The sequence below is a fragment of the Taudactylus pleione genome, unplaced genomic scaffold (genome assembly GCF_031769625.1).
Source record: "Taudactylus pleione unplaced genomic scaffold, aTauple2 ptg000906l, whole genome shotgun sequence".
NCBI classification, from domain to species: Eukaryota; Metazoa; Chordata; class Amphibia; order Anura; family Myobatrachidae; genus Taudactylus; species Taudactylus pleione.
Genome location: NW_028285307.1, coordinates 2877706 through 3021884, shown reverse-complemented (window position 1 = coordinate 3021884; position 144179 = coordinate 2877706). Strand labels below are relative to the sequence as shown.

General features: G+C 48.1%; 2 protein-coding genes across 5 annotated transcripts in view; one reads left to right on the top strand and one right to left on the bottom strand.

Moving 5' to 3' along the window:
- Positions 1–3672, bottom strand: part of RBM42 (RNA binding motif protein 42) — a 13012-nt gene extending 9340 nt beyond the window's left edge. The window contains exon 1 of the mRNA XM_088459337.1: positions 3487–3672. Within this exon, the coding sequence (XP_088315463.1) occupies positions 3487–3542 (56 nt within the window). The 5' untranslated portion in view covers positions 3543–3672. The remainder of the gene's footprint in view (positions 1–3486) is intronic.
- A 45945-nt stretch (positions 3673–49617) lies between these two features.
- On the top strand, positions 49618–141176 carry KMT2B (lysine methyltransferase 2B). 4 transcript variants are annotated; one of them, XM_088459368.1, is made up of 37 exons: positions 49618–50108; positions 68516–68588; positions 72031–75437; positions 92331–92408; positions 92505–92670; positions 92862–93093; positions 95122–95177; positions 95414–95665; positions 95801–95892; positions 95977–96051; positions 96174–96287; positions 96373–96519; positions 96605–96700; positions 98382–98499; positions 98577–98690; positions 98775–98959; positions 99879–99974; positions 100072–100170; positions 102922–102998; positions 109348–109472; positions 109568–109656; positions 110013–110150; positions 110278–110436; positions 111657–111774; positions 112728–112806; positions 113460–113617; positions 114746–114928; positions 115064–116642; positions 122356–122451; positions 122546–122634; positions 122734–122874; positions 126118–126192; positions 126277–126454; positions 126563–126670; positions 136055–136138; positions 136214–136343; positions 139942–141176. In XM_088459368.1, the coding sequence occupies exons 1-37, from the start codon at positions 49875–49877 to the stop codon at positions 140215–140217; spliced, it is 9516 nt and encodes a 3171-aa protein (XP_088315494.1). In that variant the 5' UTR covers positions 49618–49874; the 3' UTR covers positions 140218–141176. The 4 variants fall into 4 exon arrangements, with proteins under 4 accessions (XP_088315494.1, XP_088315493.1, XP_088315492.1 ...); XM_088459367.1 differs by having other exon boundaries at positions 126274–126454; XM_088459366.1 differs by having other exon boundaries at positions 109348–109478.
- Positions 141177–144179: the final 3003 nt, after the last annotated feature.

Sequence of the window (144179 nt, the reverse complement as noted above, 5' to 3'; positions counted from 1 at the left end):
TATAATAACCAAGTCTACTGCTCCCCAAACCAAAAAAGTACAAATGGTATTAAATATAAATGCACAACGTGACTCCGTCCTGGCGATCGCTGGGGCATCAGACGTCAGCTCCGGTCAGGGGCAGCCCGTTCTGGCTGCTGCCGGCAGCGCTGTGTTTGTGGCACAATACAGAGTCTGTATGAGGAAATTCCGCTCCCAGCAAGAACTGGGAGGGTAACCGCAGACTACTACAGAGATCAGGGAACGCCCAGCTTTCCCCATACAGGTGGCGCCCACAATGCGCTACCAGCGGGGGCCCGATTCGTTACCGACCACTGCCGCAATTACGCACGCAGGTCTGTGGTGAAAATATGCTAATGACTGCAATCGCAAAGCCTAAAGCCAGCATAGAGACGCTCACTACCGCTTTCGCACATCCGTAATACTTAGCAAACCTGCGTATACATCGGCCCCCTCACACACAATTCCAGCAGCCATGACCTTACTCAGAAATCGCTAACCTCGTCGCACGCAATGAGTACACAAGCTGCATATGCCGTCGCAGTGGCTAATTTATGCACGCCCAAGTAACGCATTCAAACGGACAGGCAATCCCTGCATTTCGCCGACTACCCTCCCATCTACAACACTCCCAAAAGCTCACTTCCTGTCAATCACTTTGCAATGGGTCCGCGTAGTCTCCGCAATCGCAATTACGCATTTGCGCACACTGCAATGCATATGCTGTATGCAACAATCGTCCGACTGTGTGCGTAAAAGCAATAGCGTTCCGTTATGAATCGGCCCCAGAGGACAGAACCTGGAAGCTGCAGGTGAACCAGCTGGATCGCCAGGCCACCATATATTTTGCATAAGGAATTGTACCAAAAACTGAAATTTCAGCCAAACTTTGCTGCCCAGCAGGTTATTTCCCTGTGATGTGCCCTCAGGCTCTCGGGCGGCCTTCGCTGCAGACAGATGTTATCAGTTGAGAACACCCCAACTCTGGGAGCGGGCAGGACGCAGACATCACACTAGGTCAGTACTGCTGGGACACAGTCACTTAGATCATCACTCCCAATATACTTCCCTTATAGATGGACGTCCTATAAATGGTACACACAACGGAGCCTCTCGTCTCATGGGCTAAACCAGAGGTAGGCAATAAGCCGCCCACCACCAGCTATGGGACTACACATCCCAACATGTCCTGCCGCAGTTTTGCTATCAGGGCATGCTGGGATGTGTAGTTCAACAGCAGCTGAAGGGCTATTTATTGCTCACCCCTGGGCTAAACGAATACCTGCAAGATTGTAGCTCATCAATCCATCCGCATGGAAGTACCAGCACTGTGCCAGGCACTGTAGCTTGTGGGTGACCCTCCCGCAGAGGTCATATTTTATATTGTCTGGGGACACTATTTCTTACTATATACATTTTAGCGCCATTAAATAAACATATATAAATAATATTCAGCAGTTTGTCCATGTGGGGGAGGTCTGATAGCATGGATGATGGGCAGGGAAGGAGGGGGGGGGGGTCTCATGCCATGTGGGGCAGTCTGGGAGCATTATTACTAATGTATTGGACCAGGGATATATGCAGAGTCACCTTTGTCTGCCCTCTGCTCAGCCCCTCCCCCTCCTGCTGTATATACTGTACATACTTACCCATTCCAGGTGCAGAGTGGTCCCCGGTCTGGGTCTGTCCCATCACGGGAGCTGTTGGAGGGACGGCACGCACCCATACTCCCACTGCGCATTTATGTAGTAGATGGGATAGACCTTGGGACATTACTACAGATGTGTCCTCATAACCCTTTGACTTTTTACAACATGGCGAAATGCGCTGGGTACGACTTAGAAGGTCTGCTAGGAGTGCACAGTGTACTGTTCCCTAAATATTGCGGATAGTATAGTCCCAGATTAAGCGCATTAAAAAAGATGGCTGCTTGTATGGGAACCATTTGTACACAGATTTCCGAGCCCAGGGCTCAGTGTACGCCTGCTATGTAGTTTTGTTGTTTCTTGTCATGTTTGTGATTCAAAAACGCACAATTAAAAATATTTAATAAAAAAATAAAAGAAGCTTGGCGCACCACAGACTTCATGCACTTTAACTTAATTTGTGAGGTTTTTTTACACCACTAAAACAAGAAGAAGTGACAAAATGACATCACAAGCTACTTAGCACGACTGCAGCAAAGGTGCACGAGACTGCAGCAAAGGTGCACGAGACTGCAGCAAAGGTGCACGAGACTGCAGCAAAGGTGCACGAGACTGCAGCAAAGGTGCACGAGAGGTTATACCTGCAGAATGTTATTCCAGTCCATGCTGCACATTACTTCCAAGCCTATACATTTGTTATAAAACCTACAAACTCATGGCTTAATAAAGCAAAAATGTTGCATTTTGTTTTTCTAACCGTTGTAGATTTTACACAATTCTTCCATTCCAAAAGAAATGAGGGAAGACCCCAAAGTTTTTGAAGTGATGGGTCCCTAGGACACATTTTGTCTCAGCGCAAACACGATCTGTGAAACAATGTTCAGTCCAGACTTATCCTTAAAATTATATTTATGGACTCACTTTTTTAAATTCAAAACAAGTCCCCATGGCGCCTACACGCAACACAGAGGCAGCCTGCCTACGCGCCATAAGGAGGCCGCCGGCCTACACGCCATAAGGAGGCCGCCGGCCTACACGCCATAAGGAGGCCGCCGGCCAACACGCCATAAGGAGGCCGCCGGCCTACACGCCATAAGGAGGCCGCCGGCCTACACGCCATAAGGAGGCCGCCGGCCTACACGCCATAAGGAGGCCGCCGGCCTACACGCCATAAGGAGGCCGCCGGCCTACACGCCATAAGGAGGCCGCCGGCCTACACGCCATAAGGAGGCCGCCGGCCTACACGCCATAAGGAGGCCGCCGGCCTACACGCCATAAGGAGGCAGCCGGCCTACACGCCATAATAAGGCAGCCGGCAATAATAAAGGGGGATCTGGACCCCACTGGCAGACGCTGCCATGCGCGCCGGGAATCATCTAAATCCAGTATGGTGCACCAGGAGTCCCCCGGCTGCAGAGGACGCTCTGCCACGATGGCGGCACTTCCCAAGTAGCCGTCCAACACGGGAAGGGCCCAACCGCCTGCGCTCAGTGGGCACAGTAACGTGGTGCCCGTATAATTAACAAGTGAGCCCAGTAACCACTGATCTGAACCTGAGAAGCAATTATTCCCCCGGCACATGGACCGTAAACCCCAGGGAACCATTCAGAGCGCTAAACGCCATCAATAACCGGCGCAGACCAGAAGCCTGGCGTGCATAGGGAGAAACGCTTCCCCCACTGCCACAGCCACGCCCCCAGCTCACACACAGGCAGCCAGACCCAGGATGTCCCTCCCCTACCACGCTGGGACTTGTAGTTCCACCCCAAGATGGGCAGGCCCCCTTAGCATGGAGCCTGAGACCCCTGCCGTGACGTGTAAGGTGGGCGGCGCTACTCACAGGGCCATCTCCGCCTCCATCTCCTTCAGCTTGTCCTCCCCGCTCTTCCCCGCCATGTTTCCGCTCCACTCTCCGGTCCCAGCCGCTCTCTCGTCTCTACCAGCGTCTCCCGCACTCGCACTGCTCCTCTCTGCCCACTTCGGCGCTGTCTAAACACGTCACATCCGGCGGGGGCGCTGACGTCGTAGGGAGGGCGGCAGCTATAAACGCAAGTGCCGCCATCTTGTTTGTGGGCAGAGTCATCTTGCTCTGGTTCAGAGTGACGGTATAGAGGAGGAGGAGGGTGACGCCATCTTGTTTGTGGGCAGAGTCTTCTTGCTCTGTGTCAGAGTGATGGTACCCATTGTTTAATCAAAGCCTTCCAGCTGTCATTCAATCTCCCTGATACATACACCTTCCTCCCCATCTGTGTCACCCCTGTTTGTCTTCCCCTCCCCTTTTAGAGTGTAAGCTCTTACGAGCAGGGCCCTCTACCCTCATGTACTTCTCCCTACTTTACTTTCATCTACTTCTTACTCCCCACTAGGGCACCTAACACTTGGTGCTTATGTTCTGTTGCTTATCTGGGTATTATGGTCACTAATGTAGCAATATATATAATCCATGTCCTGGTCCTGTATTGTATTGTTCTGTAAGTCGCTTGTCTACAACTTGTTTATGTACTATGTAAGGCGCTGCGGAACATTTGTGGCGCCATATAAATAAATGATAATAATAATAATGGTATATAGGGTCAGGGTGACGTCATCCTGTAGGGGAGGCAAGTGAAAGCTGACTGCCTAAATACCGGCAGCCGGCTTCCCGACTGTCTTATCCCGGCAAGGGTGAAATGCCGGGTGTCTACATGTAGACGCCCGCATTTCCCCGACGCCGGGAGACCGGCGCCCGGCATCACGATCGTAGTGATGCCGGGCGCCGTGAGCGGACAGCCGCAGGGGGGGGAGGGTTAGGTTTAGGGCTCCCGGGGGGACTAAGGGTTAGGCACCCCCCCGGGAGGGTTAGGGTTAGGCTATGGGAAGGGAGGGTTAGGGTTAGGCACCCCCGGGGGGGACTTAGGGTTAGGCACCCCCCCTACGGGGGGTTAGGTTAGTGGATACTTACCTATCCACGATCGGGATTTCCAGCGCTGTCAGGCTTCCGGAGTGCGCTGCGTCGCACTCTGCTTCTGTCGGGCTGACGGGAATCGAACTGCCGGCCATACCAATTCCTCCTGTAGGAATCAAACAAAAGGAGAGAAAAGTGTTGTTTTATTTTGGGCACAAAAAAAAAAAATAGGAAAAAATTTATTAAACCTCACTTTTATTAGAGATGCAGTAAAACTATTTTGAACTCAAACTGGAATAAAATTCAGCAAAATATGAAACAAACATATAACATGAAATTGTGAAATAGATAAAAAAAATAAAGTGTAATTAAAAATAATAAAAGAAGTCCTGTGTTATTTTATTTAGGAGCTATTGCCCACATTGGACCAAAGGCAAATGTATAATATAATATAATCACCCAATGTAACCAGTATTCAGTTATTCTGGGGCCATTTGCCTATTCCCAGGAGACCGGCTCCTGTACAGCCATGCCGCAGCTTCTCGTGGCGTGGAAAAGAACTTTCGTTCACCATCTGCCGCCACGCGTATATAATATATATATATATATATATATATATACTGTTTATTGTTACACCGTTCATATTTTATTATTAACCTAGTCCATGTGTTCTACACATTCATTAATGGTGCACACATCTAAAATAAATACATTCAGCTCAGGCAGGATGGCCCTACTGCTGCATATAATGGGTTACTGTGATCACTGGTCCTGTATATGCTGGAATTATGACACACAATACACTATGTATGACACATATAATGGGTTACTGTGATCACTGGTCCTGTATATGCTGGAATTATGACACACAATACACTATGTATGACACATATAATGGGTTACTGTGATCACTGGTCCTGTATATGCTGGAATTATGACACACAATACACTATATATGACACATATAATGGGTTACTGTGATCACTGGTCCTGTATATGCTGGAATTATGACACACAATACACTATGTATGACACATATAATGGGTTACTGTGATCACTGGTCCTGTATATGCTGGAATTATGACACACAATACACTATGTATGACACATATAATGGGTTACTGTGATCACTGGTCCTGTATATGCTGGAATTATTACACACAATACACTATGTATGACACATATAATGGGTTACTGTGATCACTGGTCCTGTATATGCTGGAATTATGACACACAATACACTATGTATGACACATATAATGGGTTACTGTGATCACTGGTCCTGTATATGCTGGAATTATTACACACAATACACTATGTATGACACATATAATGGGTTACTGTGATCACTGGTCCTGTATATGCTGGAATTATGACACACAATACACTATGTATGACACATATAATGGGTTACTGTGATCTCTGGTCCTATATATGCTGGAATTATTACACACAATACACTATGTATGACACTTATAATGGGTTACTGTGATCTCTGGTCCTGTATATGCTGGATATATGACACACAATACACTATGTATGACACATATAATGGGTTACTGTGATCACTGGTCCTGTATATGCTGGAATTATGACACACAATACACTATGTATGACACATATAATGGGTTACTGTGATCTCTGGTCCTGTATATGCTGGGTATATGACACACAATACACTATGTATGACACATATAATGGGTTACTGTGATCACTGGTCCTGTATATGCTGGAATTATTACACACAATACACTATGTATGACACATATAATGGGTTACTGTGATCACTGGTCCTGTATATGCTGGAATTATCACACACAATACACTATGTATGACGCATATAATGGGTTACTGTGATCACTGGTCCTGTATATGCTGGATATATGACACACAATACACTATGTATGACACATATAATGGGTTACTGTGATAGCTGTTCCTGTATATGCTGGAATTATGACACACAATACACTATGTATGACGCATATAATGGGTTACTGTGATCACTGGTCCTGTATATGCTGGAATTATCACACACAATACACTATGTATGACACATATAATGGGTTACTGTGATCACTGGTCCTGTATATGCTGGAATTATGACACACAATACACTATGTATGACACATATAATGGGTGACTGTGATCACTGGTCCTGTATATGCTGGAATTATCACACACAATACACTATGTATGACACATATAATGGGTTACTGTGATCACTGCTCCTGTATATGCTGGAATTATGACACACAATACACTATGTATGACACATATAATGGGTTACTGTGATCACTGGTCCTGTATATGCTGGAATTATGACACACAATACACTATGTATGACACATATAATGGGTTACTGTGATCACTGCTCCTGTATATGCTGGAATTAGGACACACAATACACTATGTATGACACATATAATGGGTTACTGTGATCGCTGGTACTGTATATGCTGGAATTATGACACACAATACACTATGTATGACACATATAATGGGTTACTGTGATCACTGCTCCTGTATATGCTGGAATTATGACACACAATACACTATGTATGACACATATAATGGGTTACTGTGATCACTGCTCCTGTATATGCTGGAATTATGACACACAATACACTATGTATGACACATATAATGGGTTACTGTGATCACTGCTCCTGTATATGCTGGAATTATGACACACAATACACTATGTATGACACATATAATGGGTTACTGTGATCGCTGGTCCTGTATATGCTGGAATTATGACACACAATACACTATGTATGACACATATAATGGGTTACTGTGGTCGCTGGTCCTGTATATGCTGGAATTATGACACACAATACACTATGTATGACACATATAATGGTTACTGTGATCACTGGTCCTGTATATGCTGGAATTATGACACACAATACACTATGTATGACGCATATAATGGGTTACTGTGATCACTGGTCCTGTATAAGCTGGAATTATGACACACAATACACTATGTATGACACATATAATGGGTTACTGTGATCACTGGTCCTGTATATGCTGGAATTATGACACACAATACACTATGTATGACACATATAATGGGTTACTGTGATCACTGCTCCTGTATATGCTGGAATTATGACACACAATACACTATGTATGACACATATAATGGGTTACTGTGGTCGCTGGTCCTGTATATGCTGGAATTATGACACACAATACACTATGTATGACGCATATAATGGGTTACTGTGATCACTGCTCCTGTATATGCTGGAATTATGACACACAATACACTATGTATGACGCATATAATGGGTTACTGTGATCACTGGTCCTGTATAAGCTGGAATTATGACACACAATACACTATGTATGACACATATAATGGGTTACTGTGATCACTGGTCCTGTATATGCTGGGATTATGACACACAATACACTATGTATGACACATATAATGGGTTACTGTGATCGCTGGTCCTGTATATGCTGGAATTATGACACACAATACACTATGTATGACACATATAATGGGTTACTGTGATCACTGGTCCTGTATATGCTGGAATTATGACACACAATACACTATGTATGACACATATAATGGTTACTGTGATCACTGTTCCTGTATATGCTGGAATTATGACACACAATACACTATGTATGACACATATAATGGGTTACTGTGATCACTGTTCCTGTATATGCTGGAATTATGACACACAATACACTATGTATGACACATATAATGGGTTACTGTGATCACTGCTCCTGTATATGCTGGAATTATGACACACAATACACTATGTATGACACATATAATGGTTACTGTGATCGCTGGTCCTGTATATGCTGGAATTATGACACACAATACACTATGTATGACACATATAATGGGTTACTGTGATCACTGGTCCTGTATATGCTGGAATTATCACACACAATACACTATGTATGACACATATAATGGGTTACTGTGATCACTGCTCCTGTATATGCTGGAATTATGACACACAATACACTATGTATGAAACATATAATGGGTTACTGTGATCACTGGTCCTGTATATGCTGGAATTATGACACACAATACACTATGTATGACACATATAATGGGTTACTGTGATCACTGCTCCTGTATATGCTGGAATTAGGACACACAATACACTATGTATGACACATATAATGGGTTACTGTGATCGCTGGTCCTGTATATGATGGAATTATGACACACAATACACTATGTATGACACATATAATGGGTTACTGTGATCACTGGTCCTGTATATGCTGGAATTATGACACACAATACACTATGTATGACACATATAATGGGTGACTGTGATCACTGGTCCTGTATATGCTGGAATTATCACACACAATACACTATGTATGACACATATAATGGGTTACTGTGATCACTGCTCCTGTATATGCTGGAATTATGACACACAATACACTATGTATGACACATATAATGGGTTACTGTGATCACTGGTCCTGTATATGCTGGAATTATGACACACAATACACTATGTATGACACATATAATGGGTTACTGTGATCACTGCTCCTGTATATGCTGGAATTAGGACACACAATACACTATGTATGACACATATAATGGGTTACTGTGATCGCTGGTACTGTATATGCTGGAATTAGGACACACAATACACTATGTATGACACATATAATGGGTTACTGTGATCACTGCTCCTGTATATGCTGGAATTATGACACACAATACACTATGTATGACACATATAATGGGTTACTGTGATCACTGCTCCTGTATATGCTGGAATTATGACACACAATACACTATGTATGACACATATAATGGGTTACTGTGATCACTGCTCCTGTATATGCTGGAATTATGACACACAATACACTATGTATGACACATATAATGGGTTACTGTGATCGCTGCTCCTGTATATGCTGGAATTATGACACACAATACACTATGTATGACGCATATAATGGGTTACTGTGATCGCTGGTCCTGTATATGCTGGAATTATGACACACAATACACTATGTATGACACATATAATGGGTTACTGTGATCACTGGTCCTGTATATGCTGGAATTATGACACACAATACACTATGTATGACACATATAATGGTTACTGTGATCACTGTTCCTGTATATGCTGGAATTATGACACACAATACACTATGTATGACACATATAATGGGTTACTGTGATCACTGTTCCTGTATATGCTGGAATTATGACACACAATACACTATGTATGACACATATAATGGGTTACTGTGATCACTGCTCCTGTATATGCTGGAATTATGACACACAATACACTATGTATGACACATATAATGGCTTACTGTGATCACTGGTCCTGTATATGCTGGAATTATGACACACAATACACTATGTATGACACATATAATGGGTTACTGTGATCGCTGGTCCTGTATATGATGGAATTATGACACACAATACACTATGTATGACACATATAATGGGTTACTGTGATCACTGGTCCTGTATATGCTGGAATTATGACACACAATACACTATGTATGACACATATAATGGGTTACTGTGATCACTGGTCCTGTATATGCTGGAATTATGACACACAATACACTATGTATGACACATATAATGGGTTACTGTGATCACTGGTCCTGTATATGCTGGAATTATGACACACAATACACTATGTATGACACATATAATGGGTTACTGTGATCACTGGTCCTGTATATGCTGGAATTATGACACACAATACACTATGTATGACACATATAATGGGTTACTGTGATCACTGGTCCTGTATATGCTGGAATTATTACACACAATACACTATGTATGACACATATAATGGGTTACTGTGATCACTGGTCCTGTATATGCTGGAATTATGACACACAATACACTATGTATGACACATATAATGGGTTACTGTGATCTCTGGTCCTATATATGCTGGAATTATTACACACAATACACTATGTATGACACTTATAATGGGTTACTGTGATCTCTGGTCCTGTATATGCTGGATATATGACACACAATACACTATGTATGACACATATAATGGGTTACTGTGATCACTGGTCCTGTATATGCTGGAATTATGACACACAATACACTATGTATGACACATATAATGGGTTACTGTGATCTCTGGTCCTGTATATGCTGGGTATATGACACACAATACACTATGTATGACACATATAATGGGTTACTGTGATCACTGGTCCTGTATATGCTGGAATTATTACACACAATACACTATGTATGACACATATAATGGGTTACTGTGATCACTGGTCCTGTATATGCTGGAATTATCACACACAATACACTATGTATGACGCATATAATGGGTTACTGTGATCACTGGTCCTGTATATGCTGGATATATGACACACAATACACTATGTATGACACATATAATGGGTTACTGTGATAGCTGTTCCTGTATATGCTGGAATTATGACACACAATACACTATGTATGACGCATATAATGGGTTACTGTGATCACTGGTCCTGTATATGCTGGAATTATCACACACAATACACTATGTATGACACATATAATGGGTTACTGTGATCACTGGTCCTGTATTTGCTGGAATTATAACACACAATACACTATGTATGACACATATAATGGGTGACTGTGATCACTGGTCCTGTATATGCTGGAATTATCACACACAATACACTATGTATGACACATATAATGGGTTACTGTGATCACTGCTCCTGTATATGCTGGAATTATGACACACAATACACTATGTATGACACATAATGGGTTACTGTGATCACTGGTCCTGTATATGCTGGAATTATGACACACAATACACTATGTATGACACATATAATGGGTTACTGTGATCACTGCTCCTGTATATGCTGGAATTAGGACACACAATACACTATGTATGACACATATAATGGGTTACTGTGATCGCTGGTACTGTATATGCTGGAATTATGACACACAATACACTATGTATGACACATATAATGGGTTACTGTGATCACTGCTCCTGTATATGCTGGAATTATGACACACAATACACTATGTATGACACATATAATGGGTTACTGTGATCACTGCTCCTGTATATGCTGGAATTATGACACACAATACACTATGTATGACACATATAATGGGTTACTGTGATCACTGCTCCTGTATATGCTGGAATTATGACACACAATACACTATGTATGACACATATAATGGGTTACTGTGATCGCTGGTCCTGTATATGCTGGAATTATGACACACAATACACTATGTATGACACATATAATGGGTTACTGTGGTCGCTGGTCCTGTATATGCTGGAATTATGACACACAATACACTATGTATGACACATATAATGGTTACTGTGATCACTGGTCCTGTATATGCTGGAATTATGACACACAATACACTATGTATGACGCATATAATGGGTTACTGTGATCACTGGTCCTGTATAAGCTGGAATTATGACACACAATACACTATGTATGACACATATAATGGGTTACTGTGATCACTGGTCCTGTATATGCTGGAATTATGACACACAATACACTATGTATGACACATATAATGGGTTACTGTGATCACTGCTCCTGTATATGCTGGAATTATGACACACAATACACTATGTATGACACATATAATGGGTTACTGTGGTCGCTGGTCCTGTATATGCTGGAATTATGACACACAATACACTATGTATGACGCATATAATGGGTTACTGTGATCACTGCTCCTGTATATGCTGGAATTATGACACACAATACACTATGTATGACGCATATAATGGGTTACTGTGATCACTGGTCCTGTATAAGCTGGAATTATGACACACAATACACTATGTATGACACATATAATGGGTTACTGTGATCACTGGTCCTGTATATGCTGGGATTATGACACACAATACACTATGTATGACACATATAATGGGTTACTGTGATCGCTGGTCCTGTATATGCTGGAATTATGACACACAATACACTATGTATGACACATATAATGGGTTACTGTGATCACTGGTCCTGTATATGCTGGAATTATGACACACAATACACTATGTATGACACATATAATGGTTACTGTGATCACTGTTCCTGTATATGCTGGAATTATGACACACAATACACTATGTATGACACATATAATGGGTTACTGTGATCACTGTTTCTGTATATGCTGGAATTATGACACACAATACACTATGTATGACACATATAATGGGTTACTGTGATCACTGCTCCTGTATATGCTGGAATTATGACACACAATACACTATGTATGACACATATAATGGTTACTGTGATCGCTGGTCCTGTATATGCTGGAATTATGACACACAATACACTATGTATGACACATATAATGGGTTACTGTGATCACTGGTCCTGTATATGCTGGAATTATCACACACAATACACTATGTATGACACATATAATGGGTTACTGTGATCACTGCTCCTGTATATGCTGGAATTATGACACACAATACACTATGTATGACACATATAATGGGTTACTGTGATCACTGGTCCTGTATATGCTGGAATTATGACACACAATACACTATGTATGACACATATAATGGGTTACTGTGATCACTGCTCCTGTATATGCTGGAATTAGGACACACAATACACTATGTATGACACATATAATGGGTTACTGTGATCGCTGGTCCTGTATATGATGGAATTATGACACACAATACACTATGTATGACACATATAATGGGTTATTGTGATCACTGGTCCTGTATATGCTGGAATTATGACACACAATACACTATGTATGACACATATAATGGGTGACTGTGATCACTGGTCCTGTATATGCTGGAATTATCACACACAATACACTATGTATGACACATATAATGGGTTACTGTGATCACTGCTCCTGTATATGCTGGAATTATGACACACAATACACTATGTATGACACATATAATGGGTTACTGTGATCACTGGTCCTGTATATGCTGGAATTATGACACACAATACACTATGTATGACACATATAATGGGTTACTGTGATCACTGCTCCTGTATATGCTGGAATTAGGACACACAATACACTATGTATGACACATATAATGGGTTACTGTGATCGCTGGTACTGTATATGCTGGAATTATGACACACAATACACTATGTATGACACATATAATGGGTTACTGTGATCACTGCTCCTGTATATGATGGAATTATGACACACAATACACTATGTATGACACATATAATGGGTTACTGTGATCACTGCTCCTGTATATGCTGGAATTATGACACACAATACACTATGTATGACACATATAATGGGTTACTGTGATCACTGCTCCTGTATATGCTGGAATTATGACACACAATACACTATGTATGACACATATAATGGGTTACTGTGATCGCTGGTCCTGTATATGCTGGAATTATGACACACAATACACTATGTATGACACATATAATGGGTTACTGTGGTCGCTGGTCCTGTATATGCTGGAATTATGACACACAATACACTATGTATGACACATATAATGGTTACTGTGATCACTGGTCCTGTATATGCTGGAATTATGACACACAATACACTATGTATGACGCATATAATGGGTTACTGTGATCACTGGTCCTGTATAAGCTGGAATTATGACACACAATACACTATGTATGACACATATAATGGGTTACTGTGATCACTGGTCCTGTATATGCTGGAATTATGACACACAATACACTATGTATGACACATATAATGGGTTACTGTGATCACTGCTCCTGTATATGCTGGAATTATGACACACAATACACTATGTATGACACATATAATGGGTTACTGTGGTCGCTGGTCCTGTATATGCTGGAATTATGACACACAATACACTATGTATGACGCATATAATGGGTTACTGTGATCACTGCTCCTGTATATGCTGGAATTATGACACACAATACACTATGTATGACGCATATAATGGGTTACTGTGATCACTGGTCCTGTATAAGCTGGAATTATGACACACAATACACTATGTATGACACATATAATGGGTTACTGTGATCACTGGTCCTGTATATGCTGGGATTATGACACACAATACACTATGTATGACACATATAATGGGTTACTGTGATCGCTGGTCCTGTATATGCTGGAATTATGACACACAATACACTATGTATGACACATATAATGGGTTACTGTGATCACTGGTCCTGTATATGCTGGAATTATGACACACAATACACTATGTATGACACATATAATGGTTACTGTGATCACTGTTCCTGTATATGCTGGAATTATGACACACAATACACTATGTATGACACATATAATGGGTTACTGTGATCACTGTTCCTGTATATGCTGGAATTATGACACACAATACACTATGTATGACACATATAATGGGTTACTGTGATCACTGCTCCTGTATATGCTGGAATTATGACACACAATACACTATGTATGACACATATAATGGCTTACTGTGATCACTGGTCCTGTATATGCTGGAATTATGACACACAATACACTATGTATGACACATATAATGGGTTACTGTGATCGCTGGTCCTGTATATGATGGAATTATGACACACAATACACTATGTATGACGCATATAATGGGTTACTGTGATCACTGGTCCTGTATATGCTGGAATTATGACACACAATACACTATGTATGACACATATAATGGGTTACTGTGATCACTGCTCCTGTATATGCTGGAATTATGACACACAATACACTATGTATGACACATATAATGGGTTACTGTGATCACTGGTCCTGTATATGCTGGAATTATGACACACAATACACTATGTATGACACATATAATGGGTTACTGTGATCGCTGGTCCTGTATATGATGGAATTATGACACACAATACACTATGTATGACACATATAATGGGTTACTGTGATCACTGGTCCTGTATATGCTGGAATTATGACACACAATACACTATGTATGACACATATAATGGGTTACTGTGATCACTGCTCCTGTATATGCTGGAATTATGACACACAATACACTATGTATGACACATATAATGGGTTACTGTGATCGCTGGTCCTGTATATGCTGGAATTATGACACACAATACACTATGTATGACACATATAATGGGTTACTGTGGTCGCTGGTCCTGTATATGCTGGAATTATGACACACAATACACTATGTATGACGCATATAATGGGTTACTGTGATCACTGGTCCTGTATAAGCTGGAATTATGACACACAATACACTATGTATGACACATATAATGGGTTACTGTGATCACTGGTCCTGTATATGCTGGAATTATGACACACAATACACTATGTATGACACATATAATGGGTTACTGTGATCACTGCTCCTGTATATGCTGGAATTATGACACACAATACACTATGTATGACACATATAATGGGTTACTGTGGTCGCTGGTCCTGTATATGCTGGAATTATGACACACAATACACTATGTATGACGCATATAATGGGTTACTGTGATCACTGCTCCTGTATATGCTGGAATTATGACACACAATACACTATGTATGACGCATATAATGGGTTACTGTGATCACTGGTCCTGTATAAGCTGGAATTATGACACACAATACACTATGTATGACACATATAATGGGTTACTGTGATCACTGGTCCTGTATATGCTGGGATTATGACACACAATACACTATGTATGACACATATAATGGGTTACTGTGATCGCTGGTCCTGTATATGCTGGAATTATGACACACAATACACTATGTATGACACATATAATGGGTTACTGTGATCACTGGTCCTGTATATGCTGGAATTATGACACACAATACACTATGTATGACACATATAATGGTTACTGTGATCACTGTTCCTGTATATGCTGGAATTATGACACACAATACACTATGTATGACACATATAATGGGTTACTGTGATCACTGTTCCTGTATATGCTGGAATTATGACACACAATACACTATGTATGACACATATAATGGGTTACTGTGATCACTGCTCCTGTATATGCTGGAATTATGACACAATACACTATGTATGACACATATAATGGCTTACTGTGATCACTGGTCCTGTATATGCTGGAATTATGACACACAATACACTATGTATGACACATATAATGGGTTACTGTGATCGCTGGTCCTGTATATGATGGAATTATGACACACAATACACTATGTATGACGCATATAATGGGTTACTGTGATCACTGGTCCTGTATATGCTGGAATTATGACACACAATACACTATGTATGACACATATAATGGGTTACTGTGATCACTGCTCCTGTATATGCTGGAATTATGACACACAATACACTATGTATGACACATATAATGGGTTACTGTGATCACTGGTCCTGTATATGCTGGAATTATGACACACAATACACTATGTATGACACATATAATGGGTTACTGTGATCGCTGGTCCTGTATATGATGGAATTATGACACACAATACACTATGTATGACACATATAATGGGTTACTGTGATCACTGGTCCTGTATATGCTGGAATTATGACACACAATACACTATGTATGACACATATAATGGGTTACTGTGATCACTGCTCCTGTATATGCTGGAATTATGACACACAATACACTATGTATGACACATATAATGGGTTACTGTGATCGCTGGTCCTGTATATGCTGGAATTATGACACACAATACACTATGTATGACGCATATAATGGGTTACTGTGATCACTGGTCCTGTATATGCTGGAATTATGACACACAATACACTATGTATGACGCATATAATGGGTTACTGTGATCACTGCTCCTGTATATGCTGGAATTATGACACACAATACACTATGTATGACACATATAATGGGTTACTGTGATCGCTGGTCCTGTATATGATGGAATTATGACACACAATACACTATGTATGACGCATATAATGGGTTACTGTGATCACTGGTCCTGTATATGCTGGAATTATGACACACAATACACTATGTATGACGCATATAATGGGTTACTGTGATCACTGCTCCTGTATATGCTGGAATTATGACACACAATACACTATGTATGACACATATAATGGGTTACTGTGATCACTGCTCCTGTATATGCTGGAATTATGACACACAATACACTATGTATGACACATATAATGGGTTACTGTGATCGCTGGTCCTGTATATGATGGAATTATGACACACAATACACTATGTATGACGCATATAATGGGTTACTGTGATCACTGGTCCTGTATATGCTGGAATTATGACACACAATACACTATGTATGACGCATATAATGGGTTACTGTGATCACTGCTCCTGTATATGCTGGAATTATGACACACAATACACTATGTATGACACATATAATGGGTTACTGTGATCGCTGGTCCTGTATATGCTGGATATATGACACACAATACACTATGTATGACACATATAATGGGTTACTGTGATCGCTGGTCCTGTATATGCTGGATATATGACACACAATACACTATGTATGACACATATAATGGGTTACTGTGGTCGCTGGTCCTGTATATGCTGGAATTATGACACACAATACACTATGTATGACACATATAATGGGTTACTGTGATCACTGGTCCTGTATATGCTGGAATTATGACACAATACACTGTATGACACATATAATGGGTTACTGTGATCACTGGTCCTGTATATGCTGGAATTATGACACACAATACACTATGTATGACACATATAATGGTTACTGTGATCACTGGTCCTGTATATGCTGGAATTATGACACACAATACACTATGTATGACACATATAATGGTTACTGTGATCACTGGTCCTGTATATGCTGGAATTATGACACACAATACACTATGTATGACACATATAATGGGTTACTGTGGTCGCTGGTCCTGTATATGCTGGAATTATGACACACAATACACTATGTATGACACATATAATGGGTTACTGTGATCACTGGTCCTGTATATGCTGGAATTATGACACACAATACACTATGTATGACACATATAATGGGTTACTGTGATCACTGGTCCTGTATATGCTGGAATTATGACACACAATACACTATGTATGACACATATAATGGGTTACTGTGGTCGCTGGTCCTGTATATGCTGGAATTATGACACACAATACACTATGTATGACGCATATAATGGGTTACTGTGATCACTGGTCCTGTATATGCTGGATATATGACACACAATACACTATGTATGACACATATAATGGGTTACTGTGATAGCTGTTCCTGTATATGCTGGAATTATGACACACAATACACTATGTATGACACATATAATGGGTTACTGTGATCGCTGGTCCTGTATATGATGGAATTATGACACACAATACACTATGTATGACACATATAATGGGTTACTGTGATCACTGGTCCTGTATATGCTGGAATTATGACACACAATACACTATGTATGACACATATAATGGGTTACTGTGATCACTGGTCCTGTATATGCTGGAATTATGACACAATACACTGTATGACACATATAATGGGTTACTGTGATCACTGGTCCTGTATATGCTGGAATTATGACACACAATACACTATGTATGACACATATAATGGGTTACTGTGATCGCTGGTCCTGTATATGCTGGATATATAACACACAATACACTATGTATGACACATATAATGGGTTACTGTGATCACAGGTCCTGTATATGCTGGAATTATGACACACAATACACTATGTATGACACATATAATGGGTTACTGTGATCGCTGGTCCTGTATATGCTGGAATTATGACACACAATACACTATGTATGACACATATAATGGGTTACTGTGATCGCTGGTCCTGTATATGCTGGATATATAACACACAATACACTATGTATGACACATATAATGGGTTACTGTGATCACAGGTCCTGTATATGCTGGAATTATGACACACAATACACTATGTATGACACATATAATGGGTTACTGTGATCGCTGGTCCTGTATATGCTGGAATTATGACACACAATACACTATGTATGACGCATATAATGGGTTACTGTGATCACTGGTCCTGTATATGCTGGAATTATCACACACAATACACTATGTATGACGCATATAATGGGTTACTGTGATCACTGCTCCTGTATATGCTGGAATTATGACACACAATACACTATGTATGACGCATATAATGGGTTACTGTGGTCGCTGGTCCTGTATATGCTGGAATTATGACACACAATACACTATGTATGACACATATAATGGGTTACTGTGATCGCTGGTCCTGTATATGATGGAATTATGACACACAATACACTATGTATGACACATATAATGGGTTACTGTGATCACTGGTCCTGTATATGCTGGAATTATGACACAATACACTGTATGACACATATAATGGGTTACTGTGATCACTGGTCCTGTATATGCTGGAATTATGACACACAATACACTATGTATGACACATATAATGGGTTACTGTGGTCGCTGGTCCTGTATATGCTGGAATTATGACACACAATACACTATGTATGACACATATAATGGGTTACTGTGATCACTGGTCCTGTATATGCTGGAATTATGACACACAATACACTATGTATGACACATATAATGGATTACTGTGATCACTGGTCCTGTATATGCTGGATATATAACACACAATATACCATGTATGACACATATAATGGGTTAATGTGATCACTGGTCCTGTATATGCTGGAATTATTACACACAATACACTATGTATGACACATATAATGGGTTACTGTGATCACTGGTCCTGTATATGCTGGATATATGACACACAATACACTATGTATGACACATATAATGGGTTACTGTGATCACTGGTCCTGTATATGGTGGAATTATGACACACAATACACTATGTATGACACATATAATGGGTTACTGTGATCACTGGTCCTGTATATGCTGGAATTATGACACACAATACACTATGTATGACACATATAATGGGTTACTGTGATCGCTGGTCCTGTATATGCTGGAATTATGACACACAATACACTATGTATGACGCATATAATGGGTTACTGTGATCACTGGTCCTGTATATGCTGGAATTATGACACACAATACACTATGTATGACACATATAATGGGTTACTGTGATCGCTGGTCCTGTATATGCTGGAATTATGACACACAATACACTATGTATGACGCATATAATGGGTTACTGTGATCACTGGTCCTGTATATGCTGGAATTATGACACACAATACACTATATATGACACATATAATGGGTTACTGTGATCACTGGTCCTGTATATGCTGGAATTATGACACACAATACACTATGTATGACACATATAATGGATTACTGTGATCACTGGTCCTGTATATGCTGGATATATAACACACAATACACTATGTATGACACATATAATGGGTTACTGTGATCGCTGGTCCTGTATATGCTGGAATTATGACACACAATACACTATGTATGACACACATAATGGGTTACTGTGATCGCTGGCCCTGTATATGCTGGAATTATGACACACAATACACTATGTATGACACATATAATGGTTACTGTGATCACTGGTCCTGTATATGCTGGAATTATCACACACAATACACTATGTATGACACATATAATGGGTCACTGTGATCACTGCTCCTGTATATGCTGGAATTATCACACACGATACACTATGTATGACACATATAATGGGTCACTGTGATCGCTGGTCCTGTATATGCTGGAATTATGACACACGATACACTATGTATGACACATATAATGGGTTACTGTGATCGCTGATCCTGTATATGCTGGAATTATGACACACGATACACTATGTATGACACATATAATGGGTCACTGTGATCCCTGGTCCTGTATATGCTGGATATATGACACACGATACACTATGTATGACACATATAATGGGTTACTGTGATCACTGGTCCTGTATATGCTGGATATATGACACACGATACACTATGTATGACACATATAATGGGTTACTGTGATCACTGGTCCTGTATATGCTGGAATTATGACACACGATACACTATGTATGACACATATAATGGGTTACTGTGATCACTGGTCCTGTATATGCTGGATATATGACACACGATACACTATGTATGACACATATAATGGGTTACTGTGATCACTGGTCCTGTATATGCTGGATATATGACACACAATATGCTATGTATGACACATATAATGGGTTACTGTGATCACTGGTCCTGTATATGCTGGATATATGACACACAATACACTATGTATGGAACATATAATGGGTCACTGTGATCACTGGTCCTGTATATGCTGGAATTATCACACACAATACACTATGTATGACACATATAATGGGTTACTGTGATCACTGGTCCTGTATATGCTGGAATTATGACACACAATACACTATGTATGACACATATAATGGGTTACTGTGATCACTGGTCCTGTATATGCTGGATATATGACACACAATACACTATGTATGACACATATAATGGGTTACTGTGATCACTGGTCCTGTATATGCTGGATATATGACACACAATACACTATGTATGACACATATAATGGGTTACTGTGATCACTGGTCCTGTATATGCTGGATATATGACACACAATACACTATGTTTGACACATATAATGGGTTACTGTGATCGCTGGTCCTGTATATGCTGGAATTATGACACACAATACACTATGTATGACACATATAATGGTTACTGTGATCACTGGTCCTGTATATGCTGGATATATGACACACAATACACTATGTATGACACATATAATGGGTTACTGTGATAACTGGTCCTGTATATGCTGAAATGATCACACACAATACAGTATGTACGATGTATATTAAAGCTGTTTAAGTACTAATTATGCCCTCTTCTAGGACTGGCCACACTTGCTCTAAAATCAAGCATTTGGAAACCCCCCTCTAGAAATCCTGCGTTTGCCACTGTGAAGAGTATCGGTAATGACTAATGTTGAATATCACTGGAGAATATCGGTAATGACTGATGTTGAATATCACTGGACAATATCGGTAATGACCGATGCTGAATATCACTGGATGATGTCACAGAGACTGATGCAGCGCACTGAGGATACAACAGCGTGGAGCCTGGTACAGTCCTGCTTTATATCCTTAGGTAGCTGTCCATTGGAGGAGAGTGTCAGCTGAGAGCTGGCCATGCTCCCATTGTGGAGGGTCCGGTCAGGTGAGAAAGACAACATGGCTGCCCCCATGACTGCCGTTGTGGGTACTCCCTCCGATATGGAGGATTGCGTGGAAGTCAACAGGGCCCCGGGGATAATATTCAGCATGTCACCCTCCGCTGCACCTGACGCCTGACCGTGTGGCGCAGCAGCCTTGCCTGTAATGTCCAGGACCGCAATAATGCGAGTTGTAGCCATCCCTGTTGATATTGCCCTGCAGTGTTGTAAATTGCGTCACCCCGCCTGCCACACCTCTCTGGGATCTCCCGGGGGACAAGTCCGATTATACATATATGATGCTAAAATATGTAGAAACTCCTGTAGATCATAACTGTATAAGCGCTGAGGTTGAAATATCATTGTGAAATCTGATGTTATCATTTTAATTTTCCCAACTATGGGCCTGATTCAGACCCACTCGCGAGCGGCTGTCTGCTCGCAAGTGGGTCGATGTTATGCACTGAGCATGCGCACGACGGAGGGAGCTCCGTCGTGCGCATGCGCCAGATGCGACGAGCGAAGGAAAGTCCTTCGCTCGTTGTGTCCGATCAAAGGGGGCGTGCTGTCAATGTTGATTGACAGCACGCCCCCTTTGGTGGGCGTGCCGGGGGCGTGCCTCCCTGACGGGGGCGTTCCCACGGGAACGCCTCCCGTCAGAAGCCGGCCCACTGACATCACTAGTGATGTCAGTGGGAGTGATTTTGGCTCTGATAGAGCCAAAATCACTCCGGAGCTTGCGGTTGAAAACCTCAACCGCAGGCTCCGGCTCGCAATTTCGATGGTCGCGATGGTCTCGACCATCGCGGCCATCACAAAGCACGCTCGTATAGCCTGTGGGTGGTGACCCACAGCTATACGAGCGTCCAGGAGGACGCTCCATGAAAATGGAGCCCGGCCCTCATTCAGAGCATGCGCTCTGCTCAGAGCGTACGGCTCTGAATGAGGGCCTATATTTGTCTTCACTCGTCACAATACGACACCCAGCATATTACATGTATGAGCTGTGTATGGTGGTTGTAGCTGTGCCAATCGTTTCAGGCTACAGGGTCACCTAACTGGGCACTGCAAGTAACGAAGGGTGACGTTGTCGATGAAAAGGGGAAGAGTTTTTAGATTCTTGAGGTGTCCTGTGGCTCGTAATACATCCTATGGGTGCAGGACTCAGGGGGTCATTCAGACCCGCTCGCGAGGGCAGGACGCTCGCAAGCGGGTCGATGTTCCCCCAATGCGCATGCGCACGACGGAGGGAGCTCCGTCGTGCGCGAGACCCGAATAACGACGGCCAAGCCGTCGTTATGGATCTCGCACCAAAGGGGGCGTGCTGTCGATGGTGACTGACAGCAAGCCCCCTTTAGTGGGTGTGCCGGGGCCGTGGTTGTCAGACGGAGGCATTCCCATGAGAACGCCTACCGTCTGAGTCCGGCCCCACTGACATCACTAGTGATGTCAGTGGGAGTGATTTTGGCTCTGATAGAGCCAAAATCACTCCAGGGCTTGCGGCAACGAGACCCTACCACAAGGGTCTTGACCATCGCGACCATCTTTTTGGCCGCTCGCATATACTGTGGGTGGTCACCCACAGCTATGCGAGCGGCCAGGAGGCCACTCCATTTTAAGGTAGGAGGGCCCTGATTCAGAGCGAGCACTCTGGTCAGAGCGTCCGGCTCTGAATCAGGCCCTCAGTTCTATTCCGGGACACCCACAAAACTGACATTTCCAGTCACAGCATAATTGTGATATTCTCCCTCTCCAGACTGAGAACATGAATTAAGGTGCTGGGATTGCCTCCGGCGGTGCAATCTGGCCGGACCAAGGCTGAGCCGTGGAATTTTTTTTGTTTTTGTTGCCGCCCCAATAGAATGAATCTGCCTGTAGGAAATGTTGGTGTTAGTTCTTCAAAAGTTGCTTTAATCTTTAACAGCCTGGTTTTTATTGGCGAATCTTTGCTAGGAGATCTCTGAGAGATCGGTCAAGAGGGGGGTTGAAGTGGGAGGGGTGGGGGGCTGACGACATTGGAATTGAGAGTATTGATACAAGGCTCAAGTTTCACCTTCACCGAGTTAGTGCGTAAGTAGCAATCTATATGCTGATTACGCTATAAATAGTTTATGCTTCAGTCACAGACCCCCCCCATTATAATGATGTGAAGAAAGACCAAACAGTGAAGAGCTATCATCTGAATATCCTTTTATAATACCACTGCCAACACTGGGCTCAGGACTCAGGACCCCATTCAGAGTCTCTCGCTAGGGTTCGCTCGCTGGGAGCGATAATCTCACATCTGTGCATGCGTATAATTCACAGTGCGCGTGCGCAAGTCATTCGTTGCGATCTGATTTTGCTAGCTCGCAAGCCACTTTCAGGTCGCTGCTTTGAGTGACAGATAGTCCCGTTTGTGGGTGGTAACAGGGGAAGGTGCTTGTGAATGGGGGAGTGGATGTGTGAACGCAGGCGTGTCTGACCGTCAGAACGACGTTTAATGGGTGTGCATAATTAGCAAAGTAGCGTCATTACACACGTGACTTGGTTGTTAGCCTGAACTGCTCGCAGTGCTTGTGGTAGGTTAGGTCAACCCCAAGCGCTGCGAGCAGTTCCCATGGCCCTCGATGTTCACGATTAATCAGACTCTTCCCGGAGAGGACATGTGCTGCGAGTGACAGGTGGGAGGTTTTTATAGTCCAGCGTACGCTAACTGCTGTCACTCACTAAGACATAGAGGGCGTCCTTACAGCGCAAAGAGCGATCGCTTGATTTGCATACCCGGCCCCTTTTTGCAAGCGAGTGATCGCATCTTGCGAGAGACTCTGAATGAGATCCTCAGTCCTCTATGGCTATTCTCTTTTTATGACTTCTTCCCCTGGTTACTATATGGTTACGTCCGTACATCATGAGCTGCCCAATCCTATACATTAATTTTCGTTCTTACCTTTCAGTTACTATTGATCATTACTAGAGGATGTTGTAAAGATTGGTGCAGTGATAATCCCAAAGCAGCGTAGCAGACACGTTTTGTTATAGAATAAACCAATTTACTCTGATCTCTGATGAAGTTGTGCGTTATTCTACAGTGAAACGCATCAGAAACGCTACTTTTGGGCCACCACTGGATTGATCCTTACCACGTCCTCAGATCAATCATTACATATGCCTAATGTACCGAAATATACTCTGTCCATTCCTCATGTCCTTGACTCACCCTATGCAAAGTCATTTTAATGAGGGGCAAAAAGGGCACTTGCCGTCCAGGGCATTATGGGCCTGATTCAGAGCCGGACGCTCTGACCAGAGCGCTCGCTCTGAATCAGGGCCCTCCTACCTGAAAATGGAGCGGCCTCCTAGCCGCTCGCATAGCTGTGGGTGACCACCCACAGTATATGCGAGCGGCCAAAAAGATGGTCGCGATGGTCAAGACCCTTGTGGTAGGGTCTCGTTGCCGCAAGCCCTGGAGTGATTTTGGCTCTATCAGAGCCAAAATCACTCCCACTGATATCACTAGTGATGTCAGTGGGGCCGGCTTCAGACGGTAGGAGTTCCCATGGGAATGCCTCCGTCTGGCAGCCACGCCCCCGGCACGCCCACCAAAGGGGGCGTGCTGCCAATCAAGCTCCCTCCGTCGTGCGCATGCGCAGTGGGGCAACATCGACCCGCTTGCGAGCGTCCTTTGTTCGCGAGTGGGTCTGAATCACCCCCCATGTCCACCGCTGACCTCCTGGATTAAATAGGATATATATATGTTGTAGCCATACTTGTCTACTTTCAGGACCTCCTCTCTAGGAGATCCAAGCCGAAAGAGCAGCGCACATGATGGCGCGAATGGCCATCATGTATAGAGATGTTCTCGATAACTCTGTGTTCCCTACATTGTGGCAGTTCTACGGAAACAATGAATATTTTTATCAGGGTGACAATGCCAGCTGTCATGTTTCCAGGGCGATGCTGGACTGGTATACAGAAAATTTGGTAACCCGGATGTGCTGACCAGCTCAGAGACCAGATCTTATCTCCATTGAGAACCTCTGGGATGAATTGGAGCGACGGGTCGGTTCTAGACCGACTCCACCTTCCTCAGTGTCACAGTGGTCACTGTACATAAGGTGGAATAATGGCAGAACATACCGCCTGCTGCTGTTATCCAGGAACTTGTGGCCAGTTTGCCAAGAAGGGCGTCTGCAGTAATCACTGCACGTGGTGACCTACACAGTACTGACGCCAGTAACATCTCACTGATCTATTTGCTGTCAGCGTCCAATCGCTTTTGTCTACATAGATTTCAAAGGGGAAACAAGCATCTTATCTAATCTGTCCTTCCGACAATGGTGTCCTTCAGCTTCTAGCAGACACAAAATGCCAACTACAATAATATAATAAAGATCTTTGAAAGATGATTGAAACAAAACAAGGCCACAAATGTGCTATAAAAGTGTCATATTTGATTAATACATAACAGATAAAACCCATTCCTAAAAACTGTTGTAAGCAGATTGATGTACTCTGTATACAGTGTTAGTGGTATAGGCCCTCATTCAGAGCCGCTCGCTATTTGCGGTCGTTCGTTCTAAAACAAGGGGTGGCTATTCAAATGAACCGTTCGCTAATTGCGGTCTGTTCACGCCTCTAAGTCTGAATGAGCAAGCAAAACTTGCGGTTGTAATTTTGAAAAATACGCCCCCTTGCCGCTCGCACCATACGTCATGTCCGCTATTTATTTGATTAATCGAGTACATCATACAGCGTATGAACTGCTCGCTATTCTTGTGGCTGGTTTTTTCAACCGCTATTTTGCGAGCAGTTCTGAGTAAAAAAAAAACAAGTGACGTGGTCAATGACGCTGCTGTATTAATTATGCACTCCCTTAAAACGCCCGTTTTGACCTTTAAGCACGCCTGCGTTCGAATTCCACACCCCCGTTTTCAAGCACCTTCCCCTGTTACCACCCACATACGCCTCCTTCTGTCACTCAAAATAGCAGGCATTCGCTATATAGCGAACAAACGATTTTCGGCCGCACTGACTGGTTCGCGCATGCGTATTAAAATCTGTACGCATGCACAGTTGTGCGAACATCGGTCAGAACGAACGAGCGCCTGCTTACGAGCGGCTCTGAATCAGGGCCATAGTGTAGTCTTTGAGAAGTGTTTACCTCCTGGAACCCGAAAGTGACGTCACAGGAATCTACAGGACCCAATGTAGCGTGAAACGTTGCCGCACATTGACTAATACTTTATGGGAAGCCAGCTTATGCGTTTCACCACTCAATTTCATCAAGGGTTTGCCTTCCAGCAGCTGATGGATGCCTTATATATGCCTTAAATAGCTCTGATACGTGCTGCCTTAACACGGAAAGTGCCAGCTGAGAGAGTGTAACTGAGACTCCTGCATTTTAGCGCCCATTTTCATGTAGCTCACGCAACATATCAAGTGCACTATTCTCCATATATTCATTTTTTTTTTTCCAACAATGTTATATGTTATCTAATACGATGTTCAAAACATCACAAATGAATCTATTTGTACAAGTAGTTCTGAAAATTAATAAAAAACAATTGTCAGAATTGGTTACATTTGTGTGTTTTCACCAACTTGTCTGAACGACCGTTTTTGTCTGTTTTCCAATACTTGTGAGCAAATAGTCGATTGTCATTGGCTCCCATACATTACCAGGTTTTCATTCCAACCAGCCAGATTGGACAGATATCTGACAGATAATTGTATAGTGGATGCCCAGCATAACATTGCAGTATCTGCATGGATATTGTCCGGATATACTGTGTCTGTCCATTACACCTTTCCTGCCTGTGTGCACCATTGTGAGAAATTGTGTAAGGTTTCAGAGATGGACGCTAACGCCATTGCAGCTGGGATCTCTCACGGATCGCATTAGCGAAAAGACGCTGATGACACCCCCCTGCCGTCCAGTGCTTACAGACGCCCACTGACAGCATCTCACATCCGCCGCTCACGCACAGACAGGAAACATCAAACACAGATCAGGCGGCCATCAGCCTTAATTAGTCTAATCTGCAGCAGACATGGCGAGTCTCCAGACAGCTCTCCTACTGTGAGCAAGGACACAGTGGTTCATTTATGCACGCCCATGAAACGGCATTTAAGTGGTACCTACACGTCTGCATTTTTCTAACCACCCCCAAACGCTGACTATCTGTCACTCGCGTTGCATACTTTCAATGAAGTTGTGCATAGGCTGAGAAGGAAGACTAAGAAGATGCTTGGCCCCATCATTATAGTAGTCAAAGCATTGCCGGAAATTATAGCCTTGAATCTTCGCCCCCTAAACACTATAAAGCAGGGTCAGACCTAGCATTCAGTGCTAGGTGATTGCTAGTGTTAGTTTGTCTCACTATTGCACACCACTGTGCAGCAGCTGTGATTGTTGGCTGTAACTCTTGACCTCTCTGCTGCCAGCTCTCTTAACTTAACATAGGAGCTGATTCCGAGTTGGGAGCAAAGCAAAGAAATTCAAGTAACTTTGCACCTTGGCAAAACCATGTTGCACAGCTGATAGGGCAGATTTGAAATGAGCAGATAGATTTAGATTGGAGAGGGATGTGCCCTTGCTCAAATCTGAATTGCAGTGTGAAAATATAAGTGTAAATCATTTGTGAGCCACATGCAAAAGCAAGCAAACATATTCCTTGAATAGGGTGCATGCAAAAAAAAAAATGCATTTGCACCTATTGCATTATAACATGGCATGTTCCAGATACATAGTTACGCCGTTCCATTGTGCTATTCACCATAGATTCCCACATTGCAGTCTTATTTTACCTGCACCTTTGGTTGCTCATCACTCGTTGGTTTTAATTTGAGATTATCTGCTCTCTTGTAAATGATAGGGGGTTTTAGCAGAACAGGTGGACCTAACATGGGGTCCTTTATCAGGGTAATCCAGTGCTGCCAGTTAAAGCCCTATTAATTTTTTATAACATGGGTGATACAGCAAACTATTTATCCGGGGTGAATCTAACACTGTGTAACAGCAGGTCACTACACACACAGACAGGGGCTTAACTAGACCTGGGGGGACCCCATAGCAACATTTTCATGGGCCTCCCTAGGTCCGTGCCCCCCCCCACTCACTACCGTCTCCTCGACTTACCGTGCGTGAGTTAGCATTGCGATCGCACTCTGATCACTTACAAAGCCATCGCAGATCGAGGGACAGGATGACAGCATTTGGGGGAGTGGTTGGAATAACGCAGGCTTGCATGTCCGTTTGAACGCCGTTTCCTGGGCGTGCATAAATTAGCCACTGTGGCGGCATACGCAGCCTGAGTACTCACTGCGTGCGATGACAGCTGCAATTTCAGACTAATATCAGACCTGCTGTAGTTCTGCGCGAGGGTCCGATGTTACTCGATGGTATCGGTGTATACGCAGGACAGCGAGGTCTTACAGGATGTGAGAAAGTGGTAGTGGGGGTCTCTATGCCGCATGTGCTGTTGCTGACATTAGCATATTTCTCTTACCAATTTATACATTGGTAAGAGAAAGTTAAATACAAAACCACACTACCGTGTGGATGCCGCTTTTTTCTGATGGCACTTCTGGTTTTTATTTCCCTTATTTTAACTAATTTATCAATAATGTTATCCTATATAAGGACAACCATGGGAATACCCCTACTACCCTTGACGAAGCACCAGCAGTGGCGTGAAATGCATTGTAACAGTGAGGAGTGCACAGAAGGAAGACATCGGGTGGAACCATCCGTGCTTGCTACACATGGTCCGGGCGTCTGACGTCACAACTCAGCGCCGTGGCAACATGACATCGGACTGATGACGATCTCCTGTCTGCAAGGAGCGGCAGACTCAGAGGTAGGGAAAGTTAGGGCCAGTAGTGTTGAGTTTATACTTTCGGGACTTTAGTGTGAACACCTGCAAACGGAAAACACCACCCCCATCTCCTTCAATCTGCTCCGACCACAAATCCCCAAAAGGGTTTTAAACATTGATGTTTTTATTTATTTTTTTGTGTGCATAATTTTCTCTTACCATATAATAATTTTTAGTGCTTGTATTTATTTCCCTAATCAGCTCAATGTTACTAAGCTGCTTACATTACATTTTCAGATAGCGCAGAATATAGATTGTTATCCAAATTTTATCTGTACCACTATAGTAAATCTGCTGCTTTTTATAATATGGCATACACTTAAACATACATCATACATAAACAACGAAGGGAGAATGTATCAGAAATTTTTTTCAATAACTAAAATTATTGAGGAACCAGAAATAGATGAGGAGTGTTTCTGTAGCCAATTCTTGAAGTTGAAGAAACCGTACAATCAAGAAACGAAGCAATGGTGGGAAATAACCACTCTTAATAAGTATCTGGAACAAGGGATGATCCCGAAAAGATTAAGGGTTGTAAAGAACCCCATGTTTGAACCTATAGGAACGAATTTCTACAAAAAATGGAACGAGACTCTCTACAAATGTTTAAGAGACCTGATTTCTTTAATAGAGGACAGAAAAAGCTTGCTAAAACACATCAGTGAGTCCATAGAAAGTATTGAAAATAAATTTAATCCTCTAGAACATATGGAGGACTATAGAAACCTAATGGAAATGATCAATAAGAAAATAGAGAAATTAAACAAAAACAGAAAAAATATATAAGAGATGAAAGAGAAAAAAAACAGAATTTGAAATAAGAATTAATGAAAAAAAGATGACAAATTAAAGAGAAAAAGATGACCACGAGTTGGAAAAACAACAGAGAGAACTTTCAAAGTAAAAAAAGAGAACCACTACTACAACACCCTCAAGCGTCAGGAATGAAGAGGAACTACAAACCACACCAACTGGCATAATCCATATAAACTCATAAAACATTCATTTCAATAAGGTACAAACAAAGCAAAAGAAGATGAACACACGAGCTACCGAACACTAATGGACAAAAACAACAAAAAAGAAACTAACAGGAAAATTCAGAAAGTGAAGAGGATGATGAACAGATTTTTTTAGAAATAGTATGGAGACAAGAGAAACCACCAGACAATATGTAATTAAGCATGAAGAAAAGAAAGAACAAACACAACTTTCGAAAGAGAGGAACAAGGGGAGGAAGGAGGAACAAGGCAAAACAGGCAATAACAAACAGTAAAGAGACAAATCAAAAAAGTGAAACCCTTTTTAATCCGAGCAGTAAGAAACTAACAGATACGCAAATCAGTGTATTTGAAAAAGGCCTCAAATGTGCCCTCCACTCTAATCTAAATAAATTTGACCTCTACATTGATACCCAAAAATTAATTAGGAAAGTGTGCATTAATAAAATTCTTTACAAAAGAGGCCCCAATTGAACAAGGAACTACATCAGAATACAAACACACGACATACTGTATGAACCAACATCAACGTTGTACCCAGCCCATACAAAGGGTCCTCACGTATCGACTTTTCAACATCTTGTGGAAGAAGATATCTCAAAATTAACTGAAAATATGAGAAACAAATATAACTTCACTCAAGAATACACTAAAGGAATTGAAAAAAGACATCACTCGTCATCAAACCAGCGGACAAGGTTGGTGGTGCACTGGTGATGAACAAGAAAGGCTATAAACAAGATGCTATGAGATCACTATCGGATGAGGAGATGTATAAAACAACAGAAAAAAAATATCCATCTAAAGAATTTCCGAGAGAATTAATACAACAATTGGAAGAAGGACTACAAATGGGAAATATAACGAAAAAGGAATTTGATTACATCTATGAAGAACATCCAGGAATCCCCACGTTTTATCATCTTCCAAAAAAATACGTAAGCAGCGCAATAAGCCTCCAGGAAGGCCGATAATCTCTGTAATAAAGTCATTGTCCTCAAATCTCTCTATGTATTTGGATTTCTTTCTCCAAACATTGTTGGAAAAACAAAAAAGTTTTTTAAAAGACACTACCAGCATCCTACAGAATATAAATAACATTAAATGGAAAGAAACATATATTCTCTGTGCTAGTGACATCAAATCACTCCATACAGTCATAGATCATGAAGCCGGATGTCAAGCAACACGCCATTTCCTTTCCACACAATCAGAAATATCAATTTCCTAATGGACAATATTAATTTAATTTTACGTCATAATTATTTTTGGTTCAATGGCAAATTGTTCTTACAAACAAAAGGAACTGCAATGGGGACGTCCTTCACTCCAATCTGTTTGTGGTGTGGGGGGAGGAGCAAAGGATTTGGAACAACAACCCCCATAAAAAGAGCATGTATAGAAATGGTCATATTTCTAGACCTGGAAATTTTCATTAAAAAAAACACAGTTCACACAAGAACACACACTAAAGAATGCATTGGGAATAACGCATTGGCCTTTAATAGCAACCACCAATCGAACTGGATAAAGAACATCCCAGGAGGCAGTTCCGCAGAATCAGGAGAAACTGTACAGAGGATTCAACTTTTGAAGAACAAAGCAGTCAAATGAAACAGAAGTTTCTGCAGAAGGGGTACAATGCACAATTTCTACAAAAACAATTGGAACAAAACTTCAAAACTGAACAGAACAGCAATACACAAGGTCTCAAATTCACAGGTATACAAAAAATAACATCACACTGGAGAGGTGAAGACCTTATAAAAAAACTATTATAGCACGAAACAAAATGGATATATAAGCTACAAACTCTGGAACCACATGGCTTAAATATCGATATAGAATTAAAAGCCTTCCTATAGAAATTAATTTCCCTCCATTAGTTCATATTCATTCATTCTCAACATACAAATTGAATATAATTTTTTATTTATTTTTATACATTGGTAAGAGAAAGATAAGGTAAAGCAAGGAGAAGGGACTGAAGAGAGTGCGGTGGATGGGGAGTGGGGCAGCCAGGACTGCTCAGTGCGCTGCCGGGCTGAGAGGATGGGGCCCGTGACAGAGACTGCACACCGGCCCCCTCCTCTCTAGAAACGCCCCTGATCTGGAGTACGCAAAACCACTGAAAACCGGCAACTTTGCAAAAGTGGGACTGATATTAGTGATTTGCACACAAGTGAATGATTACATTTAGAGATTCTATGTAGCTGGTGAGGACATTCAGTCATGAGCCCCTTTCCATATAGATGGGGACTGTTTTCCTTCCTTATGAAATGACACGAATCTTGGAGCTCTGGCCCTGATTCAGAGCCAGATGCTCTGATAGAGCGCTCACTCTGAGTCAGGGCTGTCCCTCCTCCTCTTTGGAGCGGCCACCTGGCCGCTCGCATAGCCATCGCTACCATCGGGCTTGCGACGAGACCCTGCGGTAGGGTCTTGCTGCCGCAAGCCCAGGAGTTCTTTTGGCTCTATCAGAGCCAAAAGCACTCCCACTGACATCACTAGTGATGTCAGTGGGGCCGGCCCCAGACGGTAGGCTTTCCCATGGGCACGCCTCCATCTGGGCAGCCATGCCCCGGCACGCCCACCAAAGGGGGCGTGCTGTCAATCACCATCGACGGCATGCCCCCTTTGGTGCGAGACCCATAACGACGGCTTGGCCGTCGTTATTTGGGTCTCGCGCATGCGCACAACGGAGCCGCCTCAGTCGTGCGCATGCGCACTTGGGCAACATCGACCCGCTTGCGAGTGCTCAGCGCTCGCGAGTGGGTCTGAATCAGGCCCTCTGTTTGTTCATTGGAGCTGCTATGCTATGACAGTAACAATGTAATAGAGGAGACCGTGGCGGTCATTGGTTGGGAGAACCCTAAATACATAGTATTTATATCTAGCAGTCAGGGCCAGAATAAGGAGGCCGGCCACACAAGGTTAATGGCTGCAGCGGCACTGAAGGGGTTAACCCCTGTGCTGCGGCACCATTTTCTAAAAGGACAATGGGCGCTAGACGCCATGTTTTTGTTTTTTTTTTCTCAACAAATTTTTTATTGACAGATTGACAAAAAATATGAGATATGGTAAGAACTTACCCTTGTTATCTCTATTTCTACGAAGTCCATAGGGTTCCACAGGATACCTTGGGGTATAGGTGTGACGTCAGTCGCTGGGCACCATAGAGTTAAGCTTTTCAGCCTCCCAGGATGCACTAGGGTCCCCCTCCTATACCCCGCCCCCGAGCCAAGGCACCTCAGTTAGTTGCCAAGCCATAGGCCGGAGGAGGAGAAGGAAGAGAGAGAACAAAGATCTGGACACATACAAGAATCACATTCTCACCAGAGGGAGACGGAAAACCGGTGACCAGAGCAAAGCCCATCTGCAGCACAGGTGCGACAGGGCGGGAGTCCTGTGGAACCCTATGGACTTCATAGAAATAAAGATAACAAGGGTAAGTTCTTACCATATCTCATATTTTCTACTTCAGGGTCCATAGGGTATCCACAGGATACCTTGGGGATGTCCCAAAGCAGTATCCTTTAAGGGTGGGGACGCTCCTGTGCAGAAAGGAGAATCCGCCGCCCGAAGGAAGCATCCTGAGAGGCGAAGGTGTCAAACCTGTAATACCTCACGAAGGTATGGACAGAGGACCACGTAGCAGCCTTGCAGATCTGAACTGCCGAGGCACCACGTCGAGCTGCCCACGAAGGACCCACAGACCTAGTGGAATGAGCCTTCAGAGAAGGTGGGACCGGTAGGCCTTCATGAAGATAAGCTTCAGAAATAGCCATACGGATCCAGGCTGCCAAAGTTTGCTTTGAAGCAGGCCAACCCTTTTTACGGAAGCCATAGAGGACAAACAAAGCGTCCGACTTCCTAAACGAAGAAGTGCGATTAACATAAGTCCTTAAGGCCCGCACAACATCCAAAGAGGCCTCACCCACGGAAAGACCCGGTGAGTTAAAGGCCGGAACAACTATTTCCTCATTAACATGAAACTGGGAAACAACTTTGGGAAGAAACTCGGGCCGAGTGCGGAGCACTGCCCTGTTCCCATGAAAAACCAAGAAAGGGGGTCTACAAGAAAGAGCCCCTAACTCAGAAACACGTCTGGCCGAAGCAACGGCCAGAAGGAAAACAGTCTTAGCTGTTAGCCATTTAAGATCCACTGAGCCCAGTGGTTCAAACGGCGGTCCTTGGAGAGCCCTCAGGACCACAGCCAAATCCCAAGGCGCCACAGGTGGAACAAAGGGCGGCTGAATGCGGAGAACACCCTGCATAAAGGTGCGCACATCCGGGATTGTAGCAATCCTACGGTGAAACCAGACAGATAGGGCCGAAACCTGTACCTTCAAAGAAGCAAGGCGAAGCCCATGATCTAGTCCCGCTTGCAGGAAGGCGAGAATCCGAGACAGACGAAACTCCCGCGGTGCATAACCTCTCGGTCGACACTACTGGAAGAACGTATGCCACACGCGATGGTATATCCTCGCGGAAGACGGTTTCCGAGCTCGTAACATGGTACGCACCACAGAGCTGGAAAACCCCCGGGACCTCAGCATGGCCGTCTCAACAGCCACGCCGTCAAAGACAGCCGAGTCAGGTCCGGGTGAAGGCAAGGACCCTGAGACAAAAGGTCCGGTCGTAGCGGCAACCGCAGAGGACTGTCCACGGACAGACCCTGAAGGTCTGAGAACCAGTGCCGTCTGGGCCACGCGGGAGCTATCAACAGGAGCGTCCCTCCTTCCTGTTTGAATTTCTGGATTACCCGTGGAAGAAGGGAGACCGGAGGGAACAGGTATGCGAACCGGAACGTCCACCGGACGGACAGAGCATCCACCAGAGACGCCCCTTCGTCTCTTGTGCGAGACCCGTACACCGGCAACTTGTTGTTGTGCCGGGACGCCATGAGGTCAATTTCTGGAAGACCCCACCTGTCCACCAGTAGTTGAAAAACGTCTGGGTGCAGGGACCATTCCCCCGGATGAACGTCTTGGCGACTTAGAAAGTCCGCCTCCCAATTTAGCACTCCCGGGATGAAGACCGCTGATATGGCCGGAAGATTGCGCTCCGCCCAAACCAGGATCCGAGAGACCTCTACGAGAGCCGCCCGACTGCGAGTTCCTCCTTGCCTGTTTATGTAGGCCACGGTGGTAGCATTGTCCGACTGGACCTGCACCGGGCGACCCTGGAGAAACCGCTGTGCCTGCTGGAGAGCATTGAAGACCGCACGGAGTTCCAAGATATTTATTGGAAGCTCCGCTTCTGTCGGCGTCCACCTGCCCTGGAACAAGTGTGGACCCGAAACTGCTCCCCAGCCCCGAAGACTGGCGTCCGTTGTCAACAGGACCCAATTTGGAACCCAGAACGGACGTCCCTTGTTGAGGTGGGTCGTCTGTAACCACCACGCAAGGGACAGGCGAACCTCCGGGGTGAGCACAATCGTCTGGGACTTCAGAGACTGAGGCAGCCCGTTCCACTTGGACAGGATCAGGTGCTGCAGAGGTCTGGAGTGAAACTGGGCGTATTCCACCATGTCGAACACCGACACCATGGAGCCCAGTAACCTCATCGCCGAGTGTAAGGACACCCGGCGGCTGTGCAGGCAACTGCGCACCCTTGACTGTAAAGCAGAGATCTTGTCCTCCGTCACAAAGATCCTTTGCTGTCCCGAGTCCAATAAGGCTCCAAGATGCAGAATCCTCCGAGACGGGATTAGAGTGGACTTCTGCCAGTTGATTAGCCAGCCGTGCCGTTACAGCAGTGCAATGGTCAGGTCCAAGTGGCGTAACAGGAGCTCTGGAGATCCTGCCACCAATAACAGGTCGTCCAAATACGGCAACATGCGGACTCCCTGCAGCCGCAGAGAAGCCGCCATGACCGCCATCACCTTGGTGAAAACACGTGGTGCTGTTGCCAGGCCAAAAGGTAACGCCCGAAACTGGAAGTGGTCGCTGCGGATTGCAAACCTGAGGAACTGTTGATGGCGCAAAAGAATAGGGACATGCAGGTAAGCGTCCTGTATGTCCAATGACACCATGTAGTCCCCAGGTTCCAGCGCCAGAATGATGGACCGTAGGGTCTCCATCCGAAACTTCGGGACCCGCAAAGACTTGTTGAGTGCTTTGAGGTTGAGAATCGGATGATATGACCCATTGGGTTTCTGTACCAAAAGTAGATTTGAATAGAAACCCTGGCCCCTCTGGGAGAATGGAACAGGCACTATAACTCCAGCCAGGAGCATAGTGTGCAATACCTTCCGCAGCTCCGTAGCCTTGTTCCGGTCTGATGGTAGACCCGTGGTGAAGAAGCGAGCCGGGGATCTGTGCCGGAAGGAGAGGGCGTATCCGTGGGAAACCACCTCCAGAACCCAAGTGTCTGTCGTAGTGGTCGACCAACACTGGGCGAACTGTAGCAGGCGGCCTCCCACCCTGGGATCCCCCAAAGGGAGGCCCGGACCGTCAGGCCGCAGGCTTGTCATCTTGGCTTGGGGGCCGGACGTCTGGTACTCCATGCCTGCTTCCGGGGCTTGACCGATTTCTTAGGGCCAGCCTGTCGAGGAAACGACTGTGGTTTGGGCCTGCCCTGGGCCCTAGATGACCGAAAGGACGATGGTCCAGAACCAGAAGGAGCAGCGGCCGACGGGAGACAAGCAGATTTGGCTGCCGCCAGCGTGGCCACAATCTTATCCAGATCCGGACCGAAGAGAACTTCTCCGGTAAACGGCAACGCTTCCAGACCTTTCTTGGAATCTGCGTCCGCCTTCCAGGATCGCAGCCACAAGGTGCGACGAGCAGCTACCGCTGCTGAAGAAATTCTAGACACCAGAGTACTAATGTCTAGAGCCGCCTCGTTGATGTAGGTGGCCGAATCACGGAGATTGCCAATCAACTCCGCCTGTTCGGCCGGACAGTCGGATTCAAAAGAAGCCTCTAATGAATCCGCCCAGCGCTCCATCGCTCTGGCAACCCAGCAACTGGCCATAGCCGGCCGTGCTGCCCCCCCTGCAAGGGAATAAGCGGACTTCAGGCAGATTTCTACCTTGCGGTCCGTAGCATCCTTAAGGGAGGACATGGATGGCATCGGCAATGTGGCACTACGGACAAGACGGGTCACGTGAGAATCCACCTGTGGAGGGGATTCCCACTTAGCAAAATAATTATCCGCGAACGGATAAGCCACCGCCAGGCGTCTCTGCGGCTGGTATCTTTTGCCAGGCTGTTTCCACGCCTCCTCTAAATGGTCCACCAACTGACCCGAAAGAGGAAAGACTGTGGCATCGCCCTTCACGTATTTGAAAAAGGCATACTTAGACTTAGCCGCTGGGAGAACTTCGTCCTCAATCACCAAGGCTGTGCGGACCGCCCGAATAAGTCCAGGAATATATACTTTGGACTTAGCATCAGCGTCCTTAGTATGGAGAGGTTCCTGATCGTAAGGATCCAGAATCTCCCCATCATCAGACGTCCCTTCGTCATCCTCATAAGGAGCGGACAGAGACGCCACCGGCCTTTTATGAGGCCGCATCACAGACTCCCCTTGCAACACATCCGACAAGTGCTGTACAGAACTCGTCAGGGAGTTAACCCACGCTGGCTCCTGAGAACCCGGGAGCGGGGAAATAGGGAGACTGTGGGGTACCACCAATTGTCGTGGGAACCCCTGCATGGGTGACGACACCACAGACTGCTGGGACAAACCCATCGGAGTAAACACGGGCTGCGGAGCTAACTGGCCCACTAAAGCTGTTAACGCCTGAGCGGAACAAGCCCAGGGCGGCTCCTGTACCGGTGCTGTAACCGTAATAGGCCGCGCCATGGACAAACACTGCCGGCAAAGGCCCTCCGCGCTACCCTCCCCCTCCGCTAACGGTACTTTGCACGTGGTACACTGTAGCCGGAGGGGAAAATCACTTTCAGACATGATGGCACCACGTATGTGACCTCTCTCACCAATTAAGTATTAAATAGGCGAGAGACCACCCTGCAGCACTGCACCGCAAGGGCTTTAGCAGAAAGAACAGGGACAGTAATAAAGCTGACAGTTTAGAGAAGAAAAGTTACAGGCAGCGCTAGCACAGTCACATACAATGCAGAGAAATAACAATTCCTGCACTAACAGCGCTGATCACTCAACTACACAGACACAGGGCCTGGTAGGACACAGCGCTGCATACACAGACCTGAGCCACAGCGGAGGAGAGGTATGCGGGGGGACCCAGACCACGATGCTTCCGTCCAGCGCTTCCAGCAGCGTTCACCATGCGTTCTGGAGAAGATGGCCGCCGAGGAGCAGAGAGGAGGCTGGCCTGGGGGAGGAGCGCTGCCACAGGACCAGTCGGCAGCATGCAGAGAGGGCTGTGTGCAGCGGGGGAGGCGCCGGCTGTGAGACAGGGAAGGCGCGCTCCCCTGGCATGCATTTAACCCCTGGGACGCCGCAGCGCTACCGCTCTGCTGCGGTCCGCTGTCCCAGGGGGTAGTAGAAAGCGCAGGTTGGTCGCCTGGCTCCACGCTGCAGCCAGTCCCCAGGGAGCCCCCTGCCTGGGGACTTAGGACCATGTGACCAGCGGGGACCCACCGCGGGACCCCGCTGCTTACCTTTGTCCCCCTTGGATCCGGCCATGGTCCGGAACATCTGGGGTCACCGCTAGCTGTGACCCCAGATGCTCACCAGCATCCCCGGATCGGTACCGGCGTTCTGGTACCGGCGGGGGTATAGGGAAGACAGCATGGACGTCAGGACTGACTGTCCATGCTGTACATCCAGATGTGCAGCCACAGCTGCACTGAAGAAAGCTTCAGGGGCTCTTCTAGCCCCCACTCCGACAGGTGCACCCGACGCCGGCCGGGCACCAAACTAAACTGAGGTGCCTTGGCTCGGGGGCGGGGTATAGGAGGGGGACCCTAGTGCATCCTGGGAGGCTGAAAAGCTTAACTCTATGGTGCCCAGCGACTGACGTCACACCTATACCCCAAGGTATCCTGTGGATACCCTATGGACCCTGAAGTAGAAATGACAAAATACATAAATATTGCAATACCGGGTAAAATAAAAATGGTAAATAGATTAGAAGATACATATTTTAGAACCATAAGACATTGACAAAAATATATCCATATTATACCCCATCAAATACAGAGCAAAACATATAATAACCATCCAACTCTATTAGAATGGCACACCTGTGGACAAAACTTCCAAACTGTACAATGTTGTTAAGCCGAAGCATTTTCATAATGCGTCCGTTATATCATCAGAAAGTGTGAGGACATATGGGAGCCAAACATCAAAAAACCTTTCTGTCATTTTCTCTTTGTGTAAAGACGTCTCGGTCCAGTCCATAAAGAATAAAAAGGAGAATTTGGTATGAAATAAATGTATGGGGATAGGTTCTGAGACCCAGTGTGACAGGATAGTTTTTTTGGCAGTAGCTGCCAGTTTAATCAGTATAACGCGATTCCCCTTTGTCAAACCACCTTCCGAGGTTGGATATATACCCAAAAAAACCCATTCTTTAGTAATCGTAAACTCTATTTTCAAGATATTATTAATATACGTTTGGAAAGATTTCCAAAATGACTGGATTTGAGAACAAGACCACAAACAGTGCAAAATATCTGCATTGGGGGTTCCACATTTGTAACAGTTTGAGGGGCCTATTCATCAACACTAAAATAACGTTTTTAAGGACATTTTCCTTAAATAACGTTATTTTGGTATTCATGTAGCCACTTAGCACAGGAGATATCACTGATATCTCCTTGCTAAGTTCCCCTGCGTTAATTTCCACACTCCCCATACATTAGTACATTAGTATGGGTACATTAGTACATTAGTATGGGGATGTGGAAATTGTGGTATTCATCAAATTCCAAAAATTATCAATTTTCGGAATTTGATGCAGTTACTATTCGCCACTGTGAGGTGGTGAATAGCAGAATCCACTAACCTGTATCAGCGTGTGCAGGTCCCCCGACGAGTCCCTCCGGCGCTCTGCTCCGTCCTCAGGCTCCGTCCTGCTGGTCGGACATGTGTGCTCCCCAGCAGAGTGCAAGAAAGTTTAAAAAAAGAAAAAAAAAGTTTTTTTTTTTTCTAATCTGTCATGTGGCCTGCTGGGGAGCACACATGACAGACCAGCAGGACGGAGCCGGGGGCTGCTGCGCGGACAGGTAAGTCTGGGGGGGTACACAAACTTACCGCATCTGTAGGCAGTGCTGGGCATGCGCTGGTTTTACAGATGTAACAGCGCATGCGCAGCACTGTTTCCAGACGCGATAAGGTAGTGTAGGCAGGAAAAGTATCTATTTCCCGAAAAGCTGTCATCGCAAAAATGACAGGTACCGGAATAGATAGTTATGGGGAGGTGGAATGATGAATTCCACCTATAATTAGCTAGAACTCCATGCGAGTTCTAAAGCTAATTATCTCCAGAGAATTTTTAGGTTTAATGAATAGGCCCCTGAGTCTTGTGCTTCTCCTATAACAAATTTAAATTTTGGAATGAAATATGCCCTATGCAGTATTGTTATATGCATTTCCATATATGATGCTGAAGCTAAATGTTTATTAAGTCTCATATAGGCTTCTAGCATGTTTGCCATGGTTAGATCAGGGAATACCTCCTTCCATTTCAACAAGCCTACCAAACCAGTTTCCAACTTAAGTTCAGGACGGGAATGTGTATATATGGTAGAAGTAGTAAGGGGGTCTTTAGGTTTATAATATAATATCCTATCAAGAGAACATAGCTGATCTAACTTGTAATTATGACTCCTTAAGGAGGTTTGCGCATAGCTGACAGCTTGTAAATACGGAAATAATGGAATAGAAAGGGAGGGAAATTTGTCTTGTAATTGCGATCTAGTAATTGGAGTTAAATCTTCCATATTCAAGAATTGATAAATATAACATAATCCCGCATCGTGCCATGTTTTAAAAATAGATGAATGCTGGCCATGTGGAAAACATGGGTTCCCCCATAATGGCAGAAAGATAGATTTAGTTTTGGGCACTTTTAGACTAGATCTAGTCAGTCTCCACGCCATGCATGTGGAATATAGCAGGATATTGTCTTTAAATGAAGCAGGGAGAGATGTTTGAGGAGTGTGTAATAGGGAACCCAGACTCCAGTCCGGAGTAAAGGATTGTTCGATATGTCGTTGCGTATAAACATTAGATCCCCCGATCCAATCCAGCGCCACTCTGTAATTTGCAGCCAGGGTATAATTACGAAGACAAGGTAAATTAACACCTCCTAACTCTTTTTTTTAGACGCCATGTTTAATTGTATTATTGGCGCTAGGCGCCATTTTTTAAATGTTACGGCATTAGGCGCCGAGTGTTAATGTTTTATGTTGCCACAGCAACGTGTTAACCCTCTGTGCGTGGCGCCGGGGGGCCGTATGGTAAGGAGCCCTTGAGCGCTCCATGCCGGGACGGGAGCTTAGCTCCCGGTGCTCCAGCCACACAGCGAAGCTGCGGTGATGTGCGCTGGCTGCCGGGGACTGCAGGGCTGAGCACCACGTGCAGGGGGACTGGGCAAGCCAGCCCCCTTACAACAGTACAGGCCAGCGTAGCTGCACGCGGGGGGTGGGAAGGCCGACCCCCGTGCAGAGGATGTGGGCATCAGACTGAGGACCGGGAGTAGCACTCCCGGCACCCCAGGACAGCAGGAAGCCGCTGCTGCTGGGACAAGTGTCCCGGATGGCAGAGCTAAGCGCCACATGAAGGGGGAACTGGGCAAGCCAGCTCCCTGTGTGGCGCTGGTTAACCCCGGTGTGCGGCACTAGGGGAACTGTGCGCTGACCGCTGGGGACTGGGAGCATTGCTCCCGGTGCCCCAGCTCCACAACGCATCGTGGCCGGCAGTTAACCCTTGGTGCACTGCACTGAGGGGAGAACTGTGGTAGCCGCACGCTGGAGGTCGGGAGTGCTAGCTCCCGATACCCCAGTGCAGAGGAGAGGCCACACGCTGGGAGACTGGAGAAGCCGGCACCCAGTGAAGAGGGGCTGTGTGGGGGCAGTACTGAGCGCTCGCAGCCAGAGTCCCGTGGCGGCGGCGCTCAGGAGATTTAACCCCTGGTGGACACCCAGCACTGAGGAGAAAGCAGCAGCTGAGCGCTGCTAAGTAAAAGCACAGCTGCTGCAGCCAGGGCATAGGTCCCAGGCTGCAGAGCTGAGAGCCCTATGCTGGGGACTGGGGGCTCGGCTCCCCGTGTCCCAGCATGTAAGGGGTGAGTTAAGTAAAGCTCAGCGCTGGGCACAGTTAAAAGCACAACCCTAGGTACATATTGTTAAATAACATGTGTATATGAAATGCATGTATGTTAAATGTATAATTTAAGTAGAGTGCACTGACCTGTGGTCTGTGAAGGTCCAGGGGGGATCCGGCGCTCTCTGCGGGCTGCTGGGTCCCCCCAGCCTCCTCCCTAGGGGAATAAAATGTCCTCCTATGCAGCCTCATGCCTGGAAGTGGTATGAGGGGGTGCATAGGGAGCTGGCTAATCCAGCCAGCTAAGTGGGTTTAGGGAGCTTCAAATCGCTTCCCTTCCATGGTCAGGAAACTGTGTCCAGGGACCCTGCTTGCCCACCTCTGGAGCTCAGATTCAGGCAGAGATGGCAGGATTGGTCTCTTGGCAGATTCCTGGAAGTCTGTTTTGGCGGGAAAGCTTTGTGCCTTCTAGACGAGTCGGAGCCATGGGTGTGCCCAGCTCTGTGGGCGGCTTGGACACCGAGGAGTGACTGCTGCCCCCTTGTCCATAGGGGACAATCTTAAATGTGCATGTGGCCAGCACATGCACAGGTCATGCACTTATGATGATTGGTTGAAAACCACAGGGCGGGCTTACCCCCTGTGGAAATGTGTATTAGAGTGGCATAAAAGAAGGCTTCGTGCCTGGTAAAATTGTACATCCTTGTGAATCCTGTGTGGAGAAGAATTGCTGTAACATCTTTTGTATGCTGATATTCCCCTTCAATCCGAAGGTAGGGTCTTTTTTAAGACCATTGAGCAATAAACAACTTGCCTTTACTTCGACTACATCTGTACCCTGCGACCAACAGAATTGCGCCAAAATGCTATTCCATTCACCTGCTGTTCTGCGTTAGAGCTCAGCGTCTCCAAGTTCAAGCCCTCTGCCAGCTACCGTGCAGACCTGGTCCATTGTGAGGGATCAGGTGGGAACAGCCGACACCAAACAGGAGGTGTGTCCGCAGCTAATCAAACGAATACGCAGCAGAAGAGGTTCCAGGTGCCGAGGTAGGAGCCTGATTGTACGTAAAAAGCAGTTCCAAGCGCCGCTGAAAGGAGCTTGGTGGTGGCAGCTTCAGTAAACGCGCACGGCGCAGTGGGCGGAGTCAGTAACAGGCGGTCACTGACGGTGAGTGGGAGTCCAGAAGCGCTAACCTGTGACCAGGGCCGGCCTAGACGAAAAGCGTCCGGTCACAAGGGGCATATTCAGTTCCAGGCAAAATGTCGCATGCCAGACTTTTCGCCGTGATCGCTGGTTTTCAATGCGAAAATGTACTGCGTGCGTGCCCGCTTTCCCCTGTATTCAATTAGAAATCGCCAAAAACGGGACCCGGTGAAACTCTAACATGCAAAAAGTACTGTCAGCTTTGGGGAAATCAGACTGACATCCCCCAAAAAGATGCACTGACATTGGGGATCACTTTAGATACCCCCGAACTGCCCTGCTGAAGGTATTTGGGGTACTTAACTGATCTCAATAGCTGCTAATTAGCGTATTTGCATAAGTGGTGAAGAATAGCATTTAGCAGGTTTTTGGGGTGAAAATAACTAGTCCCGGCAAATTTGGGGTACATGAAAATGGGTGCAAGCATAATTTTAAGTTGGTAAAGTGAAGTTTCAAAAATTGTGGTAAGCAGGAGCCCTATCTCCACTGAAGGTCGCGGTAGGACTGGTCTACAGGGATAAGTCCGATAAGTAATTGTCGACTGTATGGTAAATGCTGATAAGGATTCATGTGCGAGGTTTGTTATCATGGATCCTATACGCGCAGCGACTGCCGAGTAACAGACAGTTTAGTAGCGCAGCATTGTACTTACCGACACTGGAAGTATTAACATTTGTTGCTCTGCAGGTGAATCTAAGCCCAGCGGTCCTGACGTTGAGTGAACACGCACTGCCAATATTCGCCAAATGGTCGTTTTTCAACTGCGCATGCGTCTAAGAAGTCGCACAGACTGCCGCCCCACAGTGTGGTCATACACAGGTGCAATAGGGAGGTGGTAATTCAGACGCACGGAGACATACTGTCTGATTGGCGTGTAGCGGCGTGCCGCATAACCAATTGCGGACTCAGATGCTGAATTGCTTACACTGGAGGCCGTACACTGGGCCTTATTCACTATTGATCGTAACAGCGATTACGCACGCAATCAGCCGATTGTTGCGTTCTGTGGATGCATCGCAGTGCGTGAACCAGCCACTGCGATTGGGACTGCGATTGCAGCGACTACGCAGACCCATCGCAGAGTGATTGACAGGAAGTAGCGTTTGTGGGTGGGGATGGTCGGTGAAACGCAGGCGTACCAGTGCATTTGAACGCCATTGCAGGGGCGTGCATAAATGATCCATTGCGATGCCGTACGCAGCCTGAGGTCTCATAGCATGCGTGGTTGTTAGCAATTCCTGAGTAAGGTCAGGGCTTGTGTAAGTGTGCGTGAGGCTGCGACGGTGCTCGCAAACCGTGGGAATTTCTACTGGAGAAGGTGAGTATGTGTGAGTGTGTTTTGTATGTAATAAAATGTTGCTTTAAATGGTGAGTACTGTGATTATTTTACGATTTTCTTTACAGTGGGGGTACGGATGTTGGCCACCTGCTGGCACTTGTAGTTCCATAATTGCCAAAGGGCAGGCATTCTGGAACCTGTAGTTCCACTGTAAAAACAAAACAAAACACCAATAGTACATATCTATCTTCACACTAGCAACCCTGCACTCACCGGCTAGGGGTGCAGGGAAGAGACCTGGGCTTCAGCCTAATCCAGGGGTGCATGGGAGAGATCCCCGGCTTGGGCTGACTAGCTTGGGGTGTTAATGCTTTGGCCGGGGAGACTCGGTGAAAGGGTCCCCCGGCTGTGGCATTACACCCCAGCTGGATTTGAGTCTGGTCCTGGTTTTAAAAATAGGGGAACCCGATGCAATTTTTTCCCACTATTTTTAAAACTAGGACTGGTTCATAAAATACGGGGGAACCCTACATGTTGTTCCCCCTGTATTTTTAGAACCAGGACTGGCTCCGGAGCCCAGGGCTGGTTATGCTTTTGGGGGGATGACAGGAGACTTACGTCTTTTTTTTTTTATTAACCCTTTGTTTACATACACAAGCAGCCTTCACGTATCTCACTGTTATGTGCAGGTTGATTGTTCGGGTGAGTTTGGCTGCGATCGGACACAGGAAACTCGGCAGAGAAAACTCGATCACATACAGCATCGAAAAACACTAATCAGCAAATCACGATTCCTGGTAAATTTGAGAGTTTCAGCAGGAAAATAATCTCCCGTGTTTCAACTCGGGCACTCTTGGACCAGACACAATTCTTAATAAATTCACCCCCTAGTGTCAACATATCCATGGTTACGAGCCTGCTGATGCTCGTAGAACCCAGAGCTCACTGGAACCTGTAGTGCCACAGTGAAAAAAATACTGCTGAACAAAAACACTGACCATATAAAAAAAAATATATATATATTTTACCAATTTAGGGGCATATTCAATTCCAGGCGAAATGTCCCGTCATTTTCACAGACATCGCTGGCTTTCAATGCGATAATGTATCGCGCGCCTGCCCGCTTTCCCCTGTATTCAATTAAAAATCTGCAAAAATGGGACCAGGGGAAACTAACATGCAAAAAGTACTGTCAGCTTTGGGGAAATCAGACTGACATCCCCCAAAAGATGCAGACATTGGGGATCACTATAGATATCCCCGAATAGTTTACCTTTGGAGGACTGTCCCAAGGGTGCAGGGTGGTTCCCGCAGCTTTGCACCCCAGCTGCATGGAAATGGTTGCCAACCCTTGCAACAGTGGCGTAACTAGGGGGGTATAGAGCGAGGCATGTGCCCTGTCAGACCCAGCATAGGGGAGCGCCGTTTGCCAGGGCATCGTACCCGCAATACCTGTTTGTGTAGGAATATTAACAAGGTCATCATCATACATCAGGGGTTCAACCACACTTGTTCCCTGTGTAACTTCCTACCCCTTACGTCTCTCAGCCACACAATATCCCCCGGCGCTGTCTCCCAGCACAGCATCGCCTCCCCCTGTGTTGTCTCTCAGCCACACCATAACCTCCTCCCCTGCGTCAACTCTCAGCACACCATCACCTCCCCTAGCATTCTCCCTCAGCAGACCATCACCTCCCGCCCGGCAACGTCCCTCAGCACACCATCACCTACCCCCCTGCGTTGTCTCTGAGCACACCATCACCTCCCTCCGGCAATGTGTCTCAGCACACTATCACCTCCCCCCTACGTTGTCTCTCAGCACACCATCACCTGCCCCCAGCAACATCTCTCAGCACACCATCACCTCCCCCTGGCAACGTCTCTCAGCACACCATCACCTCCCTCCTGCGTCTCTCACCACACCATCACCTCCCTCCTGCGTCTCTCAGCCACACCATCACCTCCTCCCGTGTCAACTCTCAGCACACCATCGCCCCCCCCCCCCTGCATTGTCTCACAGTCACACCATCCCACAGAGACGCAGGGGGAAGGAAGTTACACAGGGGGAACGGGTCTGGTTGAACCGCTGTTGTACGATGATGCCCTCGTTAATATTCCTACACAAACAGGCATCTTCCGGACATTGTGACCTACAATAGTGAATAACGACTGAAGACACTGTCTTCCCAGAGAGGACACATTTCTTCAGAGGTTCCACATTGTGAGAAACCACCATATAGGTAAGGTGTATATGGAATGGAATGTACCCAGAGTGACGAGAAATGGGTGGCATGTCATGTTGACACGCCCCATGTTTAGTGGCCACGCCCATTCCGGTATGTGGCCAGGCCCATTTTTTGCAGCACACCAAAGGAATACAAATATATTTTGATATATGGTGGAGGGGCACCAATCTTAAATTTGCTCTGGGCTCCAAAGACCCTAGTTACGCCTCTGCCTCGCATGACTCTCTCTGATGCTCATCCAATGTCGCTTCACTTCAAAGCAGCAGCGTACACCTGGGAAGCGTTTTTGCACACGCGCAGGCAGTGCACCAAATTACTATTGGTTAAACCACCGTTTACCTTGATACGGCAGTATCTCTGCCACTGTTTAATGGCAATCCCTACCTCAAATTGCCCCAATGCCACCCCTAAATCGTGCATTTTAGTTTGCAGACCCCCCGCTTCTCCATAATATGTTGCACTCTATAAACCACCATGGTGGTGGGCATGCAGGGTGCTGCTACCTGGCTACATAACCAGCAATACCCCCATTATCTATGCCAACTACAATAAGAAGAGGCGGGAAAGCCCCATGTCACATCTAGCAGCAGCAGCCGGGCAGCAGCAGACCCCTCTCCTCCCAGCTGTCAGTCACCCAGCCGCAAAGCATGTCGGGAGTTGTGGTGAAACAGCGACGGAACCTCCAGCCAAACACCCTGGTGCGGGAACGCTGTCAGACTCCCTCCCCACAATGCACAGCGACCCTGTGTCGCTTATGCCTCTGGGTGTTGTAGTTCACACACGCCTAAGAACTCGTTGCCAGAGCCAGCTTCTGAACTACAACTCCCGGCATGCCCAGCGATCCACCTGTGCGTGTGACCGTCCTGCCATCAGCACGGGGTTCTCTCAGAGGCGCCGCCCTGCGCAGACCGACAGGCCGTTCTGTGTGGTAGACGTTCGCCGCCGAGCACCCGCTCTGTGAGCCCTGCGAGCTCGGCGCCAAGCCCCCCACCACAGCCGGCGGTCCATAATGACTACATTTCCCGCCTCTCCCCGCGCTCTTCCGGCCCCGCTCGCCTCAGTATAGAGCGCGGTGCCTGATGGGAATTGTAGTCCGCGCTCCCAGCGAGAGCCGCGCCGTCTGACCCCAGCCAGGACTACACGTCCCAGGATGCCCCGCGCCTAGAGGCGGCCGGCTGGCAGCAGAGACCTTGGCGCCGGCGCCGTGCGCGATATTATTGTAGTTCCCCGAGCGGATCAAGATGGCGGCTGCGGCCTCGGCTGGTCCCGGAGCCTCGGGCTCGGTTCGGGGCCGCTTTCCGGGCCGGCCGTGGATGGGGAGGAGCGGAAACAGGGCGGACAGGGCCCGGGTGCCGTTCCACAGCGCCGGGCAGGGGGCGGAGAGCGCCGACCCGACTCAGCTCCAGATCATCGGGTTCCACCAGAACATGAAGCGCCTCTCGGGGGCCTGTGGCCGGGACAGTGACAGCACCGAGGTGGGCGGGAGTCTGGGGGCACCGGGAGGGGGGAGCAGCTGTCACACGGGGGGTAGATGACAGAGTGCGGGTCACTCAGTCCCATGGCTGTGTATCCCTATATATATATATATGTATATATCACCCACATGTAGTGTAACCCCCACTCAGTCCTATGGCTGTGTATCCCCTATATATATATATATATATATATATATATATATATATGTATATGTATATGTATATATATATATCACCCACATGTGTATCCTCACTCAGTCCCATGGCTGTGTCCCCCCACATTTAGAGTATTCCCAATACTATATATCACACACATGTAGAGTATCCCCCACTCAGTCCCATTCCCATGTCCCCCAACATATAGTGACTACCCAATATATATAGTATCACCCACATGTAGTTATCCCATATATATATATATATATATATTCATTCTATATCACCCACATGTAGTGTATCCCCCACTCAGTCCCATGGCTGTGTCCCCCCCCCCCCCACACACACATATATATAGTGTTCCCAATTCAGTGCCAATGCTGTGTCTCCCATATAATGTATTCCTTATTCAGTTCCATTACTGTCCCCCGATTATTCTATACCACAATCAGTCCCATTGCTGCCCCCCCCCCTCCACATTGTATACCTCACTCAGTCCCATTGCTGACCCCCCCCCATATTATATACCCCTTTCAGCCCCATTGTTATGTCCTGCCACATATTGTACCCAACTCAGTCACATTGCTCTCCAACCCCCCCCACTTATTGCATTCCCAACTCTGTCCCTTTGCTGTGTTATAATTCTGTGGGGTAATTGCAGAGAATGCATTCTCTAATACTCCGCCGTCTGCTTCTATAGGTATCTAATGGTACATAGCTCTGTCTGTGGGAGTACTGTCTGCTGCGTAACCCCATGAGAGCCCGGACCAATGGTCACCTTGTGTTTATATTCGTTTTATTGCACAGCAGTGTGCACTGTCCCCAAGAGCTTACACACTACACAATAAATAAGACGATTTGTCCTTTTAAGGCAGTTTGAAATGACAAATCGTGCATTCGCAAAGTGTGTATCCGATTGCGTAATCGCACGATATCGCATGCGGAACTGTGTAGTCTATTGAAGAACTGAATGAGTGATCGTTCCGTCATTAAATAAATCTTCTAGTGTGTACCGGCAATTTTGCATGGTCGAGGGCGAATGTAAATCGCCCAACTGGTGGATCGTCTAGGATGTACCCAGCCCAAGCTAAGTTTACAGAATCCTACTGATGCAATTCTGCATTGAGGAAAATTGTTGAGCTCTGGTGACCGCTGCTGTGATCGATAGTGAGACCTGTGCACTGGTGACCGCTGCTGTGATGGATAGTGAGACCTGTGCACTGGTGACTGCTGCTGTGGTGATTAGTGAGACCTGTGCACTGGTGACCGCTGCTGTGGTGATTAGTGAGACCTGAGCACTGGTGACCGCTGCTGTGGTGCTTAGTGATACCTGTGCACTGGTGACTGCTGCTGTGATGGTTAGTGAGACCTGTGCACTGGTGACTGCTGCTGTGGTGCTTAGTGAGACCTGTGCACTTGTGACCGCTGCTGTGGTGGTTAGTGATACCTATGCACTGGTGACCGCTGCTGTGGTGATTAGTGAGACCTGTGCACTGGTGACCGCTGCTGTGGTGCTTAGTGAGACCTGTGCACTGGTGACCGCTGCTGTGGTCCTTAGTGAGACCTGTGCACTGGTGACCGCTGCTGTGGTCCTTAGTGAGACCTGTGCACTTGTGACCGCTGCTGTGGTCCTTAGTGAGACCTGTGCACTGGTGACTGCTGCTGTGGTGATTAGTGAGACCTGTGCACTGGTGACTGCTGCTGTGGTGGTTAGTGATATCTGTGCACTTGTGACCGCTGCTGTGATGGTTAGTGATACCTGAGCACTGGTGACCGCTGCTGTGATGGTTAGTGAGACCTGTGCACTGGTGACCGCTGCTGTGATGGTTAGTGAGACCTGTGCACTGGTGACCGCTGCTGTGATGGTTAGTGAGACCTGTGCACTGGTGACCGCTGCTGTGGTGATTAGTGAGACCTGTGCACTGGTGACTGCTGCTGTGGTGGTTAGTGATATCTGTGCACTTGTGACCGCTGCTGTGATGGTTAGTGATACCTGAGCACTGGTGACCGCTGCTGTGATGGTTAGTGAGACCTGTGCACTGGTGACCGCTGGTTTGGTGATTAGTGAGACCTGTGCACTGGTGACCGCTGCTGTGGTGCTTAGTGAGACCTGTGCACTGGTGACCGCTGCTGTGGTGATTAGTGAGACCTGTGCACTGGTGACCGCTGTTGTGGTGATTAGTGAGACCTGTGCACTGGTGACTGCTGCTGTGGTGGTTAGTGATATCTGTGCACTTGTGACCGCTGCTGTGATGGTTAGTGAGACCTGTGCACTGGTGACCGCTGCTGTGGTGGTTAGTGATACCTATGCACTGGTGACCGCTGCTGTGGTGCTTAGTGAGACCTGTGCACTGGTGACCGCTGCTGTGGTGCTTAGTGAGACCTGTGCACTGGTGACCGCTGCTGTGGTCCTTAGTGAGACCTGTGCACTGGTGACCGCTGCTGTGGTCCTTAGTGAGACCTGTGCACTTGTGACCGCTGCTGTGGTGATTAGTGAGACCTGTGCACTTGTGACCGCTGCTGTGGTGATTAGTGAGACCTGTGCACTGGTGACCGCTGCTGTGGTGATTAGTGAGACCTGTGCACTGGTGACTGCTGCTGTGGTGGTTAGTGATATCTGTGCACTTGTGACCGCTGCTGTGATGGTTAGTGATACCTGAGCACTGGTGACCGCTGCTGTGATGGTTAGTGAGACCTGTGCACTGGTGACCGCTGGTTTGGTGATTAGTGAGACCTGTGCACTGGTGACCGCTGCTGTGGTGCTTAGTGAGACCTGTGCACTGGTGACCGCTGCTGTGGTGATTAGTGAGACCTGTGCACTGGTGACCGCTGCTGTGGTGATTAGTGAGACCTGTGCACTGGTGACTGCTGCTGTGGTGGTTAGTGATATCTGTGCACTTGTGACCGCTGCTGTGATGGTTAGTGAGACCTGTGCACTGGTGACCGCTGCTGTGATGGTTAGTGAGACCTGTGCACTGGTGACCGCTGGTTTGGTGATTAGTGAGACCTGTGCACTGGTGACCGCTGCTGTGGTGCTTAGTGAGACCTGTGCACTGGTGACCGCTGCTGTGGTGATTAGTGAGACCTGTGCACTGGTGACCGCTGTTGTGGTGATAGTGAGACCTGTGCACTGGTGACCGCTGCTGTGATGGTTAGTGAGACCTGAGCACTGGTGACCGCTGCTGTGGTGGTTAGTGATATCTGTGCACTGGTGACCGCTGGTTTGGTGCTTAGTGATATCTGTGCACTGGTGACCGCTGGTTTGGTGCTTAGTGAGACCTGTGCACTGGTGACCGCTGCTGTGGTGCTTAGTGAGACCTGTGCACTGGTGACCGCTGCTGTGGTGATTAGTGAGACATGTGCACTGGTGACCGCTGCTTTGGTGATTAGTGAGACCTGTGCACTGGTGACCGCTGCTGTGATGATTAGTGAGACCTGTGCACTGGTGACCGCTGCTGTGGTGCTTAGTGAGACCTGTGCACTGGTGACCGCTGCTGTGGTGATTAGTGAGACCTGTGCACTGGTGACCGCTGCTGTGATGGTTAGTGAGACCTGAGCACTGGGGACCGCTGCTGTGGTGCTTAGTGAGACCTGTGCACTGGTGACCGCTGCTGTGGTGCTTAGTGAGACCTGTGCACTGGTGACCGCTGCTGTGATGCTTAGTGAGACCTGTGCACTGGTGACCGCTGCTGTGGTGCTTAGTGAGACCTATGCACTGGTGACCGCTGCTGTGGTGATAGTGAGACCTGTGCACTGGTGACCGCAGCTGTGATGGTTAGTGAGACCTGTGCACTGGTGACCGCTGCTGTGGTGCTTAGTGAGACCTGTGCACTGGTGACCGCTGCTGTGGTGATTAGTGAGACCTGTGCACTGGTGACCGCTGCTGTGGTGGTTAGTGATATTTGAGCACTGGTGACCGCTGCTGTGGTGGTTAGTGATATCTGTGCACTTGTGACCGCTGCTGTGATGGTTAGTGATACCTGAGCACTGGTGACCGCTGCTGTGATGGTTAGTGAGACCTGTGCACTGGTGACCGCTGCTGTGGTGATTAGTGAGACCTGTGCACTGGTGACCGCTGGTTTGGTGATTAGTGAGACCTGTGCACTGGTGACTGCTGCTGTGGTGCTTAGTGAGACCTGTGCACTGGTGACCGCTGCTGTGATGGTTAGTGAGACCTGAGCACTGGGGACTGCTGCTGTGGTGGTTAGTGATATTTGAGCACTGGTGACCGCTGCTGTGGTGCTTAGTGAGACCTGTGCACTGGTGACCGCTGCTGTGGTGCTTAGTGAGACCTGTGCACTGGTGTCCGCTGCTGTGGTGATTAGTGAGATCTGTGCACTGGTGACCGCTGCTGTGATGGTTAGTGAGACCTGAGCACTGGTGACCGCTGCTGTGGTGCTTAGTGAGACCTGTGCACTGGTGACCGCTGCTGTGGTGCTTAGTGAGACCTGTGCACTGGTGACCGCTGCTGTGGTGCTTAGTGAGACCTGTGCACTGGTGACCGCTGCTGTGGTGATTAGTGAGACTTGTGCACTGGTGACCGCTGCTGTGGTGGTTAGTGATATTTGAGCACTGGTGACCGCTGCTGTGGTGGTTAGTGATATCTGTGCACTTGTGACCGCTGCTGTGATGGTTAGTGATACCTGAGCACTGGTGACCGCTGCTGTGATGGTTAGTGAGACCTGTGCACTGGTGACCGCTGCTGTGGTGATTAGTGAGACCTGTGCACTGGTGACCGCTGGTTTGGTGATTAGTGAGACCTGTGCACTGGTGACTGCTGCTGTGGTGCTTAGTGAGACCTGTGCACTGGTGACCGCTGCTGTGATGGTTAGTGAGACCTGAGCACTGGTGACCGCTGCTGTGGTGCTTAGTGAGACCTGTGCACTGGTGACCGCTGCTGTGGTGCTTAGTGAGACCTGTGCACTGGTGACCGCTGCTGTGATGGTTAGTGAGACCTGTGCACTGGTGACCGCTGCTGTGGTGATTAGTGAGACCTGTGCACTGGTGACCGCTGGTTTGGTGCTTAGTGAGACCTGTGCACTGGTGACCGCTGGTTTGGTGCTTAGTGAGACCTGTGCACTGGTGACCGCTGCTGTGGTGCTTAGTGAGACCTGTGCACTGGTGACCGCTGCTGTGGTGATTAGTGAGACCTGTGCACTGGTGACCGCTGCTTTGGTGCTTAGTGAGACCTGTGCACTGGTGACCGCTGCTTTGGTGATTAGTGAGACCTGTGCACTGGTGAACGCTGCTGTGGTGATTAGTGAGACCTGTGCACTGGTGACCGCTGGTTTGGTGATTAGTGAGACCTGTGCACTGGTGACCGCTGCTGTGGTGCTTAGTGAGACCTGTGCACTGGTGACCGCTGCTGTGATGGTTAGTGAGACCTGAGCACTGGTGACCGCTGCTGTGGTGGTTAGTGATATTTGAGCACTGGTGACCGCTGCTGTGGTGCTTAGTGAGACCTGTGCACTGGTGACCGCTGCTGTGGTGATTAGTGAGACCTGTGCACTGGTGACCGCTGGTTTGGTGATTAGTGAGACCTGAGCACTGGTGACCGCTGCTGTGGTGGTTAGTGATGTTTGAGCACTGGTGACCGCTGCTGTGGTGCTTAGTGAGACCTGTGCACTGGTGACCGCTGCTGTGGTGCTTAGTGAGACCTGTGCACTGGTGACCGCTGCTGTGGTGCTTAGTGAGACCTGTGCACTGGTGACCGCTGCTGTGGTGATTAGTGAGACCTGTGCACTGGTGACCGCTGGTTTGGTGATTAGTGATATCTGTGCACTGGTGACCGCTGCTGTGGTGATTAGTGAGACCTGTGCACTGGTGACCGCTGCTGTGGTGCTTAGTGAGACCTGTGCACTGGTGACCGCTGCTGTGGTGCTTAGTGAGACCTGTGCACTGGTGACCGCTGCTGTGGTGCTTAGTGAGACCTGTGCACTGGTGACCGCTGCTGTGGTGATTAGTGAGACCTGTGCACTGGTGACCGCTGGTTTGGTGATTAGTGAGACCTGAGCACTGGTGACCGCTGCTGTGGTGGTTAGTGATATTTGAGCACTGGTGACCGCTGCTGTGGTGCTTAGTGAGACCTGTGCACTGGTGACCGCTGCTGTGGTGCTTAGTGAGACCTGTGCACTGGTGACCGCTGCTGTGGTGCTTAGTGAGACCTGTGCACTGGTGACCGCTGCTGTGGTGCTTAGTGAGACCTGTGCACTGGTGACCGCTGCTGTGGTGATTAGTGAGACCTGTGCACATGAAATTTCTTTAATTGTCAAATACATTTTATTTCTCACTGTAAGTAACAAAGTTGTGAGCGGGCCGTATTTAGCTATAGTATCACAGTGACATATTTAGCTATAGTTTATTGGCAATTTGGAGATCTATACTGGAGGGGATTGTGTATTTTAGGGAAAGCCTGGGGCAGTCTGTGCTTGTTTTAATTCTCGCTACATTTTATATTTTGATGACTGTTACAATCTATATTGGCTGGCTGCTACTCTTTCTCCCAGCCCTGTGTGATTCATAGTAGCAGAGTATAGTGTTTGGTTTGTTACTGGTATTCCATAGTGTCAGTACTCCTGAAAGCTTCCTATTTACAATGTGAGAGGTCAGGCTAAAGTTCAACCTTACCCCGGCCGTCTTTGGGGAACCTTCTGTGAGGGATATTACTAGTATCACCGAACAATTTCTTCCTGATTTCAATAATAATGTTATTTCCCCGAATGAGCAGTTTGCTAGTTTTCACTTTTGATGCCTTGACGTAGTCAGATTTATGTCGAAAGCTCATTTGCTTGTTATATTCTATTAAAAGGCAGTTTAATGTACATTTACACTGTACTGAAAACTGTTGCTTCATTTTCAGCCATTTAGTTTTTTCTTTTTGCCATAAATTCGTGTCATACTTTAATGAAAAATCACAACTTTATCCTTTATCTTTCCGTGTTACCATAGCTTGTAGATGTGAGATGCTGGACGGCTGGTTATTAACATGCTGCAGCCAGTTCAGTGTCATTTGGGTCTGGGAAACTTACAGGGCTAAATGTAATAACCTGCCAGCCGGTGCCGTTGCGGGAATACATGTGATAATGGCCGTATTTTTAAAGCAGCAAGCATGTTAAAGGCTAAATCAAGCTGGTTTAGCCTTTAACATGCTTGCTGCTTTAAAAATACGGCCATTATCGCATGTATTCCCGCAGCGGCACCAGCTAATGCTGCAGCCACTCTAAGGGGCCTATGTATCAAAGCTTGATGGGAGATAAAATTGTGAAATATATATCACCAACCAATCGGCTCCAAACTATCATTTCTTAAACGCAGCCTGCAAAATGTAAGTTAGAAGCTGATTGGCTGGTGATATATATCTCACAATTTTATCTCACATCAAGCTTTGATACGTAGGCCCCTTAGGGCGGTATCTAATCAGCCCCGACGCCGGCACGTATCAAGGATTTTTTCTTCGGGACTTGGTGTGTCCTGAAAAATTATCCCCGAAAAGTGCATTTTTTTTTTTCACCAGCCACGATGACGAAACCGCACACGGGTCGGTGAAATTAAAACGTTTTCGGGCAAATGATCCTATTTGTTCGTCCAAACAAATAGGATAGGGTGGGGAAAAAAAATGGAGATTATTTACGCAAAATCCCAGTTTTTGATTTTTTTTTTTTTTGGCCCCGAAAAAATATCAGCGCTAATTGGATACTGCCCTAAATGTACTGAGACACCCACCGGCAGCTTCAAATATCCAAGCAAGTGCGTAACCACCGTCGCAGATAATTGGCTATCTGAGTAGACAATGGTCACAGAGAAATGTCCGCCTGAAATGAGCCTTCGGAACCACTCTATCTGCGTACGGGATTGCAGTCGCAGGCTGCGACATGGCTAGTAATGTCTGGGACACGCCTGCTTTTTCTGCTGTCGCTCCACATTACCGCCCCTAAACGCTCCCTGACTGTCAATCACTTAGTAAAGGAAATCTAGCTGTGAGCGGCATCGCCGAGCTACTGTGGTGCGTGTGCAGTGCGACAGTCGCTTAACGCCATACATCTCTGCCTCGGGCCCTCAGAAGCATTGTGCACTTTGTTTTATATATCACCTCTTATTCTATTAGTTTCTTTTTTTCTGCTTCTATGGATTTTCCAGATAAATGATTTTCCCAAAATTGTGACAGTGTCTGTAAAATCTCTTTCCCCTACTTAGCCCCCATTTTCATGGTGATCCATCGGAGTCTGATGCTTCTAGCCATGCAATTGCTGTACCATCGCCCTCTCTCGTAGGAGTACATATAAATAAAGGCTTCTTGCACTGAGTAATCCATACCTTTGTTCTAGAGAAGATGTAAATGTAATTACAGTGTGAGCCCTGGCTGTCTGTCTTGTCATGAGATCAGGATAATCCTATCTTGGTGATGTCTTTTAGGAAACGCCCTTTTCTGAATGTAAGATCACTATTCTTGTGCAGTGTACGATAGTGTATGTGACACGGGGACTTTCCTCTGCGTCATGGCGCCAGGTGCAGAAGTAATCTTCAGTTTGTAGTGATAGACCATGAGAGCTATGAAGGCGCCCCCCCCATACACGGTGCAATTTTTATTACACGATTTGCCCGTTTTCGATCGATTGGAACAACCATTCGTGTAAAAAGTGCTGTTTGGGGTTAATGCCGATGCGTGCCCCCCGCCGTCGTACATCGTCGTCGCTGATCAATTGAAGCTGCAGAAAGATATCGTGCTATCACGATTTGGCACACATCGTTTCGTGTGCGCGCGCATGGTGAATTGGACGATGGATGATATGTTGTCACTTGTCCTCCCATTATCTACATTCCAGCATCGTGAGGTTGTTTGCTACAAACAATATTTCGTTTACGATCTGCAGTCGGTTACGACCCATCTATATCACTTGTATAATGGTTCCGTGTGTGGACACCATGTCGTTTGACCGGGAGTGTTCAGGAATTTAAGGGAAATCGCGAACGAGATTGGATCGTTTGCAAATCGCACCGTGTATGTGGGCCTTAAGGTGTTGAGGTGTGCAAAGCCCTCCCTCCAGCTCTGGCTACACGTGTGCTAGATGGACAGCGAAGCCAGTTATATAATTACCTGAAATTGCCCTTAAAGAGAAATATACTATTTCTACTCATGATCACATATTGGTGCATTTGCCTAAAGCCGCATTAGCATATAGTAGATAAATGTTACTAACCATCTTCCACCCATCAGCACCCCGGCAGGCTGCTCCATGGAGTCACAGAACCAGCAAATAAATTCTGTTCCACTGGGTCTGTGCGATGAGCCTGCAGAGCCTTGGGAGTATTAGATGCATGGAGCTGCCTCCAGGGCCCGGTCTAGAGTAGGGCGGAAGATTATTATTTATTTGATGGCAGTTCAGCTTGAAACATGAAGATAAATGAATCTGCAGATTCATTTACAGCCACCGCTCTGACCTTATGGTGTAATGGCTTTCAGAAGAGCAGCAGCACCCCTATTTATCATCTTCTGTGATGCCTTTTGAACAAAGCGACCTTCAGACCTGGGAGAGCTCTTATACATAAGTACTAAAATAATGTTTTTTGGGTTGTTTTTCGGTTTCCCTTGCACCTGTGAAATTTCTTGAACCCTAAAAGCTTTGTAGCATGAGATGATATTGTACTGACACATTGCTTATTTTATAACCAATATATTTTCGGATGACCTGGCCCATGTGGTGAAGACGGTGGCCATGGCACTTGGGGGTTGATCCCTTGTGCTGCAATGCCTTTTTTTATATGGACCTTGAATGCTAGGCACCATGTACTGTAAATGTATTTGAAGTAACTTGTTTTAACACGTATCGGGGGCCGTGCTGCACTCAGCAGCTTCTCATCGCTAGCTACATCCTCAGATCTTTCTGCATGTACAAAAGATCTGAGAATGCGACCGTCAACCTGCGGGAGCGCACGTCAGCATCCTACATACACACTGGACGATGTAAACGATTTGTCGTTCCGATGCGTCAGAATCGGCCAAATCGCTCAAGGTATCGTCTAGTGTGTAGGGGGGGCCTTTAGAGGTAAAGGGGATGGATTGTAGCCTGCTGTATTGTATCCAAGTGTATGTACTTCTGAAGACCTCTTCTATGCTGTGCTTGACTCAAGCACCTTTTGCAAGAGTTCTAGTCAACTTATGAACAACAAACATCTTGCCTTAAGGCGCCTACATCTGCTTGTATCCTGTGTCCACCAGAATAGCGCAAAATGTTAATGTTCTCCGGCCGTTCTGGATTGAGCCCAGTGCCTCCGAGCTGGAAGCCTTTGCCAGTTACCCCGTGCTGACTGGTACATAGTGAGCGATGAGTGGATAGTGGTAGAAGCCTCTGTGGAATGAGTGGTCCCAGGTGTCGGTGTAGAAGACGGGTGGCGGCAGCGAGTTATCCGCCCATTACACAGTGGGAGGAGTCGGTAGCAGACTGGTAATGACAGTGAGAGGGAATCTCTGTGTAGTGATGTAAGGCCACTCGGGTTACTCAGGGACAAGTAACCACCACTATTCTATCCATGACGCAAAGCTGTGATTGCCTGGTGGAGCGTGTCCACCATGGGTGGACTAGCTCCTCGGGTGGCTAGGATCTGCCAAATAACTCCACCCTGAATCTAATAAAGGGCTATTTGCAGCACATGATAACATAAGGGGCAAAGAACAAGATGATGTGTCCTGGGGAGATACGAGTGTATATGGGAGATACTGAGGAAACATCTGCCCTAAGATGCCACTTTCATGGCACCAACCCGGTTCCCCAAATGAGGGGTATAAAAGTTCTTGGGCTTGGCCGGATATTATAGGAGGGTTTTTATTTTTTTGCTTTTTACATTTTTTATTGAGTTTACAAAGAAATACATATAGTGGGAACAGAAAATATAATAGGGAGAGATTAGGGTAATGAAAAAGACATCATCTGAGCGAAAGCCCAGGGGGACAAAACACAGTTTATTATATAATAATCTAGACATATTACATAGAACAAATAAAAATATATACATATAACAATAATACAACAAGATCAAGAATCGTCTGTAGGAGAATGAAGGATGCCAAGGTCTATATTCCCACTAAGTAATAAGGGACGACCTAGTGACTCTCTATATTCACACCAACCGAACCAGAAGAGGAATACGGGCAATCAGAGGTTTCGAAAAGTGTTTTTGAATCTTGTTCTCTATGGAAGCCAAATTAGGAACAACTGCGGACCTCCACAATAGCTGCCTTAAGGCCATATTCAATTAGGCTGCGAAAACCCATTATCGGCGATACTTTATCGCCGATGACGTCAATTTTGTCGGTTTCACTCTTCCCCATATTCAATTTCAAAGACTTTTCGCAAGTGCGAAAAGTCTTTGCCAAAATCCAGGGATAAGTTTTCACCATAGAATAGGTGGCGGAAAAAAATGCAGAATTGGGGTTTTGGGGTACAAACTAAAAAAAAAGTACCCTGCACCCCTTGGACTGTCCCCCAAAGGTATTTTGTGTAAAAAAGAAAAATTAAAGTTCCACTGGACACCTAAAAAAAAAAATGCTTTCGTTTTGGGGGCAAAAAAAAAAAGTTGGGGGACAAATTTATAAACTAGCGAAATGGACTCGCGGGGGGGGGGGGGCAAGTATGCGGCAGGTGTTTTTTTGATTGCGGTTGGTTGCGGCCGGTGAATTTTTAATTAATTTTAAAAGTTCACTTATGAGCTTAGAAATATGCTTGCACCCATTTTCATGTACCCCAAATTTGATGGGACTAGTTATTTTTCCCCCCAAAATTTTGATAAATGCTATTCTTCACCACTTTGTCAAAGATGCATAAAAGCCACAAATATCTTTAACAGGGCTTTTTTTTACCGCGGGGGGTGACAGGCTGATTTCCCCAAAAGTGACAGGACTTTTCGCTAATTACCTTTTCGCCGGCTTCCGTTTTCACCGCTTTGAAAGTGAATACGGGGATTCACCGGCACGCGCTTGATACTTTTTCGCACACAAAAGCTTAGATGACGGCAAAAAGTCCACACTGGGCGATTAGAATAAAAGATTAAACTATTACGATATCGTATTCATTTAATCGTTCATTAATCGTTCTATTCAATGTCAAAAACGACCAGCGATGTGCACTCCCGCTGGTCGTTTTCGAAATTGTTAATCTTCGGTACATTCTGCCCGATGTGGACAATGACGTTATCGTTCAGTTTGTACATGTTGATCGTTTACAAAATAATTTAGAAAAAAGGTGTACTAGGTTGAAAAAGATCAAAGATTGATCTTGAAAGATCAGCGATATCTTTCAGGTTGCAGATCGCCCAGTGTGTACGCTCCTTTAGTGGGAGTTAGTCGGTCTGTGCTTTGGGGACATCAACCAGCCATGACGCCATTTAGCTCCATTATTCTCCTAACAGATGCTTCTGCTGTGGGCTTGCTCCCTGAGATGTCATTCTGTCCTGCGTCCAGTGTTGTATGTAAGGAAGAAACTCTGGGCCTGATTCAGAGCCGGACGCTTTGACCAGAGCGCTCGCTCTGAATCAGGGCCCTCCTACATGAAAATGGAGCGGCCTCTTGGATGCCACCCACAGCTTATGCAAGTGTCCATGATGATGGTAGGGTCTCGCTGCCGCAAGCCCTGGAGTGATTTTGGCTCTATCAGAGCCCAAATCACTCCCACTGACATCACTAGTGATGTCAGTGGGGCCGGCTTCAGACGGTAGGCGTTCCCATGTGAACGCCTCTGTCTGACAGCCACGCCCCCGGCACGCCCACCAAAGGGGGCGTGCTGTCAATCAACATCGACAGCACGCCCCCTTTGGTGCGAGACCCGGAGCGACGGAGAGCCCGTCGCTGGCCGGGTCTCGTGCATGCGCACGTCATGCGCAGTGGGGCAACATCGACCCGCTTGCGAGCGTCCTGCGCTCGCGAGCGGATCTAAATGACCCCCTCTGTACCCAGGACACCTAGTACCCCGTCATGCTTTTCTGTGCCATGGGCAGTTGGGGCCCTCGCCACAGGGCAGTTTATTTTGTTGACTCGGCCCCTTTGAGGTGGCATTTGAGGTTTCCTGATAGAATACTCACGTTCCATAGGACTGCACACGTGATTTCCAGCCCGGTCCATGCATGATTCCCTTGCCTTCATTTATAATGGTCTGGGATTTAGGTTAAGAATCCACTATTTTGAGACCCGTCCAATCTAAATTAACAGCATAAAGTTGATGTAATCCGGAGCTTAAATTGTGCCGATTACTTTACAAGCCTGTAATGGGTCTCGTCGGTTGACATTCAGCGACGTGAAAAATTGTTGATTGAATAGGAGATCTGCTTGCTGGTAGATTGTGAATCGGCCACATGCGAGTATGGCGTTTGCTTCTCCATAGCATTGTGTAATCCCGCCCCTTCCTCGCTTTGGGCGGAGTTATGCGCTTCGTACCTCCCAGCAGGTAGAGGTGAGATCGCCCTGTGCTATCTATGCCAATAAACGGGTGGGTATAGTAATGCCGCTGTTGTACTTAATCTGTGTCCCATATCCTGATTCCTGCCCTGTCCTCAACACTATACAGAAGCTGTGATCTCACTGGCCATGGTCCTTTATCTTTAATATACCAAGCAGCGAAGAACAGTTTGGTGGATTAACCCTGTCTGACTACTTCTGTACTGCAAATAAAAGTATAGTGTTCGCTCACATCAGCTTAATGACTTCTATACTGCCTCAGAGTGATGTAAGATAGAGGAGCTTTGCCTTCCAGGGCATCTGTTTAGAACTGGTACTTGTCAGCAAAGGAACGGGCTAGGTAACCACCTGGACCCGACACACTGATGAGATCGCCTTTTACACGTCATGAGAAAGTGGTCAACGTGTTTGCCCGCTGTATCTGTGTCCTGACAATGCCCCTCACGGTGCGCTCAGACCTCTAGCTACAGTGCCTTGCAAAAATTTTCACCCCCCCTTATGCATTTTTCTTGTTTTGTTGCCTCACAACCTGGAATTACAATGGATTGTGTGAAGGTGTGCGTCATGTCATTCACACAACATGCCTACAGCTGTGACGTTGTGTTTTTTTTTTTATATATTGTAAATCAAACAACATTTAGGACAACATAACAGAAAACGTCAACATGCATAACTATTCAACCCCCTAAAGTCAGTACTTTGTCGAGCCACCTTTTGCTGCGTTTACAGCTGCAAGTCGCTTTGGATAAGTCTCTATGAGCTATATGCCACATCTTGCCCCATGGATTTTTGCCCATTCCCCAAGGCAAAACTGCTCCAGCTCCTTCATGTTGGATGGTTTCCGCTTGTGAACAGCAATCTTCAAGTCTGACCACAGATTCTCACTTGGATTGAGATCTTGGCTATGACTAGACCATTCCAACACATTAAATGTTTCCCCTTAAACCACTGGAGTGTTGCATTAGCAGTATGCATCGGGTCATTGTCCTGCTGGAAGGTGAACCTCCGTCCCAGTCTCATATCACAGGCAGACTGACACAGGTTTTGCTCAAGAATATCCCTGTATTTAGCACCATCCATCTTTCCCTCGACTCAAATCAGCTTCCCAGTCCCTGCTGCTGACAAACATCCCCCCAGCATGATGCTGCCACCACCATGTGTCACTGTGGGGATGGTGTTCTTGGGGTGATGGGATGTGTTGCGTTTGCGCCCGACATAGCGTTTTCCTTGGTGGCCGAAAAGTTAAATTTTAGTCTCATCTGACCAGAGCACCTTCCTCCATACATTTGGGGAGTCGCCCACATGCCTTTTTGGCAAACTCAAATCGTGTCCTCTTATTTTTATCACTAAGTAATGGCTTTTTTCTGGCCACTCTCCCATGAAGCCCAGCTCTATGGAGTGTATGGCTTATTGTGGTCACAGGCACAGATACACCAGTCTCTGCTGTGGAACTCTGCAGCTCCTTCAGGGTTACTCTTGGTCTCTGTGCTGCCTCTCTGATTAATGCCCTCCTTGCCCGGTCTGTGAGATTTGGTGGGCGGCCCTCTCGTGGCAGGTTTGTTGTGGTACCATGTTCTTTCCATTTGATGATGGTGGATTTGATGGTGCTCCGGGGGATCATCAAAGATTTGGATATTTTTTTTTATAACCCAGAATTGTAATTCTCAACAACTTTGTCCCTGACGTGTTTGGAGAGCTCCTTGGTCCTCATGGTGTGAGGCCTCTCGCTTAGTGGTGTTGCAGCCTCTGGGGCCTTTCAGGAAAGGTGCGTCTATACTGACAGATCATGTGACACTTAGATGTCACACAGGTGGGCTTCATTTCACTAATTATATGACTTCTTAAGGTAATTTGAGAACTTTTGAGGGGCTTCATAGGAAAGGGGGTGATTACATATGCACATGCCAATTTTCTGAATTTTATTTATACAGATTCTTATATATAATTGTTTTTTTTTTCTCTCATTTCACTTCCCCAAATCAGACTATTTTGTGCAGATCCATCACATAAAGTTCAGATAAAAAAAAAAAAATGACAAAAGGTAAAAAGCCAAGGGAGGGGGTGAAAACTTTTGCAAGGCGCTGTATGTAAGGAAGCAGTGGGTATGTAGATGTCTCAGAAGAATTGGGTGAGCTATAGCTTTTGGAAAAACGTAATAAAAAGATGTTACTTCTGCAATACCCATGGTGGGGCTGTCATACTCTGGGGAGCCTCCCTGCCCGCTCGGTGGAGTCTGGTAGCCTCCACGGTCTTACTCACCCGGGGCACTCAAAATAGGAGGCTGACTGTAACCTTGGTGATCGGGTAAAATTAGCTTAACCAATGGGGATTGCCATGAGGAGGAGGGGCGTTTTCTGCATGGAGTGCGCGTAGGGTTCTACCAGCCAGAATTATTTATATCTCCTTTTGCAATTATCAGTTATCAGAACATCTGAGTCACAAGATCTGTAATATCGCCGCTTTGTGATCAAGATCTGGTCTTTCCTGTGAGCGTCCCAGGCCGCCTGTGAGATCCGGATTATTATTTGATAGAGATAGAGATATATATATACATATATATTTATTATACATTATACACTCTGACTCCCTGTTGTACGTTTAATATCTGATACTGATCCCGGTCAAAAACAAGGACTGTCTGGCAGGCAGTACAGGTTGAGTCTCCCATATCCAAAATGCTTGGGACCAAGGGTATTTTGGATATCGGAATATTCCGTATTTTGGAATATTTGTATACCATATTGAAATGTCTTAGTAATAGGGCCCAAATCTAAACACAGAATGCATTTATGTATTATATACACCTTATACACACTGCCTGAATGTAATTTTATACAATATTTTCAATAATTTTGTGGCTCAAACAAAGTTTGTGTACATACATGAAATTCATTTATGTTTCATATACACCCTATACACACAGCCTATAGGTCATTTTATACTTTATTTTTAATAATTGTGTGCCTTAATAAAGTTTGTGTACATTTAACCATCAAAAATCAAAAGTTTCACTATCTCAGTCATGCCAAAAATATTCCGTATTTCGGAATATTCCGTATTTCGGAATATTTGGATATGGGAGACTCAATCTGTATACTCAATTTACATGTGGGGGATTGCTACAAATAATTGGTTAGATTGCCCATATCTAATATCCTTATAAGGCACGTATGTGTGTAATGAGCCCCCACTACTACAGTCTGTGTACGCTATGGCCACATATCGCTCTACGCCTTGTCGCAGCATTAGTACATGGCTGCTACCAGAATGAAGGTTACCTCTTGGTCATCACATTGCTTGGGTCACTATGCCATGTAGGTTGGTGTTGCTGTCAATTAAGCAAGTTTTTCAATTATTTTTTTTTTAGATGTATTTCAAGAGACTGTCTAGCTTTACACACGCACACTTACACACACCTACACACACCTACACACACCTACACACACACACACCTACACACACACCTACACACACACCTACACACACACCTACACACACACCTACACACACCTACACACACCTACACACACACCTACACACACCTACACACACCTACACACACCTACACACACACACCTACACACACCTACACACACACACCTACACACACACACCTACACACACACACCTACACACACACACCTACACACACACACCTACACACACACACCTACACACACCTACACACACCTACACACACCTACACACACACCTACACACACACCTACACACACACCTACACACACACCTACACACACCTACACACACCTACACCTACACACACACCTACACACACACCTACACACACACACCTACACACACACACCTACACACACACACCTACACACACCTACACACACACCTACACACACACCTACACACACACCTACACACACACCTACACACACACACCTACACACACACCTACACACACACCTACACACACACCTACACACACACCTACACACACACCTACACACACCTACACACACCTACACACACACACCTACACACACACACCTACACACACACACCTACACACACACCTACACACACACCTACACACACACCTACACACACACCTACACACACCTACACACACACCTACACACACACCTACACACACACCTACACACACCTACACACACACCTACACACACACCTACACACACCTACACACACACCTACACACACACCTACACACACACCTACACACACACCTACACACACACCTACACACACACCTACACACACACCTACACACACACCTACACACACACCTACACCTACACACACCTACACACACACCTACACACACACCTACACACACACCTACACACACACCTACACACACACCTACACACACCTACACACACACACCTACACACACACACCTACACCTACACACACCTACACCTACACACACCTACACCTACACCCACACCTACACACACACCTACACACACACCTACACACACACCTACACACACACCTACACACACCTACACCTACACACACCTACACCTACACACACCTACACCTACACACACCTACACACACCTACACACACACCTACACACACACCTACACACACCAAAAATTTACCTCTATGGTGATAAAAACAAAGTTCAGTCAATAAGATAAAACTTATGTTATGGAGGAAGATTTAACAAACCTCTTGTAATTTTGCACATTGATGCATCTGGCGCCATATCCAAGATACTGGCCACGTGCGTGCTGTAAGTAGCCGCGCGTTATTCCGGCACACTAACGGATGGGCCTTGTGTGTTTTTTTTTTATTTTTCAGGAAGATTTTGTGGGTTTCACTGATAACCAAACTGCACGCCGCCCTCTGCGCCTGGCTCTCCGATCCAATAAGGGTAAGTAGTTATCGCCTTCATTTGTGCTTACCATTTATAGCTGGGGCAGTGGATCCTTGTAGTCTCATTGGCTTACAGTCTCCTTTAAAAAATTTTTTTTTAAAAAGTACATTTTCTAAATGATTAATGAATTTAAAGATTGTTCTCTGTTAAAAAGAAAAAAAAAATATGACCACAGAATGTTCAAAAAGAGATTACTGTAATTAAGGGGCATATGTATCAAAGCTTGATGTGAGCTATAGATCACCAACCAATCGGCTTCTAACTTACATTTTACAGGCTGCGTTTAAGAAATGATAGTTTGGAGCTGATTGGTTGGTGATATATATTTCACAATTTTATCTCCCATCAAGCTTTGATACATATGCCCCTTAATGTGCTGGTTGTCTCCCATATCCAAAATGCCTGGGACCAGGAGTATTTTGGATATTGGAATATTCCTTATTTTGGAATAATTGCATACTATAATACTATAATGAGATCTTGGGAATGGGACCCAAATCTAAACACAGAATGTATTTGTTTTATGTACACCATATACACACAGCCTGCAGGTAATTTTAGACAACATTTTCAATAATTTTGTGACTCAGACAAAGCTTGCGCACATACATGAAATATATTTGTTTCATATACACCTTATACACCCAGCCTGAATGTGATTTTATACAATATTTTTAATAATTATGTCCTTTAAACAAAGTTTGTCTACATTGAACCATCAAAAAAAACAAAGGTTTTACTATCTCAGTCATGATAAAAAATAAAATTCTGTATTTCGGAATATTTGGATTTGGGAGACTCAACCTGTAATAGAACAACTCCTTATTGGACCCAAATATCGGAGGGATTAAATGCGCACACTAGCGGCAGCAGTATATGGGTGCTAAAAGAGAGGTCATCCACCTCCCAGGGATGTAATAAACAGAAAAAACAAGTACCCCCACACTGCGCACAGCAAATAATAAAATCAATAATATAATAGTGATCATAAATAGGTAGCTCTTATAATGGACATATAATATGTAAAAAGTCACTTACTGTCAGATGGTTCCAGACACTGTCATTAGGTGGTATAGGGCTTCTCTTCTATCGAATATATAGTGTCCCAATCTTCAAAAAGGTGCTGTATGCGTCAACGTTTTTTCCTCAAAAAGAAGGAAGAGGAAAGAGGGGGAACTGACAGTGCAGTATATCTCGGATAAATAAGTCCTATATAGCAATCCTCCACTTCAAATATTCCAAATCAACCACGTACCATACTCACGTTAAAACGGAGTATAAACCACCCAAAAAAGGTATCTTTTATTGGAATTGGTATGAAATACCGCCTAACCCTAACCACCCCCTTCCCCGCTGCCTAAACCTAAGTCCCCCGGGTGGGTGCCTAACCCCAAGTCCCCCCCGGAGGTGCCTAACCCTCCCTCCCCCTAGCCTAACCCTAGGGGGAGGGAGGGTTATTATATTATATTATTGATTTTATTATTTGCCGTGCGCAGTGTGGGGGTATTTTTTTTTTTTTTCTGTTTATTAATAGAACAACTCCGGCTGTGACGATACAAGTACAGTTCGTGTCAATTACTCTTGGTTGCTGCTGCGGGTCACAGTCAGTAGGGAGTTGCCCGGACAGTAGTCTACTTCTTTAAGTAAATCGTCCCACACGCCAATTTCCTGGCGTCACTGGCTAGATGTCACCATTATGCGCCGCTCTACATGGACCCTGTGATCCCATCCTGGAGTCGGTACCTTTTTGCTGGGGCGTTACATGCATGTAATGAACGTAATCTGTTTTAGACACCGTTTCAATTTAAAGAGCCCACTTGGTCCTAGCCATTGGTTTCAGACCATCACAAATCGCCAGGTGCTGCGTTGGTAAGCCAACATCCTCTGAGGGTTTAGTCAGTACCAGAGTTTTACTTCAGTACAGGACCCTACACACTTTTGCATGCAAGATATAGATTGTTGGGGAAGGACCCTGGCCTGCAGACCCTGAATATAGATAACGGGAGGGGTTTCCTGTTGAGACTAATGGTGACAGATATATCTGCAGATGATGGTTGTTCATACACACTGAACGCCCATCATCTGCTTTGTGCCCCCAGGTCCCAGCAACAGGGGGGCGGGACCTGACGGCCGGTGGGCGAGTGGGGGGGGCTTGTCCTGCCCCCTTCCCTGTGACTACCGCTCTGTGTGCGTCTGCAGACATATCTGTCCCATCGGCTGTGCAGCGCAGCCAACGCGATATGTCTGCAAACAACGCAGTTCAGACATATCGCGGGTACACACTGGCCGACGGGCAGCAGATATATTGACCGATCAATTGATCGGCAAATATATCTGTCAGTGTGTACCCAGCTTTATGTTGCAGACACAAGGAACAATTGCAAGTGCACATCTCCACCATTACTAATTACATATATAATACATTTTTGCAGTAAATAGAGGTTTTAGCTTAATCCTGGCCAAGGTTATGGGTCACCCCAGCGCCTCACACCAGTTTAGGGGTGTCCCGCGCCCTGGACTTTAACCCCAGTATGCTAAGGGCCTAACCCTAAGAGGTTACCTTGACGTGGTGGGTATGCCCATAACCTTGGCCATGATTAAGCTAAAACCTCTCTTTATTGCAAAGTGTTATTGCAAAAATGTATTCTATATGTAATTAGTAATGGTGGAGTTGTGCTCCAGTCATTTTTCCTTTTGTGTCTGCAAGATATGGATTGTTCAATGCTCCACTGCTAGACGGTTACTGTACATCAGGACTGATGGTGCATCCAGATATCTTGCATGAAAATATACGGTTCCATTATAATGCTGTCCTTGGCTTCGTCAGAGTTGACGGTCGCCCTATGCTCTTGGCGCTACTCCCTGTTCGGTGATTTGCAGTCATTTATTTGATACCCATTAGCCCACGGACAAGAAGCCTTGGGGACGTTTTGATGTTTTCACAGTTTGCAATGATGGAGAAAGGAATTCTTTTTACCTTTAACTTAAAAACCAGGCAGGGTCTTTATTTAGCATTATAGTTTTCATTAATTGAGACATTCATTTTATGGGCTTAGTTACACTTATAGGGTGGGATTATTTTATGAACCTCCAGGGCCTCCCTCTGCTTCCAAAATCCCTGGTGAGTGGCTGACATGGTTGCTGGAAGTTCTTATAGCCATCACTGGAATGGGTGACTTTTTTCCTCCCCAAATATGTTAAGTGATCATTTTGTTGGCAGTGGGGGGGGGGGTGGGCTGTTTAAAAAGAAAGTGGACCTTACCTTAAGTACGACATGTATTGTTTGCTAATCTGTTACTCGCAAGTGGAGTCTGTTTTGCTTTAGATCTGCTATATTACATCCTCCGCTTGTTAGTAACAACTTTATTCCAATGGGAAAAAAGCAATCTGTGGAGTTACTCCTAATTTCTTTCTTTTTTTTTTTTTTTTTTTTCTATAGGTCCGAAATCTGTAGTCTCGACGAGCTGTTCACCAGCTGTTCCTGGGGCAAAGCAAGAGGGTACTGTTCCTGGGGCAAAGCAAGAGGATCCTCTTCCCAGTGCAAAGCAAGAGGATCCTCCTAGTGAAAAGCAAGAGAGTCCTGTTCCCATTGTGAAGCAAGAAAGGATTACTGTAGCTGGCGCTAAACATGGAGGACCACCTTTGGCCAGCGCTAAGCATGGGGGACCATCAGTAGCTGGCGCTAAACATGGCAGACCTTCAGTCGCCGGTGCTAAGATTCGGGGACCTTCTGCAGCCGGCGCTAAACATGGCAGACCTTCGTTGGCCAGGTCTAAGAATGGGGGACCTTCTGTGACTGACGCTAAGCAAGTGGGTCCTGCTGTGGCCGGTGCTAAACAAGGGCGACTTGCCGTGGCTGGTTTCAAGCAAGAAAGCCCTACTAGGACTAGCGCTAAGCAAGAAAACTCTACTAGGACTAGCGCTAAGCAAGAAATCCCTATTAGGACTAGTGCTAAGCAAGAAATCCCTGCTAAGACTAGTGCTAAGCAAGAAAGCCCTGCTAAGACTAGTGCTAAGCAAGAAAGCCCTGCTAAGACTAGTGCTAAGCAAGAAAGCCCTGCTAAGACTAGTGCTAAGCAAGAAAGCCCTGCTAAGACTAGTGCTAAGCAAGAAAGCCCTGCTAAGACTAGTGCTAAGCAAGAAAGCCCTGCTAAGACTAGTGCTAAGCAAGAAAGCCCTGCTAAGACTAGTGCTAAGCAAGAAAGCCCTGCTAAGACTAGTGCTAAGCAAGAAAGCCCTGCTAAGACTAGTGCTAAGCAAGAAAGCCCTGCTAGAACCAGTGCTAAGCAAGAAAGCCCTACTGGAACGAGAGCTGAGCAAGAGAGACTTTCAATGCCCAGTGCTAAGCAAGTTTTCACCCCTGAGAAGGTAGTTCGAGTCCATCTCACGCAACTGGACCCCTCTTTGTACAGCTTGAATTCTTCATTTTTGCTTTCTTCAAGAGAGACGCAGAGAGTCTCTGTTAATCATAGCGCGGCTCTGTCGCCCTGTCTTTCCCTTCCCACTGCGAAACAGCAGCAGCCGCACATCGATGATGTCACTCCCCCGAAGCAACAAAACTGCTCTACTCATCCTCCAAAACTGAGCAGACGTCAAAGGCGGAAGAGGAAGAGAACAGGTCATAAAAGCAACTCCGACACTTCACCCAGTCAGGAGAAGACTAACTTCTTGGATGTCAACCCAGTTGCTCACAAAGAGGAAGTCGCCTCTCGGCAGGATTCTCCTGCAAACGAAAGTAATGAAGGCCCTTTTGAAGAAAGTACTTCAGGCCAGAGAAAAAGGCGAATTAATAAATCAAGAAAGTCAGCATCTTCAGGAGGTGTTTCCAAAGTCATTAGGGCCCCCAAAAATCTTAATGCTTCTTCCAAACCTTCCAGCACTGATACAGAGCAACCAACTGGGGAAACGTCTCGTAGAGCTGGAGCGGTGGTTGGAGAGCTGGGCTCCGAAACAAAAGTGAATGCTGAGCGAGTTGGGTCTCTCACTCTTAAACTACAGAGGCTAAGAGACAGTCGGCTTCCCAAAGTTAAGTGGAAGCTACGAGCTGCATACAGGCAAGTGAGTGAGCAAGACAGTGAAGATGAGACTTCGGAGAAAGGTACACTTGAAGCTGGTGACGAGGAAAAAGGGAAAGAACAGAAACTACTGATGAATGATGACCTTGCTGCTGACTGTAGACTTCCTTCTGCGTTAAGCACAGAAGCATTGCCTGAAAAGGAAGAAACCACTGATCAAACCTTGTATAATAGTGGGGATCCAACCAAAGCTTCGGCTGTTGAAGGAGACCAAGTGTCAAACCATGAAGAGAGCGGTCATTCTGAGGAGAAACCTTCGGAGACGACTGTTGTGTCTGAGACTATGCTAGCGGTCGAAGAAGCACTCCCAGAACCTGTAGGGACCCAGTTGGGTTTAGCACCAGTAAATGAACTGGCTGATCTGGGCAGTGCCTCTCCTGCCTTGTCGGAGTCCCTAGGAAAAAGGCTGAGAGTGATGAGAAAGGGGGAGAGAGCTAAGCCGACTTATTCTTGGAGATCTGAGCGTTGTGCCACTCAGAAACTTCTAGCCAAGGTGAAGGAAGCACAGAGCAAAGCCCAACCAAATCTCCAAGCTCAGTCTTCCAAAGCGGTGACCGCCAAAAGTGGTGGCTTCATCAAGCCCACAGTGAGTTTGCGCCCTTCCCGTGTGATTAAAATGCCTCGCAGATTCATGGACGATGATCAGCCGCATCCTGTCACTGTAGTCCCGGCTAAACAGGCTCTGTCCAGGCCAATAATGACCATGGCTGAGCTGGAGCAACAGGTGCTTTCCAATACCATTCTTCCCCCTTCTGACCCTCGTTTTAGTCTTTTTAATGAAGATGATCACCTCAACTTGCTACCTCCAATCTCTCCCCATACAGACTCCACACAAACTGCCTCCTCTCCTTCTTCTTCTGCTTCATCACCAGCTCTTCAGTCTGCTCCATCTGCTCCCCCTGAAAACGCACGCAAAAACATTCTACGAGCACCAACTTTTTGTTGGAACTCTATCAGTATTTCAACTCCTGAGTCCCATGAACCTCAGTGTTCCACTCAACCGCTTTTCCGTTTGTCCTCTCCGGCCTCTCCCGATGAGCCCTTGCAGCCCAGTTCTCCTGTATCTGCACCATCCTCCCCCCTTCCCTCCGACCCCCCTCCCAGGCCAGAGTCTGCCAAGCGGTCTCCACTTCTTCGTGCACCTCAGTTCACTCCCAGTGAAGCGCACTTGAAAATTTACGAAGCTGTTTCCTTTCAGGACAATGAGACCAAAAAGGCTCCCTCTGCTGGTACTAACAGCCGAGCGGCGAAAGACCACAGTCCTATTACTGCAGTCACTGCTTCTTTACCGGAGGTCCTGCTGACCCCTTCAGCTAAGCATGGTGATTTACAGCCTTTAGGCAGAAGGGCGAACCACTTGACATTACCTCTGTTTGTTGGCACTGGCTCGGAGAACTTGGCAGCGCCTTCGAACTCATCTGAAGTTTCTTTAACAAACTCTGAGCTAACTGAAATGCTTCCTGAGGCAGATGAGACCCTAAGCTTGAAATCTGAAAATCCATCCAGCGATCTAGTGCAAAATATGTCACCGGAAAAACCTCTTAAGATTGGAGCCATGACTCTTCGTAGTAGCCATGTTCCTACAGTGTTGCGTAAAGTTACTGTCAAATCACGGTCCCCGTCTCCTGTGGCGCTGTTGTCGCATGAAGAGGGTTCATCTTGTCCACCAAATGAACTTGCCCTCTCCGGCACAGACAAGAAGGTCATCAGCCTGCTCGAAAAAGCCAAAATCCAGCTGTTTAAGATTGATAAGCAGAAGAGTGCTGACCTGGTAAGCGCTCCCTGTTTTACTGTCCTTAAACCGTTTAGAGAGGGTCTACGTCTGCTAGGAGAAATGGCAAAAGACCCAATAATAGTTCAAATGCACTGAAGATTATATTCAGAATACATATGCACTTAATATTGGACTAATATTTTGCAAACTTTGGGTACTTTGGCAGGCACTCTCACCTTTTGGGTATCTTGTTGCCCCTGGGTGTAGTGTAGAACTTTTTTGGTTGTATGTAGCAATATGCGGTTTATGGTAGCTCTCCTCTAGCTAGAAAAAGAGACCTGTATACAGTTTAACTGTGACGCGTTTTGATGCCCGAGGAAGAAGTAGCTATTGAAATGCGTTGCAGATGGCGTACACCTCTTTGCTGATTTGCAGTAATATGAAGTTTGATAGCCCGTAGCTAGCTAGAAAACGTGACCTATATACAGTTCCCACTGTGACGTGTTTTGATGCCCATGGAAGAAGTATCTATTCAAAAATGCATTGCAGATTGTGTACTGGATTCAAGCCCCATGTTTACCATCTGGTTTGGATCCAATAACCCCCAAAGTACGCAAAATAAGTGAAAAATTCTGTGCTCCACCCAGACTAGAGAGGCGAGCTACCTAGGAGGTAACAGCACTGCTAAAGCCGGGTTCATTTATGGATCTATTCAATCTTTTAAACATTTGGTCTTCTAGTGGTGCCTCCTATCTAAATTCTGCAACATACCCAACTGTGTGATGATCGCAGTTGGTTCCTCAGGACGGTGTAGGGTCTATGTGCTAAAAACAAGGGGGGGCTTATTTCTAGCAAATAGAACCTACGCTATTTTTTTTTAATGTGTGTTTTTGTTGTTCCATGAATTACAGAAACAAAAGGTTTTATTTTTGTGGTCTTTGTTACCTTACTTTCTACTTCAGGGTCCACAGGGTGACCTTGGGGGTATAGCTGGATCCTCGGGCACCACGGAGTTAAAGCTTTTAGCTGCTCCCAGGATGCACTTGGGTCCAACCTCCCCTATACCCCGCCCCCGAGCCACAGGCACCTCAGTTTTAGATGGTGCCCGGCCGGAGTCGGGTCACCCTGCGGTGTGGGCTGCAGGAGCAGCCCCCTAAAGCTTTTAATTTTTTATTTAACTTAGTTACATTTATTTATTTTTTACTATTCGTTTTTTCTCTAGAGCAGCAGCGCTGGGCTGTCTGTACAGACGCCCACGCTGCCGCTCCTTCTCCCTGCTGGCGCCGCGACGCCAGCACTGAACTGGGGATCGCAGCGGGGGAAGCCAGAGTCTGTACTAGCCGGACTCTGGCTTCCCCCGGGACTGCTGCCGGAAGACGCCGGGGAGATCAGGTAAGCCGCGCACCGCTGATTAGCGGCGGTGCGCGGGTTCCTTTTAAATGCAGTCCCATGCCCCCGGTCTAGGGGACAGACCGGGGGCGCTAGCGGTGGCGGCGGGCCCCCCCTCCAGCGGAGGCATACCCCGCCAGACCACTTGACCACCAGGGTTAATATCGCGGCAAGCGGGATGCCGGCAACCCGGGGGGTAATATGCTAGCCAGGGGAGGAAGCCTTCCCTGTCTAGCGGCTCCTCCCCTCAGCTCAGCGCGCCTTTCAGCTCGGAGTCTGGCGTCGCTGAGCTGCAGCTACTCGGCCACTCCTCTACTGAGGTCTCCAGCGGCCATTTTCTCTGTGGCAGCGTGGATACTCTCAGGGAGCACGCGGACCGGTCCCCCTGTGTACCTCTCCCCTGCAGAAGGACAGTGTACACAGCGCTATAGCCCTCCCAGACACTGAATCTGGGAGGTTGATTGTAGTGGAAAGGTGCAGTGAGTATATCTTCCTGCATGGTATGTGACTTTTGCTAGTGCTGCCTGTCTGTGTCTTTTTTCTACTTACTGTCAGCCTGTACCTATCCCTTTCCTTCTCCTACAAGCCCTACAGGTGTGCGGGGGAAGGGTGTTTCTACTCACCTCACCTATATAGATCACGTATTTGTGAGGTCCGTCACATACAGTTGTGTGCTACACGGTGCCATATTGTGGGCTGTTGTTCAGCACACTGGTGAGTGCGCACGTTTTCTTCCTAAGTCATGTCTGAGGAGGAGATTGAGCACTCCGGGGCTCCGGTATTGTTCTCCTGCAGGCGCTGTTCTGCAGGAGTGGATAGGGAGGATTTGTCACAGGACGGCCTGTGCGGACGGTGCCAGGCGGTCCCTGGTACGTCTAAACCTCCCATTTCGCAGGAGCCACCATGGGCGATGTTTTCCCAGGTGCTGGTGTCCATCGCGGACCGTCTGTCGGTCCCGACTGCCGCCCCTACTAGGGCGTTGCCCCAGCCTGCCATCCCCCATTCCCCGGGTGTCCCACAATTATTGCAGACTCCCCCGGGGTCTCAGCCTGTTGGTCCCTATGCGGGGTTGCCAATGTATATTCAGTCCACCCCTGTGGCACAGCCGGCTGTGGTGCCGTTTCAGGCTCCTGTGACAGCTCCTCCACCCTGGGTGGATGCGCTTTCCCACACTGTCCAAGATTTGGCGGCAGCATCTTCGGCTTTTCAGTCGATGTTGCGCAGTGACGTGCCCTCCAGGGCGTCTAAACGCTCAGTCATGGCACAGGCTGCGCATCTTTCGGATTCTGAGGGGTTCTCGGATGATGGTGAGGTACAGGATGACTCAGCCTCAGATGCCTCAGTCCAGGAGGTAGACACTAAGTCTTCCATCAATGTGCGGGCTCTGGTTAAGGCGGTGCGGGCTATTCTTCTGATTGAGGATGAGGCACCCGCTCCCAAGTCAAGGTATCCTAGTTTTAAAAAGGCTAAGGTTACTTCTACAGCGTTCCCCTTGTCTGATCAGTTGACTGATCACATGGCGGTGGCCTGGCAGACGCCCAGTAAGCGTTTCCTGCCACAGAAACGCTTGGCGTCCAATTATCCATTCCCGGAAGCGCATTGTAAGAAATGGGAAACTCCGCCTGCAGTCGATTCCCATGTAACACGCCTCATCAGGAGTGCTACTTTGCCATTGCCGTCTATATCCTCGCTGAAGGATCCTACGGACAGGAAGGTGGAGACTTGTCTAAAGTCTATTTATTCTCTCTCAGGGGCTGTAGCCCGGCCGTCCATGGCCATCTCCTGGGTGGCCAAGGCCATTGAGGGGTGGGCCAACGCCTTGGAGGACACGTTTACGGATGAATCTCCGGACGTCCAGAGGGCGTTGTTAGGACAGATGAGAGATGCCGCCTCCTACATTGGAGAAGCATCTTTGGATGCTAGCCTGTTGACCTCTAGGGTTTCGGCGGCAGCAGTGTCTGCTCGTAGATCCTTGTGGTTGCGGTCTTGGAGAGCAGACGCGGATTCAAAGAAAGGCTTGGAGGCCTTACCTTTTAATGGGGAATTACTATTTGGTCCGGACCTGGACAAAATAGTAGATACCCTGGCAAAATCCAGGTCAGCCTTCCTCCCTTCAGCTACTACACCTGCTAAGGTCCGGAGCTCGGCGTTTCGTTCCTTTCGGGTTCAGGGCAAGGCAAAGGGTCAGTCCTTCCCGAGGCAGTCCGCACCCAAGACCGCCTCAAAGCCAAAGAAGCAAGCCTGGAGTGCTAGGCGCCCTTCTTCCAAGCCAGAAGATAAGCCTTCTGCGTGATGGGACGGGCCTCCCTCTGGGGGACCCCAGAGTGGGAGGCCGACTTCTTCAATTCGCCCAGTGCTGGCACAATACCACCACGGATGCCTGGGTGCGAGAAGTGGTCTCCCAGGGGTCCGCCCTGTCTTTTCGGCACAGGCCGCCTTGCCAGTTTTTTTGCACAAGTCCTTCTCAGGACAAAACCAAGGCCTTGCAGGTTCAGGAAGCCATAGAGGCCTTGCTGACGGCGGGGGTCATTATACCCGTACCACAGTCTCAACGTGGGATGGGGTATTACTCTACGCTGTTTCTGGTGCAGAAACCCAATGGCTCTCATCGCCCCATCCTCAATTTGAAGTCCCTGAACAGGTTTCTCAGGGTTCCCAAATTCAGGATGGAAACTTTGCGTTCCATCATACTGGCGATGGAACCGGGGGATTATATGGTCTCCCTGGATATCCAGGACGCCTACCTCCATGTGCCTATAGCAACATCGCACCAACGGTTTCTGCGGTTTGCTATTCTCCACAACCACTACCAATTCAGGGCTCTACCCTTTGGTCTCTCCACGGCACCAAGGGTATTTACCAAGGTGATGGCGGTCATGGCGGCTCACCTTCGGAGCCAGGGGATACGGTTGCTACCGTATCTAGACGACCTCCTCTTGCTGGCAAGCTCCCCGGAGGTACTGATCCAGCATCTCCACCTGACGGTCGCTTGTCTACAGGCGCACGGCTGGTTGATCAACTGGAAGAAATCCTCCCTCATCCCATCACAACGGATGGTTCATTTGGGGGCCCTGCTGGACTCTCGTCAGCAACGGATTTTTCTGACTCCAGAGAAGGTCTCCTCCTTACAGCTGCGGATTCACAGTTGTCTGAGCAGTGGCAGAGTGTCGGTGCACTCAGCGATGAGAGTTTTGGGGTCCATGGTGTCGGCATTCGACATGGTGGAGTTTGCCCAGTTCCATTCCAGGCCCCTGCAGGGGCTGATTCTTTCAGAATGGAACGGATTGCCACACAGGATCCGCTCTCAGATGCTGGTGTTGTCCTCGGAGGTGCGTCTGTCCCTAGCCTGGTGGCTGCAGACAGCGCATCTCCTGGAGGGGCGCCCCTTTTGGATCCCGGAATGGGTTCTGCTCACGACAGATGCCAGTCTCCGGGGTTGGGGGGCGGTGACAGGCTTCTTGTCACTTCAGGGTCGTTGGTCGGCGGAGGAAGCGATTCTTCCCATCAACATCCTGGAACTGCGGGCAGTATACAGAGCCCTGCAGTCGTCCGGCACCGCTCTTCACGGAAGGGCCGTTCAGGTGCAGTCAGACAATGCCACCACGGTGGCGTACATCAATCACCAGGGAGGGACTCGCAGTCGAGCTGCGATGTCGGAGGTGTCCCGCGTCCTGGCTTGGGCGGAGCGCTATCTTCCAGCTCTCTCGGCAGTTTTCATCCCAGGAGTCCTCAATTGGGAGGCAGACTTCCTCAGCCGTTACGATGTGCATCCCGGGGAATGGTCGCTTCATCCAGAGGTATTCCAACTACTCGTGGACAAGTGGGGGCTGCCAGAACTGGACCTGATGGCGTCCCGTTACAATCACAAGCTGCCTGTGTACGGGTCAAGGACAAGGGACGCAGGCGCAAGTCTGATAGACGCGCTGTCGGTGAAATGGCTGTTTCAACTGGCTTACTTGTTCCCTCCGATATCTCTGCTGCCTCGGGTCCTGCGCAAGTTCAAACAGGACGGAGGCACACTGATCCTGGTGGCCCCAGCGTGGCCCAGAAGGCCGTGGTACTCCGATCTGCGGAGCCTGTCCATCGACGCTCCGTACCTCCTACCTCAACGGCGGGACCTGTTGTCTCAGGGGCCCTGTCTTCACTCGGATCTGGGTCGACTATCTTTGACGGCGTGGCTCTTGAGACAGCCGTCCTGAGGTCTCGGGGCTTTTCTAGCTCCGTTATTACCACCATGCTGAGGGCGCGCAAGCCTGCTTCCGCGAGGATCTATCACAGAGTGTGGCACACTTACTTTCAGTGGTGCGAGGCCAGAAACTATGATCCCCAGGTGTTCCGAGTTTCGCGTATTCTGGCTTTCCTTCAGTCCGGTTTGGACTTAGGATTACGTCTTTCTTCACTGAAGGTACACGTGTCTGGTCTGTCGGTGTGGTTCCAGCGCAGGATCGCTGCTATGCCGGACGTACACACCTTTTTCCAGGGTGTTTTGAGAATCCAGCCTCCCTTTGTGCCACCTGTTGCCCGTGGGATTTGGCGGTGGTTCTTAGGGCCTTACAGGGTCCTCCTTTTGAGCCCTTGGAGTCAGTGGAGCTCAAGTGGCTAACTTTTAAAACTGTTTTCCTCTTGGCAATTGCTTCTGCCAGGAGGGTTTCAGATTTGGGGGCGCTTTCTTGTCGTCCCCCTTTTCTGATTTTTCATCAGGACAGAGCGGTGCTTCGCACTCGTCCTGATTTCCTGCCTAAGGTGGTTTCCAGGTTCCACATTAATCAGGAAATTGTTGTACCAGCCTTTCAGTAACCTGATCTTTCGGCTGGGGAGACTTCCTTAGACGTTGTAAGGGCACTCCAGGTTTATGTGGACCGGACTAGTTCTGTGAGGAAGTCGGATTCTTTGTTTATCCTCTTTGGTTTTCACAAGAGGGGTTGGCCTGCCAACAAACAGACTCTAGCCCGTTGGCTTCGTTCTGTTATTATTGAGGCTTATATGCTGGAGGGTTTACCTGTTCCAGCCTCGGTTAAGGCTCATTCCACTCGGTCCGTGGGCCCTTCTTGGGCTGCTAGCCGTGGCGCCTCTGCTGTTCAGCTCTGTAAGGCGGCCACCTGGTCTTCCATTCAGACCTTTTTGAGGTTCTATGCGTTTGACACCTTTGCCTCTCAGGATGCATCCTTTGGGCGCCGGGTTCTCCTATCAGCACAGGAGCGTCCCCGCCCTTAGTTGGACTGCTTTGGGACATCCCCAAGGTCACCCTGTGGACCCCTATGGACCCTGAAGTAGAAAACAAGAGATATGGTAAGAACTTACCTTTGTTATCTCTGTTTCTACGAAGTCCATAGGGTCCACAGGGCACCCGCCCTGACGCACCTGGCTTCATATGGGCTCTGTGACTGGTCACCGGTTTTCCGTCTCCCATTTCTGTGAGTATGGTTCTTGTGTGTTCCAGTCTTCCTTCTCTCTGTTTCGTCTCCTCCTCCGACCTGGGCTGCTTACCAACTGAGGTGCCTGTGGCTCGGGGGCGGGGGTATAGGGGAGGTTGGACCCAAGTGCATCCTGGGAGCAGCTAAAAGCTTTAACTCCGTGGTGCCTGAGGATCCAGGATCCAGCTATACCCCCAAGGTCACCCTGTGGACCCTATGGACTTCGTAGAAACAGAGATAACAAAGGTATGTTCTTACCATATCTCTTGTTTTATCTCCTGATTGTCAGTGTGTACCCTGTTTTTAAAGTAAGAGTGTATACACTACCCCCAGTCCAGGCACGGCCAACTTGTAGCTCTCCAACTGTCGTGAGACTACAAGTCCCAGCATGCTTTACCAGCTGATCAGTGGGAGGGTATGCTGGGACTTGTAGTTTCACAACAGCTGGAGAGCCGCAGGTTGGCCAGGCCTGCTCTAGCCATTCAGTTAGTCAGAATACTGGAAGCATTACAGAGGTTTCAGGAGATGAGTTTGTTTATCTTTTGGGAGATGAACTCACCTCTATATATAAACCAATGTTTCTTTTTCAGGATCCACAGGGATACCATGTGGATATTATGGTTGGAGACCAGGCACCAAACAGTTAAAGCTTCAGCTCCCAGGATGCCTTGGGTCCTCCTCCATATATACCCCGCCCCTAGCCATAGGACTTCAGTTGTTTGTTTGGTGCGACAGGATCAAGACGCACCTTTGTAACGGTGGACTGCTCAGGCAGTTCTAAGCTTTTATTTTATGTTTTTATTATTTTATGTTTTTTTGGGTTGGCAGTACTAAGCATCTGCAAGGCCACCTAACCTCCGCCGGGCCGCAACACCACTAACCGGGCTGGTGAGTTTGGCGGGTCGCCGCTAAGCTTGCTAGCCGCAATGCTGCGACCTGGACTGCTACCGGACGCACGGAGATGTCCGGTAAGGCGTTTCCTCGCTTACGGGGATTCGCGTGCTGCAGTCCTTGCTTCTGGTGTCAGAGACGCACTAGAAGCCGTTGCTGTCAGGGCTCCGGATTGTCCGCGTCCTCACTATACCACCCGGGGCCTTATCGTCTGACGTCGGGGATCGGCAGCAGATGCCTCTGCTGCCACGAGGTCAGCATACCCGGCTGGGTAACGCAGCTTAGGGGAGGTAGGCGCTCACCCGGCAGCTCCACCCCAGACACAGTCCCTAAGAATGGTTTAGTGCGTCTGGGTTGCTCCGCCTACCCACCACGTGTAATGAGACGCTCACTGTCCACGCTCGGTGCACCCTGTAGTGGTCTCAGGAGGGTTTGGGGTAGTCTCCCTGTATACCTCTCCCTTGGTTAAGGTATATAGTGCTCTATATCCTACCATTCCTTTGTGTTTGTGTAGTTGGTTTAGATTTATTTGTAATTGTATGTAATAGCTGCTGTATTGACACTTGTCTTATATTTCTGTCTGTCATTTATTCTCCATCCTCTTGGGGTGGAGGTTTTTCTCTGATTACTTCACATTTGTTAATTTTTTTGAAGTCTGTCACATAACATTGCATCTATTAATACTGAATATGCCAAAAGATAAAGGGGTACAGGAGAGGGAGCCCTCATGTATGGCTTATTTGTCCCCTCAGGACATTAAGGATGGTTTGTGTGTTGTCTGTTATATAGAGCCACCTCACCAGTCCAGTTTACCTGTCCCTGGACAAGAGCCGCCTTGGCTTCTCCCAGTATTCCTCCTTGGGTGGGGTGTACACAGCATGCTATCTTTGCACCTCCTATGCATCCTTTCTGGAAGGATGTTGATGGCCATTCTAGTCAGAGTATGGCACCGTCTAATGTTGATAGCAGACCGGTAGTTACTAAGACGCCTAAGCGCAAGTTATCTTTTTATCAGTCTGCGCAACATAAGGATTCAGAAGCATCATCAGAGGAATCCGATATAATGCGCAGGGTTCCTCTCCAGGGTCTAGCTCGGGGAAGGTGGATGTTCCTTCTTGGGTGAAGGCGGTTAGATCAATCCTAGATATTCAGGATGATGAACCAGCTCGTAGTAAGAAGGCTGCAGTGTATAATCACCACCGGAAGGTGGTCAAAACGGAGTTCCCTGTATCTGATCAGCTCACTGAGCTTATGGATGAGGCATGGGGTAACCCTGACAAACGTTTTTATGTGAATTAGATAATAACATCGTTGTATCCTTTCCCGGCTTCTGTATGTACTAAGCGGGAGGTACCTCTTACTGTGGATGCTCATGTAACGCATTTAATCGGAAATGCTGCATTGCCTATTCCGTCAGCATCTTCCCTGAGGATTCCACGGATAAAAAGATTGAATCATGTCTTAAAATGATCTTTTCATCATCTGGAGCCGTTACTCGTCCAGCTATGGCTGGAGCCTGGGTAGCCAAAGCGGTTGAAGAATGGATGGGAGCATTGGAAGATTCTCTACCAATGCTACCAGAGAATGGATGATGTATATCTCCCACATACGGGAAGCGGCTTCCTATCTGGCAGGAGCTGCAGTAGATGCGGGAATTTTAGCTTCTAAGGCATCAGCAGCGTCAGTAGTGGCACGCACGGCCCTTTGGGTAAGAACCTGGAAGGCTGATACAGGATCACAGAGGGCGCACTTGGAAGTTTTAAATTTCTATGGAATGTACTTTTTGTAGAAGAGTTGGATAAAATGATAGCTACTCTGGCAGCTTCAAATTCAGCAGGTCTGCCATCTATGGTGACGATAAAGTCTCTGGACAGGTTTATTTTCAGTCCTTCCGTTCTAAGGGACAAGCAAGGGAACAGCCTTCCTCTAAGACGTCTAGTTTTCGCAAAATATGGCGACAAACTAAAGCTGCCCATACACTCTGCAATAAGCACCGTGCAACGCGACAGGGGATCCGGAGTCCGACATATGGGGCGGTCCCCACACACGGAGCGATTGGGTGGCCGACCACCCCATATGCCGGCTCCCCCCTCCCCCACCTGCATAGTGCTGCATGGGATCGCACATTGCATCCGCAGATCAACTGAACCTACAGTAAGACTTAAGGGTGCAATGTACGACCCCACGGGTGCGCGCTCTGTCCGATATCATGCCCATACATGGTACGATAGAGCAGCCAAATAGTACCAATCCGTTGGATCGGCTGCTTTTATTGCATTGTGTATGGGCACCTTAAGACGTCCAGCTTCTAAGCCTGGACGACAAACCCTCTGCCTGATGGGGCGGGCCTCCTCCTGGGGATCCCAGTGTGGGAGGCCGACTTCAGTTTACGGAATGTTGGCGTCAAACAGCAGCAGATGCCTGGGTCCGAGAATTTGCCTCTCGGGTATGCCTTCACTTTCCGGAGGCATCCTCCCCAGAAGTTTTTTTGCACAGATCCTCCAGCAGATGCGGTAAAGGCTTTGGCCCTTCAGGAGGTCATTCACTCCCTGCTGCAGGCAAGGGTAATAATCCCGGTTCCTGTGTCGCAACAGGGAAGGGGTTATTATTCCAATCTATTTCTGGTTCAGAAACTAGATGGGGCTTCTCTATAAACACTCAACATGTTTATTCACGTGCCCAAGTTTCATATGGAAAATATCCGATCAATTATTTTGGCAATGGAGCCTAGGTATTATATGGTTTCCCTGGACATTCAGGATGCATATCATCTGCATGTTCCTATTATACAATCCCACCAGCAATTTGTACGGTTTACTGTCCTTCAGCAACATTAAAAAATTCAGGCTCTACCCTTTGGCCTATCTATGGCTCCCCGGGTATTTACCAAAATAATGCCAGTCATGATGGCCTATCTTGGGCATCAGGGAGTCAGAATTGTGCCGACATTCTGATAATGGCACAGACACCGGTCGTTTTACAAAACCATCTTCAAGCTGACCATAGCCTGCCTACAAAAGCACGGCTGGATTATCAATTGGAAGAAATCACTTTCTCCAACACAGCAGATGGTACATCTGAGAACTCTTGTGGATTCTCGGGCACAGACGGTGTTTCTGCCAGAGGACAAGATTGTGGCCCTATCGTTGCAAATACACAAGCTGCTTCACAAACTAAGGGACTGGCATTATTTTCTGCTAGTAATGCAGGTCCTGGGATAAATGGTATCCACCTTCGACATGGTGAAGTATGCTCAGTTCCATTCCAGGCCTCTGCAAAGATTGATTCTCTCCAAGTGGATTGGACAGTATCATCAAATAAAGTCCCAGAGGTTCGTCACTCCCTACTGTGGTGGCTGAGAAAGGATCATCTGAACAAAGGGTGCCCATTCTGGATTCCAAATTGGGTGCTTCTCACCACAGACGCCAGTCTTCGTGGATGGGGAGCAGTGACAGGTCATCACACCTTTCAGGGAAGGTGGACAAATCAGGAAAGTCATCTGCCAATAAACATTCGGGAACTGCGAGCAGTATACAAAGCACTTGTCATGGCACAGTACCTGCTTCAGGGCAAACCAGTCCAGATCCAGTCCAACAATTCTACAACTGTGGTCTACCTCAATCATCAGGGAGGCACAGGAAGTTACTCAGCCATGAAATAAGTGACAAGAGTTCTGGTTTGGGCAGAACGGCATCTTCCGGCTATCCCTGCAATATTCATACCGGCAGTACTCGATTGGGAAGCAGACTTCCTAGGTCGCCAGGACATTACCGCCGGGGAGTGGTCTCTCCTTCCGGGAGTGGTTCAGCTCCTGGTAAACAAATGGGGTCTACCAGAAATAGATCTCATGGCGTCACGTCACAACCACAAGGTCCCCAGGTACGTGTCCAGGTTCAGAGACCCATCGGCAGCCCTTATGGATGCACTGGCAGTAAGATGGGACTTTAAGCTGGGGTATCTTTTTTTTTTTTTTTTTCCTCCGATTTCTCACCTCCCAAGAGTCCGCAGGAAATTCCAGCAGGAAGGCGGAACAGTAACACTAGTGGCTCCAGCTTGGCCCAGACGTCACTGGTTCACCGACATACAGAATCTATTCATAGGCAGTCCGTATCCTCTTCCGCTATGGCAGGATCTGCTAACACAGGGTCCCTGCCAGCATCTGGACTTACCTCGTCTGGCTTTGATGGCGTTGCTCTTGAATCTTCCATCTCAAGAGCAAAAGGTTTTTCCAGTTCTGTAATTCAGACCATGCTTAGGGCACGAAAGCCTTCCTCTGCCCGCATCTATTACAGACTTTGGCATTCTTTTGGTCAGTGGTGTTCCCATAGGAAGTATGATCCTAAGGTGTTCAGGATTTCCAGGATTACTGGATTTTCTCCAGCTGGGTTTAGACCCTGATCTCCGCCTGGCCACTTTGAAAGTGCAGATTTCTACATTGTCAGTCTGGTTCCAGAGGAAGATTGCCTCATTACCAGATATTAGAATTTTTTTCAGGGAGTTCTGTGAGTTCAGTCTTCTTTTTGTTCCACCAGTAGCACCATGGGATTTGACGTTGGTTCTTAAGGGGCTACAAGCTCCCCCATTTGAACCCCTGGGCTCTGTAGATTTGAAGAGGTTGTCAGCGAAGGCACTTTTTCTCCTCGCTATCTCTTCTGCTCACAGAGTCTCTAATTTGGCAGCGCTCTCTTGTCATCCCCGTTTTTGATTTTTCACCGGGATAGAGCTGTTCTTCGTACAAGGGAGAGTTACCTTCCTAAGGTATTTAATTTTTTATGTGAATGAGGAATTGTTGTTCCAACTTTTCAGGCTCCAGACCCTGGATGTAGTTTGTGCTCTCCGTATCTATGTGGAGCTTACAAACCCTGTTCGAAAATCTGATATGATTTTCACAAACGAGGATGGTTCGCTAACAAGCAGACTCTGGCGAGATGGCTATGCATGACTATCTCTCAGGTGTACACACAGGCTGATCTCCCTGTTCCAAGCACAGGACATTCTGCTCGGTCTGTAGGCCATCGTGGGCATTTAGTTGTGGTGTGTCTACTGAACAATTGTGCAAGGCAGCCAGTGGTCTTCTGTCCACACTTTTCTTAGGTTCTATGCCTTTGATACTTTTGCCTCTCAGGATGCTTCCTTTGGGCAACGGGTTCTCCTTTCTGCTCAGTAGCGTCCACCACAGTTAGGGGAACTGCTTTAGGACATCCCCATGGTATCCCTGTGGAATCCTACGGACCCTGAAGAAGTTTAGAAGAAAATTAGAGTTATGGTAGACTTGCCTAGATAACTCCTTTTCTTTGAGGTCCACAGGGCACCCACCCTGACGCACCTGGCTACATGGGTACATTTTTTTTTCTTTCGGGCACAGATTCCCTCATTTTATGTAATAGTGTTTCTGGTGTACAATTGCTCTTCCTTCTCTGCTTTCCTTCTCCTGCCTTGAGGCTTGTTAACTAAACTGAAGTCCTATGGCTAGGAGCAGGGTATATATGTCCTGGGAGCTGAAGCTTTAACTGTTTGGTGCCTGGTCTCCAACTATAATATCCCCATGGTATCTCTGTGGACCCTATGGACCTCGAAGAAAAGGAGTTATCTAGGTAAGTCTACCATAACTATGATTTTATCTTTCTTCCTGTTGGAGACTCTGAACTATGGAGGGTATGGTCTTTATTAGGACTTTAGTACTTCAATCTACTTATGCTCCACACTCGTCTATGTCCCCCATCATCTAGGGAACAGTCTGTGTGTGTTGGGGGAAGGGGGGTTTATTGCGTTCTGCCGTTGTGGTTTTATGCTCTTTGCGGCTTTATTACTGTTGCCTCGCTTGGTGGTTTGAGGACCAGAGCATGTTGAGTATGCACAATTCCTCCTGATTTCCGACTGTCTAGTTGATCGCCTCACTACCATTGCAGGACAATTGCACCATGATGTCTTACAGCACTGAGGTCTATCCCTTCCATTGTCCTAACTGTGTGGAGTTTGTATGTTCTTCCCGTGTTTGTCTGTTTGCTACGGTTTCCTCACACAGTACAAAAAAAAAACATAATTAATTTAATAACTTCTGACGAAGAAAAATGAACTCTAGCGTATGTACATGTGGTAATTAATATAGTGCTCAATTCAGTCCAACGCGAATTGAATAGCGCCAGGAAGGAGCTCCAGGAGCTATTCAATTCGGCGCGCTGTTAAGCCCGACTGAAGGATTTATTCTCGAAACCCCTCCTGGGCTGCAAGCAGAAATCTTCCAAAACTGCTGGCGTGATGCCATTTTATGCCCTTAGCGTGGCGGAAGCAGGATCGTGCCAAGCACTTAAGTCGGAGAATGCCAGTTCTCACGACTATACACCATGTTTAAGGCGGGAGAGCTGGCATTCTCCAACATAAGTGTGCTGAATTGAATAGCTCCAGGAGCTCCTTCGCGGCGCTATTCAATTTGCGATGATTTGGATTGAGCCCATAGATTGTAAGCCCCACTGGGGCAGGAACCGATGTGAATGACTGAATATTCTCTGCAAAGAGCTGCGTAATATGTGCGCTATGCAATAACTTAATACATTTTTAATAATAAATACCGGAGCAGGTAGTGACCAGGGTCCTGCAATGAACTGCACCACCGTAAGTAGGTGTGTTTTTTAATCCGCCTCCGGGTGCCTGTGATGGGGTGAGGTGGGGGCAGTTTGTATATAGGCAGCCTCACTCTAAACACAGATCGGCCAATAGGGGGCTGGCCATTGCAGTATGGGAGTCAGTGGTGTGTTGGGTGTCCACCATGGAAGGGTTTTCCCTTGACATCCGCCAAATGGGTCACCGTGCAGGCGGCTTCTGCTCTTCTTACGTCTACAGCTGCAGTGAAGCCGTTTTGGAGGTGGGTTGCGTTTTAGTGAATGTTTACACACTTCTTGTTTTTTGTGATTGTGGAGGCAGTTCTGTGTTCTCTGCAGATGTCTTATTGTGTCACCTTAGCTGTCATGTCTGGAGGTGTTTCATAAATGACACTTTTATACTTGTTTAGTCTAAGCTCCCCTGTGGACATTCTGGCAGGTTGACGGCTGTGTCGCTGGCGGTTTGGGCCACTGATCTACCAGAATGCCCTTGGCTTGTTCCCCAACTCTCTTCCTCTGCTCGTAGCTCGCTGTGTGTGCCCAGGTTCTGGGCAAAGGGACCTGTCCCTCCACCTCTTCCACTATAAAGTGTCAGGAAATGACCCCATGCACCTGATTGTGCTTGGCCATGGGTCACCTGGTTCCTTAATGACCCCATTCCATGAGCTGAATTAGGCACAAACCCTGGCTGTCAGTGCAGAGCCTGGTCAGGGGTCTCTGATTTTTGAGAACTCTGAGGTCTAAGTCTTGGAATCGTCAGAATTCTGCCTTAGTCCTCTCCTGGGGGAGGTAGAAAAGGTCTCAAACACAGACAATTCCTTGTGTTTTGGTAAGGACGCTTGAAGACACTGCGCAGTGGATGATTTAGTTTGCTCTGGGCGACGGGCTTTATGCATACAGGACAGCGAACATTCAGCCAAACCTGAAAATATGCTGTTTGATGAGGTCGGAGCAATAGCTATCCTTTCTGTCGTCTCAGCAATTGGATAGTTTGCCAACAGGGGAAAAAGATGGAGAGATAATATTCATTAAAGGTGAATTTAATGAATATTATTTAACCAGTATTCCTATCCCGAATGCCGCTGCTCCTTAAGGATAGGAAGATCAAGATTAAGGTTTTTTTTCTCTGTGTGTAGTGGCTCTGGAATCTAAGACCCCATCTCAGCCGTGGTCAGCAGGGCTGTGGAACAGTGGTCAGAGCAACTCCTGAAAGGTTTGCAGTCTGAGTTAGTGGCGTTAGTGCCGAGAGGCGTCTGAAAATCTGGGGGGTGAAGCTCTGATTATTGGGGGTTAGAATCTAGAATCTCTGGCTAAGAGCTTGGGAGGTGGACTGGGAGTCTTCAGAAGACCCTGGATTGTCATTGCTTTTGTTTTCTTTTCTGTGAAGTTTTATTTGGCCTAAAGTTGGACAGCCATGCCTGCTTGTTAATGAGCCAAAATCGCGGCACTGTTTTAGTTCTGGTAAAGGTAAGAGCCACAGGTTGAGAAGGCTGTCCTCTGCCACTCGTGGGCTACAACATAGAGGAAAACGGGCCTGGTCCACAAAGATTCTGGCACCTATGCCTTCAGCGGCCTGCCTGCCCGGCAACAGCTTTGGTGGGAGCCGGTCTGCTTTTCTACCTTGGTGAGTGGCTCCATTCCACTTTGGTTTCCTGGTTGAGAATCCGTGTGAAACAGGTTGTCCATCTCCTCAGCATCCTAAACAGATGTTTCGTTCAGTAAGGGTTTTTTTGTGGTCCCCTTCAGCCTATTTTGAACGTCCAAAAAGTCAGCATCTGTCATCAAGAGCATGGGATGGGACAAGTTCACGGTTTCCATGGATGTCAAGCGCGTGTACTTGTCACCAGTGATTCTGTCTTTATCTAGCAGCAGTTCCTGGTCTTCTCACGGAGACTTTGGCTTCCATGACCACGCTTCTGGAGTCCTATAGGTTTGCTTATCAATTACCAGAGATCCAGTCTGGTCTCTGCCCAACTGCAGAGAGTGTTTCATCCAGGGGCAAAATACTCCATTAGACAGGTTAATAAGGGGGCTACTTGCTCTTGGCTGGAGACCCGTTGTGTTATTATTGTACATAAATGTCCTTGCAGTTTGGAGTGTTACAGATCAAGCTCCTCTTTAAATGGAGACAGTCACACGATACTCTGGACAGAACATGAGTCTTGGCATCTTCAAGAACTTGTTGTTTCTCCTGGTGTTCTAGGATTTACAACCACTACAGTGGCCATCCATTTGCAATATGGAGTTGGACTGTTTTGTCGAAGACCCCATTGGAGCTGTCATGCTATCATTCTCCATTGTCTATTTCAAGGTCTGTGGTCCTCAGCAGGAGCCAAGCTTCCGACTTGATTCTCTAGGATTATGAATGGTACTAAATGCTGTAATTTGGGGACATCCTCTGTTGTGGAGGGGAACGTAAATGGTCAGTCAGACCATACCACCATGGGGAGGAGTGGGGTGGGAACACGGAGAGAGAAAGAAAGAAGAATCCTTTGAAATGAAAGTCCTAATAGAGGCTCTATACCTCACCGTTGTGTGTCCCCCAATGAATTCGGGAGAATATTCAGTATAAAGTATAAAAAACCAGTTGTATACATGTAATTTAAGTTATGATTTGTCCTAATGTGTTTAATATTCTGTGCTTATTCCTTTCTCAGGGTGTGGGCGCTGATTCCTCAAAAGACTCCGTTTCCTCTCAAAACGTTGAAAATGATTCAAGGTCTTCAGCCGGGCAGGTAATGGACCTTATGGACAGTAGGGTGGGTTCTGTGCATACTGTATTCATTCTGTGGTGTGACCTTTTTATTTTATTTTATTTTTTTATATGTAAGGGGCAGGATTCGCCCCTGCAGGGACCAAGAATTAAACATGTGTGCCGACACCCTGCCGTAGCTCTGGGACAGCCACGAGCTATGATACCAGAGGACATCCCTAGGCTCAGCGCCCTGCCCCTGTGTGAGAGACAGGCGGCAGTCCCCCCAGCGGCACCTGCAGAAGGTAAGCCTCCCGAAACGGAATTTCACTTTGCGCTGGGATTGCTTTTTCTCTTGGTAAATACTGTTGCAAAGTGCGATGAATAAAGTTTTGTGTACAGAAAAGTGTCCTCTGCGCATCACTATAAGACGCATTAGATGCTGATGGCGTATAACCGTCCATGAGATCTTATACAGCTTCTACCCGCTTCCCAGACTCCTCTTCTGCTTCTGAGCCCGAGCCCGCCGCCAGAGTGAGACAGAGGCCAGTGAGGCAGCCGCCGGCTCCGCCACCGCGCAGGCCAAGGCGGGTGTCCAGGGCAAAGCTGCGCATGACCAGGTGTGGCGAGTGCAAGGGCTGCACGGTGATGGATGATTGCGGGAAATGTGTCAACTGCAAAGACAAAACGAAGTTCGGAGGTCCCAACACCAAAAAGCAGTGCTGTGTGTAAGTGTTCCCCAGCTAGCGGTAAGAAGGAGAGAGGGCGTGTACTTACTGTTATAGAGCGAGAGGGCGCGTACTTACTGTTATAGAGCGAGAGGGCGCGTTCTTACTGTTATAGAGCGAGAGGACGCGTACTTACTGTTATAGAGCGAGAGGACGCGTACTTACTGTTATAGAGCGAGAGGGCGCGTACTTACTGTTATAGAGCGAGAGGGCGCGTACTTACTGTTATAGAGCGAGAGGGCGCGTACTTACTGTTATAGAGCGAGAGGGCGCGTACTTACTGTTATAGAGCGAGAGGGCGCGTACTTACTGTTATAGAGCGAGAGGGCGCGTACTTACTGTTATAGAGCGAGAGGGCGCGTACTTACTGTTATATAGAGAGAGGGCGAGTACTTACTGTTATATATAGAGAGAGGGCGAGTACTTACTGTTATATAGAGAGAGGCCGCGTACTTACTGTTGTATAGAGAGAGGCCGCCTACTTGCTATTGTAGAGAGGCCGCCTACTTGCTGTTGTAGAGAGGCCGCCTACTTGATGTTGTAGAGAGGCCGCCTACTTGCTATTGTAGAGAGGCCGCCTACTTGCGGTTGTGGAGAGAGGGGCCGCCTACTTGCGGTTGTGGAGAGAGGGGCCGCCTACTTGCGGTTGTGGAGAGAGGGGCCGCCTACTTGCGGTTGTGGAGGGAGGGGCCGCCTACTTGCGGTTGTGGAGGGAGGGGCCGCCTACTTGCGGTTGTGGAGGGAGGGGCCGCCTACTTGCGGTTGTGGAGGGAGGGGCCGCCTACTTGCGGTTGTGGAGGGAGGGGCCGCCTACTTGCGGTTGTGGAGGGAGGGGCCGCCTATTTGCGGTTGTGGAGGGTGGGGCCGCCTATTTGCGGTTGTGGAGGGTGGGGCCGCCTATGTGCGGTTGTGGAGGGTGGGGCCGCCTACGTGCGGTTGTGGAGGGTGGGGCCGCCTACGTGCGGTTGTGGAGGGTGGGGCCGCCTACGTGCGGTTGTGGAGGGTGGGGCCGCCTACGTGCGGTTGTGGAGGGTGGGGCCGCCTACGTGCGGTTGTGGAGGGTGGGGCCGCCTACGTGCGGTTGTGGAGGGTGGGGCCGCCTACGTGCGTTTGTGGAGGGTGGGGCCGCCTACGTGCGTTTGTGGAGGGAGGGGCCGCCTACGTGCGGTTGTGGAGGGTGGGGCCGCCTACGTGCGGTTGTGGAGGGTGGGGCCGCCTACGTGCGGTTGTGGAGGGTGGGGCCGCCTACGTGCGGTTGTGGAGGGTGGGGCCGCCTACGTGCGTTTGTGGAGGGAGGGGCCGCCTACTTGCGTTTGTGGAGGGAGGGGCCGCCTATTTGCGGTTGTGGAGGGAGGGGCCGCCTATTTGCGGTTGTGGTGGGTGGGGCCGCCTATTTGCGGTTGTGGTGGGTGGGGCCGCCTATTTGCGGTTGTGGTGGGTGGGGCCGCCTATTTGCGGTTGTGGTGGGTGGGGCCGCCTATTTGCGGTTGTGGTGGGTGGGGCCGCCTATTTGCGGTTGTGGTGGGTGGGGCCGCCTATTTGCGGTTGTGGTGGGTGGAGCCGCCTATTTGTGGTTGTGGTGGGTGGGGCCGCCTACGTGCGGTTGTGGAGGGAGGGGCCGCCTACAGGTCTCCCTAGTCTCTGTGTACACACCATGCCTTGCAGATGGCTATAGCATTGTTGCTCCCACTTTGGTTGCAGTCAGCAAGATTGTTATATATAACATAGAGGTTTATTTCATTAGTGTAATTTGTGTGACTTTAGTGTATTGTTCTAGCGTTCCTTCTGCCTGTTATTATGCTGCCACCTTAGTTGCGTTGCCGGCTAAACCTAGTTCACGGACTGCAATAAAAAAATAAAAATCTGGAATAAAAGATTTGAATTGACTTGTAATTTTAAGTAACCTATTCCTTTTAATTGCTGTTCTTCAGCATATGCTAAATATATTGATATTGAGTTTGCCTGAGTTCACGGAGCGGTCCCCACCTCCCGCTAGCCCCCTCCTAGCACTCACGTCTGTCTCTCCAGGTACCGACGGTGTGAACTGATTGAAGCGCGCAGGCAGCAGAGGATATCGCAGAAAGGTAAGATCCATTCATCGGTTATGGAGTAGATGCTTGGGCCTCCAGGCCACGAGACGTAAGGATGTACTGTATCTCTGCGCATCCTACCAGGGATGAATAAATCATCCCAGAACCTGCATAATGTTGGCCACAGGATGCTGCTCTGAAGTAGACCTATAATTAGGTTTAACCCCACAAGCGATGTAGTCTGGCTAGAGCTTACCGTATGCGAATATAATATTTGCAATCCTTTCCAGGGCGAAAAGTGATAAGACACCTCCCTCCAGCTCGGGAGAGCCCCTGTGAGTCAGATGAATCTTTCCAAGATGTCTGCCGAAACGAAGAGCCAGAAGCCATTGACCGCCTAGATTCCGGCCAGACGTCCCAGCGAAAGTCTAGCCGACGCTGTGTCAGGCAGCGCCCTTGTTACGGCCTCTTCCCCGATTCCGAGGATTCAGACTTCGACCCGAGCCCCAGTGTATCTCGCAGGAAGCCCAGGCGGGAGTCTGGTAAGCGCAGTATAGCCCCACGATCTTTGACGCATTCATATAATGTCTTATGCACTCGCTAACACGTTCTCCGCCATTGGCAATGTGCAACGTGACCTGTACAGGAAAGAAACACTTTTTACTTTCATGTCACAGATTTGCTTCCCCAGGACACGGAGGAGCAGAGCAAGCCACGTAAAACACCACAGCAGCCACTGATTCTGCGGGCCAGGTCTGGGCCGGAACAGGTGAGACGGGAGGCAGAGAAATATTTTGTGGTCCCGATCTGTTTTTGGTTCCTTCTCAGTCCTTTATCCTCTCCTGTCTCTTAGGACTCCATGTTGAATGGTTCATCAACCAAGATTAGATCTTCAGACGGAACCCATAGACTGCGTGTGGATTTCAAGGTGAGTCTTCTTCACGGCTGTACATGGGAACGATCCGGTGTATAATGACTGCTGTCTCCTCTGTGCCTTTTATGCTGACGTTTCGATATTCCTTGTAGCATTAATGTCTGGTCTACTTTCAGGAGGACTGTGACCTGCAGAACGTGTGGCTGATGGGAGGACTCAGTGTCCTGACTTCCGTTCCCATAACTCCAACTCACTTGTGCTTGTTGTGTGCCAGCCATGGCCGTCATGAGGTAAATTGCCCGGCTCTCGGAGACGGGCGTTTTTATTGCTCTTGTGTTATACTTTGTCTCACCCTACGTATTGGTCTCTCCCCAGTTCCTGTACTGTCAGGTGTGCTGCGAGCCTTTCCACGCCTTCTGTCTAGAGGAGGCCGACAGGCCGCTCCCCGTGCAGGAGGAAAGCTGGTGCTGCCAGCGTTGCAAGTTCTGTAATGTGTGCGGACGCAAAGGGAAGGTCAAAAAGGTAACGGAATGTCTTCTGCTGTCATTCATACTGGTAATATGGCATTTGATGGCATCGTGTAACTGTGTAATTCATGTTTTCTCAGCCTTTGCTCCAGTGTGAACTGTGCCAGACAAACTATCACGTCAACTGTCTGGGACCAAATTATCCCGTCAAACCGCCGCGCAGCAGGAAAGGCTGGGTAAGTCGTCCCGATAGTCCGCAGCCATGTTTTCTTATATAATACATACGAGGGCTGTAAACTTTACTTTGTTTCACAGGGGATTGGAAATAACCCCACAACAGACAACTCCGTCAGCTTAAAACAAAATAATAATAATATAGATATTATCGTAACAAAATAATAATAATATGGGTATTACTGTAACAAAGTAATAATTTTCGATTTGATTGATAGAATATATTTTCTTGTAGTAGGGGTACATATATGGGGCCGTATTCAATTAGGGGCGAAAATGGCCGTTTTTCGCCATAAAAAGGTGGTATTTTCACCCCCCCAAAAAAATTACGAAAATGCAATTGGCGAAAAAAACAAGTTTTCTCCATCCCAGACCAGGCGGAAAAAAAAAGCAAAATCCCTATTTTTAGCTAAAAATGGGGTATTTCTTTCAGGACCCTTTGGATACCCCCCTAAAGATAAATTACCCCCCCCCCCAAAAAAAAAAACGAAACGAAAAACGACCGCCCAATTTTGAAAAAAAAAAAAAAAAACACGTTGGAAATGATGGGAAGCGATTTGTTTTCCAGGAAATGACTGTTCCACGTAAATTGGAGGTGCATTAAAATGGGTGCATGTATATTTTCGCGTTGTAAATACGCAATTTTAAAAACCGTAAGAAACTGCCTGCTGCGACCGCGAATGATGAAAAATCAGACCCAATACATTAAATCCATCTTCAGCAGGTTTTTTTAATCCAAAATTTGCGCAGTCGTTTTTTCGACAAAGTGCGCAACTTATGAAATTTGTTTTTAGTCATTTATCATTAGTGGGGGGGGGGGGGGGGGGGTGTCCAAAGGGTTTTTTAGTAGTTTTTTAGTATTTTTTATTTTTTTTTTGCCTGGCCTGGGATGTAGAAAACTTTTCTCCAGTTTTTATTCACCAGTTGCGCTTTCGCCTGTTATCTGGCGATAATATCACTGTTTTTTTTTTGCCAGAAAACGTCCGTTTTCGCCGCTAATTGAATACGGCCCATGGTGGTGATAGTTCACCCCCCTAAGGCACAGGACCATAGGGTTTTAATTTCTCATGGGGGTACAGTTGCCCAATAAGCCAGCGAGGGCACAATGCTCTCACCTTATTGGTGCAAGGGTGATAGCCCAGGGGGGCAGGCGCTATTGGTTACTGCACGTGACCTGCCGCTGATTCCTATCTGCTTACACCAGTGCTGGGGACTTCTTCTGTAGTTGGACAGCCTGTAACTCGGGACCTTCGTCCTTCTGCGGCCTTATTCCTGCCTGCGCTGTTCTGGTAGGCCAGCAGGTGGCAGTAATCTGATTCATAGAGGCTCTGTACGCGTTGTGGTACTAGTAATGTACCTTCCTCTATGGTCTGCAGTCTCCTCCTGCCTTGATTACTTTTACTTATTGCCACTTTTTTATTACATATGTCTCCCAGTAGGAGGGCTCAGACCATGGGTAGACCCACTGGCAGCTAGAAGGGTGTCTTGGTTTAGAGATGAATTTAGCGCTGATGTATGGGAGATTAGCAGTAGCGGAGTCTGACAAGCTGTCGGCATAGACGCCCCTGCATTTGACGTCCTCAGTAATTTATGATGAATTGCTGCCTTTGTTCTTTCGGTGGAAGCCTCCCTTTCCTTTTTGTGGAACGTGCGTTGTTTAAAGGCCGATTTTGTGCATTGCAGCTCTGCTCGTCCTGCGTTCGCTGCAAAAGTTGCGGAGCGTGCCCTGCCGTGGATGCCGACATGGAGCTGACGGAAGGCGGCAGCCTGTGTACGGAATGTTTCAGCCTGTACAATAAAGGTGAGAATCGTTTTGTGTCCGTCTCCTGTCCTCTCCGGGTTCTTTGTTTGCTTAATGCCCGCATTCTCGCCGCACAGGGAACTTCTGCCCCATTTGTAGCCGTTGCTATGAAGAGAATGACTATGAGAGCAAAATGGTTCAGTGCGTGAAATGCGACAAGTGGGTGCACTCCAAGTGTGAGGGGCTTTCTGGTGAGTGCGGGGTCCTGCTGCCTCTTGTGGTGGTTTCATGGTCTGCTCTGTGCGACTTCACTAACTCTCCCAACTTCCCCACAGACGAGGGATACGAGATCCTGTCCAACCTGCCTGAAAGTGTGGTCTACACTTGCCCCCCGTGTTTAGGTGACAGTGGTGCAATATGGAGGGAGGCCATGCTCTCGGAGCTGACGGCCAGTCTTCATGAAGTCCTGCAGGGGCTAATGACCTCCAAACTTGTTGCCCCGTTGCTGCAATGTGCACAGGTAAGACGCTTCGTAGTTTGCTCCTCGCATTGTTCCCCCGCGTCAAACGTTCCGTTCTTAGAATGGGAGGGGCTACAGTAGTAACATCTCCTTCAGCAGTATCGGGAACACGTATGTTGAATTTGTTTTGCTCTGGAGCCAGGACACTGGGGAGAAACGTTATCATGCACCTCCCCATTTTCCCACTCAATATACGGGGCTGGGTACAGGATATCAGCGGTCGGGATCCTGGCGGTTAGAATCCCGATGCCGACATCCCGACAGGGTTAGGAGGATACTGATACTCGTCAGTAGGTATCCTAACACCGTATACAATCGGGAAACCGGCTGCCTTAATACCGGCAGCCGGCTTCCCGACTGTCATATCCCGGCGAGGGTGAAATGCCGGGCGTCTAGATGTAGACGCCTGACATTGCCCCGACGCCGGGAGACAGGCGCCCGGCATCCCGATCGAAGGGATGCCAGGTGCCGCGAGCGGACAGCCGCGGGGGGGGGGAGGGTTAGGTTTAGGGCACCTGGGGGGGACTTAGGCCTAGGCTCCCCCCGGGAGGGTTAGGCATTTGGGGGGAGGTTAGGGTAGGCACTCTTAAGGAGGGTTAGAGTTAGGGGGGTTGGTTAGTTTATATTTACCTTAGGGACGATCGGGATTCCGCTGCCGGGCTCTGCTCATCTGGCAACCGGCGGTATTTCATACCGATTCCCCTATCCCTAATCCTCCATCCCTGGTGTCTAAACCTAACCTAAGCCTCCCTCCTTAGTGCCTAATCCCCTAACCTACCCCATAACCCGCTACTTACCTTCGGGATACCAGTGCTGGGATTCTGGCTGCTGGAATTCCCGAGGTTGGTATCATGACCTCATCCCAATACATGTATATGATATCGCATAAGTTCCTATTTTTGATTGTTCTCTGTTTCAGTGCCTGAGTGGTGACAGCAGCGGGAAGTATCACCATAATCCGTGTGACCTGGAGTCCCTGGGGCAGCTCCTAGAAGAAGGCTTCTACAGCTCCCTGGTGAGTGTTACTCCTACTGTGTCCTACTGACGCGTTGTGCTCTCGTCTTAAACCTTTCTTTTCTACTTACCTGTCATTCCTAAACCTGTCTCCCTAGGCCACATTCAACGACAACATCGTCTGGATTATCCAGAACAATATAGAGTGCGGAGAACTCGAACAATACGGGGAAGCGGTGAAGTCCTTGTACATTAAGGTAAATGGCGCTTTCCATCGTTTGCTAGAACATCTGGCAACTGCAGAATCCACTGTCATGATTGTATTGGATCAATATCCTGGGATGGGAACAATTGGCAGGTTTGCAGATATTTGCTGCTTATATACAGCGGCTTGCAAAAATATTCAGCCCCATTAAAAGGAAAACAAAACGTCCATAGCAAAAGCAGAGTCATACCTGGAGATGTCGGATTTACTAATATTCACTTTCTGTTAAGAATATTGGGTGCAAAAAAAATTGTGAAATAATAAACATTTACACATTATAAAAGCCACGGTGTAGATATTACAAAGTAACAGGATTGGGGCCTGTGTGTGTGATACAGCGCTTACTGGGTTTATACAGACAATGGAGTTACTGGTATCTGTCTTCATGCTGCCATATCTGTCACTGTGTACACCGCCCTTGTGCTCACAGCTCACCATTACCTGTCACTCAGTGTACATCGCCCTTGTGCTCACAGCTCACCATTACCTGTAACATGTGGGGATATAATACCTGTCACTCAGTGTACATCGCCCTTGTGCTCACAGCTCACCATTACCTGTAACATGTGGGGATATAATACCTGTCACTCAGTGTACATCGCCCTTGTGCTCACAGCTCACTATTACCTGTAACATGTGGGGATATAATACCTGTCACTCAGTGTACATCGCCCTTGTGCTCACAGCTCACCATTACCTGTAACATGTGGGGATATAATACCTGTCACTCAGTGTACATCGCCCTTGTGCTCACAGATCACCATTACCTGTAACATGTGGGGATATAATACCTGTCACTCAGTGTACATCGCCCTTGTGCTCACAGCTCACCATTACCTGTAACATGTGGGGATTTAATATCAGTCACTCATTGTGCATCGCCCTTGTGCTCACAGCTCACCATTACCTGTAACATGTGGGGATTTAATATCTGTCACTCAGTGTACATCGCCCTTGTGCTCACAGCTCACCATTACCTGTAACATGTGGGGATTTAATATCAGTCACTCAGTGTACATCGCCCTTGTGCTCACAGCTCACCATTACCTGTAACATGTGGGGATTTAATATCAGTCACTCATTGTGCATCGCCCTTGTGCTCACAGCTCACCATTACCTGTAACATGTGGGGATTTAATATCTGTCACTCAGTGTACATCGCCCTTGTGCTCACAGCTCACTATTACCTGTAACATGTGGGGATATAATATCTGTCACTCAGTGTACATCGCCCTTGTGCTCACAGCTCACCATTACCTGTAACATGTGGGGATATAATATCTGTCACTCAGTGTACATCGCCCTTGTGCTCACAGCTCACTATTACCTGTAACATGTGGGGATATAATACCTGTCACTCAGTGTGCATCGCCCTTGTGCTCACAGCTCACCATTACCTGTAACATGTGGGGATATAATACCTGTCACTCAGTGTACATCGCCCTTGTGCTCACAGCTCACTATTACCTGTAACATGTGGGGATATAATACCTGTCACTCAGTGTACATCGCCCTTGTGCTCACAGCTCACCATTACCTGTAACATGTGGGAATATAATATCTGTCACTCAGTGTACATCGCCCTTGTGCTCACAGCTCACCATTACCTGTAACATGTGGGAATATAATATCTGTCACTCAGTGTACATCGCCCTTGTGCTCACAGCTCACCATTACCTGTAACATGTGGGGATATAATACCTGTCACTCAGTGTACATCGCCCTTGTGCTCACAGCTCACCATTACCTGTAACATGTGGGGATATAATATCTGTCACTCAGTGTACATCGCCCTTGTGCTCACAGCTCACTATTACCTGTAACATGTGGGGATATAATATCAGTCACTCATTGTGCATCGCCCTTGTGCTCACAGATCACCATTACCTGTAACATGTGGGGATATAATATCTGTCACTCAGTGTACATCGCCCTTGTGCTCACAGCTCACCATTACCTGTAACATGTGGGAATATAATATCTGTCACTCAGTGTACATCGCCCTTGTGCTCACAGCTCACCATTACCTGTAACATGTGGGAATATAATATCTGTCACTCAGTGTACATCGCCCTTGTGCTCACAGCTCACCATTACCTGTAACATGTGGGGATATAATATCTGTCACTCAGTGTACATCGCCCTTGTGCTCACAGCTCACCATTACCTGTAACATGTGGGATATAATATCTGTCACTCAGTGTACATCGCACTTGTGCTCCCAGCTCACCATTACCTGTAACATGTGGGAATATAATATCTGTCACTCAGTGTACATCGCCCTTGTGCTCACAGCTCACCATTACCTGTAACATGTGGGGATATAATACCTGTCACTCAGTGTACATCGCCCTTGTGCTCACAGATCACCATTACCTGTAACATGTGGGAATATCATATCTGTCACTCAGTGTACATCGCCCTTGTGCTCAGAGCTCACCATTACCTGTAACATGTGGGAATATAATACCTGTCACTCAGTGTACATCACACTTGTGCTCACAGCTCACCATTACCTGTAACATGTGGGGATATAATACCTGTCACTCAGTGTACATCGCCCTTGTGCTCACAGCTCACCATTACCTGTAACATGTGGGGATATAATACCTGTCACTCAGTGTACATCGCCCTTGTGCTCAGAGCTCACCATTACCTGTAACATGTGGGGAACATTGCGTTTAGCTCAAGCGCGTAACTTTTGAAGGTGACATTTCTCAGTACGTTTGTTTTTTCTTTGCAGCTAATGGAGAAATGTTTCAGCTGGTTCAACGTTCAAGACTCAAAATATTGGGAGAAGAAGCAGAAGTCTGTGTCTAAGTAAGTGGCTGTAGCTCGTTAATCACATTTTCTACTTCAGGGTCCATAGGGGGTCCACAGGGTTGACCTTGGGGTATAGGGAACCAAATCCGGGCACCACGCAGTTAAAGCTTTTAGCTCCCAGGATGCACTTGGGTCCACTCTCCCTATAACCCCACCCCCAGCCAGAGACACCTCAGTTTAAGTTGGTGCCCAGCCGGAGTCGGGTCACCGTTAGTGCAGAGGGGAGCTGATTAGCAGCCCCTAAGCTTTATTTTTTCTAAAGGCCAAAGTTTTTTTATTTTTACTTTGGATTCTTCAGAGCATCAGCGTCAGACTGTCCATAGGACGTCTAAGCTGCCGCTCCGTCACCCCGCCGGCGCTGAGACGCCAGTACAGATCTGAGGATCTCAGCGGAACCCCAGAGTCTGTACTAGCCGGACTCTGCGGGCGCCCTGGACTGCTGCCGGATCCACGGGGAGCAGGTAAGGCGCCGGTCACATTTGAAATGGAGTCTTGTGCCTTCCGTCTCTGGGGACAGACGGGAGGCGCCGGCAGTGGCGGCGGGCTCCCCATACCCCGTGTGTCCACTAGACCACCAGGGACTTAGTGTTCGGTGCAGGGAGCCGGCGTCCCGGGGGTTAATAGCCGGCCAGGGGAGGCAGCCTTCCCTGTTACAGCGGCTCCTCCCCTCAGCTCAGCTCGCCTTTCAGTATCTATAGTCTGGCGTCGCTGAGCTGCTTCCTCCGCAGGCCACGCTTCTTCTGAGGTCTCCAGCGGCCATTTTCTTGTGGTGCAGCAGAAATCTCTGGAGATGGCAGTGAGTCCAGTCCCCCTGCGTACCTCACCATCAGGTCAGTGTACACAGCGCTGTAGCCTTCCCAGACACTGAATCTGGGTAAGTTGAATGCAGTGTAATAGTGCAGTATATTATGACATGTTTATGTATATATGTATATATCTGCATTGTATGTGACTTATGCTAGTGCTGACTGTCTGTACTTTATTCTCTCACCTGTCAGTGTATATCTATCCCTTTTCCTTATCTGCCCTAATACAGCTGTACTTAGGGTGGTTCTGAGACCTCACATATATATACTTGTTAATATTTGTGAGGTTTGTCACATACGGTTGCGTGCTGCACGTTGCCATATTTTGAGTGGAACTGTGTGTTGCATACGCTGAAAATGGGTTCCTGCAGCTAATTTTTAGTATCAGTCAGGACCAGTATAGCGCTGCTTGGTCAGATATGTCTGACCAGGAGATAGAGCGTTATACTGCACCCATTTTTACTATCCTGCAAGCCATGTGCTGCAGGTGTTAGTGCGGAGGATTTAACTCTTAAAGGGTTCTGTATGAGGCGTCATCGGGTGCCGGCCCCTTTCACGACCCCCTTGGGCGGTTTGTTTTCTCGGGATCCTCTTAATTGCGGATCGCCGGGCGGGCCCCATTGTTGTACCTCACTTGGGGTTACTTCACCATACTGCCCTTTTTCATCTCAGGGTATCTCGCAGTTTCTTGCACTCTTCCCCTGTGACACAGACTATCGCTCCCTGCAGGGGTTTTTCAAGTATATGAATTCTCCCTGGTGTCACAATAGTCTGTCATGCCCCTTGCAGGGATTACCACAACAGCCACCCTGGGTGGATGTCGTTTTTCTACGAAACGCAAATTGTCGTGGTTGACGCCCTGTGGTTACTTCCCAGTTGGCTCTGCCGTGAACTGGATACTGTTTTGGGCTCTTTCCCTCTTACACGGGGGGAAGCCTATTTCAAGTATTATTATCCCTGCTTTGGGCTGGTGGCAGGTCCATTCTGGTTAGAGTGAATGTTGACCTGCACCTGTATCATACACCCTCAGTCTTACATGCCTTCGGGTTCCCTGTTGCTGACTAGCGGGTGGATCGCATAGCGGGACTCTGGCTGTTGCCAGATAGGAGGTGTTACAACAGTGTTTGGCCTCCTGTCCCAAATTCCCTGAGGGTCATCACGAGCCCCTCATGGGGTGGATGGGCGTGTTACTCGTCTGATTACAGACGTTACTACGCATCCCATTCCTGCGTGGTCGGATTCTTCTGATCCGTAGGTGGTAACTCTGCCTGAAATCAGTATACTCGCTTTCAGGGGTTGTTACCCATCCTACCATGGCGATAGCATGGTTGGTTAATACTATTGCATACTGAGCTGATGCATTTGTAATGTTTTTTCCCCACCAACACGTCTGGGGTTCAAATGTATTTGGTCGCTCACGGCTGCGACTGTATCTTCCGTATTACCCTATGGCTGCGCTCTGGGAATGCAGAGGTGCAGATACCATCTATAGAGTATATCTTGTTGGGTCCTGACCTTGACAGTGGCAGTACAAATTTCCCGCCTTCAGCTATGCCCACTACAGGGCCTCAGACTAAGTCTATTAAGTCTTTTTGTCCTCTGGGTCAGCCTAAAGGTCTGTTTCTTCATAGACTGTCGGCCTTTACAAGGGCCGACATATCCAGTACCGAGCAGGCCTGGACTGCCAGCCGATCATGCTTCTGAACCTACGGATATATCGTCAGCATGACGAGACAGGCCTACCACTGGGAGATGGCGATTTTCTCAGCTCGCCCGGTACTAGTGTCTAGTTGCCGCGGCTACGTGGGTAGGAGGGTACGCCCTCTCTTTGCTTATTCGGACCCGAACAGGGCCTTACGAATCCAGAAAGCTATACAGTTGTTGCGGTAAGCGGAGCTAATTAAGCCATCCCCACTTTCTCAGCGAGGGACTGGTTGTTCTGCTTTCTTTCTGGTGCGGTGGCTGAATGGTCCTCTTTGGCCTATTCTCTGTCTCAATTCCCTGAACCAGTTCCTAAAGCTACCAGGGCTCAGGAGGCAATCCCTATGCTCCATCATACTATGTTTGGAACCTGGGGACTTTATGGTATCACTGGATATACAGGACGCGTGCCTACGGGTACTTACAGAGACCTTGCCTCAGCATGGACTGAGGTTTGCTGTATCACAGCACTTACGGTTTGTCGGGCTCTGCCTGTTGGGACTGTTCTCAGCCCCACGGGGGTTTACCAGCGTTTTGGATTTTCTGACAGTTCTTCTGTTCAGTATATCCCAATGCTCCTGTACCTGGATGGCCTCCTGCTCTTAGCAGGATCACCGGGGTACTTTACAGCCGGGTCAGGTTGACTGTGGCTTCTTCAGGGTGCAGACGTTTAATCAATGGGGAAAAAGTCCTCCCTGCATCCCTCTCTGGGTTTTCTTCATCTAGGAGCCCTGCTGGATTCTCAGAATCTGAGAATTCTTCAGGCGTAAGACGGCATCTCCACTCTTCCATTAGGAGTACATGGATGTCTGCGCAGTCGACATATGTCTTTACACTCTGGGATGCATGGTCCACTATTCAGTGTCTGCCTTTGGAAAGGTGGAATGGGCTTAGTTCCATTCCATGCCTTTCCATAATTGGCTTATCTCCAGATGGAACAAGTTTTTTCTGTCTGATCACTGTTCAAACGATGATGCTCTCCCCGGAGGCAAGTCGGTCCCTTTTCGGGTGACTATGACCATCTCGTCCAGGGTATTCTTTGCTAAGGACAGTGTCTGGTTCGCATCCATTTCAGTGCAGTTGGATGTCTGTCGATTCCACCCTGTCAATTAACTTGTTGGAACTTTAGCCTGTCTTGGGCCTTCACTCTGGCATAGCCCTTGTTTCCCGGTGAACCTGAAAAAGTTCGTCCGACAGGGTCAGAACAGTGGCTTCCTTTTTAGCAATACTGTTCGTTGGGTGGCAATGTCAGGTATGTCATACATTCGGACATTGTCTGAGGGTCTCCTCCCGACCATCTCGACAGTGTTCATTTCAGGTGCTCTCCATTGGGAAGCGGGAGTCCTCAGCCGTCACGACGTGCATCCCGGGGACTAGTCTCTTCCCCAAGAGAGGTTTCATCTCCTGGTGAGCAGGGGGGGGGGCCCTCCTGAGGTGACACTCATGGCCTTCTGACTCTATCACGATATGGTGTTACAGTCCAACTCTGGGGATTCTGAAGCAACCTTCAGTGACTCTTTGTCGGTGAAGTGGTTCTTCCAATTTGCGTACCTGTGTTCTCCAGTCTCCATTCTTCCTCGAGGGAAGTGTTTCAATCGAGACAGAGATGCTTTCCTGCTGGTGGCTCCTGATTGCCCCAGATGTCAGGGGTACTTGGTTTTTTGGAGTCTCTCCATCGATACTCCATTCCTGATGCTTCACTGCCCAGACCTGTTGTCTCAGGGTCCTTGGTTTTGCCTTGGACCTGGGTCGTTTGTCTTTGACTGTGTCCCTACAGTGGTCTTACGGCTTCCCTGGCTTTGTCATCGTTGGAATGATTAGAGCACATGGATCAGCTTTTGCTGGGACCTACCACAAACTGTGGCAGCCATAATTCTTATGGTATTATACCTATCGATACGATCCTCCGGTGTCCAGGATTTCCAGATATTCTGGCATTCCTTCCGGCTGGCTTGGGTTTCACCCTCGACCTGGCCTTCCTGACAGTGCGGATCTCTACACTGTCAGTATGGTTAAGATATGGAATTGCTCCACTCTGGTATCCTTTGTAGTGTTTTCTGGATTATGCATCCATTTGTCCTCCCTAGGGACTCCTTGGGAGTTAGTAGTGGTTCTTCGTTAACTCCGGGGAAAGTTAATGGAACCGCGGGTTGTGATAGCCATTACATGGTCTATTGCTTTGGCTTTCTCTCTTTCTCTCAGGGAGTTTATATCAACCAGGTGAGTGTCGGAATTGGGAGCGTTCTCATGTGGCTCCCTCTTCTGGAGGGCATCTTGTCAGGGTGTGAGTTGCTCTCACCCTGTGTTTCTTCTTAGTGATTTTTAGGTTCCATATTATTCTGGATCTTATGGTGCTGCCATTCAGTCCCCAGTCCTCTCGGCTGGTGTGGCCTCATTGACTGTGGTCCGGCCTCTGTGGATTTATGTGATCCGTTCAAGTTCCTGACGGAAATCGGACTCCTTATTGGTGGTCTGAGATTTCTGGTTTTAACAGGAAAGGATGGCCGGCCTATGGCCATATGTTGGCTGGACGGCCTTGTATGTCTTCTTCAGGGGCCTACCCATGGGTAGGCCTTTCTGTTGTTGCTGCTTGTTTTTTCTCGGGCCATGTAACCCTCGTTGGTGGCTCTCTGTGGCGCCTTGGCTGTTTTGCCTTGCTAGGTGGCCACGTGGTCTTCTGTCCACACCTTTTTAAGGTTCTAGGCATTGTTTTCCTTTGCCTCTCAGGATGCTTCCTTTTTGGCGGCGGATTCTCCTCTCAGCACAGGAGCGTCCCCTCCCTTGGTTGAACTGCTTTGGGACATCCCCAAGGTCAACCCTGTGGACCCCCTATGGACCCTGAAGTAGAAAACAAGAGATATGGTAAGAACTTACCTTTGTTATCTCTGTTTCTACGAAGTCCATAGGGTCCACAGGGCGCCCGCCCTGACGCACCTGGCTTCAAATGGGCTGTGTGACTGGTCACCGGTTTTCCGTCTCCCATTTCTGTGAGTATGGTTATCGAGTGTTCCAGTTTTCTCTCTCTTTTTCTCTCCTCCTCCGGCCTTTGGCTACTTACAAACTGAGGTGCCTCTGGCTTGGGGGTGGGGTTATAAGGAGAGTGGACCCAAGTGCATCCTGGGAGCTAAAAGCTTTAACTGCGTGGTGCCCGGATTTGGTTCCCAACCTATACCCCAAGGTCAACCCTGTGGACCCTATGGACTTCGTAGAAACAGAGATAACAAAGGTAAGTTCTTACCATATCTCGTTTTTTAGCGGTCCTGACACTTGAGCCCTCTAACAGCTGCTTGCGGTAGGTTTACCATGTAGATACCACGCAGAACCCGCAGGCTTGGTCCAAATGGGATCTGTGCCAGACATAGCACGGTGTCCCTGCTCTTGTTCCTCGCCCTTTCTCCCACCTGCTTGTCGCTCATTTGAATTCTTTGCCCAGGTCATTTTGTGCAGTTACCTGGCTTCTAAATGCATTGTATGGTGCTTTGTGTTGATTAGTTTGTTGAGGTGTTTGTCCATCTCCTTTATAGCTGGACGCACACACACAGTCACATGCAGTCCGTCCCTCTGACCTTTCTGTAGTCATTGTGGGCAAAAACCATGCCCTGGGGTTCCGCTCCCCTGGGAAACGGGCGTCTCGCCTGCGGTAACCTGCCCCAGTAAGCGCACCTCCCTCCGGACTAGAAAGCTTGCAGCTTGTACGCCTGCAGTTGTCAAAAAGTTTAATTACTAACGCGTAATTTTAAAATAATGTTTCGACGCTCTTTGCAATTAGCATTCAGGACGTCTCCGAAACGGCGCTGTGCCGGCAATACAGATTCCTGAACCATTTTCTCTTGTTACAGCGGTGTGCTTCCTCACGCTGTGGTGCCTCCTTACTCCGACCATACTTACGCCTATTGGCGCCAGAGAGAAGATTCCGCTAAGTCAAGCAATGGAGAAGCGCCACAGCCTCCGCCCCCTCAGAAAGGTATCGGTGCGTTACTGGATGCCGCCGTTAGTAGCGCCCTGTGTGATTCACGCTCATGGTTTGGTTTTTATTATTTGTTTTTGTTTCCTTATTAGTTAAGAAAGAAGCAGAGGCCGAGACGGACGTAGAGAGGGACACCCGCCAGTGCGCCCTGTGTCTCAAGTATGGCGATGACGAACCAAAGGTGAGCGCATCGGTCAACCATGAAACTTAAAGAATTCCACTTAGAACTTAAAATATCCATTATCCAGAAGCACTGGTGTCCCTATGGCCTCCGTGGTAACGCATCGCTCTGCTGTGCACTGATAGAGCACCCCTGAGTGGGAGGGGCATTGACAACCTCTTTGGATGAAGCTGTCCAAGAGCAAGCATGGTACTGTTGGAGCCATCGAGTCTCTCTTACGGATCTTTTGAACAAAGCACGGGCGGGACGATAGATTTTTTTTTTTTGTTTTAATCCTTTCGCAAACGAAACCTAATTTTTTCTGTTACCTTTTGTAATGATCATTATTATAATGCCTCATGATCTCTGTCGCCTAGGATGCTGGAAGATTACTGTATATTGGCCAAAACGAGTGGACTCACATAAACTGCGCCATATGGTCAGCAGAGGTGTTCGAGGAGAACGACGGGTCGTTGAAAAACGTTCACGCAGCCGTGGCCCGTGGGCGGCAGATGGTGAGCACTTGTGTCAAGGTGGTTTTTTTATATGCATTAAGTTTTTAGTTGTTATAGCGTCATGTATGTTATGTTTAGTCCATCTGTCCTGTACCAGGCTAACGCGTTTCACGTGTCTCCCTGACAGCGCTGTGAGCATTGTACAAAGATCGGAGCCACCGTTGGCTGCTGCCTGTCCACCTGTCTCAGTAACTTCCACTTCATGTGCGCACGGGCCAGCCACTGCAGCTTTCAGGACGACAAGAAGGTCTTCTGCCAGAAACACACTAATCTATTGGACGGCACGGTGAGAGTCCGGCGTGGCTTATCTCCCTTTTTTTTTCTCAGGTCGCTGATCTGCCCCCAGTTTCCAGAGAGGCTTTTCCCATTGGAGAACCCACCAATTAACAGTACTACTCCCATTGAGTTCTCCACATGGCTATATTGGACGCAATGAAGTACGGCTTTCGCTTTCCGACTTCCAAGTTCCCCGGCACCTTTTGTGAGACCTTTAGGCAGCAGTGTCTATTATATAACGATTAGGTGGAATGATTGGGTATAAAATAAGTGAGCGATTGTTCAGTGGCGCTCTTCATAAACCTAGAGTCCATTTTCTGCTCTGTGCCCGTGTTGCCCAGATTCAGCCCTCTGCAGTGTCTCAGGAGCCCGGCGTACTGGAGCGATGCTCTGCAGGGTTAGTCTAGTAGGCAGGATGATTCAATGAGCAAAAATTTAATGGGTGCTGGAAACTAGAATGTTATGGGCATGATGTCTAAGTTGTATAATTAAAGTAGACGTTCTTCCGAGCTGTGATTGGATGAGCTGGGTACTACAGCCTATGTATAGAGAATAAACATGTGCTGTGTGTCCCCTGCCTGACACCGTACTCTTGCCCTTTCCTGAATCACATCCTCCTTTCCTCTGGCACCTCCTGCTGCCTCCCCCAAGTAGCTCCGTAAGATGCTCGGCAGTCACTGAGACAGAAGCTAGGACTAGCTGTCTCCATCTTGTTACCCACCGGTCATAGATTTACGGGTGTATTTATTATAGTATGCAGCCAGCCCCTGGATATTAGGGATCCTTTTTCCACTCAAATGCATCAGTTTAAATCGCAGTGACATGGACTCCGGTAAGAGTGCGCCCTGGCGATCTGGAGGAAGTGATTGCATATGTGATCGCTGTACATCACTGTGCAATGCGGAAAACACCTCAGTGCGCATCCGGTCTACCTGCAGCCCACCGTAGATGGGATACAAGATTCCTGTCCTGCAGGGCTGCCCTATTGCCGTTAATGGTCTGACGCTGAATGAACAGTTAGCCCACGCATGCGAGATCAGCAAAGCTTTGGCGATTTAAATAATGTCCCCGTCACATTCACTCCCTCTGTAAAATTGGTTATGAAAGTCATGGAAAGTAATCTCCCAGTTGTATGCTGGGAACCATGGGACCGTGGCGCATTTGTCTGTATGTGGGTCTTATGGATAATAAGGTACTGACCTCTCTCCCCTCTCCTGTGGCGATATGTAGGTTGTGGCGCCTGATGCTTTCGATGTCCTGCGTAGAGTCTATGTGGACTTCGAAGGAATCAGCTTTAGACGGAAGTTTCTTCAGGGCCTGGAGCCGGAGAACGTTCACATGATGATTGGTAAGATGCTCTTCCGGGAGGACGGCGGGGTCTTCCTGGGAGCCGCCATATTTGATGAAAAGTACCAAAATGTAATAACTAAAAGCACCACTTGGCATAATTTCCATTATCAGGAGCCTTCTAATGTGTGTCAGATCTTTAGTAACTGTGCTGCATGGACACACGGGTGGGAAGAGGGGATAGGCGGCAGGAGGGGACTGTTCTGTGTCAGCTGATGGATGTTGTAAGGTGATACGTGCAGAAAGGTGCTTATAGCTGGGACTGATGGGATCACTGGTGGGGGGGCTGTTCTGTGTCAGCTGATGGACGCTGTAAGGTGCTACGTGCAGAAAGGTGTTTATAGCTGGGACTGATGGGATCACTGGTGGGGGGGCTGTTCTGTGTCAGCTGATGGATGCTGTAAGGTGATACGTGCAGAAAGGTGTTTATAGTTGGGACTGTTGGGATCACTGGTGGGGGGGCTGTTCTGTGTCAGCTGATGGATGTTGTAAGGTGATACGTGCAGAAAGGTGCTTATAGCTGGGACTGATGGGATCACTGGTGGGGGGGCTGTTCTGTGTCAGCTGATGGACGCTGTAAGGTGATACGTGCAGAAAGGTGTTTATAGTTGGGACTGTTGGGATCACTGGTGGGGGGGCTGTTCTGTGTCAGCTGATGGATGCTGTAAGGTGCTACGTGCAGAAAGGTGTTTATAGCTGGGACTGATGGGATCACTGGTGGGGGGGCTGTTCTGTGTCAGCTGATGGATGCTGTAAGGTGCTACGTGCAGAAAGGTGTTTATAGCTGGGACTGATGGGATCACTGGTGGGGGGGCTGTTCTGTGTCAGGTGATGGATGCTGTAAGGTGATACGTGCAGAAAGGTGTTTATAGCTGGGTCTGATGGGATCACTGGGGGGGGTGGGTGTAATGTTCTTTTCCTGTATAATACGATCCCTTTCCTTTCTCTGTATAGGTTCTATGAAGATAGACAGCCTGGGTTTGCTGACAGATCTGTCTGTGTCTGAGGGGAAGATATACCCAGTCGGTTATCAGTAAGTATCTTGGAGTCTGGTTATTCAGTGTTGGGGCTTATATAAGGACCCTGAATTCCTGTGTAGTATTTGTGCCTCCCCCGCAGCATACGATCGGCAATCTGCCTTTGTATCTGTTTCTCGGGTGTCAGGGCAGGTTATTGTGCGGTGGTTAGATTTAGCCTGATGCTGGCATTAAAGCTTTATTACCAGTATTTATTACACGGCTGATTACTCCTTGGAGGGTCAGACGAACCTTACGCTTCAGTTCTGTGATTTGCAGGATTATCTGCTGCCCCCCTTCCTACGTTATTAGGTCCCCCATAGCTAAAGTAACACAATGCTGCCTTGTGCGCTGGGTGCCAGGCTGAATGTTTGTGAGAAGACTCCTCTATATGGCTAATGAATCTTACCATTGGGTACGTAACCCTGACATGGGTGGGGGTGATGAATATACGACTAGAATGAGGAGCTAAATGACTGGTTTATATTGCATTGCGCTAAGCAGGTCTGGTGTAATGAATCCAGGTATCTGCAGTATGAATATGGTTACTTGCCCCTGAGGCCTCCTGTATAACACTGTGAGGGCAATGGCCTCAGCCGGGATAATCTTCTGCTCTCTCTGGCTCTACAGCCGTCGTCTGCATCTCACAGTTTTATAAACCATTTCTCAGGTGTTCGCGCTTATACTGGAGCACGCTGGACGCCCGACGGCGCTGTTGGTACAAATGCAGGGTGGTCGAGCATCACCCGAAAGAGGGCGATATCCCCCCGGAAGGAGAGGACGGTGTGGAAAACCAGACGATTGTTCACAGCCCTGGGGTGATACCAGGTAAAGTCTGATGGAAACAAACCCATAGCGACTGCGCACGTTTTGCTTTGTCTTTTGGTTTGGTTATACCGCCATGTTTTCCTAGAACGTTCCAGTATGTGTACAAACCGGCTGAACCGCACTGAGGAAGGGAATAAGATTAGGGGCAGGCCTGTCCGGGATTAAGGTGGTGTTAGATATTGCCTTACAGTACACCCACAGCGCTAATGGGAACGGGTTCAGTCCTCATTCATTACGATGGATTCATGTCACATAAAGCAGAATATTAAACTTTAAATGGAAACTAGAAGAAAGTTCTATGTATGGGAAGAAGTGATTTCTGCAGCATCTACAAAGCGTAAGAACAATGTACAGTTTAGTAATGTGCAATTCACCAACTATGGCTAATAATGTACCATCAGCACACTGGACAGTCCGTCACCTTTGTACAGTAAATTCACTGTATGTTGGGCGGCTGTGCCCACTAGCTGTGTGGTGGGCGGCTGTGCCCACTAGCTGTGTGGTGGGCGGCTGTGCCCACTAGCTGTGTGGTGGGCGGCTGTGCCCACTAGCTGTGTGGTGGGCGGCTGTGCCCACTAGCTGTGTGGTGGGCGGCTGTGCCCACTAGCTGTGTGGTGGGCGGCTGTGCCCACTAGCTGTGTGGTGGGCGGCTGTGCCCACTAGCTGTGTGGTGGGCGGCTGTGCCCACTAGCTGTGTGGTGGGCGGCTGTGCCCACCTGCTATTTGATTAGAGCTCCAGTAGCACCTTAGTGGTTCCTCTACACCTGGGCTGTCAAACTTATGGCCATACAGCTGCTGTGGGACTACATATCCCAGCATGCTCTGTCACAGTTCTAGCATGCCCTAATAGCAAAACTGTGGCAGCGCATGCTGGGATGTATAGTTCCACTGCAGCTGGATGGCCACGACACTGTTGCTGTTCATTGAGCGGGACCGCGCAGTGTCGCGTAAGACGCAGCGATACGGCACTGAGTGTAGATGTGGTGATGTCGCATTACTCTTCCCTGTATTTCCTGTATTTTTTTCCCATTAACTTTTTATTTTCACTTGAAGATCAGCTTTAATGCGCTGGGGTAGGGAAATGTCCCCATTTTGTTGACCATCTTTATTTTATCTTTCTTTCTCCAGTTCAGTTACCAGCGGTCATTCCTCCTGTACCAGAAACCGCCTCAGTAGCGCGCCAACAGCCCCCAGAACCTATTGCCACCGCAACTGTTCCCCGTTCCTTCAGCGGCGCAAGGATAAAAGCTCCAAACTTCTCCCCATCCCGCCGCCCTCTGGGGGGCTTTTCCCGCCCCTTACCGTCTCCAGGTGAGTCTGGCCTGAGATAATACTGAGCGTGGAAGAGGGGTGAATTAAACTGGTCTATATTTCTACTGGCCAAGTGCTCATGGGGGGGGGGGACAAGGCAGCGTTGCCTAATATTGTCTCTCTGTCCTTTTACAGGAAGTCCATCGTCTTCCCCGTTGTCTCACCACATTCTGACCGTCAGTGATCCGGAGGTTACACCTCTCCGCAGGACCAGGAGGCCCCCGGCACCTACTCAGCGAGTGACACTTCATTCTTCATCTCGGCTTCCCAGGGATCCCACAAGCCCTTCCAATGCGCCCTGCCCGCTGAGCCGCTGTTCTTCAGGGGAGAACGAGACGCTGCAAGTCCTGTGTGACATCAGTGAGATGGAGGTGGTGTCTGTAGATGCCGGGTTGCCGTCTGGACCTTTGCATTGTGGGGCCCAGCTTGTTGTAGGTACTGAGCTTCCAGCGGAGGAGTCGGAGGGTGGCAGTAGCTCCGAGGAGGAAGCAGGCGATGACTACTACCGGCTGACTCGGACAATTGTCTCCCACGAACCTTTCAGTCCTCTGCTGTCCACAGTTCTGTCTGGTCACATTGAGCAGCTGGATGGCATACACGACAGTACGGACAGTGAGGACGCATCCCAGAGCCACCCCGGCCCCCGTGGCAGTGGGAAAACACCTTCCCACCTGCCCTCTGAAATAGTGGAGTTTGTATTAAAGAATGCTGGGAGCTCCGGGACGGGGCTCCCCGCGCTGCAGCAGCAGGTCTCCTCTTCCTCCGCACAGAATGGCGACGCAGCACCCTCTCTGTCTAATGGCACAGACTGTCCAACCTACCAGACCCCTCAAGGACCCCCACCTCTCAGGGACCCACCGCAGCTGCAGAGAGTATGCCGGCCGCTGATTCCCATGCCCACGAATGGCCCCTTTTGCCCCCCTGAGCCTCCATTTGTGAGCGTGAACAAGCCTGAATCGAAACTTATTTTACTGAACAAAGCCACAGGTCAGATGGTTATAAAGGTGCAGAGTGGAAGCGCAGATCTCGCAGGACATTATCCAGTGGCGCAAGAGGCTCTGAAATCGGACCCGATTCCCATAATGAGGGGGCCCCTTATCAGGCCTAAAATTCTCCCCATTCCTTGTCTTCCTCAGACTACTGCCGCTATTTCCCCTCCTCCACCCTCCTCTCCCGCCCCAGGCCTCGGCACTGTTTTCCTGCAGACTGCGCCCTCTTCCTCTCAGGCATGGACATTGCGCGTCCTCCCTATGCTGAACCTAGTGCAAGGTACCGGGCAGCTTACCCTGGGGCCCCCCACAATGATGGCCCCTGCAATCACTGGAATCCCTCAGACCTGTCTCGTACAGGGCTTCCCTATGAACACCGGGCTGCTAAGCGTGGCTCCTACTCCGCTCCAGACCAAGTCACAGATACCGGCCCAGCTGCAGCTTTCCATGATACAGGCAGCTCCCCCGAAGCCTGTCCAAGCTCCACCAGTCTCCATCAAGAGACCCTGTGCCATGGCCAGCAGCTCTGATCACATCAAGAGACCCTGTGCCATGGGCAGCAGCGCTGATCACATCAAGAGACCCTGTGCCATGTCCAGCAGCGCTGATCACAAGAGACCCAAACTTGAAATGTCTGATAAACTGGAAATCCTAGAGCCACAGAAGTTTACGGATTACGTGGCCGTACATTTTAATTGTGCGTCAGACACGTTGTCCAACACAAGGTAGGGCTTGGTGCTCTGGGGGCAAACCTAAGGGTGGGAGGTGACGTGAACTAGTCTGAGGTTTGGTTGTGCAGTTGTAAATCTCCCATACTCCATTTGGCGGACGAGTTTTGTAGCTTGCAGTTCCGACTCTTTGGGACCCGCTGTCTCCATTGCTGAAACCTTCAAAAACAGACTCGAGACGGTTTTCATTACCCTTTTACTTTCTTTAAATCGAAGACACCGATCTCTGGGTCTCATTCAGACCCGCTCGCGAGCGCAGGACGCTCGCAAGCGGGTTGATGGTAACCAAATGCGCATGCGCACAACGGAGGGAGTTCTGTCGACCCGGATAGCGACAGCCAAGCTGTCGCTCCGGGTCTCGCACCAAAGGGGGCGTGCTGTCGATGGTGAGTGACAGCACGCCCCCTTTGGTGGGCGTGCCGGGGGCGTGGCTGCCAGACGGAGGCGTTCCCATGGGAACGCCTACCGTCTGGGGCCGGCCCCACTGACATCACTAGTGATGTCAGTGGGAGTGATTTTGGCTCTGATAGAGCCAAAATCACTCCAGGGCTTGCGGCAGTGAGACCCTACCGCAGGGTCTCATCGCAAGCCCGATGGTCGCGATGGTCTTGACCATCGCGACCATCATCATGGATGCTCGCATAAGCTGTGGGTGGTAACCCACAGCTATGCGAGCGTCCAAAAGGCCGCTCCAAATTTAAATAGGACTGCCCTGATTCAGAGTGAGCGCTCTGGTCAGAGCGTCCGGCTCTGAATCAGGGCCTCTGTTCTGATGTTTGTTAATACTTAGGTCTGTTTTGTATCCTGTATCTGCTAATGTACAGCACTTCCAGCCTTATTGGGAGAAAAGTGCCCTAATGATATTATTAATAATTATTAATAGTAATAATACAGTGCGTAGTCATTGCCCCCTAATTTGACGACAAGCTGTTTGTTGCCGGTTTGACATGGCAGCACACGGGAACAGCCAGGTTTGCAGATGCCAGGACCCTACACATTGTAACTGACGTACCCTAAAGGCCTCAGCAGATGTGCGATCATTGATTGGCAAAACTGATCATTATACTGGGTGTGAGCCTCTGCGTCCTAACACCAAGCAGCCTTGGAAATATATTTTTCAGAGCATTGGGCACAAGACCTGTGACTACGAATTATGGTCTGAATAGTCTTATTATTTATTTATTAAGCGTTTCTTATATAATGCAGCAAATTCCGTTGCGCTTTACAATTTGAATCAACGTTAACATTTTACTGGGTTGTAAAAGACATACATACATACATACTTATATACAGACATACATGACATACATAAGGGTGAGAGGGCCCTGCTCGCAAGCTTTCAATCTATAGGGAAATAGGTGTTGATACACAAGGTGAGAGGTGCTACATATTGCAAATTGGTCCAACCCAATTGCAGATGTTCTTGATGGGCTGTATAATCCAGTCACACAGGAAAGTTGGCCTAGGGTTAGGGGGATGTTACATTGAAGAAAGAGAAGATGTGATAGGTGTTTACTATAAGAAGGGAGTTAGATAGGGAGCTATAAAAGGTTATGTGTATACTATAAGAGGAGAGTATTAGATAGGGAGCTATAAAAGGTTATGTGTATACTGTAAGAGGAGAGTATTAGATAGGGAGCTATAAAAGGTTATGTGTATACTATAAGAGGAGAGTATTAGATAGGGAGCTATAAAAGGTTATGTGTATACTATAAGAGGAGAGTATTAGATAGGGAGCTATAAAAGGTTATGTGTATACTATAAGAGGAGAGTATTAGATAGGGAGCTATAAAAGGTTATGTGTATACTATAAGAGGAGAGTATTAGATAGGGAGCTATAAAAGGTTATGTGTATACTATAAGAGGAGAGTATTAGATAGGGAGCTATAAAAGGTTATGTGTATACTATAAGAAGGGAGTATTGGATAGGGAGCTATAAAAGGTTATGTGTATACTATAAGAGGAGAGTATAAAAGGTTATGTGGGCGGTTCTGGAGTCTGATAAGCTGGCTGAAGCTAATGATTAGTTTCGGCTACTTTGCGGCTGCAGACAGGAGAGTGAGCTGAAAGGGGCATATGCCGTACCCTGGGACAGGTAGCCTCCGTCACTGAGGTGGTGCTTAATGCTGGACATTCACCTCATTCCTCTCTTCTGCGGCCACTGATCACGCCGTGGGTCTGTTCGCCGCTGCCTGTCGCTGGGACTCCTTCACTTGTTCCGTAAAGTTTTGCGCCGGCTGCAGAGTACACGCTGGGGATAGCGGGAAGGGAATTGCAGATGGTGCATCGTGGCGTGCATAGAACCACTGCTATGATGGAGACTTCTATATCCCATGATGTCCTGGGCTTAGTCTTGGGTGCATGCCGGAGTTGGGCAACTTTTCAAAAATGTTTTAATGTAAAAAAAATAAAAAAACAAAACAAATAAACCCCTCCATACAGGCGCACGTTATTACAGCTACGGCGCCCTTCTAGCGGTCTGATTGAGCTTACAGCGCGCAGGACCTAATAAGTAGATCACTCTCTGTTGAGTCTGTATTTGAAATCCTAGCGGCTATGAGGTAATTATTCTACACTGGCGTGCCATAAGTCATGGGATAGGTGCCTAGTATCGTGTAGGACCTGACAACCATTCCACAAGTGGACAGGAGATCTCTGGTGAGACGCTGACCCATGCCGTTTAGATAGCTTCCCACAGCTCCCTGATATTTGTAGGTGTTGGGTGTGACTGGTCCTCTCCACCACATCCCTTAAATGCTTGATTGGGTTCATGTCGGGCAAACGTGGTGGTCACCATTCATCGGAACTCTCCAGAATACTTCTCAAACCAATTCCGGACAACGGGACTGGTGACACGGTGCATCGTCCTGCCGGAATATTCCATAATTGTGGAGGTACAATGTAGTCCATGAAGGGATTTAAATGGTCATCAAGCAATGCACTGATAAGTGATTTGTTCAGGTGGACCGAACCCATGCCACGTGAACACCCCCCACACCATGATGGAACCACCACCAGCCTGCACGGTGCCTTGTTGACAACTGGACGCCACACCATCAGCGCCAAACAATTGGAACTGTGATTCATCGGACCACGCCACATGATGTTAGTCCTCCAGGGTTCAAATAGCGCCGTCACGAGCACAGGTGACGAGCGATGGCTGGTGTCATAGTGGTAACGGGGACTCTGGTGCATCTTTTGATTCCATAATCCCATAGAAGCTAAAGAACGCTGCAGTGACCTACTGGATATGCGTCCGGTTCCTCCTGCATTGAATGTGGATGTGATTTGAGCCAATGTCGCTTGTCTGTTACCACGGACAATTCTGGCCACGGTCATTAAGCACACGTGGTCGGCCACAGCGCTATCCACAGTGGGTGGTAATGACATCCATGAGATATTCCCGATACACACATGAGGCCGTAGATATAGGAATGTTGAATGTCCGCACAACTTTGGAAATGGAACGTCCCATCCGTCGGGCGCCCACTGTCATGCCCTGTTCCAACTCTGATAATTCACGTCGCCTTGCCATCAGCAGCCTAGACGGTGGTCACACTGACCCACAAGATGTTAATTTCACATGATGCAGGTCTGGGCATTTCCAAGATGTCGCTATGGTCACGCCACCTACCATTGCCTTTACATACGGCTATACCCTGACTTTTGGCACGTCAGTGTATATGACACAATAGTAGAGGTAACTATTATGGAGTTTATATTCTTGTCAGAAGCCCCTTTGTTTGTACAAGGCTTTTTAAATTTGTTAAGCTTTCAGTCTGTTCGGTAGATGGTTATATATTGTTCCAGGCTTAGGCCCGTATTCAATTAGACGCGAAAAGTCCGATTCCACGGCAAAGTATCGCGGATGACGTCATTTCGCCAGGCGTTTCCGCCGCATTCAATTCCAGAGACTTTTCGCGTACGCTGTAATAGGAGTAAAAGTTTTGCCTATGAATAGCAGGCGAAAAATAAGTGCAGAATTGCGGTTTTGGGGTGCAAACTTCAGGAAACCCCCCTGCACCCTTGGGACAGTCCCCCAAAGAAACTGTCAAATAAAAAAAACTTTAGAACACCCCCAAAAAAGTACTTTCATTTTGGGGGCGAAAAAGTTCAAAGTTGGGGGTCAAACTTAAAAACTAGTGAAATAACTTCTGGAGGGGGGTCCCCAAGTATGCCCCAGCTGTTTTATGATCGCAGGTGCTTGCGGCAGGTGGATTTTTAACGTATTATAAAACTTCACTTTAGCAACTTAAAAATATTTTAGCCCCCATTTTCATGTACCCCAAATTTGCTGGGAGTAGTTATTTTCCCAACAAAATACTGCTTAATGCTATTCTCTACCACCACTAAACTCTTTGCAAGTTTTTAAATGGGGGTAAAGGTGGTTATTGATGAAGATTCTTTTTTAGTTTTATATGGCGCGGCCGGGGTTCCTCTCTGCCGTACATGGCGGATATAACTTGGCACAGAAATGACACCAGTACGAGCTGGTACAGACACAATTCACACATGTGGCTGTCAGCATTGTAGGCGAGAGAGTATTTTGAACTTGATTTAGTGGGGGACAGTGACGCGGCGGAGTGAGGAAGGTAGATAACGAGGTGCGCAGCGATGTTCAGGATAGGCTGGGGTAAGTCACTGAGGAGTAAATGATCATAATCTAAGCGAGAGACAATATGGGGGCACGTGAGCCTTTTAGTGACCTTCCAGGGTGAGAGAGGGTCCAATCCTCCAAATATTAGAGGTAGAAATGTCAGGATGGGGTGAGGGACTGAACCTGAGGGGCAGAGTTGAGGCAGCAAATTGGGGCTCTAGAGGTGCTGAAGGTGGTTACAGGGGGAGAGTGGGGGTAACCTTGGCAGGGGAATGACGAGGACTTCAGGAGCTTGTGCACATGTAATAGCCGCCAACCAGCAGGTGATGCAGGATAGCTCAGGGGGGGGAGAGAAGCCAAAGCTTGCCAGCATACAGGTGGCATCAGAGGCCGTAGGGGGCCAAGGACAGACTCTTGTGGGACACTGACAGGAAGTGGAAGATGAGGGAGCTGCAGGCCGATGTGGGGACATGGCAGGATTGGTGGTGAGCCATGAGGGTAACATTTAGTGTTTTAGTACTAAATTCAGCCACGCCAAATAAAACCTGATTCAGAATCCTTTAAAGATTCCAGATGAAGCCTATACCGGCTGGTGCGTCTCTTGCAGGCCCATCCAATGCTGCGTCTCCTGCAGGCCCATCCAATGCTGCGTCTCTTGCAGGCCCATCCAATGCTGCGTCTCCTGCAGGCCCATCCAATGCTGCGTCTCCTGCAGGCCCATCCAATGCTGCGTCTCCTGCAGGCCCGTCCAATGCTGCGTCTCCTGCAGGCCCGTCCAATGCTGCATCTCCTGCAGGCCCGTCCAATGCTGCGTCTCCTGCAGGCCCGTCCAATGCTGCGTCTCCTGCAGGCCCGTCCAATGCTGCGTCTCCTGCAGGCCCGTCCAATGCTGCGTCTCCTGCAGGCCCGTCCAATGCTGCGTCTCCTGCAGGCCCGTCCAATGCTGCGTCTCCTGCAGGCCCGTCCAAGACTTTTTGCCATGATGTGATCACCTTTTTTAATTGAATCCTAAATCTATTAATGAGCATTTATTGATTGTGAAAATTACATTTTGCATATAAAAAGGATAATATATTCTTCTGTTTGTGTCTTCTGCTTCACTTTCATGGTTAGTTGCAGACCAAAGCGAGCCAGGATCAAAACACCAATGATTAAAGCGGTCCTGGACCTGGACACTCTGGAGGAAGATGAGCAGAGTATGGATAGCGGGTGAGTGTATGCCTCCTGCCTTGCCCATATGTATGTTAGATAAGCTACACTAGTTTTGTGTCTTCAGTTTTATATTTTTTCCTTTGGATTTTAGGCTACATTTAGATCTTACGGTAGATGTAAAAACAGAGGACCCACCACTAGACCTAGCCAAAGAATCCCCCTGCTCGGAGACCCCTCCAGGTACTGTGCATCATGGCCGAGCCAGGTCCTGGTAAGGATTACTGTGAATACAGAGAGAGAGTGCAGTGACAGTCTTCTTACAATCTCCATCTTCTGCAGATTTATCTCCCAACTCTGAAGACTCCATGGACCACTTCCGGGAAGAGAAGAAAAACCTGTTACCCAGGAAAGGGAGCCCCTACCTGTGCTTCGAAATTAGCAGCGAGGATGGATTCTACACACTGTCTGACAGCGCTGAAGGTTAGAGCTCCCCCTGCTGGTCAAGGCCTTATTTTTATATTTTTACTACTATAACTAAGAAATGGTTAACACTTAAGTAATATGTCTTAAGTGACCAATAACTTCATCAGTACAGGCTGTGCTGTCTGTTCCCTTCCTTTTCTGAAAGCTAAGAAGTTTTAGAGTAGGGTGAGACTTCTTTATCGTACATCATCCGAGCGGGGTTGGGGCATTTTGCTGCCACGTTTTTCAGATGTTGCTCTGCCCTGTGGTGGTCTTGCTGCTTGATGGTGGGTGCACATAATCCATTGCAGTAGCAGTTTAGGAGACTTGCTGCCCCCAGCTTGAGTGAAGAACCAAGAAGGCCTTCCATATCTGTGGTGTCTTCTGGTGGTACTCATAGCTACGTCCTAGAGGCATCCATCATAGACCGTTCCTCCATCAGTTCACGTAGAGCAGGTGATAAAAGCACAGAAAGCCATGGTCAGATCCATCGGGGTTTGGAAGCTTTGATTAACGTTTTATCATCTTTGCTTTGTGGACAAATCCGACAATCTGTGGACTAGATTCACATTTTCCATCACTTTAAACCAGAATTTTGAGTCTTGATGGTGCTTAATCCATGCTTGGAGGAATGTCCTAATGATCTCTGCCAATGGGATCCCAAATCTAGTCATCCCAGTGTCGTTTCCACTTGGTACTGAATGCATCCCAGTGTCGGTTCCAACTTGGTACTGAATGCATCCCAGTGCCGGTTCCAACTTGGTACTGAATGCATCCCAGTGTCTGGTTCCACTTGGTACTGAATGCATCCCAGTGTCTGGTTCCACTTGGTACTGAATGCATCCCAGTGTCGTTTCCACTTAGTACTGAATGCATCCCAGTGTCGTTTCCACTTGGTATTGAATGCATCCCAGTGTCTGGTTCCACTTGGTACTGAATGCATCCCAGTGTCTGGTTCCACTTGGTACTGAATGCATCCCAGTGTCTGGTTCCACTTGGTACTGAATGCATCCCAGTGTCTGGTTCCACTTGGTACTGAATGCATCCCAGTGTCTGGTTCCACTGGGTACTGAATGCATCCCAGTGTCTGGTTCCACTGGGTACTGAATGCATCCCAGTGTCTGGTTCCACTGGGTACTGAATGCATCCCAGTTTCTGGTTGCACTTGGTACTGAATGCATCCCAGTTTCTGGTTGCACTTGGTACTGAATGCATCCCAGTTTCTGGTTGCACTTGGTACTGAATGCATCCCAGTTTCTGGTTGCACTTGGTAGTGAATGCATCCCAGTGTCTGGTTCCACTTGGTAGTGAATGCATCCCAGTGTCTGGTTCCACTTGGTACTGAATGCATCCCAGTGTCTGGTTCCACTTGGTACTGAATGCATCCCAGTGTCTGGTTCCACTTGGTACTGAATGCATCCCAGTTTCTGGTTGCACTTGGTACTGAATGCATCCCAGTGTCTGGTTCCACTTGGTACTGAATGCATCCCAGTGTCTGGTTCCACTTTGTACCGAATGCATCTTAGTGTCTGGTTCCACTTGGTACTGAGTGCATCCCAGTGTCTGGTTCCACTTGCTACTGAATGCATCCCAGTTTCTGGTTGCACTTGGTACTGAATGCATCCCAGTGTCTGGTTCCACTTGGTACTGAATGCATCCCAGTGTCTGGTTCCACTTTGTACCGAATGCATCTTAGTGTCTGGTTCCACTTGGTACTGAGTGCATCCCAGTGTCTTGTTTAACTATTGTGGAATGTCTAAGGGGAATAGATCTTTAAGTCTGTGAAATTGATAGAACCAAGTCTCCTGAGGGTGAAAATAACTGAAATCTCTCAAGGCCTTTTGAATTGGGAAGATGGGGAGAGTAGTTGTAGGTGGTGGCCTGTCCGATCCATAATTTCCTAATAGCCACGTTTTGTTGATTTAGGCTGAAGCCTCATTGAATCCAAGTAGGCTTCCACTATAAAGTTCTTCATTAACGGGACCATCTGCAAAGTCCCCTCCATTCTTCAGTTGGCCCTATGTATAAACTCTGGTCAATATCTCTCAGCCATGTCTTCTTGGCTGTGATTACACCAGTGTTGGCTATAAGCCGGTCTGCGTGCTGGATGCGCTACCTGCTCGTAAACTGTCCGGTCACCAGCCCGTGTGATCTTTTCGGGTCAGTACTGTTGATCAGCCGCTACCGGTCCTACAGGATAGCACACATGTTCTCGAACTCGGCCCTCAGGACCCCAAACAGTGCATGTTTTCCAGAATTCCGTACAGAATCACAAATAATATAATTAGCTCCACCTGCGAATCTTCTAAAATGTGTCAGTGAGTAATGAGTACACCTGTGCACCTGCTGGGAGACCTGGAAAAAGTGACCTGTGTGGGGTCCTGAGGGCAGAGTTTGAGAACCACTGGGATAGCAGAATGTATCCAGGCTGAAAGCACAATGGCCAGACAAACCAGCAGCTGCAATGGGACCAGGAAACCTCCCATACTATGGTGCTCTGAGCTGCTCCTCTGCCTCACCATAAAGTGCGTCATAGCCCCCCTCCCCAATCTCTCCATCTTTTTGCTGACACGCGGTGTGTTTGCTTATGGTCCCCCCTTCTATACATCTAAAGGGGGTGATTGTGGAGGCACTGAGACCATGCAGGTGGTCAGCCCTTCCCACAAAAGGCTGGAAGAAGGCTTCAGCATAAATGAAAGCAGGAAGTGTTTTTATATATACACTACAGCTCATTCATTTCCATACACCCCCAGATATATCTGTTTCTCTGTGGAGGATGAACTTGATAAGTGTGTGTATTGCTGTGAGGCCGTGGCCCCCCCTCTAGCTGTGAGGCCGTGCCCCCCCCTCTAGCTGTGAGGCCGTGGCCCCCCCTCTAGCTGTGAGGCCGTGGCCACCCCCTCTAGCTGTGAGGCCGTGGCCCCCCCCCCCTCTAGCTATGAGGCCGTGCCCCCCCCCCCCTCTAGCTATGAGGCCGTGGCCCCCCCCCCCTCTAGCTGTGAGGCCGGGGCCCCCCCCCCTCTAGCTGTGAGGCCGTGGCCCCCCCCTCTAGCTGTGAGGCCGTGGCCCCCCCCTCCTCTAGCTATGAGGCCGTGGCCCCCCCCCCCTCTAGCTATGAGGCCGTGGCCCCCCCCCCTCTAGCTGTGAGGCCGGGGCCCCCCGGTTTTATATTTGCATGGTGTGGGGCTGACCTGTATATGGGGATCAGGAACTCTGTATTGTCACTTAGACTGTAATGTAACTGCTCCTCTTATTGTGCAGGTGCATGGAAGACTGTGGTGGAGAAGGTGCAGGAGGCTCGAGGTGTTGGGAGGCTCAGACACCTGTCCTTCTCTGGTAAGCTGCTTGTCTCTCGCTTTGCTGAGCCGCCTGTATTGTATGGATACTTCTTGTATACTGTATACGTCTTGTCCACAGCAGGTTTGGGCGGAGCGCGGATGTTGGGCGTCCAGCACGACGCCGTCCTCTTTCTCCTGGAGCAGCTCTTAGGCGCCGAGCGCTGCCGTGGATACAAGTTTCTCTTCCACCCGCAGGAGGTAGATGAGGAGGAGCTTGTGGTTAATCCATCGGGCTGTGCCCGCAGCCAGTGTTATGCCAGGTATGTACCCATCTGTACCACTGTACTTATAGCTGCGCAGCTGCTGCTCTGGAACGACGCGATCCATGAATCAAACCGCGGATTATAGATTTCTTGTTGCTTTTATAGGAAATGCACTTTTGACATGTTCAATTTCCTGGCGTCTCAGCATCGCACTCTGCCCGAAATCTGCTTGTATGAGGAAGAGGAGGAGGAAGTACAGCTGAAATCCACCAGGTAACCTTCACATGAGGCACTAATAATATTATTATTACTACCAGTTATTTATATAGCGCACACATATTCCGCAGCGCTTTACAGAGAATATATGTCCACTCACATCACTCCCTGCCCCAGTGCTTACACTCTATATTCCCCATCACATGGTCACACACATACACACTAGGGGTCACATCACTCCCTGCCCCAGTGCTTACACTCTATATTCCCCATCACATGGTCACACACATACACACTAGGGATCACATCACTCCCTGCCCCAGTGCTTACACTCTATATTCCCCATCACATGGTCACACACATACACACTAGGGATCACATCACTCCCTGCCCCAGTGCTTACACTCTATATTCCCCATCACATGGTCACACACATACGTACTAGGGGTCACATCACTCCCTGCCCCAGTGCTTACACTCTATATTCCCCATCACATGGTCACACACATACACACTAGGGGTCACATCACTCCCTGCCCCAGTGCTTACACTCTATATTCCCCATCACATGGTCACACACATACACACTAGGGGTCACATCACTCCCTGCCCCAGTGCTTACACTCTATATTCCCCATCACATGGTCACACACATACACACTAGGGTGTCACATCACTCCCTGCCCCAGTGCTTACACTCTATATTCCCCATCACATGGTCACACACATACACACTAGGGGTCACATCACTCCCTGCCCCAGTGCTTACACTCTATATTCCCCATCACATGGTCACACACATACACACTAGGGGTCACATCACTCCCTGCCCCAGTGCTTACACTCTATATTCCCCATCACATGGTCACACACATACACACTAGGGGTCACATCACTCCCTGCCCCAGTGCAGCTTACACTCTATATTCCCCATCACATGGTCACACACATACACACTAGGGGTCACATCACTCCCTGCCCCAGTGCTTACACTCTATATTCCCCATCACATGGTCACACACATACACACTAGGGGTCACATCACTCCCTGCCCCAGTGCTTACACTCTATATTCCCCATCACATGGTCACACACATACACACTAGGGGTCACATCACTCCCTGCCCCAGTGCTTACACTCTATATTCCCCATCACATGGTCACACACATACACACTAGGGGTCACATCACTCCCTGCCCCAGTGCTTACACTCTATATTCCCCATCACATGGTCACACACATACACACTAGGGGTCACATCACTCCCTGCCCCAGTGCTTACACTCTATATTCCCCATCACATGGTCACACACATACACACTAGGGGTCACATCACTCCCTGCCCCATTGCTTACACTCTATATTCCCCATCACATGGTCACACACATACACACTAGGGATCACATTACTCCCTGCCCCAGTGCTTACACTCTATTTCTACTTCAGGGTCCATAGGGGGTCCACAGGGTTGACCTTGGGGGTTATAGCTGGAACAGGATCCATGGGCACCACACAGTTAAGCTTTTAGCTCCCAGGATGCACTTGGGTCCTCCTCTATACCCCGCCCCCGAGCCACAGGCACCTCAGTGTAAGCTGGTGCCCGGCCGGAGTCGGTCACCGCGCAGGGGGGCTGCAGGAGCAGCCCCCAGAAGCTTTTTATTTTAAGTTAGATTTTATTTATTTTAATCTTTTTACTACAGACGGCAGTGAAGGGCGTCTGTACAGACGCCCACGCTGCCGCTCTGATCCCCGACTGGCGCTGCGACGCCAGTACTGATCTGGGGATCGCGGCGGGAGGGCAGAGTCCGTACTAGCCGGACTCTGTCTACCTCCCAGGACTGCTGCCGGAGTCGCCGGGGATTCAGGTAAGCCGCGCGTCGCTGGCTAGCGGCGGCGCGCGGAATGCCTTAAATGCAGTCCTTTAGCCTCCGGTCCTGGGGACAGACTGGAGGCTGCTGGCAGTGGCGGCGGGCCCCTCCCATAACCCGTGGGACCACTAGACCACCAGGGATAAAGGGGCAAGCGGGAAGCCAGCATCCCTGGGGTTATGGCCAGCCAGGGGAGGAAGCCTTCCCTGTCAGCGGCTCCTCCCCTCAGCTCAGCGCGCCTTTCAGCACGCAGTCTGGCGTCGCTGAGCTGCAGTTACACGGCCACTCCTCCTCTGAGGTCTCCAGCGGCCATTTTCCCAGTGGCAGCGCAGATCTCAGGGAGCACGCGGACCGGTCCCCCTGTGTACCTCTCCCCTGATTAAGGACAGCGTACACAGCACTATAGCCCTCCCAGACACTGAATCTGGGCAGGTTGATTGTAGTGTAAAGGTGCAGTGAGTATATCTTCCTGCATGGTATGTGACTTTTGCTAGTGCTGCCTGTCTGTGCTTATTTTCTACTTACTGTCAGCTTATACCTATCCCTTTACTTCTCCTACAAGCCCTACAGGTGTGTGGGGGAGGGGCGTTTCTACTGACCTCACTTATATAGATCACGTATTTGTGAGGTCCGTCACATACAGTTGTGTGCTACTCAGTGCCATATTGTGGGCTGTTGTTCAGCACACCGGTGAGTGCGTTTTACTTCTACCCTGGTGCCAGATATATAATATATTCTGTCATGTCAGACGAGGAGGTTGAGCGCTCAGTGGCTCCGGTGTTGGCCTCCTGCGGACGCTGTTCTGCAGGAGTAGATAGGGAGGATTTGTCACAGGATGGCCTGTGTAGTCGATGCCAGGTGGCTCCTGGCCCATCCAGACCTTCTCTGGCGCAGGAACCACCGTGGGCGATGTTTTCTCAAGTGCTGGTGTCTATTGCGGACCGTCTGTCGGTCCCGACTGCTCTCCCTACTAGGGCGGTGCCCCAGCCGACCATCCCCCATTCCCCGGGTGTCCCGCAGTTATTGCGGAGTCCTCCTGGGTCTCAATCAGTAGGTCCCTATGCGGGGTTGCCTATGTATATACAGGCTTCCCCTGTGCCGCAGCAGCCTGTGGTACCTTTTCAGGCCCCTATGGCGACTCCTCCACCATGGGTGGATGTGCTCTCCAACTCCGTGCAAAATTTGGCGGCCGCTTCCTCGGCTTTTCAGTCAATGTTGCAGACTGACATGCCTTCTAGGATTTCAAAACGCCCACTCATGACACGGGCTGCTCAGGTATCGGACTCAGAGGGTTCCTCAGATGATGGGGAGGTCCCTGATGACACTGACTCGGACGCCTCGGTCCAGGAAATGGATACCAAGTCGTCCATTAATGTGCGAGCACTAGTTAGGGCGGTGCGAGCTATTCTTCTTATAGAGGATGAGGCACCGGTTCCTAAGTCGAAGTTTCCTAGTTTCAAAAAAACTAAGGTGGCTTCTGCGGTGTTTCCCCTGTCGGATCAGTTGACGGATCATATGGCGGTAGCTTGGCAGGCGCCCAGTAAGAGATTCCTTCCTCAGAAGCGGTTGGCTTCTAATTACCCCTTCCCTGAGGCACATTGTAAAAAATGGGAAACTCCACCGGCGGTGGATTCCCATGTCACCCGTTTAACTCGGGGCGCCACCTTACCATTACCGTCGATATCCTCGCTGAAGGATCCCACGGACAGGAAAGTTGAGACTTGCTTAAAGTCTATTTACTCCCTCTCCGGGGCGGTGGCCCGACCGTCCATGGCCATCTCCTGGATGGCCAAGGCCATTGAGGGGTGGGCCAATGCATTGAAAGATACCTTCCCAGACGACGCTCCGGATGTCCAGCGGGCGTTGTTGGGACAAATGAGGGACGCTGCTTCTTACATTGGTGAAGCTTCTTTAGATGCTAGTCTGCTGACCTCGCGGGTATCGGCTGCAGCGGTGTCTGGCCGCCGATCCTTGTGGTTGCGGTCCTGGAGAGCGGACTCTGATTCAAAGAAGGGTCTGGAGGCCTTACCTTTCAATGGGGAATTACTATTTGGTCCGGACTTGGACAAAATAGTGGACACCCTGGCTAAATCCAAGTCGGCCTTCCTCCCTTCGGCGGCACTGCCTGCTAAGGTTCGGAGTTCGGCTTTTCGTTCCTTTCGGGTTCAGGGTAAGGCGAAAGGTCAGTCCTTCCCGAGACAGTCTGCGAGTAAGACTGCCTCTAAACCCAAGAAGCAAGCCTGGAGTGCTCGGCGCCCTTCTTCCAAGCAGGAAGATAAACCTGCGGCCTGATGGGACGGGCCTCCCTCTGGGGGACCTCAGAGTGGGAGGCCGACTTCTTCTATTTGCCCAGTGCTGGCACAATACCACCACGGATGCCTGGGTTCGAGAAGTGGTCTCCCAGGGGTACGCCCTGTCTTTTCGGCACAGACCACCCCACCAGTTTTTCTGCACAAGTCCTTCTCAGGACAAGACCAAGGCGTTACAGGTTCAGGAGGCTATAGAGTCCTTGCTGAAAGCAGGGGTCATTGTTCCCGTTCCTCTATCACAACGAGGGACGGGGTATTATTCGTCTCTGTTTCTGGTGCAGAAACCCAATGGTTCTCATCGCCCTATCCTCAACTTGAAGTCTCTGAACAAATTCCTCAGAGTTCCCAAGTTCAGGATGGAAACGTTACGTTCCATCATTCTGGCGATGGAACCGGGGGATTACATGGTGTCCCTGGACATCCAGGACGCCTACCTCCATGTTCCGATAGCATCTTCATACCAGCGGTATCTGAGGTTCGCTATCCTTCAACACCACTACCAGTTCCGGGCGCTACCCTTTGGTTTCTCCACGGCACCGAGGGTGTTCACGAAGATTATGGCGGTCATGGCCGCACATCTTCGGAACCAGAATGTACGGCTTCTGCCGTATCTGGACGACCTCCTGTTGCTGGCGAGCTCCCCGGAGGTACTGCTTCAACATCTCCACCTGACGATCGCTTGCCTGCAAGCACACGGGTGGTTGATAAATTGGAAAAAGTCCTCCCTGATTCCATCACAGCGGATGGTTCATTTGGGAGCCCTGCTGGATTCGCGTCAGCAAAGGATCTTCCTGACTCCGGAGAAGGTCGCCTCCCTACAGCTGCGGATACACAGTTGCCTGAGCCGTTGCCGCCTGTCGGTCCATTCGGCTATGAGAGTTCTGGGGTCCATGGTGTCGACATTCGACATGGTGGAATTTGCCCAGTTCCATTCCCGGCCCCTGCAGGGGCTGATTCTATCAGAATGGAACGGGTTACCTCACCGGATCCGCTCTCAGGTGCTGGTGTTGTCTCCGGACGTTCTGCAATCTTTGGCTTGGTGGCTTCAGACAGCTCATCTGGTCGAGGGGCGCCCATTTTGGATCCCGGACTGGGTCCTGCTCACGACGGATGCCAGTCTCCGGGGTTGGGGGGCAGTGACCGGCTCTTTGTCGCTTCAGGGTCGTTGGTCAGCGGAAGAAGCACTTCTCCCCATCAACATCCTGGAACTGCGGGCAGTATACAGGGCCCTGCAGTCGTCCGGCCCCGCTCTTCACGGAAGGGCGGTACAGGTGCAGTCTGACAACGCCACCACGGTGGCGTATATCAACCACCAAGGCGGAACTCGCAGTCAGGCAGCGATGTCGGAGGTGTCTCGTATCCTGACTTGGGCGGAGGGTCACATTCCGGCGATCTCGGCGGTCTTCATCCCCGGAGTCCTCAATTGGGAGGCGGACTTCCTCAGCCGTCACGACGTGCATCCCGGGGAATGGTCGCTTCACCCAGAGGTGTTTCAGCTACTCGTGGACAGGTGGGGACTGCCGGAGCTGGACTTGATGGCCTCCCGTCACAATCACAAGTTGCCCTTTTACGGGTCAAGGACAAGAGACGCAGGCGCAAGTCTGGTGGACGCGCTGTCGGTGCAATGGACGTTTCACCTGGCGTATCTGTTTCCTCCGCTATCCCTGCTTCCTCGGGTTCTGCGGAAATTCAAGCAGGACGGCGGCATGCTCGTGCTGGTAGCTCTACGGCGTGGCCCAGACGTCCTTGGTACTCCGATCTGAGGAGCCTCTCCATCGACGCTCCGTACCTTCTTCCTCAGCGTCGGGACCTGTTGTCTCAGGGGCCCTGCCTTTACCCGGATCTGGGTCGGCTGTCTTTGACGGCGTGGCTCTTGAGACAGCCGTCTTGAGGTCTCTGGGCTTCTCCAGTTCGGTTATTGGTACCATGCTCAGGGCACGCAAGCCTGCTTCAGCACGGATTTATCACAGAGTGTGGCACACTTACTTTCAGTGGTGTGAGTCCAGACATTATGATCCTCAGGTGTTCCGAGTTTCTAGGATCTTGGAATTTCTTCAGTCAGGATTGGATCTCGGCTTACGCCTTGCATCTCTGAAGGTTCATGTGTCCGCCTTGTCCGTGTGGTTTCAACGGCGGATTGCAATACTACCAGACGTTCACACCTTTTTCCAGGGTGTTCTCAGGATCCAGCCTCCCTTTGTGCCTCCTGTGGCTCCTTGGGACTTGGCGGTGGTGCTACGGGTCCTGCAGGGTCCTCCGTTTGAGCCTCTTGAGGCGGTGGAGCTCAAGTGGCTGACATTTAAGACGGTTTTTCTCCTGGCAATTGCTTCGGCCAGGAGGGTGTCTGAATTTGGGGCGCTTTCCTGTCGCCCTCCTTTCCTGATTTTTCACCAGGACAGAGCGGTGCTCCGCACTCGTCCTGAGTTTTTGCCCAAAGTGGTCTCGAAGTTCCACATTAATCAGGAACTTGTTGTGCCAGCTTTTCAGTCCCCTGATCTTTCAGCTGGTGAGACTTCCTTAGATGTGGTCCGGGCGCTTAGAATTTATGTAGACCGGACGGCTTCGGTTAGGAAGTCTGATTCCTTGTTTATCCTCTTTGGTTTTCACAAGAGGGGTTGGCCTGCCAACAAACAAACGTTAGCCCGTTGGCTTCGTTCCGTTATTTGTGAGGCTTATGCACAAGAGGGTTTACCTGTGCCAGCCTCTGTTAAGGCTCATTCCACTCGTTCTGTGGGTCCCTCTTGGGCTGCTAGAAGTGGCGCTTCTGCTGTTCAGCTGTGTAAGGCGGCCACTTGGTCTTCTATTCAAACGTTTTTGAGGTTCTATGCGTTTGACACCTTCGCCTCTCAGGATGCTTCCTTTGGGCGCCGGTGCTCCTTTCAGCACATGAGCGTCCCCGCCCTTAGTTGAACTGCTTTGGGACATCCCCAAGGTCAACCCTGTGGACCCCCTATGGACCCTGAAGTAGAAAACAGGAGATATGGTAAGAACTTACCTTTGTTATCTCTGTTTCTACGAAGTCCATAGGGTCCACAGGGCGCCCGCCCTGACGCACCTGGCTTCAAATGGGCTGTGTGGCTGGTCACCGGTTTTCCGTCTCCTATTGCTGTGAGTATGGTTTCTTGTGTGTTCCAGTCTTCCTTCTCTCTGTTCCATATTCTCCTCCGGCCTAGGCTGCTTACCAACTGAGGTGCCTGTGGCTCCGGGGCGGGGTATAGAGGAGGATCCAAGTGCATCCTGGGAGCTAAAAGCTTAACTGTGTGGTGCCCATGGATCCTGTTCCAGCTATAACCCCCAAGGTCAACCCTGTGGACCCTATGGACTTCGTAGAAACAGAGATAACAAAGGTAAGTTCTTACCATATCTCCTGTTATTCCCCATCACATGGTCACACACATACACACTAGGGGTCACATCACTCCCTGCCCCAGTGCTTACACTCTATATTCCCTATCACATGGTCACACACATACACACTAGGGGTCACATCACTCCCTGCCCCAGTGCTTACACTCTATATTCCCCATCACATGCTCACACACATACACACTAGGGTGTCACATAACTCCCTGCCCCAGTGCTTACACTCTATATTCCCCATCACATGGTCACACACATACACACTAGGGGTCACATCACTCCCTGCCCCAGTGCTTACACTCTATATTCCCTATCACATGGTCACACACATACACACTAGGGTGTCACATAACTCCCTGCCCCAGTGCTTACACTCTATATTCCCCATCACATGGTCACACACATACACACTAGGGGTCACATCACTCCCTGCCCCAGTGCTTACACTCTATATTCCCCATCACATGCTCACACACATACACACTAGGGGTCACATCACTCCCTGCCCCAGTGCTGCTTACATTCTATATTCCCCATCACATGGTCACACACATACACACTAGGGGTCACATCACTCCCTGCCCCAGTGCTTACACTCTATATTCCCCATCACATGGTCACACACATACACACTAGAGGGTCACATCACTCCCTGCCCCAGTGCTTACACTCTATATTCCCCATCACATGGTCTCACACATACACACTAGGGGTCACATCACTCCCTGCCCCAGTGCTTACACTCTATATTCCCCATCACATGGTCACACACATACACACTAGGGATCACATCACTCCCTGCCCCAGTGCTTACACTCTATATTCCCCATCACATGGTCACACACATACACACTAGAGGGTCACATCACTCCCTGCCCCAGTGCTTACACTCTATATTCCCTATCACATGGTCACACACATACACACTAGGGGTCACATCACTCCCTGCCCCAGTGCTGCTTACACTCTATATTCCCCATCACATGGTCACACACATACACACTAGGGGTCACATCACTCCCTGCCCCAGTGCTGCTTACACTCTATATTCCCCATCACATGGTCACACACATACACACTAGGGATCACATCACTCCCTGCCCCAGTGCTTACTCTCTATATTCCCCATCACATGGTCTCACACATACACACTAGGGGTCACATCACTCCCTGCCCCAGTGCTGCTTACACTCTATATTCCCCATCACATGCGCTCACACATACACACTAGGGTCAATTTTGTTGGGAGCCAATTAACCTACCAGTATGTTTTTGGAGTGTGGGAAACCCACGCAAGCACAGGGAGAATATACAAACTCCACACAGGGCCGTGGTGGGAATCGAACCCACAACCTCAGTGCTGTAATACCACCCCCACTCACAGCTGGCAGACACAGATCATTGCTTCTAAACTCAGGCTGTGTTTGAGAAATGACAGTTAGGAGCTGATTGGTTGGTTGTTTATCACTCTCCAGAGCGTCATACATCCCCTATATGCTGCCATTAATGGGGCTGTATGTGTTGTGGGGCTATATGGAGAAGTAACATCGCTATTTGGTACCCTGTTCAGCCACATATGTGGTATAATGTGTAGTCTCCTTATACAGTTTTATTACCTCACGATGCCCAGTTGGCTTATTTTAGTAGTTTTGATTTCTTTTACATAAAGACTAAAGGGACCGTTCATGGCGATGTCCACAATTTGGTGCTCTTATTACCCCACTTAGAGTAGCCCCTAACACGCACCCTAATTGGGCTGTTAATTAGTATACACCGTTTCCAGACTCTTTTAGGGTGCTTTTGCCGGCGTTGCAGAAGCACATTGCGAGTATCACCCACGCTTCGCAATCGGCGCTTAGTAAGTGACCTCCGCCATATAAAATGTCTGGCCCTGTATTTTCAGAAGAGCCACCAGTCTGGATCTGCCCATGGCGATGAGGTACCGGCACTTGAAAAGAACTTCCAAAGAAGCCGTTGGCGTGTACAGGTGAGCGATGGGGCTGCTGAGTGCCCGTTAGACATCGGTATTCATTATCGGACTCTGACACTTTCTTTTTATTAGGTCGGCGATACACGGCCGGGGACTGTTCTGCAAAAGAAACATCGATGCTGGGGAAATGGTTATAGAGTACTCCGGCATTGTAATCCGCTCCGTGCTGACCGATAAGAGGGAGAAGTACTACGACAGCAAGGTAACTGCCTGTGGCAGCGCTGCATTGAGCCCTGGCACTTTATTATGGAGGACACGGAGACCTATAAACGGTGCTTTCTCCTGATAGAACCAGGCTGGTGTCAGGAATATTCCAAACACCTCCATGTGAGATGTCTGTACACACTAGTCTGTATGTCCTAGCAGGGATCAAGGTTCCAGTTGCTAAAGGTCCTATATTATACTATAGCTGAAACTTTTATTTCCTGTTAAAATATGTACGGCTTATACAGAATTGCGGTTCCGCAACACCCGATGACCATAACTGGCATGCTTGGACGCATAAATACTCGGGTAAGTATCTACTGAGGACCATGCAGCCGCCTGACACAGCTGCTCCGCTGAAACACTTGCGCCCCACTGAGGAAGCGCCCGCTGATCTGGTAGGGCATTTGTGGATGGGGGTCGGGCAGAGGTGTGAAGAGCTCCCAGTGAAAAAGAAATCCCGGAATGGTGCCGCCATTGTGTGGTCACTAGGGGTACCATACCATACCTCGTGAAATTGTTCCACTGTGTCTGGCACAAGGCTAAGTTTTATATATTTCATGGATGCTGCAAACCAGATTCTGGCTATTACCGTGTTCAAGGGGAGGTTGGAAATTCTAAACAGAGTTGCGTATGTTCCGGTTGAACACGTTGTAAGGAACAAGATTCCCCAGCTCCCATATAAGCGGGATGAATCACAGTAGTTCTCTATCCGGCTGTAGTCTATCTGTACACCGGCCAACCCGTCTCTCTTACAGTCTCACCCTTTTTTGACCTATGGACCTCATTCAAAGCTGTACGCTATGGCACAGTAGCTACGAGTGAGCAGGAGAAGTTGTACACAAACCATTGGGTTTGCGTCAAATTCTTAATCAGGCCCTATATCTTAAATACCCTGACAACAATCAAGCGATCTCTCTCCCTCTGAGGACTGACTGGAATCGTGATGTCCTGGATTTAAATTGGAATTTAGAAGACCACCTTAGGCTGTAGAGACACTGGTTATGTATGGAGAACGACTCTATCCTCATGAAACGCCTGATAAAATGATTTGTAAGACTGAGCCCCGAGTACCAACTCCCCCTTCCAGCCGTGGAAATGGTGAGAAGGAAAACGTGAGAACCTTGGAGTCTAGTCGTTCACAAAGAGAGATTGCTGTGACGCTTTCTGCACAATTCAACTTTCAAGGAATAAATGCTCCTTACACTGTACTACAAAGCTCTGCACACCCATTGCGAGTGCCGGACACTTCTGGAAGAAACCATAAAGTGCAGAGAGATATGAGCGGAATCCCTTCCAATCCGTTCTCCAAACCATCCTCTATACGCAGCAGGCAACAGGCCAACCGGAAGGACGTGTTTGGAAACAGATTATTCTCTCACCAAGAAGCCCAGTCTTCCAGAACCAGTGATCGCTTGTTGTCCAAACTGGTTTCCCCATCCTGAACAAGGTTACGACCACCCCATCATGGAACCCCATATTCATAGGATCCATGGTTCTAACCGCCTCTCAGTCACAGCCAATCGTCCTGATCTCTGATGGTAAGACAGTCCCTCAGATAGTAGACCCTTCTTTATGGGGGGGGGAAACATCTTGAAGAAGCCACTAAAAGCCTGAGAATCGGTGTATCATGTCTGTTCTTGTCAGTTCTTCACTCCCGTATATGAACTTTACCTATATTGGCAAAAAAGGATCACCTGTTCGGTATATAATCCCGGTGGTCTCGCTCTTTCATTGTAAGGGAGCTCTTTTTGCCTCCCTGATGATTCATGGACGCCACCACGATGTCGTCTGCTTTTCCTGCAGCAGAGCTTGTGCCTGAATTAGAGGGTTTATCACCCTCCTTTAAATTTAGGGTAATTATCTGAAGCTGGACCTCTGCTAGAGACGACAAATTCTGAAACCAGTGACAAGATCAGCCCCCAGAATGGAAGACAGACCTGGGTCTTCACAGTTGTCCAGGTCTATATTAGATAGGGACAGTCCCTGTTGAGGTTGTTGACCTTCAGCCACCAATGGAGCAAGAAATGTGTTCTTGGAGATATGGCTCCTGTGTGGTCAAGATGAAGGTGAGACATTTCAAGATTGGCTCGATCTGGAAGACCCTTGAATTGTGCAAAGTGCGGCCTCAAATGTCGAGACCGTCTACCCAAGAACATTCAATCCGAATATTCAATAGCCCATGTGTTCTAATGTTATATTCACAGTTATCATCCTGATGCAGAATGGAATTAATGTCATTGATACACTGCCTTGAAGACCTTCAGTCGGTGCTGTAACGAGTTTCATCATTTCTCCATCCCTCAAGTTCAGTTGTGGTGTAATTGTTGATGATAAAACCGGATCCTTAGCACCTTACTGACGCATTTCTACAGCAGATATTGTGGTTTCATCAGATGAATAGGGAGGAGCTTAAACAGATTATAGATATTCAAAGCACTAGAGTCCTAAAATAGATCCTATATCCCGATGGTGCTATAGTCCCCCAGTGTGATGAATGATCGATGAGTGCAGAACGCTCGTTACAGAGGGTCAGGGCCCCATCTGATGGGAGCAAAGTAACTTCCAGTGCGTCAGTCAGTGCGCGAGTTTCCTATCACAGAGCTTAGTGGGACCTAACTTTCACATATGGAGAACAATTCTTAATCCTGGGGCATTTACAATTGGTTAGCGCAATTCGTACCATGCGATCTTAGAGACTAATGGAAAAATAAAATGATTTACTAAGCTGGATCAGCAGTGCGGAGCCGCTCTGTACCATGTCTTCTAGGATCCACGATGGTCTTAGCCTGGCATCAGCTCCAGAGCCAAGGGCAGTGCGACAGGTTTGCCAGCCCTGGACTGACGCCAACACTACATCAAGACAGGTGGGGTTACTTGCACAGACAAAGGTTGGAAATGCCCAGCCATTGAAAGAAGTATAATTTCACTTTTAAAATGCAAATTAGCATCTTACTGACTCTATAGAAAGAGGGGGCCCTAGGCTGCACACCCTGAATAATATAAATTATGACTATTGTTGCAAACACAAGAAGAAAAAGTACAAGTGCACAACCCCAACATTACTAATCATATATAATATATTATGCAATAGAACTTTGCAATAAATAGAGGTTTTAGCATATTCATGGCCATGGTTATGTGCCTACCCACCGCGCCCAGGTAACCTCTGAGGGTAGGTCCTCAGAGGTTGTGCACTTGTACTTTTTCTTCTTGTATTTTACTGAATCTATTCTCTTCTATTATCTGATTACTACATTATACTATATTTGCAATCACTTCTGCGAGACCATTTCCTGTCCTTGGGCTGCTTCCCCCCGCATTCCTCCGGACGTAAGAGTTGGCACTGCCCTATGCCCCCTCCTCACTTCCGCAGACGTTGAGCCCATGTCAGCTGTGTAACTTGGGCCGGGAATGTCTGTAAGCGCAGGCGGGAGGGCGGCCCATAGGCCGATGCGACTTATCTAGTAAATAGAACTGGAGCGAAAGACGGATCACAGGAGATCTGACCTGCTCCGCGCAGATCTATAATATAAATATGTGACAAGCCACAAATGCACGCCACCGCCTCCTTATACATATTATTTGTTTTGCAGGGTATCGGATGCTACATGTTCCGTATAGATGACTTTGATGTGGTGGACGCGACCATGCACGGCAACGCAGCCCGATTCATCAACCACTCGTGCGAGCCCAACTGCTACTCGAGGGTCATCCACGTGGAAGGCCAGAAACACATTGTAATCTTCGCCCTGCGCAGCATTTACCGCGGCGAGGAGCTGACGTACGACTACAAGTTTCCCATCGAGGATGCAAGCAACAAGCTGCCCTGTAACTGTGGTGCCAAGAAATGCCGCCGGTTCCTCAACTGAGCGACGGGAAACCTGGCAGCAACAAACTGTGTGGAAGTGCTGGCACTTCCAAGCCGGAGCCGGCAGACGCACCAGCCTCCGGCGGGACGGGGCCGTGTCCTTGCTGCTCTCCCTGCAGAAAGCTGTACATATTGGAGGTCGGGAAGAGAGGAGAGCATTACAGGAAACCGCACTTTACCCTCTGTCCTGGCTGTCCGAGTCCTCTCCTTCCTCTCAGGGTTCTCTTTCATTTTCTCCTCTAGTGATTACGCCTCTTCCTTGCTGCTATTTGCCAGTACTTACCCGCCCCTTCTTAAGCTTGCACAGTTACGGGGGCACTTTGTAGCACTCGGAATGTGCGCGTGTGTGTGTGTGACATTAATTGGGGGCGCGGACGTAGTGCTATGACGTCACAATCAGCAAGGATATCTATTTTCTTTTAACCATCTTGATCTGTCATGATTTTTGTTTTCTGGAGTTTTCGCTCACTCCCATCACAAGCTTATCCACTCTTTGGGGAGCAAAACCAATAAAGTACTTTATTGGGGGTGACAATCATTTTTAATCCTTTTGCTGCTAATTACATTACCTACCGGGCCCTGCGAGGGTTAACGTCCCCCAGCTTTTTTTTCAGCTCTTTGTTTATAAAGTCATTTTACCGATAGTACCCCAACGGAGTTCAGCCCCGTGTCCGGACGGTGCCCTCGTTCATCCATCCTGGTCTCCTAAACTTATGTTTTCTTCATTTTAACAATTATTTTTTCTTTGTGAGGGAATGAGTGGTGAACATATCGCAGTTTCAAAATGAAATCTAATAAAGCGGACAGCGCATCGAGGATCGAGTGTAAATAATTGTACAAAGATTTGTAAGAACATTGTTTTCTATGCACTTTTTTTTATTTAACTTGCTGGAGAATAATAATGTTTAATGTTTCACCTCCTGTTTAGCATTTTAAATAAAAGGAACAATTTGCCATGTCTCCGAGTGTTTTTCTTTGAGTGATCAGTTTTGAACTCTCCTCGTTTGCATGAATTATACAGCTGAAGACACAATATAGTTGGGTCAAAGCGTTTTTCTTTCAACTACTTTTTCTGACTTTCATATAATACAGATGTGGATACTCTTGTTGGCAGCCTTACAGCTCATTGTAACAATGCTTCATCCCTCCTGAAAAGTGATGATACGAAGAGCTATGGTCTCAATTGTACCTGCCTGCCTTATTATTTATTACCAGTTATTGCCTTGTCGTGTGTGTATGTGCCTGCCTTGTGTCGTGTGTGTGTCTGCCTGCCTTGTGTCGTGTGTGTCTGCCTTGTGTCGTGTGTGTCGTGTGTGCGCCTGCCTTGTGTCGTGTGTGCGCCTGCCTTGTGTCGTGTGTGCGCCTGCCTTGTGTCGTGTGTGCGCCTGCCTTGTGTCGTGTGTGCGCCTGCCTTGTGTCGTGTGTGCGCCTGCCTTGTGTCGTGTGTGCGCCTGCCTTGTGTCGTGTGTGTGCCCCTGCCTTGTGTCGTGTGTGTGTGCCCCTGCCTTGTGTCGTGTGTGTGTGCCCCTGCCTTGTGTCGTGTGTGTGTGCCCCTGCCTTGTGTCGTGTGTGTGTGCCCCTGCCTTGTGTCGTGTGTGTGTGCCCCTGCCTTGTGTCGTGTGTGTGTGTGCGTCTGCCTTGTGTCGTGTGTGTGTGTGCGTCTGCCTTGTGTCGTGTGTGTGTGTGCGTCTGCCTTGTGTCGTGTGTGTGTGTGCGTCTGCCTTGTGTCGTGTGTGTGTGTGCGTCTGCCTTGTGTCGTGTGTGTGTGTGCGTCTGCCTTGTGTCGTGTGTGTGTGCGTCTGCCTTGTGTCGTGTGTGTGCGCCCCTGCCTTGTGTGTGCGCGCCTGCCGTGTGTGTGTGTGCGCGCCTGCCTTGTGTGTGTGTGCGCGCCTGCCTTGTATGTGTGCGCGCGCCTGCCTTGTATGTGTGCGCGCGCCTGCCTTGTATGTGTGCGCGCGCCTGCCTTGTATGTGTGCGCGCGCCTGCCTTGTGTCGTGTGTGTGTGCGCCTGCCTTGTGTCGTGTGTGTGTGTGCGCCTGCCTTGTGTCGTGTGTGTGTGTGCCTGCCTGCCTTGTGTCGTGTGTGTGTGTGCCTGCCTGCCTTGTGTCGTGTGTGTGTGTATGTGTGTGTGCCTGCCTTGTGTCGTGTGCCTGGCTGGTAAGTATTATCCCTGCCCTAACCCTCCTTAGTGCTTAAACCTAACCTCCCCCTCCCCGCACCCTAATTCAAACACTCCCTCCCCGGTGCCTAACCCTCCCCCTAATGCCCAACGCTACCCTCCCCCTAACCCCCGATACTTACCTTCGGGATGCCGACGGTCGGGATACTGCTGCCGGGATGCCGACCGGTCTGGTTTTCTGCGCTGGTATTTAGACCGTCGGCATCCCGCTCGCTAGGATGCCAACTACATCCCCCGCCTGCCTGGTTTCGTGTGTGTGTGTGCGTCTGCCTGGTCTTTTGGGTGTGTGTGTGTGCGCGCGCGCCTGCTTCTCTGGTCTTGTGTGTGTGTGTGTGTGTGTGTGTGTGCGCGCATGCCTGCCTGGTCTTTGTGTGTGTGCGCGCATGCCTGCTTGCCTGTCTGGTCTTGAGTGTGTGTGTATGTGTGTGTGTGTGTGTGTGCATTGCCTGCTTGCCTGTCTGGTCTCGTGTGTGTGTGTGTGTATGCGCGTGCCTGCCTGGTCTCGTGTGTGCGCGCCTGCCTGCCTGGTCTCGTGTGTGTGTCTGTGCGCCTGCCTGCCTGGTCTCGTGTGTGTGTGTGTGTGTGTGTGTGCCTGCCTGGTCTCGTGTGTGTGTGTGTATGGGCGTGCCTGCCTGGTCTCGTGTGTGTGTGTGTGTGTGTGTATGCGCGTGCCTGCCTGGTCTCGTGTGTGCGCGCCTGCCTGCCTGGTCTCGTGTGTGTGTGTGTGTGTGTGTGTGTGTCTGTGCGCCTGCCTGGTCTCATGTGTGTGTCTGTGCGCCTGCCTGCCTGGTCTCGTGTGTGTGTGTCTGTGCGCCTGCCTGCCTGGTATCGTGCGTGTGTGTGTATGCGCGTGCCTGCCTGGTCTCGTGTGTGTGTGTGTGTGTGTCTGTGCGCCTGCCTGCCTGGTCTCGTGTGTGTATGCGCGTGCCTGCCTGGTCTCGTGTGTGCGCGCCTGCCTGCCTGGTCTCTGTGTGTGTGTGTGTGTGTGTGCACGCCTGCCTAACCTCGTGTGTGTCTGCCTTTACTATGTCATAGGATAAAGCAAAGAACCTGGAGAACAAGCAATAATTTTTTGTTATTGCTGGTACCGTTTTGTTGGTACAAGTGTATCCCTTAGAAAAGATAATCAGAAATTGGATTATAGTGATATTTCATACTAATTGTCTTGAATTAACATCACACATGTCTTCAGTCATCTAAACAGTCATTCAGCCTATTTATATGGAGACAAGTAGTCACTCTGCTGTTTGGTGTCACCTTGTCCACCACATTGAGCATGGACCGGTGAAAGCAAAGGAGAGCGTTGTCTGAGGAGATCAGAAAGAAAATGATTGACAAGCGCCTTATAGGTTAAGACGATCTCCAAGCAGCTTGATGTTCCTGTAACTACAACTGTAAAAATTAAGAAGTTTAAAGTTCATTGAGACCTTAGCCAACCTCCTTGGATGCCGCAGCAGGAAGAGAATCACCCCCAGATTAAACAGAAGGATACTGAGACTGGTAGAAAGAGCCATAGAAAACTTCCAAAAAGATGCAAACAGAACTCCAAGGTCCAGGCGCATCAGTGTCTGATCGCACCATCTGATGCTGTCTGAGTGACAGTGGGTTCCATGGAAGAAGACTCTGGAGGACTCCACTTTTGAAAAAAGAAAAAAAAACATCATATATAAGCGCAAAACATGCTGCACAATGTCAGAAAACTGTCTCAGTCGCAGGTCATGGGTTCTCCGACAGGCTAATAACCCAACATAAACACCACTAAAAGCACCCAAGACTGGAGAGGA

Excerpts from the sequence above, each read along its gene's own strand:
- KMT2B (XM_088459365.1), top strand. The coding sequence starts at position 49,875 with ATGGCGGCTGCGGCCTCGGCTGGTCCCGGAGCCTCGGGCTCGGTTCGG. Across the intron at positions 102,999-109,347 it reads AAGCAGAAGTCTGTGTCTAA|CGGTGTGCTTCCTCACGCTG; the intron begins GTAAGTGGCTGT and ends CTCTTGTTACAG. Across the intron at positions 110,437-111,656 it reads CTAATCTATTGGACGGCACG|GTTGTGGCGCCTGATGCTTT; the intron begins GTGAGAGTCCGG and ends GGCGATATGTAG.